The following is a 144,179-nucleotide window of genomic DNA, read 5'->3' on the forward strand; positions in this document are numbered from 1 at the left end:
GATTTTGCTTGAAAAGAGAGCTCAGATTTTGGTAATATTATAAAGGAAGAAGTGACGGGCTTTAGCAGTTTGTTGGATCTGAGAAGAGAAGGAGAGAGAAGATTCAAAGATGACCCTGAGGTTGCGAGCTGACAGGACAGGGAGGAGGAGAGTGTTTGACCACAGAGAGAGAGGACAAAATTTACCGCTGCAATGATGATTGTAGATAAAATTATTTTTTCTAAACCAGATGTCAGGATTTACAGTCACTCAGAGATCATAGGGAAACCCAGTCTTTTGAATTTCAAAGCTTCTTTAAGAGCAAAGTGTGATCCCTGCTTTCACAGATTCTCTGCAGGGCCTACTTAACTAGGGTTCCCAGATTTTCCTGAAGGAAAGTCCGGCCCCCATGGCCATGGCCCCCATGGCCATGCCCCCCAGGCCTGCCCGGTTCCGCCTGTGTCATGCGCCTTTCTTCCCCCAGACAGTCCGCGACAGAATGATGTAACGAGTGCGTCCCACGGATGCCCCTTCCTGACGCCATTTTGAAGGGAAGCTTTTCGAAACTTGGACAAAGTGCCAGGTTTTGAAAAGCTGTCCAGACTCCCGGACATATCCTCAAAAAGGGGGACATGTTTGGGGAAATCTGGACCTCTGGTAACCCTAGACTTAACCATTAAGCAAGACAAAGTGCTTGCATGTGGGGGCAGCTTCTGGGAGGCAGCAAAGAGTAGCTATAATCGAAGTAAAGCCTTGGAGAGGCATTTATGAAAGGACGTCTGAGTCCGAGTTTGGACATTTTAGGAAAGACATCCAGAAATCCAGCAGAGAAATGGCCATTTTCGATAAACAGCAAGGCGTCATCTTTTTTTTGTTGTTGTTTTTTTAAATAATAATAATAATTTATTCTTGTATACCGCCACACCCAAGAAGTTCTAGGCGGTTCACATCCGTTAATTAAGATCCACGATGACACACGGATTTACAAAATTTTGACAAAGTTACAAGCAACGAAGAAGGGAGCGTGGGGACGCTTTAACAGAGTTTTATCAACAAGCACCATCGAAGGTAGGGATGGAAGGTAAGAGAAAACAAGAGAGGAGACCAAGTATAGGGGGAGGAGGAAGGGGGAGAGCAGTAGGAGCGGTGTGAGAGTGGGAGAGGGGTAGTTGCAGGTGGAAAGGGGTTATAGGACCTGTTCTAGGGGTTATAGGACCTGGCCCTGGGTACATCTATCTTTTTGTTGGCTATTTTCAAATACAAAGGCGTCACATGAAAAACGCACAAAAACAAGCTATTGCGATGTCCAAGCAGACAGCATTCTTAGCAAACTGGCCAGAGCAGAGGGGCATTCTAGGGGGTACTGCTGTGAACGTCCCTTTAAAAAGTCCCAAGTACAGATCTCACCATAACCTGCTTCTATTATATGGTGAGCTCTCCAAATTCTACCAAACATTTACTATATCCTGTATGTATCGTCTTTAAGTAGGTACTAAAGAATGACACGGTGGATGTTACCCGCGGCTAGCCGTGAGTAGCCGCGGGTAACCCGCCAAAACGGTGGAGGGGGGAAAGGTGCTCACCGCAGGAGCGGTGAATGGCCTTGTCCCCGCATTTAAGGGAGGGAACGCGTGCGGTCACCGATCGCGCGCGGCCCCCCTCCCTCCTTCCTACAAATCTATCTCCCTCCCCCTTACCTTCACGGCGCGTTTTAAGGTTTCAGAGTACTTGTTGAAAGCCGCCAGAGTCGACGTGCATCGCGGGCGTGTGTGGGCGGAAGCTTCTCATCTGACGCAACTTCTGGTTGCGTCAGAGGAGAAGCTTCCGCCCACACACGCACACGACTGCACAAACACTCCGGCAGCTTTTAACAAGTACTCTGAAACCTTTAAACGCGCCGAGAAGGTAAGGGGGAGGGAGGGAGATGCACGGACCGCGTGAGGGGTGCCGAAGGGCAGTGAGGCGGTGAGAGGGAAGGGTGGATGCTGCGGGGACGGGGCGGTGAAGGGGACGGCGGGGACGGAGCAGTGAAGTGGATGGCGGGGTGGGGCGGTGGTCCGGTGACAGGGACAGATTTTTTCCCCTTCATTCTCTAGTAGGTACAGTAGGTTTTGGATGAATTTTGAAGGGCTCACCATACAATATAAGCAGGTTATAGTGTATCTGGGACTTTTTATGTGACTTTTGCAGCAATACTCCCTAGATGCCCCACTCTGCTCTACTGTGTGGCCATTTGAAACTGTAATACAGGCTGGAATGTACTGGGAAGGTGGTTTCACATCTTTGTGTGGTGGGACGGGATTGGTGACCACTGGGGAAGTAAAGGGGGATCATGCCTTAATCCCTCCAGTGGTCTTTTGGCCAGTTTGGGCACTTTTTTGACCCGTATTCAATTTTAAAACAGGTCTTAATCCCTCCAGGGGTCATCCGATCGGTTTGGACACTTTTTTTTGAGCCGTATTCATTTTGGATAATTTCCTGGAGAGAAAGGCCTAGTCTGTTATTGAGACAGACTGCTTGCCCTGGATTGGTAGCATGGAATATTGCTACTCTTTGGGGTTTTGCCAGGTACTAGTGACCTTGATTGGCCCCTGTGAAGACGGGCTACTGGGCTACATGAACCATTGATCTGATTCTTGTGCAATTATAACAAATTAGGAGTTCTTTTGAGTTAAGAGTTTGCAAGCCCACCTTATCTGAGACATTGAGTTACAGAAACAATCTCTTTTTATCAGTGCTGTGGATCCCTTATAAAGTCTCTAGATTGTCTGATAATGGGTATAGTTTGTTGATCGTGTAGGTTTGGATATAGGTACCTTTTAACATATGATTTTTGGGTCCATTAATTTGAAGGCTTACCGGGGGGGGGGGGGGGTTGGTCTGGAAAAGGGTTCAAGATGTCTTCAGCATTCAAGTTGAGCTTTCTTATTCTTATTTTTACAGTCAGCAGCTTTGCCTCATTTGTTGCAAAAAAGCAAGGCTAGCACTGGTCTAGCACTGCAACTTATCTTATCTGAATGAAGGACAGCTCTGCCCTTTCTCGGAAGGCATGGAAGGCTGGGGTTTGTCATGTGCGCAAGTACATAGACCTAGCTGTTGTGAAAAGATGCTGGGTTCAGCAATTTAGAAAGATTTGGGCTCCTTTGGATTTGGGGGGGGGGGGGGTGTTTCATTGGTTAATATGTAACCTTTGTGATGGACTCCTAATCTGTTAATACAGGGATACCTTGGAATCCGAACGCCCCAGAACACGAACAACTTGGAATCGGAACTTTTCTTTTTATTAAATTTTGCCCTGGAATCCGAACGCTGCTTTGGAATCCGAACGTACGGGAACTGCAAGCGTTGCTTGGCCCAAAGCTTTCCCCTCTGACGCATTTTCCTGTTTCTGCCTGGGAGGGAAGCTTTGGGCTGAGCAATGCTTGCAGTTCCCCTATGTTCGGATCTTGCTGTCTCTGCCAGTGTGTTTACTGTTAAATTTATTGGAAAATCTGGGTTTGTGGGCCCAAGGAACGGATTAATGCAGTTTCTATTATTTTAAATGGGAAAAATTGTCTTGGAACGCGAACGGCTTAAGTTTCGATTCCAAGATACACTGTATTCTCTGTTGTTGTTTTTTTTTTCTCTAGTCCTTCTCAAACCATCCCTAATATTCTCTTTGTTTTCTAGCAGTTGTGGCACACTGAGCTGAAATTTTTAACATATTATCCACGGTGACTCCAAGATCTTATTCTTAGGTGGTAACTCTTAACTCGGAACCCAACATTTTGTACCTGAAGTGGGGACAGTGGTGTGGCTCCCCTTCCTTTCCCCCATACCTCTAGTTGTTCGCTGCCCCGAGCAACAACCGCGCTGCTCCTCGCAACTGCGTCACCTCTCTCGCTGACGTCACTTCCGGGGGCTGCACATAGCAGGTGACATCGGAGGGAGGACACGATGGGGGGTCGCGCGGAGCACGTTGACGTTCTTGTTGCTGACGGCAGTGGGGGCATGTGCGTGGTAGGGGGATCGGTGAAGGAGGGGGGTGGCGGAGACGCAGGGGGAGGGTCTCTCTCACCCTCGCTTCACCACTGAGTGGGGATTATTTTCCCCATTTGCATCACCATATAATTGTACACATTACACGTCATCTGTCTTGTAGATGCCCAGTTTTGTTGTCTCAAAACCAAGGAAGTTGACCCAATAGTTCTACAGTAGAGAAATATATGCCCAAAACAAAAAAAATCCCTCTGTGGAAAGTTGATGTTCCTGAGAAAGAACTTTATTATTAATACAACTTGATATAATCCACAAAAACTTGATAATCCCGAAGAAGACATCTTTGTTGAAACACAGACCATGTTGGGTCCCATGTTTTTAGTGGATTATCAAGTTGTATTAAAGTCCATCTCAGGAACATCAACTCTCCACAGAGTATTTTGTTTTGGTCACACAGTTTTCCTGACCAACAGGATCCTTCGGAAAATTCTCACACGCATCTGCTGTTTTAATTTTGTGTCATCGGTAAATCTGATCACCTCACTGATTGTGCCTTTCTCTAGGCCACTTATAAATATGTTAAACAGCGCTGGTCCCTGTACAGATCCCCCGGGGCTGTCCTATTGTCTTTATTTTCCGTTTGGAAAACGGACCATTTAGCTCTACTCACCGTTTCCTGCCCTGTAGCTGGTTTCTTATCCATAAAAGGGCATTGCCTCCGATCCCATGGCTTTAATGTCCTGAAATGGCTCTCACAAAGGATTTTAGCAAATGCCTTTGAAAATATAAATACACCAAATCAGCTGGTTCGCCTTTGTGTCCATCCATCTTCAAAAAGTTTAATAAATTGGCACGACAAGACTTCCTTTTGCTAGACCCATTTTGGCTCATTCCATACGACCTATATGTATGGTCAGTAGTATTGGGGGGGGGGGGTTTGTTAATGAGAATCAAAACTATATCCAATTTTTGCCAAACTTTTGCCTTCTCATTTGCAAAAATTTGGAATGAGCTTCTGTCTGAGGTTAGATTACTTTCTCAATTACCAATCTTTTGGAAAATGTTAAAAACTCACTTATTTCAGAAATATTTAACAGATTCATCCATTTCTAATGGTTGGAGTAGAGATTATCTTTCATTTTTCTTGGTTTAAGGAAATCTTGTTAACCAAGTTGAGCCCTTTCTGAGGGCTGAATCGTTATATAAAACTAAAGATTGGATTGGATTTTGGAATTGTTTCTACCATTTTGCCTTGCATATACAGTATATTAGACTCACTGGTCTATAGTTTCCCAGATCATCCCTACAATCCTATTTTAAAATCGGCATTACCTTGGCCACCCTCCAATTCTCAGGTACTCTGGCTGTTTTGAACAACAGGTTACAGAGTACTAATAATAAGTTAGCAATTTTATGTTTAATTCTTTCAGGACTCTGGTGACTACCGTCTGGTCCTGGTGATCTGTTCATTTTTAGCTGCTCAGTTTCCTTTATAATATCTCCTTTTACTAAGGTGCGCTAGCGGTTTTAGTGCATGCGCTAGAAGCTAACGCCTCTGAGCTGGCATTAGTTTTTCCACGTAGCATGGGGGTTAGTGCACGCTAATCTGCAGCGCGCACTAAAAACGCTACCACAGCTTAGTAAAAGGAGCCCACAATGACTTACTGTTGTTGCTCTGAGTCATTATTATGGGTATGACTTCAATATTCTCTTCAGTAAAGACTGAAATAAATTCACTTACAGGGCAATTCTATAAACAGGCACTCAGAGGTGTGAGTGTGGCAGGAGGGGAGGACAAAGAGATGAAGCTAGATATGGCAGTAAATGTAGCTGGGTTTATTGGAACAAAAAATGACTCGACACGACATCTAAAATAAAATTTTTATTTGTTTGAGAAGTTTTACTGGTTTGACAATGTTTTTGAATGATTTTACATTTTTATTTTCAATTATACCTATGTATGCATCCACAGAGTTTACTCTTATATATTTTACCTGTATTTGGGACACCACATTTTTTGCATGTTTTTATATGTTGCATGTTTTACATGTTGTTTTTATATGTTGCATGTTTTTATATGTTTTTATACATTGCATGTTTTTATAGATTGCATGTTTTTATATGTTGCATGTTTTTATATGTTTTTATACATTGCATGTTTTTATAGATTGCATGTTTTTAGATGTTGCATATTTTTATATGTTGTATGTTTTTATAGATTGCATGGTTTTATATGTTGCATGTCTTTATATGTTTTTATAGACTGCATGTTTTTAAAGGTTGCATATTTTTATATGTTGTATGTTTTTATAGATTGCATGGTTTTATAGGTTGCATGTTTTTATAGATTTGGTAATGTTTATTTTTATATGTTAAGTTAGACTCCTGATGTAGGCCTCCTGGCTGAAACATGGATCGTGTCGAGTCATTTTTTGTTCCAATAAACCCAGATACATTTATTGTCCTATTTTTATTTATTTGTTCCATTTTCTATACTGTTCTCCCCAGGGAGTTCAGAACAGTTTACATGAATTTACTCAGGTACTGAAGCATTTGTCCCCGACTGTCCCAGCAGGCTCACAATCTACCTAATGTACCTGGGGCAATGGGAGGGATTAAGTTTGAACATAGAAACATAGAAATAGACGGCAGATAAGGGCCACGGCCCATCTAGTCTGCCCACCGCAATGACCCTCCCCCACCTAACTCAGTGAATAGATCCCACGTGTCTATCCCATTTGGCCTTACAATCAGGCACGCTGCTGGCCTCGGTGACCTGAAGTGGAAGATTGTTCCAGCGGTCAACCACTCTTTCAGTGAAAAAGAATTTCCTGGTGTCACTGTGCAGTTTCCCTCCCCTGATTTTCCACGGGTGCCCCCTGGTTGACGTGGGACCCTTGAGAAGGAAGATATCTTCTTCCACTTCGATGCGACCCGTGAGATACTTGAACGTCTCGATCATGTCTTCCCTCTCTCTGCGTTCCTCGAGTGAGTAGAGCTGTAACTTATCCAGCCTTTCCTCATACGGGAGATCCTTGAGACCTGCGATCATCCGGGTGGCCATTCTCTGGACCGACTCTAGTCTCAGCACATCTTTTCGGTAATGCGGCCTCCAAAATTGCACACAACCTCAGGGTGCCAAGGTTGTAGCTTTAACCACTGTGCCACACGTCTCTTTGTCCTTCTGGTTGCTGATTTTGCCTTTGCGGTGGTGCTGTCTTCTGTTGTCCTGCAGAACAAGGATGGGCCATGGATGCATCGCCAATGTGCCCAACTCATAGAATGCATTTGTTGCATGCATTGTTTGTCCACTTACACCGGATATTGACCTGGCATAAGTGATTGCATCTAACCTTTGATGCACCAAAGCAGGTATGTTCTAGTATTATATAATGACTTAGGCATGCCTTATAGAATCGGCACGAACTATGCTCCATTATGATGCCTGGACTGTCCTCCCGAGGAAGGTGGCGGACACAAATAGTGATGGAATTGAAAAATGCATGGGATAAAAACAGAGGATCCATATATGGAAAGAGAATGGGATCAAAACCAAATTTAATGGTGCTCAGACTGCAACTCCAGTAGTTAGAGGTCTGCCCAGAACTGGTCTTACTCCTACAGTTTGTGTTTCAAAAATGGCAAAGTACAGATCACACACAAATGTAAAAAATTACACATATCACATCATGTGATATGCTATGAGTGATTCTTGGCAGGAGAGGGGGATACATTCAACAACGAGACTAGAGAAGACCCCTTTCCATGTTTATCCAAATGTATTTAGTCCAATAAAAAGGTCTAGGGTACAGCCAGTTGATTGGCCTTTATGTCTTATTGAGATGTGGAATTTGCCACATTGTCATCATAAAACTCCTGCAGTTCTGTGCACGTGCTCCAGATTTAAGGACCTAAAACGGAAGCATTTTCACATAGATACACAATCAGGAAAGCCCTTTAGTATGTCTGGCCCGAATGAGTGCGGGAGGCTGAGAAGGGGCAGGGGCATTGGGAAGCCAGGGCAGGGCATAGCTGAGGGGCCATGTTGTGAGAGCTGTTCCTTCCCTGTTCAGCTTGAAAGGCAGGGAGGGAGAGCAGGAAAGAATAGAACAGAGGTCCCTGTCTTCCCCTATAATGGCCTATTCATCTGCTCACAAAGACCACTGTAAAGACCCGTGAGCTAAACAAACAGAGAGGCTTCCTCATCAGCTCTCGGGGAGCACAGGATTCACACTTCTGCTGGGGCTTTAAGGACAGTTTGTGGAGCAAGGGACTGGAGACTACAGGAGGCCACATTTTATGCCCTTGTGGAAAGAATCTTTTGTAAAAAGGTGCATTGGTATATTTTGTTGTATATGCATGCATTAGTATGCATGGCAACAGGGGACAGGGTGTGCATATATGCACACCACAGGTAGGCATTTTCAGGGGCGTAGTTTGGGCAGGATGAAGGGGTGTGCATAGGAGTAGCAGACGTCCAGATGTACCTGGACATGTCCTGTTTTTAGAGGACTGTCTCTGAGTGTCCGGACAGGTTTTCAGAACCCAGCGGTTTATCCGGGCTTTGAAAACCGATTGGCTGTGTCGGGAGGGCATCGGTGCGTGCGTGGATGCGACGCGAAAGTTACATGCATGCGTGTGACGTCGTTGCATTGCATCCGGGCATGCGCAGACGCAGCCCCGAAGAGACGAGATTTGCGTGGGGCAGGAGTAGGGGGATGAATGGGGCGGGGCCACTCGTCCTCTTTTTATTTTGGGGGGACATAAAAATCTGGGAACCCCAGTTGTGTGCCCACGTTTACACCATAAACATATATTATACATTCCAAAGAAAACAAAAACAGTGGCATATCTGATTGTCCTTCCTTAGACCAGAAACAAGGGAGAGTTGGCTCAGAGTTATAAGAAGCTTATTAAATAAGAAGAAAAGAAAATACAGTGGTACCTTGAATTACGAGCATAATCCGTTCCAGGATCATGTTCGTAATCCAAAATGCTCATTTATCAAAGCGAGCTTCCCCATAGGAAATAATGGAAACTCGCTTTGATGCATTCCCCCCCCCCCCCCACGAGAACCGGCATTGCTCCCCCCGAAGGCCCCCCTGCGATCCGGCACACCCCCCCCCCCTGCGATTTGGCATCCCCCTGCCACGATCCGGCAACCCCCCCACGCGATTGGGCACCCCCGCCATGATCCGGCACCCCCCCCCCCCCGAAGCTTCTTATCCTCATCTGAGCACTGGCATATGCTGTGCTTGGTGCTGGTGCCCGAAGATCGGCCTCCTCTTCTGCTGGGCCTTGAGCATCTGAGCATGCTCAAGGCCTGCGAGTTCACGTTCTGAACTCGCAGGCCTTGAGCATGCTCAGATGCTCAAGGCCTAGCAGAAGAGGAGGCCGATCTTCGGGCACCGGCACCAAGCACAGGACATGCCGGTGCCGGTGCCCAGATGAGGCTAAGAAGCGTCGGAGGGGGGGGGGGTGCCGGATCGTGGCAGAGAGGTGCCCAATCGCATCGGGGGGGTGCCGGATCGTGACGGAGGGGGGGTGCCTAATCGCGTCGGGGGGGTGCCAGATCACGTTGGCGGGGGTGGGTGCCGGATCGTGGGGGGGGGAGGGTGCCTGATTGCGGGGGGGGCGCTCGTAAATCGAGCCATGCTCGGTTTCCGAGACACCAATTTTGCAAATGTTTTGCTCGCCTTGCAAAGCACTCGCAAACCGGTGCACTCGTAAACCGAGGTGCCACTGTATTTTGCTTCATCTTTACAATTAAGTCTCTACAAACCATCTCAGTGAGACAGATGATGCAACTCATAGGTCAAATGACATCTACAGTTCATATTACTCCCATTGCAAGACTTCATTTCAGATCAGCTCAGTGGGCTCTAGCATCTGGAAAAGTGGAGACTTAGAGGGGACAACCTTACCTCCCCTCTTCGGAACTTGAGCTCTCTCTAAGTTTTCCGCAAACATCTGAAAACCTGGCTTTTCTCAAAAAATGTAAGTCTCCCTCCAATTTAGGAATCAAGGAAACTCTTATATCTTGGCATCCCAAGTCCTCTAAATTTTCTTCACACTTCTACCTCTAACCCTCTGTTGTAGTTCCTTCCTATTTCTCCTACTGTAAACCGTGTCGAGCTCTACGAACGTGGAGATGATGCGGTATACAAACCTAAGGATTAGATTAGATTAGATTAGATTAGAAACTTATAAGATCATGAAGGGTATGGAGAAGATAGAGAAGGACAGATTCTTCAGACTAGCGGGGGCAATAAAAACAAGAGGGCATTCGCAAAAATTGAAAGGAGACAGATTCAAAACAAATGCTAGGAAGTTCTTCTTCACTCAGAGGGTGGTGGACACCTGGAATGGGCACCAGAGGAGGTGGCAGGGCAGAGTACGATTTTGGGTTTCAAAATGGGATTAGATGATTTCCTGAAGGAAAAGGGGATTGAAGGGTATAGTTAGAGGGTTACCATACAGGATATTAAAGGATTAAGGAATAGAATGTTTTAGGTATAAGATCACTTACAGGTCATGGACCTGGGGGGGCCGCCGCAGGAGCGGACTGCTGGGCATGATGGACCCATGGTCTGACTCGGCAGAGGCCATGCTTACGTTCTTATGGAGCAGATTTAAAAGGGTGACTTGGCATTTAGGTGCTTTTGAGGCTGGTTCAGAGAGTCTATTTTACAAGGTCACATAGAGGTCAAGGTTGCCTTGATAAACATAGATGCCTTTTAGGACTTCTAATGTCGGAGACCTGCTATGGAATCAGCCCCATAATTCAAGGCACTCTAATGCAGTGGCGTTGTAATGGGGGGAGCACCATCATGGGGGGGGGGGCGGTACCCCTCCTCCTTCCGCTGAGGCCACATCCGGGTGCTGTGCATAGAAAGTGACGTCGGAGGAAGAGGACGCGGTTGCAAGGAACACAAAGTTGTTGGTCGCGGCAGTGAACAAGTAGAGGTGCGGGGGAAGGGAAGGAGGCGTGTGCGCGGCAGGGGGTATCGGGGAAGGCTTTGGAGGCGGAGATGAGGGTGGGGGTGGGGCACCTCGCACGCTCGCTACACCACTGCTCTAGTTTGAGGCTAGTAAAAAAAAAACAACAACCCAGCAAAAATGGACACCAAACGCATGCGCAGACCATCTACAGGGAAAGCAGACGATATGTGCATGCGTCAGGATCGCACACTAGCAATCTGTGCTGTCGGAGGGGGGCGTTCCTCCAATCGCCCTCATTTTAATTTTTTTGTTTCGTGAATTGGTCGGGCCTGCACAGATCAAGCGCAGAGAGTCAGGTTAGTGAATCTAGCCCTTTGTTTAATAAAGGTATTTTCCAATGGAAGAAAAATCCTTTTATAGGACCCATAACTTCTTCACCGTTGTATAGACAGTCCCCGGGTTAAGAACGAGTTACGTTTTTAAAGCTGTTCTTAAGTTGGATTTGTATGTAACTCAGAACTTGTAGATTTTAAGATTCTTGCTGCTTACCTCTGCTCCCAGCTCCCTACTACTGTGCACAACCACACACTGTTCTTAATATGGCCATGCATCAGTCCTGAATCTGCTACAGGAGAAGTGGAGCAGTAATAATAATAATAAATAATAATAATAATCAGTTTCTATACCGCAAGGCCGTAAAGTTCTATGCTGTTTACAATAGTTTTTAAAAAGACAAAAGAAGTTGACTAGAACTAAAAAAGTTAAAAAAGCCAATAATTAGAGACACTAAAATGATCAAAATAGTGCATAATAAAATTTTTACAAATTAGCTGCCTAAATACTTTGAAAACAGATGTTTTTAGATGTCTCCTAAATTCCCCATAAGTGTCAGTAAGCAAAAGCAATTGTGGAGAGAACAAGAGGGGATCGATTCCGTACAAACGTAAGGAAGTTCTTCTTTACCCAGAGAGTGGTAGACAACTGGAACGCTTTTCCGGAGTCTGTCGTGGGGGAAAACACCCTCCAGGGATTCAAGACGAAGTTAGACAAGTTCCTGCTGAACCAGAACGTACGCAGGTAGGGCTAGTCTCAGTTAGGGCGCTGGTCTTTGACCAGAGGGCTGCCGTGTGGGCGGACTGCTGGGCGCGATAGACCACTGGTCTGACCCAGTAGCGGTAACAAAGACTTATGTGTCTTGTTTGCTCTTGTGTATGTTACCACGTAATCCATTCTGGGCTCCTTGGGGAGAACGGTATATAAATCTAATTAATTAATTAATTACATACATACATGCATACTGCTCAGTGAAATCAAATGAAGCGTTCTTAAGTACGAGTCATACTTAAGTCAGGCATCTGTATCCTGGGGACTGCCTGTATTGTATATTTGTAAAAAAAAAAAAAATGCAACTGGATGGTAAGCATTGTAGGGCCCAGTAGTCAGCCGGCAGCAATCAATGTTTTGCTGACCGCTGTCAATATTATACCAGGCTCCAGCATTGAATCTCCGGGTATATGGAGACAGCCAAATTGTAACTGGTTTCCTGTAATTTGTAGCATTTAACTGGGGTCTGCTCTTTATGCAGTTCCCCAGTCATGGTACGTGGGCTTGTGCGCATCTGTGAAGCTGAAAGCTACGCCGTCGGTGGTTTCGCTACCAGCAGGGCCTCCCAAGGCGGACAGGTTTCAACGGAGATGTCAGACTAACGATGTACCACCCATCTGGGCAGCGCTGGAGGTGGAGGATGCGACAACCTTGAATTTATACTGTGCAGAAGAAAGGCTCAGCAATCCACTTCTCTGGATTCTGCCACGAAAACTTGACAATGTTCATCGAGTCGCTAGGACTCGAACACTAGTCGATGGCACCTAACATTTCTGCAGTTAACTTTAACTGGTTAAGTGCCGAATATCACACTTAACATAGAAACATAGAAATAGACGGCAGATAAGGGCCATGGCCCATCTAGTCTGCCCACCCCAATGACCCTCCCCTACCTTTCTCTGTGAATAGATTCCACGTGTCGATCCCATTTGGCCTTAAAATCAGGCACGCTGCTGGCCTCAATCACCTGAAGTGGAAGACTATTCCAGCGATCAACCACCCTTTCAGTGAAAAAGAATTTCCTGGTGTCCCCGTGCAGTTTCCCGCCCCTGATTTTCCACGGATGCCCCCTTGTTGTCGCGGGACCCTTGAAAAAGAAGATATCTTCTTCCACCTCGATGCAGCCCGTGAGATACTTGAATGTCTCGATCATGTCACCCCTCTCTCTGCGTTCCTCAAGTGAGTACAGCTGCAACTTATCCAGCCGTTCCTCGTACGGGAGATCCTTCAGTCCCGAGACCATCCGGGTGGCCATTCTCTGTAATGCTGCCAACTTTGCTCCCAGAAACCCCCCAAAGTATCTGCTTGCAGCATGGAGGCCAACCAGACATTTTCAGGTGTACTATCTGGTTCAGTGCCACTGAAAATGCTTGGTTAGTCCCAGACCGGCACCTCTCCTAGCCATTTCAATATTAGAAATTCATAACAGAGGTATGAAAAGTCCACAGCAGTGCAGACGTAGAGATAAGAAGATGATCTCAAATATAATAGACGTAAGAGGCTTTATTGAAAAATGCCTTCAAAAACACCCTATGTGGCTACGTTTCACCCAAAATAGGGAAGAAAGCGAAAGAGCAGGTAAAGGGGTTTGGGGCTTGATATACTGCTTTTTCTGTCTGGTTTACGTGGGGCAAAGAAGTGTTAGGTAGGAAGTGTTGTCCAGAGTCAAGGAGCTGTGGTGAGAATTGAACTCACAACTTCAGGGTGTGGAGACAGTTGCTCTAACCACTAGGTCACTCCATTCCAAGAAAAGAGGGAAAGAACTGGGAAGAAAGGGGAAGGGAAAGAGTTGGAAGAAAGGGCAGTGGAATTTGGGAAGAAAGGGGGAGGGGGAATCGGGGAACGGAAAAGAGCTGGAAAGAAAAGGGGAAGAGAATTTGTCTTGGTCGATCTCTCCTGCTGAGTTGGATATCCTACAATGGATTCTCTTAAAGTGTGTTAGGGAGGGAACATTACCCCCGTTTTAGGCAGGCCGAGAACAAAGGGAGAAGGCGTCAAGCGGTGAAGGAAACATTTCTGGAATAGTTCAGAGAGCACACGAGCGGGGCTGCTCCTTTGGGAGACTGGGACAGGAATTTGCTCAGGGAAGAGCCGGTTTATGCAGGATGCTGTGGAAAAGGAGTTCATTTAGATCAGCCTCTCTTTGAGATCAGAGAGAATGCCGGAACCACGAGTCCAGAATGGCCATTTTCTTGCCCTTTGGCTAAGAGTGAGAACCTGTCCAACATAGAGGAGAGGAAGTTAATGGTTAATGGAGTCCAATTCAAATGCTCTTGCCTGGCTTTTAAGATTATTCACGGCATCCTTCCTTCCCTAATCCCACTTTCTTTCAACTCCTCGTGCCCTCACTCCACCAGGATCGCCCACAAATTAAAACTATCCTTCCCCTCCCTACATGGTATTCTCCGCACAGGTAAACTGGGAAAATCACAGGTCTCTGGAATGACCTTACTATCCCGCTGCGGAACCTGAGCTCCCTCCATTTATTCCGCAAACAACTAAAAACCTGGCTCTTCTCTAACATGTAATTTCTTTTTTCCCTTACTTTTCCACTCAATTTATAAACTTATGTAAACCTTTTCCTACCCTTTCTCATTTTTAAGTTCTTGTAAACCGTGCCGAGCTCTACTTCCGTGGAGATGATGCGGTATATAAACTTAAGGTTTCGTTTCGTTTACTAACTGACCCCATTGTTTCCCTCTTGCTTAAAAAAAAACAAAACAAAACTTTAGCCTTTCAAACAAAAATAACAAATGAGCATTCTACCGTCCGCTGCAGATATGTCAATACCCATTCTTGTCTCTATGATTTATTTTCTTCGATTCTGCAAAGCACATTCTCTATAAGTTGTAAGTTCTTGATCCTATAGCTTTGTGTTTTGATCCTGTAGCATGTTATTCTCTGTAGCGTATGTATCTCTGTTCCTGAAAACTTTGTGTATCTATCCTAGGACGGACTGTAAAAATGAATGAATAAATAAATAAAAATGTTGTTTTGTTTTTTTTTTTATAAATTTCTTTATTCATTTTTTCATATTACAACAAGTGTATCAGAAAAATACATATAATCTTATAAACACACACTTGATTTTCCTTCATGAATACTTTAAGTACAATATATCATATTTATATTCATATTTTTATAATGTTTTAGATAATATGTAAATCATTTAATATGTATGACAAATATAAATAAAATAACCCCCCCCCCAAGCCCTCCCTTCCTATTTCAGAAAATCTAACCTAATACTTCAAAATGCATTAATTAATTCATACATATTGTAAGGTAAATAAAATAATACCCACCCACATCCCCCTCTTAACAAATCTCTTATTATGGGAAAATGTTATCAATCATTACAAAAATCTGCTAATGGTCTCCAAATCTTCAGAAATTTACCAAGATAACCTTTCTGTGTTGCTATTGTGCGCTCCATTTTATATATACCGAATTCCACCAAAAGTTATAACTTAATCTGTCATAATTTTTCCAGTTACATGTTATTTGTTGAATTGCAACTCCAGTTAATATGAATAAAAGTTTATTATTATGTGACGAAATTTGACTTTTTGTTCTCATTGTTGTGCCAAATAAAATAGTATCATATGTTGTTTTAATTTAACTCTGTTTCTCTTATTCACATTATTTCATGTGTATTAGTGCTAACATTTGAATGGCTAATCCAAGATATCAAATAACCCGAGAGCCTGAGGAAAAAAGGCATTGACCAAAAAGGGAGGACCCAATCCCTAAAGGATTTTGTGGCTTATCCTGGGACCCTGGTAAGAAAGAGCCCCTGCCGGCTCGGGGGCTTTTCATGGTTCATTTGCCATTCTGGTGGCTGGAGAGGGTGGCTAGGACTGTCTTATCGCTGGCTCCAGACGGATCCATCTATTGTTTCTAAAGAAAAGAGTTCATTTATCAGCACTGAGAATAGGGCCTGTCTACTGCAGCTCCACCTCCCTCCCACTCACCCACCCACCCACCCGCTCCCCCAACCTCCCCTCAGCGCTGAACTCTCTTGGCGGTTGTTAGCAGAAGATCGCTAAACTCTGCAGTAGAGCTGTCAAAACGTATCCTTTCGGTCTTTCACCTTTTCTCCAGGCTAGATTCACTAAGGGCACGGATCGGATTCGATCCGTGAGGGATCCGATCCATGACTGGGGGGCTGATTCACGAAGCACCCTCGTGCGCATGAGGGCGATCGGAATCATGCCCCCAACTGACTGCAGGGATCGCTGACTATCTGGAGATGGTCTGCGCATGCATTGGCCCTCCGTGCCCGGCAGAGCTTTTAACTTTTCTTAAAAACTTTTTTTTTTTTTGCGAGCCCGTGGTTTTAATACGCTTTAAACCCGCGGGTTAAAACTATGGACTTGCACTGCGAGGAAGAGAGCAGATGGGGCAGAGAGCAGGGCGGCAGAAGGACCTGAGCAGTTGCTTATTTTTGGATCGGTCAGCCCAGCCCAATTTTTTTTTTAGTGAATCGCAGCCTGCCTACATTTGAATGCTGTTCCCCCTCATTTGCATGCGCGGATCGGAGGATGATCGGGACAGAGGTTAGTGAATCGGGTCGGAGGAAAATTGGATCGTAAAGGGGTCGCTTAGTGGTCGGAACTTGATAGGTAGGCTTAGTGAATCTTCTAGACCAGTGGTTCCCAAACCTGTCCTGGGGGACCCACAGCCAGTCAGGTTTTCAAGATATCCCTAATGAATATGCATGAGAGAGATTTGCATATAATGGAAGTGACATGTATGCAAATCTCTCTCATGCATATTCATTAGGGATATCTTTGAAAACCTGACTGGCTGGGGGGTCCCCCAGGACAGGTTTGGGAACCACTGTTCTAGACCATAGTACAGGCTCACGATCCTTTATCCAAAATTCTAAAACCCCAAAAGCCGAAATTTTTTTGTAAAGTTGATGCATTACTAATTTGAACAAATAAAGCTCACTTTTAACAGCAAAAGTAAAACCTGGCTCCAAAGCCATCTTAAAGACTTCACTCTATTTTGGTATTAGTTCAGTTTTTTTTAATCTTAGCTCACACCGGTGTACCTCTGAGGTGTCGCCAATGGCTGCAGCAGGGCGCAGGCTTCTCTCAGTCATGTCCAGCTGGAAAGAAAACAGGAAGTGATGTCAGTAAGGCAGGATGCAGCAGAGAAAACCCTGCGCGGTCACAACAGCCAATGAATATGAATTGCTGATGCCACTGTCAACACCTCATTCCAAAAACCGAAAAATTCTAAAGTACGAAAATTCTCTGGCCCTGTTCTGCTTGTCACTTGCTTTACAATATCAGCTATGGTTGTTCTGGGTGGGGAGGGGAAAGAGACAGCCAGCGCTTGGCATTGAATTTCAGGGGGGGGGGGAGGCAGCTGAAATACATCTGGCTAAGCCAAAATTCATCAGCTGGCTGGCTAAGTCCTAGAGGCCAAAGATAAACCTGGTTTTTAGGGGGTCCATCTGGCCGCTGAACTTGGCCAGCCGCAGAATATTGGCCACTATCATGTGACATAGACCCGTGTTTCTCAACTTCTTCAAGCCAAGTACCCCCTAAGTCTAACAATACCACCCAAGCTCTGCCCTAGATCCCGCCCCATAATAATAGTACTAATTGTAATGCAATTTCTTCCATTCATTTTTCATAAACACACAATATAAGCTTATTAACAATACATAAGAACATAAGCAATGCCTCTGCTGGGTCAGACCTGAGGTCCATCGTGCCCAGCAGTCCGCTCACGCGGTGGCCCAACAGGTCCAGGACCTGTGCAGTAATCCTCTATCTATACCCCTCTATCCCCTTTTCCAGCAGGAAGTTGTCCAATCCTTTCTTGAACCCCAGTACCGTGCTCTGCCCTATTACGTCCTCTGGAAGCGCTTTCCAGGTGTCCACCACACGTTGGGTAAAGAAGAACTTCCTAGCATTTGTTTTGAATCTGTCCCTTTTCAACTTTTCCGAATGCCCTCGTGTTCTTTTATTATTCGAAAGTTTGAAGAATCTGTCCCTCTCTACTCTCTCTATGCCCTTCATGATCTTGTAAGTTTCTATCATATCCCCTCTAAGTACATCAATACTCCAGCTCATGAGCACCCTCATGCTGTGTCAGCTGAGGACTTCCTCTGAAGGTAGCCCAGAGGTCCCTTTCGCCAAGCATGGCAGACAGTAGCAGCGTCCCTTAGTCACAGATACTGGCACCTCAGTGGCTCTGGGATGCTGCCAGCGACTGCTGTGCTTGCTGGAGGGAAGCTCTGGTTGACTCTGGAGGAGGTCCTCAGCTGGCGGCGCTCGGGGATCCACACCAGCCACAGCAAGGGTCAGCAAGTACTTCAACACTGGAGAAATGAAGCTAGAAATGCATTTCCTCTTCTGTTGAACACAATACAATGACTTCTGCTATATACATTTCCCAAAGAGCTCAGATCACACCCGCAGCTTAACCGTGAGCAAAAACCCTCATAATGTGTTCACTTAGAAAGAATTATATACCAACTAGTTTTTTAGCCCGTTACATTAACGGGTGCTAGCAGCCCTTCTTCCTTACTTGTTTCTCCCCCCTGTCCAGCAACACCCCTCCCTTCTCTGCTCCCACTATCTAGCAGCAGCGCTTCTCCCTAACTTTTACCTCCCCCTATCCAGCAGCACCCCTTCCCTGCTCCCCCTGTCCAGCGGTAGCGCTTCTCCCTAACTTTTACCTCCCCCCTGTTCAACAGCACCCCTTCCCTGCTTCCCCTGTCCAGCAGTAGCGCTTTTCCCTAACTTTTCCCTCTCCCCTGTCCAGCAGCACCATTTGTTCCAAATTTCAGCGGTCTCTCCCTATCATTGGGCCCTCTCCTCCTCTTCCCGTTGCCACGGGGTATTTTTTTTTCGTGTAGGCCGTCATTGTTTATTTTTTTTCTGTTGAGGCTGGCTTCCAACTCGCTGAAACCGTCGCCTGCGCCGCACGCCGCAAACAGCCGCACGCACCGCAAATAGAATACGGCCACGGAAGCACACATCACAGCGGCAGGGATCACGGCCTCCTAAGTGCGCATGTGCGCTCAGGGCTTTATTATAGAGGATATCCCAAAAGGTCCACGTAAAATACAAAACAACTTTTTCTATTACTATCTCTACCAGAACAGGAGCCTGAGACTTTTTGAGCCGTTTTACCCACTACGGGTCTTTTTTTGAACCAATGTTCAAAAGCTCACGTTCTCTTCATTGGCCCAAGTTCCACCCGACCACCTACTTATCGTGACTTTATTTTATTCAATTCAATTCAATCTAATCTTTTTCTTTAAGAAATTTATTTTTATGAAAAACCGGAAAAAAAATGCCGGAATTGTCTCAGGTGGTGTAATTAACACAGAGATACTCTCACACGTTTTTATAAGTCGCAATAAGTAGGTGGTTGGGTGGAATTTGGGCCAATGAGGTGAATGTGAGCTTTTGAACATTGGTTCAAAAAAAGACCCGTAATGGGTAAAATGGCTCAAAAAGTCTCAGGCTCCTTTTCTGGTAGAGATCGTAATAGAAAAAGTTGTTTTGTATTTTACGTGGACCTTTTGGGATACCCTCTATAATAAAGCCCTGAGCGCGCATGCGCACTTAGGAGGCCGTGATCCCTGCCGCTGTGATGTGTGCTTCCGTGGCCATATTCTATTTGCGGTGCGTGCAGCTGTTTGAGGTGTGTGGCGCAGGCGACGGGTTCAGCGGGTTGGAAGCTGGCCTCATCAGGAAAAAAATAACCAATGCCGGCCTACACGAAAAAAAAACCAAAAAATGCGGCAACGGGAAGAGGAGGAGAGGGCCCAATGATAGGGAGAGACCGTTGAAATTTGGAACAAATGGTGCTGCTGGACAGGGGGAAGGGAAAAGGAAGGGATAATGGCTACTGCTGGACAGGGGGGCAGGGAAGGGGTGCTGCTGGATAGGGGGAGGTAAAACCAATGGAGAAGGGCTACTGCTGAACACAGGGAGCAGTGAAGGGGTGCTGCTAGACAGGGGGAGGTAAAAGTAAGGGAAAAGGCCTACTGCTAGACAGTGGGAGCAGAGAAGGGAGGGGGTGCTGCTGGACAGGGGGGAGGTAAAAGTTAGGGAGAAGCGCTACTGCTGGACAGGGGAGCAGGGAAGGGAGGGGATGCTGCTGGACAGGGGGGAGGTAAAAGTAGGGAGAAGTACTACTGCTGGACAGGGGGAGCAGAGAAGGTAAGGGGTGCTGCTGGACAGGGGGGAGGTAAAAGTTAGGGAGAAACGCTACTGCTGGACAGGGGGAGCAGGGAAGGGGTGCTACTGGATGGGGGGAGGTAAAACCAATGAAGAAGGGCTACTGCTGAACACAGGGAGCAGTGAAGGGGTGCTGCTAGACAGGGGGAGGTAAAAGTAAGGGAAAAGGCCTACTGCTGGACAGGGGGAGCAGGGAAGGGGTGCTGCTGGACGGGGGGGGAGGTAAAAGTTAGGGAGAATCACTGCTGCTAGACAGTGGGAGCAGAGAAGGGAGGGGGTGCTGCTGGACAGGGGAGAGAAACAAGTAAGGAAGAAGGGCTGCTAGCACCCGTTAATATAACGGACTAAAAAACTAATTGGTGCATAATTCTGTCTAAGTGAACACATTATGAGGGTTTTTGCTCACGGTGAAGCTGCGGGTGTGATGTGAGCTTTCGCACAGGTCAGCCTTATGTTCTGGCTGTATCAGTGCTGAGGGACTCTGACTGGAAAGGGAAGATCCTGTCCGGCAGGAAACCAGCAAGGCTCATGCCAGCAAAAGATTTCCTGTGCTCTGAAGGCTCTGCTTCCTTTTCTTGTGTATAATGTATGAGTGGTGTAGCCAGACCTCAAATTTGGGGTGGGTTATTGGGCCAACTGGGTGAGCACATGTGGTTTTTATATTTCCCCCCCCCCCCAGGACAACTCAAAGCATTAAATACCTGAGCTTGCAGGAATCCCCAAGCCTACGGTTACCAGATTTTACGATTGTAAAATCCAGACCCATGGTTCTGCCCCTCCCCCCCCAGGCACGCCCCGTTCCATCCAGCCCCATCCCCAACCTCTTCTCATGCTTGGAGCCACATCGGGAGGGCATCTGTGCACGCGCACAGGTGACGCGGTGATGTCACATGCACGTGCGCAAGCGTATGACATCACTTTGTTGCATCCATGTGGTCCCGAGCTGGAAGTTTTTCAAAATCCAAAGTGCCAGGTTTTCAAAAGCCGTCCAGAAGCCTGGACAGTCCTCTGAAAAGATGTCTGGTAACCCACCAACCACACCCTCTTCCACTTGTTCCAGCCTACGGCACTGTCCATGCACTGCTGCTGCCCTTCTTGTGCATGCTCCATTTTTACACATGCGCAGGAGGAGGCCAGAGCAACACCAGCACATAGACAGTGCCTCAGGCTGGAGCAAGTGGGAAAAGGTGCAATTCTTGCTGCCGCTGGGGCAAAACACGGACATGAGAATTTTGGGTGGGCCTGACACTATAAGGGCTGGGCTCGGGCCGAGTGACCTGAACACAGATGGAATGGCTGAAAAGTACCTCACAGTAGAGAATGACAAGGGGACAAATTTTTCCACGTCCCCACGGAAACTCATTTTCCCGTCCCATCCCCCGTGGGTTCTTTCCCTGTCCCTGCCCCATTCCTAAAGCTCTGTCCTCATCTGCACAAGCCTCAAATACTTTAAAGTCCTAAGTGGCAACATTCTAGAGCTCAGATTGTGATGTCATAATGCCTCATTCCACCAATGCCTAAGCTCCGTCCTCGTCTGCACAAGCCTCAAACCCTTTAAAATCATAAGTAGCAACATTCTAGAGCTCAGATTGTGATGTCATAATTCCTCGTTCCACCAATGCCTAAGCTCCGTCCTCAGCTGCACAAGCCTCAAACACTTTAAAGTCCTAAGTGGCAACATTCTAGAGCTCAGATTGTGATGTCATAATGCCTCATTCCACCAATGCCTAAGCTCCGTCCTCGTCTGCACAAGCCTCAAACCCTTTAAAATCATAAGTAGCAACATTCTAGAGCTCAGATTGTGATGTCATAATTCCTCGTTCCACCAATGCCTAAGCTCCATCCTTATCTGCACAAGCCTCAAACACTTTAAAGTCCTAAGTGGCAACATTCTAGAGCTCAGATTGTGATGTCATAATGCCTCATTCCACCAATGCCTAAGCTCCGTCCTCGTCTGCACAAGCCTCAAACTCTTTAAAATCATAAGTAGCAACATTCTAGAGCTCAGATTGTGATGTCATAATTCCTCGTTCCACCAATGCCTAAGCTCCATCCTTATCTGCACAAGCCTCAAACACTTTAAAGTCCTAAGTGGCAACATTCTAGAGCTCAGATTGTGATGTCATAATGCCTCATTCCACCAATGCCTAAGCTCCGTCTTCATCTGCACAAGCCTCAAACGCTTTAAAATCATAAGTGTTCAAGGCTTGTGCAGTTAAGGCTGAGCTTACAGAAATGGGACAGGGACAGCGACAAAACTCGTGGGAGCAGGGCAATCGAGTTCCTGTGGGGACGGGGACAAATTTGTCCCCCATGTCATTCTGTACCTCACCGTAAAGTGCTCCAGCTGCTGATGTTATTTGTATCCAGGGGGAGAATGTCTTTGACTAAAAGTCTGCGCTTCGTTGCCTTTGAGCGCTTTTACCCCTTTTAGAGGAAGCGTTCCCAGGCAGGACATAGAAGATAACACTCACAGACTGTGATTTCAAATTGACGCTCTGTTCATGTCAGAGAAACTTGTGCCCACAGGAAAAGCAGGCATAGGAATGTAAAGCGTTGTGGCCAGTTTCACAGCAAAGCGTGTGTGCACGTTGAAACGTGGGCAAATCGTGTGCTCCAAAATGCGCAGGTTGAAACTTGACCCCTGGGCAGTAAAGGTTTGCAGGATGTAGCTGGACGGCACGCAATGCTTAAAGAATAAACTGACCCTGTGGGACCTCTGTGGTCCTCTCAAGGAGCATCCCTTTCTGTACCCTCATCGAAAGAGACTGTACGATGCGATACCCACCAGCGAGTCTTCTCAGGAGTTGCCCCCACGCTCTGGAATTTACTCCCAGATTACCTCTACTTCAGGAAGCGAGGGAAAGCCTGGCTCTTCACCCAAGCCTTTAAAACATAGAGTGACTGACTAAACATTCATTCTGCACACTGTAACTAAATCAGTTCCTTATTCGGCTTATAGCTTGTTTAATTATAGAACTAACTTGCCTTGTGTTTAGCCTCCCATCTGTTTATCCCAACGGATTTGTCCCCATCTAATATCTGCTTCAAAACCCTAACAGGCTCGTCTCCAATCTACCTATCAGATCACTTTGTCCGTCCTGGCCCCACCCGCACACGTAACGCCCACTTGTTTGCCTTCCCATCCCTAAAGTGCTGCATCTACAAGAAATTCCTTGACAGATCCCTGGCGTTCCAGGCATGCAAATGGAACAAATGTCTATCCACTCTCATCTCTAATTCTCCCTCCTACCAAACTTTCAGGAAGTCAATCAAAACTTATCTCTTTGACAAATATCTCTGACTCCCGCCCTCCTTGTAACTCTACTTTTAACTATGCCTTGTACCTCCCACCTTCCTGCTCCTCCCACCTACCTGCCTCCTTCCTACCTGCACCTCCTCCCTACCTGCACCCGACTTCCTAAGCCACGCCGATTGACTTGTTTATAACCTCTCTATCTCCTTCTTGCCTGCTCCCGACTTGCTAAGTTATATTGATTGATTGACTTATTCGTAAATTTCGCTGTAGATGTACAGACTCATGTCATGTAAACCGCTCTGAACTATTCTGGTACTGCGGTATACAAAAATAAAGTTATTATTATTATCATTATTATTATAGATTGTACAAAAGCATCATCATCATATCTCTGTTATTTGAATGTTAGAATGTGCTTAATAGATGTTTCATACGTAGGGTTACCAGACGTCCAGATTTCCACGGACATGTGCTACTTTCGAGGACATGTATGGGGATCCGGACGGCTTTTCAAAACCCAGCACTTTGTCCGGCTTTTGAAAAGCCTCCTTCGAAATCGCTGTCGGGCAGGAGGGCAATACGATGACGTCACTGTGTGCATGGGCAGTTGCCCTCCTGCCTGACCAGAGTAGGCAGCAGGGGGCGTGCCTGGGGTGGGGCTAAGGCAGGTATTGGGGGGGGGATAGGCAGGCCTGGGGGCGGGTCTACAGGGTCCAGATTTTTCAAACGGAAAATCTGAAAACCCTATTCATAAGTATTAAGCTGACATTGTATTATCTCTCTCTTATTTGAATTTCAGTACTGTTAATAAGTTTTATGCTGAATTTGTACTTGCATTACGCCGCCTTAGGTGAATCTCTTCATAAAGGCGGTTAAAAAAAATCCAAATACGTATAACAGTTTAGGAGACACACAGTGGTTTATTCACACGCAGGGGTCCTCAAAGTCCCTCCTCGAGGGCTGAATCCAATCGGGTTTTCAGGATTTCCCCAATGAATATGCATGAGATCTATGTGCATGCACTGCTTTCAATGCATATTCATTGAGGAAATCCTGAAAACCCGACTGGATTCTGGCCCTCGAGGACCGGAGTTGCTCACCCCTGATCTAGACCAGGGGTCTCATAGTCCCTCCTTGAGGGCTGAATCAAGTTGGTTTTTCAGGATTTCCCCAATGAATATGCATGAGATCTATGTGCATGCACTGCTTTCAATGCATATTCATTGGGGAAATCCTGAAAACCCGACTGGATTCTGGCCCTCGAGGACTGGAGTTGCCCACCACTGATCTAGACCAGGGGTCTCATAGTCCCTCCTTGAGGGCTGAATCCAGTTGGGTTTTCAGGATTTCCCCAATGAATATGCATGAGATCTATTTGCATGCACTGCTTTCAATGCATATTCATTGAGGAAATCCTGAAAACCCGACTGGATTCTGGCTCTCAAGGACCGGAGTTGCCCACCCCTGATCTAGACCAGGGGTCTCATAGTCCCTCCTTGAGGGCTGAATCCAGTTGGGTTTTCAGGATTTCCCCAATGAATATGCATGAGATCTATTTGCATGCACTGCTTTCAATGCATATTCATTGAGGAAATCCTGAAAACCCGACTGGATTCTGGCTCTCAAGGACCGGAGTTGCCCACCCCTGATCTAGACCAGGGGTCTCATAGTCCCTCCTTGAGGGCTGAATCCAGTTGGGTTTTCAGGATTTCCCCAATGAATATGCATGAGATCTATGTGCATGCACTGCTTTCAATGCATATTCATTGAGGAAATCCTGAAAACCCGACTGGATTCTGGCTCTCAAGGACCGGAGTTGCCCACCCCTGATCTAGACCAGGGGTCTCATAGTCCCTCCTTGAGGGCTGAATCCAGTTGGGTTTTCAGGATTTCCCCAATGAATATGCATGAGATCTATGTGCATGCACTGCTTTCAATGCATATTCATTGGGGAAATCCTGAAAACCCGACTGGATTCTGGCTCTCAAGGACCGGAGTTGCCCACCCCTGATCTAGACCAGGGGTCTCATAGTCCCTCCTTGAGGGCTGAATCCAGTTGGGTTTTCAGGATTTCCCCAATGAATATGCATGAGATCTATTTGCATGCACTGCTTTCAATGCATATTCATTGAGGAAATCCTGAAAACCCGACTGGATTCTGGCTCTCAAGGACCGGAGTTGCCCACCCCTGATCTAGACCAGGGGTCTCATAGTCCCTCCTTGAGGGCTGAATCCAGTTGGGTTTTCAGGATTTTCCCAATGAATATGCATGAGATCTATTTGCATGCACTGCTTTCAATGCATATTCATTGAGGAAATCCTGAAAACCCGACTGGATTCTGGCTCTCAAGGACCGGAGTTGCCCACCCCTGATCTAGACCAGGGGTCTCATAGTCCCTCCTTGAGGGCTGAATCCAGTTGGGTTTTCAGGATTTTCCCAATGAATATGCATGAGATCTATTTGCATGCACTGCTTTCAATGCATATTCATTGAGGAAATCCTGAAAACCCGACTGGATTCTGGCTCTCAAGGACCGGAGTTGCCCACCCCTGATCTAGACCAGGGGTCTCATAGTCCCTCCTTGAGGGCTGAATCCAGTTGGGTTTTCAGGATTTCCCCAATGAATATGCATGAGATCTATGTGCATGCACTGCTTTCAATGCATATTCATTGAGGAAATCCTGAAAACCCGACTGGATTCTGGCTCTCAAGGACCGGAGTTGCCCACCCCTGATCTAGACCAGGGGTCTCATAGTCCCTCCTTGAGGGCTGAATCCAGTTGGGTTTTCAGGATTTTCCCAATGAATATGCATGAGATCTATTTGCATGCACTGCTTTCAATGCATATTCATTGAGGAAATCCTGAAAACCCGACTGGATTCTGGCTCTCAAGGACCGGAGTTGCCCACCCCTGATCTAGACCAGGGGTCTCATAGTCCCTCCTTGAGGGCTGAATCCAGTTGGGTTTTCAGGATTTTCCCAATGAATATGCATGAGATCTATTTGCATGCACTGCTTTCAATGCATATTCATTGAGGAAATCCTGAAAACCCGACTGGATTCTGGCTCTCAAGGACCGGAGTTGCCCACCCCTGATCTAGACCAGGGGTCTCATAGTCCCTCCTTGAGGGCTGAATCCAGTTGGGTTTTCAGGATTTTCCCAATGAATATGCATGAGATCTATTTGCATGCACTGCTTTCAATGCATATTCATTGAGGAAATCCTGAAAACCCGACTGGATTCTGGCTCTCAAGGACCGGAGTTGCCCACCCCTGATCTAGACCAGGGGTCTCATAGTCCCTCCTTGAGGGCTGAATCCAGTTGGGTTTTCAGGATTTCCCCAATGAATATGCATGAGATCTATGTGCATGCACTGCTTTCAATGCATATTCATTGAGGAAATCCTGAAAACCCGACTGGATTCTGGCTCTCAAGGACCGGAGTTGCCCACCCCTGATCTAGACCAGGGGTCTCATAGTCCCTCCTTGAGGGCTGAATCCAGTTGGGTTTTCAGGATTTCCCCAATGAATATGCATGAGATCTATGTGCATGCACTGCTTTCAATGCATATTCATTGGGGAAATCCTGAAAACCCGACTGGATTCTGACCCTCGAGGACCGGAGTTGCCCACCCCTGATCTAGACCAGGGGTCTCATAGTCCCTCCTTGAGGGCTGAATCCAGTTGGGTTTTCAGGATTTCCCCAATGAATATGCATGAGATCTATGTGCATGCACTGCTTTCAATGCATATTCATTGGGGAAATCCTGAAAACCCAACTGGATTGTGGCCCTCAAGGAGGAACTTTGGGGCCCCCTGATTCACAGCCTGCTTGTGTGTGCATGAGAACACAAGTGGCTAAATTGAAGGAATGGAAGAATACAATCACGTTACTCACAAGATACTCACTCCATTAGCATTACACAACTAGTAAATTAAAGCCTAAGGAAGGAAGAAGCCCCCAGCGCTCTGAGGAGCCTCTAAAAATAGCTCTGTCTTTCAGGCTACATCACCGGCATAAAAACCCTCCCGTGATCGTATTTAGTGTCCCACAGCGTGAAACCACCATTAGTGTCTCTGCATCGCACTTAAAGTGTGCACAGCTGAGGTTTTCTTAACAGTTACAAGTAATGCTATATTTCAGAACGACGGTCATTAAATGAAAGCGGGCTGGTCAAAAGCCCTGAGTGTCTCAGGGGGTCCCAGACTTACTTTCAGCAGAACCATATGCTCCCACCCGCCATTCATCTTGGAGCCCCAGTGAGCTTCCACAGTCCCTGGTCCTGTCTCTCCCAAGTTTGGCTGCTCTGAAACATTAAGGAAGCCAGTGAGGGAGGAATGCTCTGTAGCTAATGATGGGGTGGAAGACCAGGTGGGGAGGGGGCAGAGGCGTAGTCTAATGGCCAGAGCAGCAGACCAGGAACCAGAAGGCCCAGTTCAAATCCCACAGCCCCAGGCAAGCCACCAAACACCCCCCCACTTCCTCCAATATAGGCAAGGTAACTAGCAGTCCAATCCCAGGCAGCCCCACAAGTCACTCAGAGCCCCACACATGGACACATGAGACAGAGAGAATGCCAAGGACAGTGGTGTAGCAAGGATGAGAGGCGGCCAGGGCGGTGGCACCCCTCCCCCGCCCTCTTCTCCACTCCCACCTGCACACATGTTCCTTCCCCGCCCCCTCCTGCAGCGCATGGCTGCTTCCCTTCCCCCCCCCACTTCTATAACATTCCTAGTGTGAGCAGCAACCCCCCCCCCCCAAGCTGCTGTCACGCCGGTGTTGGGTCTTCCTCTGATGTCACTTTCCAGGCACATGTCCAGGAAGTGACATCGGAGAAAGAGCCGATGCTGGCGTGGCAGCAGGTTGGGGGGTTGCTGCTTGCGCCAGGAAGGGAAGCGGTGCGCACGGGCAGCAGTGGGGGGGGGGGGGGCAGAGAGGAGGATGGATGCCTGTGTCCTCTTCAAGATGGTGCCCAGTGTGGACCGCCTCCCACCTCCCCTTACTGTGCCACTGGCCAAGGGGCCTGAGTAACATAGAAACATGACGGCAGATAAAGGCCAAATGGCCCATCCAGAGCATCCACTATCTCCTCCTCTCCCTATTGGCTAAGGCTCTTAACATTGCATCTCCTCTTCCTATAGGCTAAGGCTCTTTACACCTGCATTGTGAGGTCATAGAGCTTTATGGTTATAGAAACATGATGGCAGATAAAGGCCAAATGGCCCATCCACTGCATCCACCATCTCCTCTTCTCCCTATTGGCTAAGGCTCTTAACATTTGCATCTCCTCTTCCTATAGGTTAAGGCTCTTCACACCTGCATTGTGAGGTCATAGAAACCTGATGGCAGATAAAGGCCAAATGGCCCATCCACTGCATCCACCATCTCCTCTTCTCCCTATTGGCTAAGGCTCTTAACATTTGCATCTCCTCTTCCTATTGGCTAAGGCTCTTAACACCTGCATTGTGAGGTCATAGAGCTTTATGGTTATAGAAACACTGAAACATGATGGCATATAAAGGCCAAATGGCCCATCTGCAGCGTTCACTGTCTCCTCCTCTTCCTATTGGCTAAGGCTCTTAAACATTTGCATCTCCTCTTCCTATAGGCTAAGGCTCTTTACACCTGCATTGTGAGCTCATAGAACTTTATGGTCATAGATCTCTGAGAGATCCCACATGCTATAGTCGTCACGCTATAAGCACAGCAGTGAAAATATCTCCAAACTAGATTAACATAGAGGTTTAAATCGGTTTCTGTTATGCAGAGAAAGGTAAAGAAACTGGGGAGATATACTAAAGACTGCTTCTGGAAGATTTGTGGACAAATATCACACTTTCTCTCTTTCACACCTGTAAAGTAGGTCCGGAAATGAATCCGATTGAGCTCTGTGGACTAGTAATGGCTTCCCCTTTTACACAACAGTATCTCAGGTTTTAGCTCCAGCTGCGGCGGTAAAAGCTTCAATGCTTATAGAATTCCTACGAGCATCGGAGCTGTTACCGCTGTGGCCGGTGCTAAAAAAGGGGGGTGTTTATTATTCTTTCCACCAAGGCGAGTGCGGTGCAGTGGTTAAAGCAGCCTGAGGTTGGGGGTTCAAACCCACCTTGCTCCTTATAACCCTGGGCAAGTCACCTCATCTCTCCATTGCCCCAGGTATATTAAACCAGTGTTTTTCAACCTTTTTGTACCTATGGACCGGCAGAAATGGAGGAATTGTTTTGCGGACCGGCGTTTGAGGAGTGCTGATGTGGACTCGGGTGCCGCTGCTGGACTGCCAAGGGGGGAGGGGGAGTGACTTTTCCTATTAGGAGGCTTCTCCTCAGCCTACCTGGGGGCTCGGGAGGTCACGTCTCATGCTCTGTCTTGCTGCTCCGGTTCCTTGCCGCGTGTTGCAGCAGCGGGACCTTCATTCCTTTTGGCCGGGTCTGGGAGCGGGGGGACCTTCCGGGGAGGACCGAGAGGAGAACGCAGGCCGGGGAGGCGGTGGCTTTCTGCGCATGCACAGCGGATGCCTTCGGGCAGCACGGTCGGCGGACTCGGCGTGTGGCGCCCGCTTCGCGCGCCTCCAGCTCTCCAGCGGCCTTTGACCAGAGTCGCCCATCGGCCACTGCACCAGGTTCGTGCGAGCTCCCCGTTGGCGGCCCCGGCGCTGCCTGGAGGTGTTGGAGGACGGCTGCTCTGGTGTTTTTGCCTGGGTGGTCCACGAGGCATTTGCAGTGAGCCACTTTTTTTAACTCGGTGCTTGCAGGGGACGCTGGTCCTTCACGGACCGGCGGGAGATTTTTGCGGACCGGCAGTTGAAGAACACTGTATTAGACAGATTGTGAGCCTGCCGGGACTGACAGGGAAAAATGAATAAATTCATGTAAACCGTTCTGGGAGAATGGTATAGAAAATTGAATGAATATAAAGTGAGAGGATCAATGACATCCTTTGTCTGTCTGCAGGCACAACTCTCCAAAAGGGTGGAAAATTACCTCAAATTTGGCATATAGGAAGAAAAATGTGAATATCTAAGATGGGTTTGAGAACTAGAAACATTGTCTCAGAGTTTTCCGAGAACTGACCTTCCTAAGATATTTCCATTGTTTCACAGTGGCAACAGATACAGGCTTTAGAATGTTGACCACCACTTCACAACAAAAGTCCCCCTTGTCCAACACTCGGACCCTTAGCAACACAGGCAGACAGAAACAGGAAAGAATAACTGAAGGGAAGGATGGCCCCACCAAGCACCTTCAAAGCCATCTCTCATGCCTATACACACATCTATGCCTACAAGACAACACAATCACAAGGGAAGATAAGTCAAAGTTGGTCAATGATGGTGTCAAAAGGAATCTTCCAAACCACCTCCTACCACAACTCTCAATTGACCTCCTCGCCACACATGCACACCAGACTCTCACATCCAGACAAATATACCTAAAAGGTATTAATAATGTTTAAGAAGAAAACCTTTTTTAGTATATAGACAGTTCTAGAATTAGGGGCCATGATATGAAGATTTGAGGAGGTAGACTTAGAAGCCGTGTCAGAAAGTATTTTGCCATGTAAAGGGTGATGAATGTCTAGGCACAATTCCAGAGAAGATGGTAAAGACATGAGGAATGAAATTCAAAAAATTCATGGGAGAGAAGAACAGAACATAAGAACTACCGCTGCTGGGTCAGACCAGTGGTCCATCGTGCCCAGCTCACTCGGTGGTCCCTTAGGTCAAAGACCAGCACCCTAACCGAGACTAGCCCTACCAGCGCACGTTCTTGTTCAGCAGGAACTTGTCCAACTTTGTCTTGAATCCCTGGAAGGTGTTTTCCCCTATAACAGCCTCCAGAAGAGCGTTCCAGTTTTCCACCACTCTCTGGGTGAAGAAGAACTTCCTTACGTTTGTACGGAATCTATCCCCTTTCAACTTTAGAGCGTGCCCTCTCGTTCTCCCTACCTTGGAGAGGGTGAACTACCTGTCTTTATCTCCTAAGTCTATTCCCTTCAGTACCTTGAATGTTTCGATCATGTCCTCTCTCAATCTCCTCTGTTCGAGGGAGAAGAGGCCCAGTTTCTCTAATCTTTCACTGTACGGCAGCTCCTCCAACCCCTTAACCATTTTAGTCGCTCTTCTCTGGACCTTTTCGAGTAGTACCGTGTCCTTCTTCATGTACGGCGACCAATGCTGTCGCCGTACATGAGTTGAGGGCGTACCATGGTAGTTAGCAGGAAGATGGAATTTCAGGGTAACCTGCATAGGGTGGCAGTTAGAACCACTGGATCCAGAACCACTGGGGCTAACCTGCACGCATAGAAGTCACAACCACTGGATCCAGTAGAACTACTGCTTGTATTTCTGAATTGATTGAATTTGTGCTCTATCCCTATCATAACAGGGACGATTAACGATGTTGTTTAGACATGTCTATGTTATTTGTGATAATCGGAGGGAAACGAGGTTTTATGTATGTGGTATGGAAACCGCATAGTTGTATGCGGTATATAAAATTTTTAAACAAATAAATAAACCTGCATGGAGTGGCAGTCAGAGCCACTGGATCCAGGAGAACCAGGGCTTGGGCTTCTCTCAGGGGCAGTGCTACTTTGGCACACAGACCATGACAGAAATGAACCTCACTCCTAAGCCAGATTTCAGTCTCACAAATTAATCGCTAACACTCATCGTATTACTTGCATTGTGCCGTCGAGAGCTTCTTTCCAGAATTCATAAGATATTACCTGTACAGGCAACTTATCCAGGTGCACTTGCAATTCATTTTAAGCAAGCTGTGGCACCCAATAAAATTGGGAATATTCCTGTATTTTTCTGCCCCATTTTTCTTGGTTTTCTTTTTTTTAAATAAGTTTTCTTTGTGTTATGCCCCCGGCAGCTTTACCCTGGTTGCGGCAGGGCTCCAAGATATGCTTTATGTGATTCAGTTGTTTCACAGAACTTTCTTGCTGCCAGGATATGTGAGCAGGGCATTGTGGGCAATGTAGTCTTGCTTATGCTGCAGTCACTCCTGCTTGCCTGTAAAAACCTCTTTGCCAGTGGTCGTACTCCTAAGACCACCTCCCTTTCTTCTCTCAGCTAAACTTGAATCTTTTGTCTCACTTCCTGGTCATTTCTATACCTTTGCCCTGACAAGGTCAGCAAGGTGTGAACTTTCCTCTTTTACCTGGTGCTAACTAAGCTCTGTTCCTACTGGCCTCTCTCTTGCACCCCCTCCCCCTGCCTTGGGTGATCTCTGTCCCTTTGTTCAGGGCCTCACTTGTGCCTCTGCCTGCATCAGCCACATGGCTGAAAATTCCTTGATTATAGATTGCCTATTCACCGTGCATAAGAACATCAGAATAGCCTTACTGGGTCCATCAAGCCCAGTAGCCTGTTCTCTCGGTGGCCAGTTCAGGTCACTAGTACCTGGCCAAAACCCATTAGCAAGATTCCGGAACCCCATATAGGAGCAACATTCCATACAGAATCCCCAAAGAGTAGCATGATTCCGGAATCCCCAGAGTAGCAACATTCCATGCTACCGATCCAAGACAAGCAGTGTCTATCTCAATAACAGTCTATGGACTTTTCCTCCAGGAAATTGTCCAAACCTTTCTCACGCAAGGATAATTCTGCATTTATTCCCTGGCATCAGGAATTCCTCGCTGCTCTGCTTTCTTCAGCCCTGCTCTCCAAGCCTTTGCTTATATTTCTACATCATATTGTAGCCAAGAAACCTGTACCCAGAGGCGGCCATCTTCTGAGAAACCCTTCCAGTTGCGAGTACAATTGCTATATTATTTCAATAACGCATAATTCAGAAGATTATAAGGGCATCCTGTGTGTGTGTGAGCATGTTAACGGTCTTCCTGATAAGTATAGCCTTACGTCTGGGACACACCTGTACAAAATCAGTATACCCTCTGTAATTAAACACAGGATTTGTGTGCATAATAATAGTAGCATTTATTTCTTTTCATTTCATAAATGCTGCCTGAAAGCTATCAAACTAGTGCACAGTCAGGTTCAGTAGGAATTTTTCTGTCCCTGGAAAGCTGACAATCTAAGGCACCCTTTTATCATGCTGTGTTAGGGCGGCTTCTACAATTTTTTAAATATTTAATTAGAGTCTGCATTAGGGTTACCATATTTGACAATGAACAAACATGGATGCAGGACCCCAGCCCTGCCCCCAAAAAAGCCTCGTCTCTTTTTTTCCTGACCTCCAGGCCGTGTCTGGAGGGCCTCCAGCATGCGCGGATTCGTGTGACATCATCTGCGCACGCTTATTGAAGGCCCTCCAGATGCGACCAGAGCTTGGGGCTTTCGAAAACCCAGACAAACTGCAGGTTTTGGAAAGTCCGTCCGAGAACCTGGACAATCCTCTAAAAAGAGGACGTGTCCGGGTTTTCACGGACATCTGATAACCCTGGTCTACATGGAACTACAATTTAGAAGTGACTCCCTTTGAGGCAGGCCATAGAGCAGCGGTCTCCAACTCAAAGCCTTTGCAGGGCCACATTTGGGATTTGTAGGTACTTGGAGGGCCTCAGGAAAAAGAGTTAATGTCTTAGTAAGAAATGACAATTTTGCATGAGGTAAAACTCTTTATAGTTTATAAATCTTTCCTTTTGGCTAAGTCTTAATAATAATATTGCCATTTATTGCTAAAGAGACATATGGTCAAGAAACGGTTTTATTTTACTTTTGTGATTAGGATAAACATACCCAGGGCCTCAAAATAGTATGAGGTGGGCAACATGTGGCCCCTGGGCCGCAAGTTTGAGACCACTGCCTTAACTGTATCCATGACATCCTGTTTGCCTGTTTACATTGTAAGCTCTTTGGAGCAGGGACTGTTTTCTTACTCTTTCTGACTCTGTACAGCGCTGCGTGCGTCTGGTAGCGCTATAGAAATAATTCATAGTAGTAGTGTGTTGAGTTTCAGTCTTTGGGAAGCAGAGTTGATATTATGATGTCATAATGCCTCATTCCACCTATAAGAGCCAACTTCATCAGTGATGTTACAATGGCTTGATTGTCCTGTTCTCCCCTCTGCCCTCCAACCCAGCCAGCAGATTAACCCTTCCCCTTAACTGCATCCATGACATCCTGTTTGTCTATCTTATCTGTTTAGATTGTAAGCTCTTTTGAGCAGGGACTGTTTTCTTCTTCTTTGTGAATCTGTGCAGCGCTGCGTCCGTCTGGCAGCACTATAGAAATAATTCATAGTAATAGTGTGAAGAGTTTTAGTCTTTAGGTAGCAGAGCTGAGATTGTGATGTCATAATGCCTCATTCCACCAATAAGAGCCAACCTCATCAGTGATGTCACAATGGCTTGATTGTCCTGTACTCCCCTCTACCCTCCAAACCAGCCAGCAGATTAACCCTTCCCCTTAACTGTATCCATGACATCCTGTTTGTTTAGATTGTAAGCTCTTCGGAGCAGGGACTGTCTATTTAATGTCAAGATGTACAGCGCTGCGTATGCCCTTCAGTGCTATAGATTGTAAGCTCTTTTGAGCAGGGACTGTTCTTTGTGACTCTGTACAGCGCTGCGTGCGTCTGGTAGCACTATAGAAATAATTCATAGAAGTAGTAGTGTGAAGAGTTTCAGTCTTTGGGAAGCAGAGCTGAGACTGTGATGTCATAATGCCTCATTCCATCAATAAGAGCCAACCTCATCGGTGATGTCACAATGGCTTGATTGTCCTGTATTCCCCTCTGCCCTCCAACCCAGCCAGAAGATTAACCCTTCCCCTTAACTGTATCCATGACATCCTGTTTGTTTAGATTGTAAGCTCTTCGGAGCAGGGACTGTCTATTTAATGTCAAGATGTACAGCGCTGCGTATGCCCTTCAGTGCTATAGATTGTAAGCTCTTTTGAGCAGGGACTGTTCTTTGTGACTCTGTACAGCGCTGCGTGCGTCTGGTAGCACTATAGAAATAATTCATAGAAGTAGTAGTGTGAAGAGTTTCAGTCTTTGAGAAGCAGAGCTGAGACTGTGATGTCATAATGCCTCATTCCACCAATAAGAGCCAACCTCATCGGTGATGTCACAATGGCTTGATTGTCCTGTATTCCCCTCTGCCCTCCAACCCAGCCAGCAGATTAACCCTTCCCCTTAACTCAGTGGTCTCAAACTCAAACCCTTTGCAGGGCCACATTTTGGATTTGTCGGTACTTGGAGGGCCTTAGAAAAAAAATAGTTAATGTCTTATTAAAGAAATGACAATTTTGTATTAGATAAAACTCTTTATGGTTTATAAATCTTTCCTTAACTGATTCTGATAATTTCAGCTATACACAGCTGAAAGCAGTGCTATATGAAGAAAGTGAAAAGCTATCAAAGTATCAACTGCAAGAGACAAGATTTTGGACCAACTATTTTGAGGCCCTCGGTATTATAAAGAATGATTCTTTATGGAAAACTTGTGCCTTAAGTGTCCGGCGGTTGCGTCCGCAACGCCTTCAGCTCTCACCTCCTCCAGCACCGGACACAACTGCCATCTTACATCAAGCAGTCACCGCCAGCAGAGGTGCCAAATTTCGCGAGAGTTCACGAGATTATGTACACACGCACAAGCTGCACTGCTTCCAGTGGTTACCTCACGTTCTGGAACGCTGCCCGCCTCTCTGCTGTAACCTCACGCAAGCGCTTTCCTGCGTCTGTACGCGATTGTCCTCTCCACTCCACCTCACAGTCACGTACAGACGCAGGAAAGCGCTTGCGTGAGGTTACAGCGACCGCCGGACACTTTAAGGCACAGGTTTTCCATAAAGAATCATTCTTTACAATACCGAGGGCCTCAAAATAGTACCTGGCGAGCCGCGAGTTTGAGACCACTGCCGTAGAGGGAGTTTGAAGCCGCAAAGCACTCTCAGCTTTGCTCATGAACAGTCACTGTAACAGTGGTTTACACCCTTTTTCTGTTGTGACACACCTGTTGGAGAATCTTCATGTGTGCGACACTCTGAACACTAAAATTTTGCAGCTGGAAAAAAAAAAATCTCCTAAATATTAAATTGCCGACAGTTAATTTAGGCCCCATTTTACAAATGGGGCGCAGACGAGTGGCGCACAGCAAATACTCCGACACCCATTCGCTTCCTACGGACGGCAAAGCATTTACCCCACTGGCCCGCGCTGCCAGCTTAGTAAAAGAGGGGATTATTGTGAATTTGCCTACCATCAACCCCATTTTTTTTTTTTTTTTTAAACCTACGTATCAGTCCACTCACTTGTCATACGAAACAAATAATTGATTCAAACTGTGGTTTCACCTCGGTGATAGCAACACAAAATCCATCCACTGTGAAGCGATACAAAACCCTGAAAATATGCGTCTCAGAAACTATGTAACAACCAGAAACTATGGACAGTTATCACTGCTGATAGTCAGGAAGTAGAAATAAAAGACCATTTATACTTGGGACTTAAAGAACCTGACTCAGGATCTCTGCTTTCCCCGGCTTTCAGCCACTGGTTATTAAGGAAAGCACAGGCTTGCTGTGTATGAAGGTGGTTTGAAAAGTTTGGTAAATTTCCATGAGATGGCGCCGCAGTCCCTTAGGTCTTCGATGCCATCCATGAGTATTTAGCAGAACATAAGATCTGCCATACTGGGACATGAAGTCCATTATCCTGTTTCCAATAGTGGCCAACCCAGGTTCCAAGTACCACCTGGCAGAAACCCAAAGAGTAGCAACATTCCAGAGCTGAGATTGTGATGTCATAATGCCTCATTCCACCAATGCCTAAGAGCCAACCTCACTAGTGATGTCACAATAACTTGATTGTCCTTTACTTGGCTCACATAAGAACATAAGAGCTGCCGTACTGGGACAGATCGAAGGTCCATCAAGCCCAGTATCCTGTTTCCAACAGTGGCCAACCCAGGTCCCAAGTATCTGGCAGAAACCCAAAGAGTAGCAACATTCTAGAGCTGAGATTGTGATGTCATAATGCCTCATTGCACCAGTGCCTAAGAGCCAAACTCATCAGTGATGTCATAATGGCTTGACTGTCCTATACTTGGCTCACAGAAAAACATATGAGCTGCCATACCGGTACATGAAACCCAGTACCTGTATCCTCCAAATCCATCTTAATAATGTCTTATGGACTTCTCTTTCAGGACGCATTCCAAACCTGAAAGCCAGAGGTGGGCTCCTAACTTTGCAGGTTCCCAGATTCACCAAATGATCTACAGGGACTCGTCAGGGATCACTCCTGTGTGCCCAGCAGGAGCAAAAAACTTCCAGAATCACTAGGTCCTCCCAATTTACAGCAGTTTCCAAATAAAGGTTATTGGCGGTAGGGAGCATACCCCCTAGAGCAAGGGTCCTCAAACTTTTTAAACCGGGGGCCAGTTTACGTTCCCTCAGACTGTTGAAGGCCGGACTATAGTTTGGAAAAAAAACACACAAACAAATTCCCATGCACACTGCACATATCTTATTTGTAATGCAAAAAAACCCCCAAACAAACCCCCCATGAAAAAAACAATATCATATTTAAAATGAAGAACAATTTTAACCAACATGTCCTCGGGTGTAGCGCGCCGCGTCACATCACCGCGTCCTCCCGGCCGATGCTAATGATTCTGGAGCAGCAAAAAAACTAACGGATGGTCATGGGGGATCAGAACAAAGCACTCTAAAACACCTGCAGGAAGAGGTTCATAGTCATTCACGCGCAGGACTTCGGAGCGCTGACATTGCAACGCAGACAAATCGGCGCAAGACCCCAGCACGCCGCCTAAAAAGTTACTTTTAAAGAGCTCCGACGCGGGTTGTGAGTGGGGAATCCCCCCAGTTTACTTCATACTCTTCGCGCTGCTGTTGGGGGGGGGGTTGGGGGGTTGGAACCCGACATTATAGAGTAAACTTAACTTTTTCCCGATTTTTTAGGAAAAAGTTGTTTTCTCTATAAGGGGGGGGGGTTGCACCCCCACACACCCCCAATGGCAGCGCGAAGAGTATGAAGTAAAGTGAGGGGGTTCCCCCCCACACACACACCCTGTCGGAGCTCTTTAAAAGTAACTTTTTAGGCGGCGCGCTGGGGTCTTGCGCCAAATTGTCTCGCACGCTTTTGTCCCATCACCACAGAAAGAAGCAGATGGTACCTACTGAGAAAAACTATTGGAGCGCCAGAATGAGATTTGGAATTCAGAAAACGAGCCGAAACAGAATACCGAAGTTTGGAACGTTCAGTGAAGGGCTACCAAGCCCCTGCAATAAAGTAGCCCAAATATCCGGCACCTCACTAATGCCAAACGTTTCCTGCCAGCTGTACCGAACTTCCAAGAAGCCCTCCCAGCGGCAGCGGGGCCGTGTGTACCCCAGCCCACGCGCTCAGCGGATGGGTCATACGGCATGGAAGCGTGACGTCGGCGCTGTGTGTCTGGGCCATCCAGCTCACGTGAGGGGGGTTACTGGCGGCGCGCAGTGAGGAGCGGTGAGAATTGCAGAGCGCTATAGTGACAAAGCCACGATAAGAGCAGGTCAACTCTCGAGTGGGCGCCAGGTAAAATGATCTTGGAGGGCCGTAGTTTGAGGATCTCTGCCCTAGATTTTGGGAGCCACTCCTTCAAGATAGGTACCCGGTTAAGCTCTCTTTCCATGAACAAATAAGCTCAGTAGTTAAGAAATGTTTCTACCGTCTTCGAATGGTTAGGTCTCTTGCCACCCTATTAGATCGATCATCATTAAATATTCTTATTCATTCGCTCATTATTTCATGCTTGGATTACAGTAATGCATTATAGAAAGGAATCACTAAGAAAGAAATAAAAACATCTTCAAATTATTCAAAATACTGCCATTAAAATTATTTCAAAAGCACGTAAATACGATCATGTCATACCTCTCTTAATCAACGCTCACTGGCTTCCTATAGATCATCGAATCTATATATATAAAATCGGAGGTGTGTATGTGTGTGTGTATGTGTGTATGTGCCGCGATCACGCAAAAACGGCTTGACCGATTTGAACGAAACTTGGTATGCAGATCCCTCACTACCTGGGGTGATATGTTCTGGGAGTCTCGCGGCCCACCTGCACACGTGGGCGGAGCTACAAACAGAACATCAGATTTCACCCATTCAAGTCAATGGAAAAAATGTAAACAGCTGCCATTCTCACAGTAAATCTAAAACAGCTTGACCGATTTGAACGAAACTTGGTATGCAGATCCCTCACTAACTGGGGTGATATGTTCTGGGGGTCTCTTCACCCAAGAATTTATATGTTCTTGCTCCTGGAGGTGAAACTAAAAATGTTGTTTATAATCAAGTTTTGTGTTAGTTGTATTGTATTCATTTTGTCAAATATTTCACATTATAATTTGAATATTGTACTTTTTATAAAGCTGTAAAAAAATAATTTCATTCACCACTATAAAGTATCTTTATTTGAATCCATTTACAGTGTTATTGCTATAATTAAATACCCGTGCAACGCCGGGGCATCAGCTAGTTACCTATAAAATAATGTTGCTGACTTACAAGACTAAAACTTCCGGCCAACCTGATTTTATTAACAGGCTATCAATCCCCTATACTCCCCATCGTACATTGCGTTCATCCAATCAAAACTTGCTATCCATCCCCTCTTTAAGATACGTTAACACTATGCACACTAGCATCTTTTCTGTTACGGTCCCTACCATCTGGAATTCAGCACCAAATTATATAAGAGAAATTGCATCCCATGACAAATTTAAAAGTAACTTGAAGGCTTTTCTTTTTAAAGCCACATATGTTGTACAATAGTCCTTCTAAGGACGGTAATGAAAATCTCTTCCTTGCCATTTTTTAATCAGTTTAGCTTATTTTACATTATTCTAGACCACGGATGTCAAAGTCCCTCCTCGAGGGCCGCAATCCAGTCGGATTTCCCCAATGAATAAGCATGAGATCTATTAGCATACAACGAAAGCAGTGCATGCAAATAGATCTCATGCATATTCATTGGGAGAAATCCTGAAAACCCGACTGGATTGAGGTCCTCGAGGAGGGACTTTGACACCCCTGATCTAGGAAATGACCTGGGGGCACTGACACAAACACCTCATTAATGCAGTTGAAAGAGACTTGGTCAATCGCTCAACAAAATAGTAATATTGATTTGGTTGGATAGCATTTATTTATTAATTCAATTTTCTATACTTTTCTCCCCAGGGAGCTCAGAACGGGTTTTGAAAAGCCGGTGAGACCAGGGCCGGGGCTGAAGCGCATCTGCGCAGGTGCAGATGCGCTCCAGCTCCGTGCCCGAAGAAATGAGGCTTGTATGGGGCGGTGGACTAGGGTGGAACAGGGCAGAGTCATGCAGATGGAAAAATAACCCTAGCCTTCCCTGCCCTGGTTCTTTTTCTGCCACCCTTCTTAAGTTTGACACTCAAGGTCAGTGTTCTTCAACCAGTGGTTCGTGGACAGGTGCCGGTCTGCAAAAATCTCCCACCAGTCTGCGAAGGACCAGCGTCCCCTGCAAGCACCAAGTTAAAAAAGTAGCTCGCTGCAAACGCCTCGTGGACTACCCAGGCAAAAACATCAGTGCAGCCATCCTCCAACACCTCCAGGCAGTGCCAGGGCCGCCAACGGGAAGCTCACACGAACCTGGTGCAGTGGCCGATGGGCAACTCTGGATCAAAGACCGCTGGAGGTGCATGAAGCGGGCGCCACGTGGCGAGTCCGCTAACCGTGCTGCCTGAAGTCATCCATTGTGCATGCACAGAAAGCCATCGCCTCCCCAGCCTGCGCTCTCCTCTCGGTCCTCCCCGGAAGGAGCGGAAAATCCCCCCGCTCCCAGACCCGGCCAAAAGGAATGAAGGTCCCGCTGCTGCAACACGTGGCACGGAACCGGAGCAGCAAGACACGACCTCCCGAGCCCCCAGGTAGGCTGAGGAGAAGCCTCCTAATAGGAAAAGTCACTCCCCCTTCCCCCTTGGCAGTCCAGCAGCGGCACCCGAGTCCACACCGGCACTCCTCAAATCCCGGTCCGCAAAACAATTCCTCCATTTCTGCCGGTCCATAGGTACAAAAAGGTTGAAGAGCCCTGCTCTAGGTGATGACCTAATTTGTGTAATGGTAGCTACTGCCCTGCTCTGTTCTTTCTCTGGGAGCTGCAATTGAGCTGACTCTATGACAGCGTTATGCCAGACCCAGGACTGTATTATGGATCACCATCTGCATTTATATCATTTTTACCACTTTTATCCAGATTTCAAATGGGAAGGGAACTAGGGAGTGTTTGTGTGAACTTTGATGGACAAGGGCCCCTACTATTCTAGCTGCCCTGTGTCCTCCCTGAGAGATTCCCTCCTCCATGTTATTATCAATTATTTCTAGAGCACTACCAGACGTCCGTAGCACTGTACAGAGTCACGACGGAGACAGCCCTTGCTCGAAGGAGCTTACACTATAGTCTAAACAGACAGGACAGACAAACAGAATGCAAGGGTGGGGGATAGAGTTAGGGTAGGGTTGCCAGATTTTCCAATGGGAAAATCCGGACCCCCCCCCTAGATCTGCCCCCCAGGGTGGCTAGGGTGGTGAGCAGTGGGGAGTAGGGGTTATGGATTGAAGGGTGGGTTTACAGTCTGCTTTTAAACAAGGGAAGGGGCTTAGCGGACAAACTTGGGTAATTTATTCCAGGCATAGGGGGCAGCTAGATGAAAGGAGCAAAGTCTGGAACTGGCAGTGGAGGAGAAGGGTACAGCTAAGAGCAGCTGATTTGAGGAATGGAGCTCTGGGGAGGTTAGGGGTGCTACAGAGGGGCCTCACCTCCCCTGAAGGTAAGATCAATTCTGTAACTGGAATAGCTTCGTAGTGACCAAAGCACAGAATCTTGCCCTTTGACCTGTTTAACTCCAAAAAGTTGTTACGAGGCCAAAAAACGTACAGTGCGTTTCAGATTGCTTTTGCAAGGTTAGTGTTTTAGTTAATACACTGGAATTGGTTTACATTAAGAAGAGATTTTAATGGTCAGGAAGGGGGAGCTGCGGCTGCACCTCTGTGTTCTCGCCTTCTGCGTGTTATCATCTGCTGTATGAACTCTCGGAGAGGCTGAAACTCAGCGCCTATGATAAGCTGCTCAGGAATGCGCTAATCAGTTGTGGTGTCTTCATTTCTGTCTGTTGCCAGTCGCTTTCTTTGTTACAACAATCTCCAAGGTCCCAGAATGGTGAATCGCAGCCTCTCTTCGGTCTTCCCTCCAACCTAATCCTCGGTGCTCATGTTCGATTTTATTTCTTTGCCTTGTGTGTTATTTCTATGTTTATTATTCTCGTTTATATGCGTTCCATCCTTGTTCTGTCACTGGTTGATACGCAGACTTTTGAGTAAGCAAAGCAGCCTTCATCCTCTTCCTCAGCGTCCAGCATCTCTCTGTTTCTTTCTTACTCCTTCTTTCACTCTCCTTTCTCTGTTTCTCTCTCTCGTCATCTACCGTCCATGTCTTTTCAAGTTTCAAGTTTATTCAATATTTGATCAATCGCCTATCAATAATTACTAAGCGATGTACATAAAATATTAATATTGGGTAAACAAGAACAAAATTGATTAAAAAGAAAAAATCTTTAAACATAGACAAAATACAACATGATACATTAGGGTGGAGGGGAAAGAACTACATTGTCTGATAGAAAAGGAAGAACAATTAAGGGTAAATACAAAGGGTAAGGGAAAATTAGTTTATTGGGAATAAAATACATAATTAAGTAGAATGAATTATTACTATAAAGAGCAATTAGCTTTTCAATTAAACATTGAAAGCGTCTTTAAAAAGAAAGCTCTTAAGTTGGCCTTTAAATTTATCAAGGTTTTTCTCCTGTCGTAAGTATAGCGGGAGGGAGTTCCACGTTTGCGGTGCTGTAACTGTAAAAATGAATTGCCTTTGTGTATTGATCATTTTAAGGGTAGGAATAACCAATAAAAGTTGTTCGTTTGATCTTAAAGTTTTTTGAGAGGAGTATGGGATTAAAACTTTGTAAATAAATGAAGGGGTTTTATATTGCAATGATTTAAAGGTGAGTAAAGATATTTTATAGAGAATGCGGTGTGCCACAGGTAACCAATGTGCTTTTAGAAGTAACATTCCTTCTCATATCACCTTATGTTCCTTTGTATTTATTTATTATTCGCCTTATACAAAGCGAAGTACAAATGAACAGACATAATAAATACCATTACAAGCATCAAACCATACAAAAATACAATAAAACCATAAAACAGTCAACAGCGATCACCTTCAACATCCTCCATAACCACAACACAGACATCTGTTCTTCAGCCATATTTCGTTTCAGCCATCTCTTCAATGTCGCCATATTCTCTTGCTGCCGTATATATTGTGGAAGCCTGTTCCATTTCTCTGGACCAATGCAGGACAACACCTCCACCCTCGATGTTTGAAGTCTCAACTCCTTTCTTGTTGGGATCCACAGAGCGCAATGTTCAGAGGAATGCAACTTGGGAAGCGCAATATAATACTCCAGACAATCAGTTAGGTATTTGGGGGGCCAACCCATGGAGATGTTGGTAAACCACCAACAACAACTTATATCGAACCCAGAAATCCATCTTAAGCCAATATAACTTGATGTAATAGGCAGCTACATGTTCACCTTTTGTAATTTCGAAACAACGTCCTTATGATGGAACCTTGAACTACCTGCAACGCATGCAGTACAGTAGAGGGCACTCCAAGCAAGACGAGATTACAATAATCGAGACTCGACATCACAACCAATTGAAGAACGTGTTTATAATCCCCCCTTCAAGAAAGGTAAGCCCACAAGTTGCGCAACACCTGCAGCTTGAAATAAGTTTTCCTCAGAGCGGCAGATACACGCTGCTTAAACGATAGCTCAGCATCAAGTATGACTCCTAAGTAACGTATTTGCGTTCTCTCTTCCTTCTTCTCTATCCTCTTCCCATCTGCAGAAAGGTCGTGGCCAGTGCCAGAAGAATGCTCCGGTACCTGCAGGCCTGTCACTGGGCCTCTTGGCTCCCCAGCTAAGCCAGGGCATGGTCTCCCCTCAGAAGACATCACTGGCCAGTTGGGGTACCCCTCTAATTAAATTATTGCAAGCGAGCAGCGGAGCACTGGCATTCTGCCTTCTGGCAAGGTGCACTGTTGCCTCTCAGGCCTAGTACCCTGGGCACTTGTCTTACTCACCTTTTATGGTAATCCTGAGCATTGGCGCCAACTTTTGAAAATTATTAGGGTGCTGAACAGAAAAGGGGATGGGATTTGATATACTGCCTTTCTGTGGTTATAGTCAAAGGGGTTTGCATATTTTATACAAGTACTTATTGTGTATCTGGGGCAATGGACAGAGTCACAAGGAGCTGCAATGGAAATTGAACAGAAACCCAACAGAAATTACCTTCCCCTAGAAGACAATCAAGGAGCTTGATTGTTGCTGTTTTCCGGATCTTGCCACAAGAAAATCTACTGATTTCATACCAAAAGCACAAGTTTATGACATAAGCTTTCCAGTCATTCGACACGCAAGAAGCTCCTTTTGTAAGACTTCCGAAAGTGGGATCTGCCAGGACAATCCCGCATAAGATTCCAACCGTAGTCTGCCATCATGTGGGCATCTCATCTTCCTTGGTATCTGGATTCCATTGTTTTCACGTCTTGGTGAAATCTTTCACCTTGCTCTTCGCTTAAGTCACCAAAGTTCTCTGGAAAGCGATCTAAGTGACCGTGCAGATAATGGACTTTAACACTCATGCTAGAAAGAGCATATCCTCTACTAATTGTGTGTAGTTGTCTGCCTTTGTGTTGCCAAGAAAGTTTTTCACAACAAGAACAAATGAAGAGCAGGCACATGATTCGATTTCATTCACTGATGCTATGAAATGTAGGTCATTTATAAGTTGTCTGATCTGTGGACCATTGAAAATTCCTGCCTTTAGGTTTCCCATGGTAAGTCTAGGTAGCATATGTGCTATGTAAACATATGTGTTATGTATTCAACTCACGAAACGATTTTGTCATTTGAGCTTTACATTTTTATGCCAGTGTGAATTATAGGAAAGGAAGTAGACGAATAGTTGTGAAACAAAGGTCATTATACATAAAATAAATGTGAGTAATTTAAATATATACATTTCCCATTCACAAAAGAAAGCTTGTTATGACATCCCAATTCTGCAGAAGAGGTCTTTTAAATAGAGGTTAAAAAATTAATAAGTTTAACCATGTCTAAGAAACTAGAGAGGATGCAGTCTACCAATGCAATTTTCTGAATCAGCATCCCAGATAATCCCAGGAACAGATCTTAATTCCCAAGGCACCCCAAAAATTTTTGTTGTTGTTGTTGGCCTATGTCATGTATATTGATATTAGATCCCTAATATGTGTCGAGCTAGGATAAAAACTTATAATGTAACTATGATACATTGAAAGGTTTGGACAACTTCCTGGAGGAAAAGTCCACAGTCTGTTATTGAGAAAGACATGGGGGAAGCCACTGATTGCCCTGGATCGGTAGCATGGAATGTTGCCACTCTTTGGGTTTTGGCCAGGTACTAGTGACCTGGATTGGCCACGGCGAGAACGGGCTACTGGGCTTGATGGACCATTGGTCTGACCAAGTATGGCTATTCTTATGTTCTACTGTAGAGATAGTGTACGTAGCAGTATGTTCCATCTTGTTGGCAAACAAACTCACACAGGATGGGCATATTCCGCCTCACAGTTTTATAAGGGCCCTTTTCCATGTCTGAAATATATTTTACACATGCACAAGGCTTTATAAGTGCTTTTCAGGGGCATCTTTTATTTGCATTATTTCGGGATCTTTTTACTGAGCCCTAACGCATGCTTACTAAAGCATAAAAGGCTGCATTCAGGCATCCCGCAGTAATTCTGTGATTAGCGCATGCTTCCTACAACTAAAAAATAGATTTTATTTTTTAGCTGTGGGAGCAGAGAGTAATCAGCTACATTGCCATGCGCTAACTGATGAGCGCATGATTTGCATGTGAGCCGTTACCGCCCAAGAAATAGATGGCGGTAGGGGCTCACATGCTAATGGGAAAATTAGCACATGGCCATTAATTTAAAAAATAGAAAACGGCGGCCATTTTGTGGTAACAATGGCCTTAGCACACAGAAATGATCTGTTTGGTAAAAGGGATCCTTTATATTTTCTGTGTTCTGTACTATTTACTGCGAGCTGAAGCATTTTAATTGTTACAATATTTTATGTTTACTGTTTTATGTACTGGTTGTTTGTTGTTTTTGTTTTTTTTACTGCGAGTTGCTTTGGTCACATATGTAGTTTTTGTAAGTTGCTTGGAACTTTTTGTGTAGGCATCTCATTAATTTTAATAAGTAAATAAAATAAACATGTTAAGAAATAAAATTACCCCCTAAATGCTACCACCTGAAAGTTGCCGTGAGAACGAATCGATGTGCTCCTGTATATCATTTTGCTTGACTCAGCAGTAGGACCGTGATGACCAGAGGAAGGTGTGGGCCTAAAATCCAGGAAGGATCTAAAGGGTTACTTTGGTGATGAAAAGGAAAATCCATATTCCGCTTACTGCTCCAGCACTGACCACCAAAGAGCATCTCATGTCCAGCCTTCTCCCATCTGGCAGCATCTGGAATTCATTATAGAAACAAGGATCAAGTTGAAAAATTGGAGGAAATCTGAGTGGCTTATTTTTTGGCCGTGTAGCCTCAAGGTTAAAAGCAGAGTGATGTGAAATCTGGAGACTAGGATTCGACCCCTGTATCAGTCATGTTTACTTCTAACCTTGAGTACAGGAGTATCAAATGAGCAGACTCACTAGTTATCAATGAGGCACTGCCTGAAGGCCCACAGTTCATTTATTCCATTTTCTATACCATTCTTCCAGGGGAACTCAGAATGGTTTACATTAATTTATTCAGGTATTCAAGCATTTTTCTATCTGACCCAGTGGGCTCACAAACTATCGAATGCACCTGGGACAATGTGGGGATTAAGTGACTTGCCCAGGGTCACAAGGAGCAGTGTGGTTTTAACCACTGCACCACTCTAGAAATCAAAATGTAGTAAAAGTGAGCCAAGTATAGAACAATCAAGCCGTTGTGACATCACTGATGAGGTTGGCTCTTATTGGTGGAATGAGGCATTATGATGTCACAATCAGAGGCTGAAGCTTTTCACACTATTTATGTATTCAGTTTTCCATACTGTTCTCCCAGGGGAGCTCAGAATGGTTTACGTCAGTGGTTCCCAAACCTGTCCTAGGGGACCCCCAGCCATTCAGGTTTTTCAAGATATCCCTAATGAATATGCATGAGAGAGATTGCATATAACGGAAGTAACAGGTATGCAAATCTCTCTCATGCATATTCATTAGGGATATCTTGAAAACCTGACTGGCTGGGGGGTCCCCCAGGACAGGTTTGGGAACCACTGGTTTACATGAATTTATCCAGGTACTCAAGCATTTCTCCCTGTCTGTCCTGGAGGGATCACAATCTATCTAATGTACCAGGGACAATGGGGGGATTAAGTGACTTGCCCAGGGTCACAGGGAGCAGCATGGATTTAAACCCACAACCTCAGGGTGCAAAGCTGTAGCTTTTAACCACTGTGCCACACACTCCCACTGGAACCGCTATATATCAGATGTGTGGTTAGGAGCTCATGCCATGACACTATTACCTGGGTGCCCAGATCACTGTCAGTCTGTTCATGTTTAAAATATTGACTTAACTCTAGTGTGATGTAGATAGAACAGCTGCAAGTCTAATGGCATCCCTGAGATGTCTGTACCTCGAACTGTCTTGCTAGATTAGCAAACCGATTCCAGAGGAATGTGAAAGAAAGGAGACGTCAAGCCGTAAACATGTCCACACTGCATTCCTGCTGTTCCGGACTGTGCAGCCATGTGAAAAGTCTGATGGTTCAAGCCAGGCCCAATCAGTATACAGTCCATAAAGGGTCCCCTGCCCTGCACTGAAGTTCTGGTTGCCTGCATGGGGGGGGGGGTTTCTCCCCTCTAATTATGCTGCCTGCTGTGATCCTCTTTTGATGACAATCTCACAGTAGCGATTACATAAGGGTCAGAACTTGCCATCATAAAAGCGTTGTCTAAGTTTTGCCTGCGGTTTAAACCAGAGCTGGTGGAAGGGGAAGGAGATGAATGACCCCGAAGGGTATCATTAAGAAAGGTATCACGACCAGGACGAAGGAAGTCATCCTGCCACTGTATCGTGCATTGGTGCGCCCACACCTGGAGTACTGTGTCCAGTACTGGTTTGCCGTACCTCAAGAAGGACATGGCGGTACTTGAGAGAGTCCAGAGAAGAGCAACTAAGCTAATAAAGGGTATGGGGGACCTCTCATATACTGACAGACTGAAAAAGCTGGGGCTTTTCTCCCTGGAAAAGCGACGACTTAGAGGAGACATGATAGAAACCTTCAAGATCATGAAGGGTATAGAAAAAATAGACAGGGACAGATTTTTTCAAATTATGGGGAACCACAAGTACAAGGGGGCACTCCGAGAAATTGAAAGGGGAGAGGTTTAGAACAAACGCCAGGAAGTTCTTTTTCACCCAGAGGGTGGTGGATACATGGAACGCACTACCGGAGGATGTGATAGGCAGAAGCACGCTACAGGGCTTCAAGGAGGGTCTGGACAGGTACCTGGAGGACAAAGGGATTTTTTAAAAATATCTTAATAACTTTGGGGCTCATTTTCAAAAAAATAAAAACATCCAGAAAGCGGCATAAATCCTGGTCCTAATCACCAGGATGTCCGAGTGCCGATCTTCGAAACCATCATTCTGGACGTCTTGCGAGGCGTCTGAGCTGCTGTACACCCCAAACGCAAGGGCGGCGTGTTGAGGGCGTGGTACGGGCGGACTTTGGGCATGCTTTGACTTGGATATCTTGCGGTCAATAATTGAACCTTTCCCAAGCAGTGGCGTTGCAAGGGTAAGCGGCGCTCCTCTTCAACCTTTTCAACTTCGGCACGAGCAGCCACCGGCGTACTGCCTGCGCCAGCTCTGGCGTTTTCTCTGATGTCGCTTCCCAGGTGCGGGTCCCGGAGGAGGGGTGCCAGTGCCCCCAAACAAGATAAAACCTGGGGCGGTCCACCCCCTCCCCCCCCCATCCCTTACTATGCTTCTGTTCCCAAGACGTCCTGGACAGAACTTAGGTGTCCGGAGTTAGACCTGTTTTAAAAGCATCTAAGGCCCAAATTCTGTAACCAGCGCCTGATATTACATAGTAACATAGTAACATAGTAGATGACGGCAGATAAAGACCCGAATGCTCCATCCAGTCTGCCCAACCTGATTCAATTTAAATTTTTTAATTTTTTCTTCTTGGCTATTTCTGGGCAAGAATCCAAAGCTTTACCTGGTACTGTGCTTGGGTTCCAACTGCCGAAATCTCTGTTAAGACTTACTCCAGCCCATCTACAGCCTCCCAGCCATTGAAGCCCTCCCCTGCCCATCCTCCACCAAACGGCCATACACAGACACAGACCGTGCAAGTCTGCCCAGTAACTGGCCTTAGTTCAATATTTAATCTTATTTTCTGATTCTTTATCCTCTGTGTTCATCCCACACTTCTTTGAACTCAGTCACAGTTTTACTCTCCACCACTCTCTTTCTTTGTCTTTCTCTCTCTCTCTCTGTCTTTCTCTCTCTTTGTCTGTCTTTTTCTTTCTCTTTCTCTCTTTTTTTCCTCTCTCTCTCTTTCTTTGTCTATTTTATTTCTTTCTCTTTCTGTCTCTTTTTCTTTCTCTCTTTTTTTTCTCTCTCTCTCTTTCTTTGTCTATTTTATTTCTTTCTCTTTCTGTCTCTTTTTCTTTCTCTCTTTTTTTTTCTCTCTCTCTCTTTCTTTGTCTATTTTATTTCTTTCTCTTTCTGTCTCTTTTTCTTTCTCTCTTTTTTTTTCTCTCTCTCTCTTTCTTTGTCTATTTTATTTCTTTCTCTTTCTGTCTCTTTTTCTTTCTCTCTCTCATAGTAACATATAGTAGATGACGGCAGATAAAGACCCCAATGGTCCATCCAGTCTGCCCAACCTGATTCTATTTAAATTTTTTAATTTTTTCTTCTTAGCTATTTCTTGGGTTCCAACTGCCGAAATCTCTGTTAAGACTTACTCCAGCCCATCTACACCCTCCCAGCCATTGAAGCCCTCCCCTGCCCATCCTCCACCAAACGGCCATACACAGACACAGACCGTGCAAGTCTGCCCAGTACTGGCCTAGTTCAATATTTAATATTATTTTCTGATTCTAAATCTTCTGTGTTCATCCCACGCTTCTTTGAACTCAGTCACAGTTTTACTCTCCACCACCTCTCTCGGGAGCGCATTCCAGGCATCCACCACCCTCTCCGTAAAGTAGAATTTCCTAACATTGCCCCTGAAACTACCACCCCTCAACCTCAAATTATGTCCTCTGGTTTTACCATTTTCCTATTATGGAGGCGCCCAACTAGATCGACGCCTATCTAAATTGAATAACAAGCTCAATTACGCTTTTTTTCAATCGGCACTAATTGATACCTAGACGCCTATCAAAAAAGAGCGATTCTGTAAAAAGGCGCCTCTAAAAAATTTAGCCGGCCTTCAAAAAAATAGGTGCTATGCAGGTTAGGCCTGGGCGTGGCTTCGTGTTAGACGCCTTGTTACAGAATCGCTGCTCTTTGGCGTGCTGAAGCGCTCGCACGGGCGCCGACCTTTTAGTTGTGCCTAGAGCTGGCCTATTTCTTGGGCCCCTCCAAAACAGGTGCCGCTCGGCGTGATTCACTAAACGGCCCTCGATTTGACTTGAATCGCGCTGAACGGGGCCTAATTCGGCCCTTACGTGCCAAAAAGGTACCAGATGACCACTGGAGGGATTAAGTAATAATCTCCCACACTCCCCCCGGTGGTCACTCATTCCCTCTCACCCCACAAAAATCAGAACGAAACAGTGCCTACCCGTCTCCATTATCTCTACTCACATTTGTTTAAAAATGAATGCGCATCCCTGGTAAGCGATTTATATGGCTCAAAACAACATAACGTTATAATATGGAGGTGTTTTATAGCTGTGGGGGCAGAGAGGTCTGTGAGAACTGAGGGAAAGATGGATGATGCAGAATATTGGATGATTCTGGAGGAAATCTCCTTCAGTCTGCTGTAGACCTGGGATTGGGAGTGGTATGGGATATGCCAGTAGAGCATCATACAGTTGCCTTAAGTCAGTGTTCTTCAACCACCGGTCCATGGACCAGTGCCGGTCCACAGAAATTTCCTGCCGGTCCACAGGGCCAGCACGTGCATCAGGCCCAAAACAGTGTTCTTCAACCGCCGGTCCACGGTGCGATCGATGCGGCGTTATCTTCGAGCCAGCTCCCTCTTCCTAACTGATTCAGTGCACAGAGCCACGGGCATTGGCTCCTATGGGCATCCTGCGCCTGAACCGGAAGCCTTCTCTCTGACATTGCAACGTCAGATGAGGCAAGGGACGTGCAAGGTGCAATTAGTACTGTTATGGGGGCAGGGTCTGGGATGGACTTTAGTTGGAGATGGGTGGGGTCTGGCCCACGACTTAGCCCAGTGTTCTTCAGCCGTCGGTCCACGGACTGATGCCAGTCCACAGAATAATTTTTTATTTCTGACGGTCCATAGGTATAAAAAGGTTGAAAAACACTGCCTTAAGTAGCCTGGTAGATGGGCTAGTAAGCCAAGGACAGGCCTCAATGACGAGATGAGAACGCACAACACAGGAGTATTATTGACTAATTCGGGTATGAGACACACAGACATATATGCTTATACGCAATTAGTTCATTATATTACCACACTGAAAATGGAAGGTTTGACATTGGGAGGGCGCCCCCCCCATCTTATAAAAACCAGAGTAAATTTGGGATGACCTGGGAACCTTATATACAGCAATTATCAATCAGAGCAGGCCGTTTTGGAGTAATCAGAAAGTGAAGCACTATTTATTAGTAATATTTGGAAATGGGATGGGGGAAGGGAGGAGGGCGTGTTTTAAGGTACTTTATCGTGTTTGTATTGTAATGATAATTGATTGTTGATTTTTTTGATTTTATATATCTACAATGTATTAACTGAGTTGAGATGATCTTCTTTGTAAGATTTTTGTTATGTACATTTTATTTCTAAAACTCAATAAAAATTATTGAACATTAACAATTCTTAGTCTTCTTAACCATCCCTTTTTAAAATAATTCCCAGCATCCTGTTGGCTTTTTTGGCCGCCGCCACACATTGGGCGGAAGGTTTCATCGTATTGTCTACGATGACACCCAGATCCTTTTCTTGGGCGCTAATCCCCCGAGGTGGACCCTAACATCCAGTAACTGTGATTCAGGTTATTCTTTCCAATGTGCATCACTTTGCTTTTGTCCACATTAAATTTCATCTGCCATTTGGACGCCCAGTCTTCCAATTTCCTAAGGTCCGTCTGCAATTTTTCACAATCCGCATGCGTTTTAACAACTTTGAACAGTTTAGTGTCATCTGCAAATTTAACCACCTCACTCGTCGTTCCAGTTTCCAGATCATTTATAAATAAGTTCAATAACACCGGTCCGGGTACAGACCCCTGCGGCACTCCACTGTTTACTCTCCTCCATTGAGAAAAATGACCATTTAACCCTACCCTCTGTTTTCTATCCGATAACCAATTCCTAATCCACAGCTGAACTTTGCCACCTATCCCATGACTCTTTAATTTTCTCAGGAGCCTCTCGTGAGGAACTTTATCAAAAGCTTTCTGAAAATCGAGATACACTATGTCAACCGGCTCACCTTTAGCCACATGTGTATTCAACCTTCAAAGCAGTCAAGCAAAGTGGCGAGGCAGGACTTAAATGAGAAACCAAGGTGGCAAGGGAGCCTCTTCTGGTGATACAGACAGGTCGTGACCAGTCTGGGCCGCCGCGGGAGCGGACTGCCGGGCGGGATGGACCTATGGTCTGACCCGGCGGAGGCACTGCTTATGTTCTTATGTTCTTATCTCCCTCGGCTGAACCCATGCTGACTCCATCTCATTAAATCATGTCTGTCTACGTGTTCCACAATTTTATTTTTTATAATTGTTTCTACCATTTTGCCCGGCACTGAAGTGAGGCTTACCGCTCTGTAATTTCCTGGATCTCCCCTGGAATCATTTTTAAAAATCGGCGTAATATTGACCACCCACAGGACGGGAAAATGAGTTCCCGCGGGGATGAGGGAAAAATTTGTCCCCGTGTGTCATTCTCTACTATCCACCACAGGCCCAGGACTCTTTGCCAATCTACAGAAAGTGATGAATGATAGCAGAGTGCCAAGGACAACAGCAGCTGCTGATCAGTTCATAGGACAGTATTATCTTTGGACATATCACAGTATTATCTTTGGACGCAGAGCGCCAGGACAAGGAGATGCTGAGAGAGCACTAGAGTAACCCTAAGAGACGACACCCTACAAGAAGTGTGAACTGTCACCAGCCGCAGAAGAAAAAGTGCATGATCGAGACGTTCAAGTATCTTACGGGCCGCATCGAGGCGGAGGAAGATATCTTCTTTTTCAAGGGTCCCACGACAACAAGAGGACATCCGTGGAAAATCAGGGGCGGGAAACTACGAGGTGACACCAGGAAATTCTTTTTCACTGAAAGAGTGGTTGATCGCTGGAATAGTCTTCCACTGCAGGTGATTGAGGCCAGCAGCGTGCCTGATTTTAAGGCCAAATGGGATCGGCACATGGGATCTATTCACAGGGCAAAGGTAGGGGAGGGACATTAAGGTGGGCAGACTGGATGGGCCGTGGGCCCTTATCTGCCGTCTATTTCTATGTTTCTATGTAAAACTCGAGGGCTTGATTTGAGCTGGTTGGACGTGCTGTACTTCTGTGGGAATTTTCCTCCGAGCTGCCAAACTGTGTTCTCTGACTACCTCATAGGTCATAGCAATCATTTGTTCTCCGCCTTTCAAACTCAATTACTGAGGTAATTGTAGGCCACCATGGTCCAGTCTCCACGTCTGTTTCTCACAGCTAGAAAGGAGTCGACCGATCTCACCTCCTCCCCCAATCAGAAAGTTACTGCAACGACCGCAACGCAAGAGAAGCTGCTCTGCGGCAGATAATTAGTAAAGAGCTCACAAAAATCGGGCAAATGCAGGGCAAGATGGACTCATTACCAAGAGGTAGATAAATTCATTTGCCCCTAAATTCTCTTTAGGTCATACTTAGGTGCTCAGTAGAGAATGACACGGGGACAAATTTCTCCCCGTCCCTGCAGGAACTCAATTTCCTCGTCCTGTCCCCATGAGTTTTGTCACTGTCCCATTCCTGTAAGCTCTGCCTTAACTGCACAAGCCTCAAACACTTATGATTTGAAAGCGTTTGAGGCTTGTGCATATGAGGACGGAGCTTAGGCATTGGTGGAATGAGGCATTATGACATCACAATCTGAGCTCTAGAATGTTGCTACTTAGGATTTGAAAGGGTTTGAGGCTTGTGCAGATGAGGACGGAGCTTAGGCATTGGTGGAATGAGGCATTATGACATCACAATCTGAGCTCTAGAATGTTGCTACTTAGGATTTTGAAGTGTTTGAGGCTTGTGCAGATGAGGACGGAGCTTGCAGGAATGGGGCAGGGACAGGAAAAGAACTTGTTGGAATGGGATGGGAAAATGAGTTCCCACGGGGACGGGGAAAAATTTGTCCCCATGTCATTATCTAGTGCTCAGTTTTGAGTGCCGATCACAGATATGTGTGTAACGTAATTAGCTTAATAAGCAGTAATTGTGAGATATGTGTGGATCCACCCTTTGTCCTATTCTATAACATGCATACCTAAATTTCATGGCGCACAATTCCAAAGGGGGTGTGGTCATGGGAAGGGCATGAGCAAGTCAGGGACGTTCCTAGAATTTAGGTGTCATGTTATAGAATACCTGCATTTATGTTATCATGCCGCTGTACCGGGCCATGGTGCGCCCTCACCTAGAGTACTGCGTCCAGCACTGGTCGCCGTACATGAAAAACTACACGGCACTACTCAAAAGGGAGGAGTTGCCGTACAGTGAAAGATTAGAGAAACTGGGCCTCTTCTCCCTTGAACAGAGGAGATTGAGAGGGGACATGATCGAAAGGTACTGAAGGGAATAGACTTAGTAGATAAGGACAGGTTGTTCACCCTCTCCAAGGTAGAGAGAACGAGAGGGCACTCTCTAAAGTTGAAAGGGGATAGATTCCGTACAAACGTAAGGAAGTTCTTCTTCACCCAGAGAGTGGTAGAAAACTGGAACGCTCTTCCGGAGGCTGTTATAGGAGAAAACATCCTCCAGGGATTCAAGACAAAGTTAGACAAGTTCCTGCTGAACCAGAACGTGCTAGGGCTAGTCTCAGGGCACTGATCTTTGATCTGAGGGCCGCCGCACGAGCGTACCGCTGGGCACGATGGACCACTGGTCTGACCCAGCAGCGGCCATTCTTATGTTCTTATGTACCTTACTCCCATTGGTTTAGGGTTACTATGTGGCGCCAGAAGAAGGGGAACGGACTGAGACATCCGGGTTTTTATTTCCGTTGAAAGCAATAGAAGTAAAACCCAGCTGACTCGATCCGTGCTCCTTTTTTCTGGAGCCATATGGTAACCATACATTGGCTGTGTGTGAGCATTTCCACCAGCCCACAGCTAGACATGAGATGTGCACTAGCCTAGTATTCTATTACGGCTGTTCCTCACAGAGTGCCCTTTTCAGAATTCACACCCTGCGCTGCTCCTCGTGATCCTGGGCAAGTCATTCAGTCCTCCATAGCCCCAGGTACATTAGATAGCTTGGGAGCCCACCAAGGTAGATAGGGAAAATGCTTGAGTACCTGATTGTAAAAACCGCTTAGTAACATAGTAACATAGTAGATGACGGCAGATAAAGACCCGAATGGTCCATCCAGTCTGCCCAACCTGATTCAATTTAAATTTTTTTTTTTTTTTTTCTTCTTAGCTATTTCTGGGCGAGAATCCAAAGCTTTATCCGGTACTGTGCTTGGGTTCCAACTGCCGAAATCTCTGTTAAGACTTACTCCAGCCCATCTACAACCTCCCAGCCATTGAAGCCCTCCCCAGCCCATCCTCCTCCAAACGGCCATACATAGACACAGACCGTACAAGTCTGCCCAGTAACTGGCCTAGTTCAATATTTAATATTATTTTCTGATTCTAAATCTTCTGTGTTCATACCACGCTTCTTTGAACTCAGTCACAGTTTTACTCTCCACCACCTCCCTCGGGAGCGCATTCCAGGCATCCACCACCCTCTCCGTAAAATAGAATTTCCTAACATTGCCCCTGAATCTACCACCCCTCAACCTCAAATTATGTCCTCTGGTTTTACCATTTTCCTTTCTCTGGAAAAAATTTTGTTCTACGTTAATACCCTTCAAGTATTTGAATGTCTGAATCATATCTCCCCTGTCTCTCCTTTCCTCTAGGGTATACATATTCAGGGCTTCCAGTCTCTCCTCATACGTCTTCTGGTGCAAGCCTCCTATCATTTTCGTCGCCCTCCTCTGGACCGCCTCAAGTCTTCTTACGTCTTTCGCCAGATACGGTCTCCAAAACTGAACACAATACTTAGATAACCTTGATAGGCAGTACATAAAATCCTAATGAGCTTGAAACTCGAAACACACTTGGCATGGATCATCCTATGCCTAACTTTGGTTGACCCATACAGAATTATATCTTGCAAACCACCAGTAATAAATATTGCCCATAATTAAATGGTGCATGAGCGACTTAATTTACGCCAGGTGCACACCTGGCAGGGCCTCCGCGTGTGCGGATTGCCGGACTTGACGGACCGTAAGTCTGATTCGGTGATGGCAGTTCTTATGCTCTTACACCAAGATAAACGCGCCCAGATAAATGTGCGCATCGACACACGCGCACAAGTCAATCGCGTGCACCGACATGATTGTCATGTGCTGGCGTCGTGCGCGCGTGTATCAGTGTGCGCACTGGCCGTCCACATATTTGTTGGTGCGCGCGGTTGTCATGCGTATATTTGTCTGCGCGCGTTTGCCTAGCGCATTTTTTGACGGGTCGCCTATTAAACTTTGTCATTTTCAAGAGATCCTGTCTAAACACTGTATAGCAGTTCTAGTATGAAGATACAGTCACTGCGGATAACCACGGGGAATCCATCCCATGTCATTCTTTGGTGTCTATTTCAACCTCGGTCCTTCTACACCAGCATTCTTCAGAGCAAAGCTTGAGGGTCAGTGGTTGTGGCCATTCATACTCTGATTCTTATGTGAGCCAAGGATAATGAAGCCATTGTGACATCACTGATGTGATTGGCTCTTAGGCACTGGTGGAATGAGGCATTATGACATCACAATATCTGCTCTGGATACCAGAGACTGTCATTCTGTAGTGTCTGTTTCAACCTCGGTCCTTCTACACCAGCATTCTTCAAAGCAAAGCTTGCGGGTCAGTGGTTGTGGCCATTCATATTCTGATTCTTCTCTCTCTCCTTAAAGAATGATACGGGGATGGTTTCCCATGGTTATCCACGGGGACAGGAACAAATTCTGTCCCCCACGTCACCCCGAAGACAGGCTCCTTGTGTCAATGGTGGATTGGGACTTTAATAGCTAAAGTGTTTCCAGATTTGGAATGGAAGATGTTTTCAGTTGGTATCACCAACACAAGGTTTTCCTGGGATAAGCTATAGGCGAGGAGTAACAAAAGAGAGACATCAGTGGAGATGCTAGAGACAAGAGGATAAAATCCATAATCTATGAGGCGTCCTCATGTGCGTTAAGTGTACACTCGGCAAGGGGAATTAGCTCAAATGGTAGAGAGGCAGTGGGATCAATGCCCACATTCTCCGTGGAGCTTTTCTCCACTTTAGTGCTTCCGAACAAGAGAAGCAAGATCTAGAAAGGCAAGCCAAGGCCGCGCCTTTCTTGTTGTCCCACAAATGGCCAAAGACAGGTGAAGCTTCGGTAACTCGAGTGTCATAAGATCACCTTATTGTCACATGCCGCGAGTGAGGGTGCGGTGCGGCTCAGGGAGGGAAGACATCTTGACTGGTAAGCCGAATGCTTTCGGCAATATTTGGGGATATCGTGTTGGGCTGCCTATATGGTTGGCACGGTGGAGACTTGTTAACCAGTGTTTTAAGCATGGATGCGGTTAAAACTAGGCTTCTATGGCACATCCTCAGGGGGTTCAAATAGAGGCATCTTTTAGAATTATCTCCAGGATGCAAATTCTGCTCGTAGAGTAGCAAAATAATTACTAGATTGTAAGGTCTGAACTGCTAGGCAGTGGCCTAGCAAGAGTGAGTGGAACCCAGGACGGTGGTGCCCATCCTCTGCCTTTTTCCTCGCTCCCTCCCCCCCGCATGCGCGCCCCCCTTTTCCTTCCCCTGTACCTCTCTCGTTTTCCCAGCGCAAGCAGCATCACAAACTTGCAGCCCGCGTCGCGTCGGCTCTCCCTCTGACGTCATTTCCTAGGTGCGGGACCCGGAGTTGACGTCAGAGGCGACACCAATGCGGGCAGCAAGTCGTGATACCGCTCGCAGCAGGAAAGTGAAAGAGGTATGAGGGAAGGGGCGCAAGTGCGTGGCAGGGGGTTGGAGAGGAGGGCGGGTGCCGGCACCCCCCCCCACCCCCCCAAGATGGCGCACACGCTGATTGCTGTCACCATTGACTCATGTAAGTTCTCAGTTTTTTGAGAATCGCTCGTATTTTTGAAATTGTTACATGTAGGGAAGCCCGTCGGATTTTTCCGGCGATATTAGAGAATCTTCCCCTCAGCGAGTCTTCTAGCAAGTGAACCCAAAGAGGAAGGAGAACAGTAATAACAATCCTTGCCCTGGTTAACATTTTGTCCGAGGTCAGCCCTATAAACAGTTTGCAGGAAGGCACTTGGGGTGGGGGGGGGGCAGCAGAGGAGGAACTCTTTTTTAAAATACTGAAGTACAGTACTCCCCCGAAATTCGAGGAGGTTACATTCCAGGAGTCCCCGCGAAGTTTGAAAATCCGCCAAAAAAAATGGATGTGGTCCAAAAATGCCTGATTTCTTTTAGGCCCCACCTCCCCGCTCCATTTTTGGCTTCTCATTGCCACGGTGATGTCGGCTGGAAGGCTCCATCGTGTGTACGAGCTCTACCGCTGCATCTGCCACCGATCTCTTCTCTCTCTCCCCCCCCCCCTGCCCAATCTACCCTCGTAGCAGCCGCGCTAATAATAATCGATGGTGAAAGCAGCAGGAGAACTAAGAAAAAACACCCTGCAAATGACTGAAGCCGCAAATTCACGGGGGAGTACTGTAAACAGTCCCTGCCCCCTACTGATCTGTGTGCTAAGTCCCAAAAAGACATAATAAAGGCTGGCAGAAATGGAGTGATGGTGGGAATGCATCTGTGGGTAGCGCCTGACTGGGAGACTGGGAACCCCTGGAGGTAAACAGTGCCATGAACTCTTTAAGCTAGTAATTCTGAGACCACAAAGTAAACCTTTGAATAAGGAAAAATATATCTGTCCACAAAAAACGTCAACCCAACCATCTGTTCTTTGCTCTCTGCCTGTGCCTGGGGGAGGGGAGGATGGTGAGCATGGGGAAAGGGGCAGCTTCAGCTGTCAAATTTCCTTGATCACTGACCCCCAAAGATTATACACATCCATCCAGCCTTCTCTTAATCAAAATGTCTGACCTGTTTTATGTTGAGCGATGCGCCCGGAGGTGTGAGAAGGCAGCTTTTCTTTCCCTCTTGTCTCACTGAGGAATAGCTTCAGGCTTCAGTGGAGATCAGCGGAGCTTCACTTCTTCTCCTGGGTCAGTACAGGAGCCGCTCACAATCCGATCCCTTGGGAGGGGGGAATCCCTGAGCTATATGTATTGAAGGCTGTGCAGGGTCTTTTCTCATCATTAGCTCAGAAGCACTAAAAACCCTGAAAATATTTAAATGTATGGAGTAGTGGATTTTTGACGTCTAGCCCTACAATCAGAATGATAGAAACGATTGTACTTTTAGAAAACATCTGAAGGCATTTATTTTTACTGAGGCATTTGCTGATTAGACTGAAAAATGACAAATTTTTGCTTTTTTTTCTTCCGCTATAGAATTGATTAGCCAGCAGTACTTAATGCTTCATTATTATTATGATGTGAAATTGTACTTTGCCTCAGGTTTAGACCTGAGGAGACAGTGGTCTAGAAATAAATTTAAATAAATATAACTGCAGATGATGCATTCCTCAGACTTTGTGATGTTTATTTTGTCAGCTGGCCCTTAACAGAAGTACTGAGAGACTACCACTAGGGGGCTGGCTGTGCCATTTTTGAAAAAGGAACCGTCAGGGATATTCCAGTAGGAGCCAGGAGGTGGGAGGATGTGGAAGGGTTTCATAACTTTTAAGAAGAGTTGTTGCCTGTACATCAGTTACTGCTGTTGCAAGATGTAATTCTTGGATTGTAGATTTATTTCCAAATTCTTATAAACAGCAAATTTTAAAAAAACAAACAAGGAAATGGATGATCCAGTGGAGGAGATGAGCTAGACGGGATTACTTCACCCTTCAAACCGGTGGCATAAGTATTCTTTCATGTGCTGTGCTTCCAGTTTCTGCCATGTTTACACATACAGTAAACATGAACATGTTCAGGGGCAAGACATGTCATTTCTAAACCAACAGAAGAGAGAATGAAAAGTGTTGCCTTCGTGCCCATGCCAGGACATAATGTTCAGCCAGGATCTTAGCTTCCTGTTTCTGTGTCAGTCTCATTACCAGTCTCCACTTTCATAATTGCATACCATATTAAAGAGAAGGGCTTCCTCCTGGGAGCCCGGCTTTTTGTCTGCTTCAAGAAACTGGAAATGTTAATGCAATACCAATGTACATATAAATAAGGCTAAAATGTCCTTAGTCTTTGGGGACCCGATGCGGAGTGCTACAGCGACATCTAAGTGGACCGACTTCATCACCCCTGAGGCAGGCCTTTGATTAGATGGCCGAAACATGGACCGTGTCGGGTCCCCAAAGACTAGGGACATTTTATTCTTGTATATATGTATTCGTATGTGCTCTGTGTTTATTTGAATATCATATATAATAAAACGCTAAGCACGCATGCGCACTCGCGCCGCATGTTCCCTGATCTGTCGCGGCGGCACGAGTGCGCATGCGCGCCAGACAAGCTTCCCTGCTCTCCACCTCACAAGACACCGGCTGAAGTGTCTTTAGACGCTGCCACGGCAAGGCAGTGCGGAGCGGCGGCTGCCGGGAGGAGGCCGCGGTGGCTTGAGGCGATAGGCGGTGCGGAGCGGCGGCTGCCAGCCGCTAGCACCCCCCTGCCCTCTTCGTCGTGGCTCAGGAGAGATGTGGCAGTGCAAGGCCTGGACGTCACCGCCGCGCGATGCGACGCCTGCGCGCTGCAGTAGGGACTCTAGAGGAAGTGGCTAGAAGTGCAGACACCAGCTCCCCACGACACGGCCGAGGCCCCGCACCAGAGTGAACTCACGCTGCCACCCAGAACTCCCCCACCTCTGCTGACCCTTGCCCCTGCCTGTCCCGCAGGGCACCCCTGGCAATCCTGGCCCACAATAGCCGGCCCAGACCCAAGGCAGAGGAGACACTGGAACACCAACAATGCAACAGGTACTCTAATGATGCTGGATGGGGTGGAAAAAGGTGGAAATAGGAAAGGGAAAATGGGAATATTGGTAGGTAAAAAGAAGGGAGAAGGGCTACTGATGGACAGGGGGAGCAGGGAAGGGGTACTGCTGGACAGGGGGAGGTAAAAGGAAGAGAAAAGGGCTACTGCTGGACAAGGGGAGCAGGAAAGGGGTTCTGCTGGACAGAGGGAAGGTAAAAGGAAGGGAGAAGGGCTACTGCTGGACAGGGGGAGCAGGGAAGGGGTACTGCTGGATAGGGGGAGGAACTGGAACGCTCTTCCGGAGGCTGTTATAGGGGAAAACACTCTCCAGGGATTCAAGACAAAGTTAGACAAGTTCATGCTAAACCGGTGAGACTAGACTCATTTGGAGCAGCGGTCTTGACCTAGGGGCCGCCATGTGAGCAGACTGCTCGGCATGATGGACCACTGGTCTGACCCAGCAGCGGCAATTCTTATGTTCTTATTTTCTGATTCGAGATCCTCTGTGTTCCTCTCACGCTTGTTTGAGTAAATGATAATAAAAATAAAGACATAAATATGAGGAGAGAGCTGCCTCCACAACATCTCCAGATGGTTCAGGGAACAGCACTGAAATCTCGACTCCCACAATGTAACCAGTATGGTTCACAGCAAGCTTAGAAAAAAAAACAAAAACCAAACCCTGCTACAACAGACGTCTATAGAATCTGTGAGAAAGAGACCGAAATGGTGACTCACTTCATAATTGGCTGCAAAATTCTGATGGTTGAACATTTCTAGACAGAAAGACATCATGAAATGTCTTCTCTTGGAGGGGGGGCTATTCCAGAGGTTTGTTGGCATTGGCGTCGCACTCCCCCCCCCCCTTTCCACTGGAAACTCTGTAAACAAAACAAGATGGCTGGTGGCGTAGCGAGAGTAGGAGGCGCCGGTGGTAGTGGGACCCGCATATTGCACACCGCTCGGATCCTTTTTTAGGCTGTTATTGGTATAGAAAGTTTTTAATCAACATAAACATTAACAGTCCCGTGAATTACTTTTTCCTATGTTATTCGCTGTTTTCTATTAAAAAAACCATTGTGGATCTGGGGAAACCGCGGATAACGAAGGAGCGGCCAAACACGGTGAATAAAGCGCCGGGAATCAGCGATTTTCTCTGTAAACGCTTGGAATCAGCAATTTCTCTATGCAAGCTGATGTAATTTGGAGGGGGGGAAGGAGCCAACAAGCTATAAACCGCAAATAATCGAAACCGCAAACATGGAGGGAGAAGTGATCATTACGATCTCACTGAGAGGAGGAGTGGGGCAGCAAGGCCTTCTAAACAGTGGCGCAGTACAGGGGAACGGGGGTCGGTCCGCCCCGGGTGCCATGCTGGTTGGGGCGCCGGCACCTCTCCTCCTCCCTGCCCCGCCTCTTCCCTTCCCCCGCACCTCTACTTGTTCATCACCATGAGCAACAACTTCAACGTGCTCCTTACGACCACATCGTCTCTCCCGCTGATGTCATTTCCGGGGGCCGTGCATATGGAGTGACATCAGAGGGGGGAGCTGACGGGGCTTGCGAGGAGCACGTCACAGTTCTTGTTGCTTGCAGCGGCGAACAACTAGACCTACGGGGGAAGGGGCATGCGCGTGGGGGGATTTGGGGGCGCCTCTCACCCTTGCTACGCCACTGGTTGGCAGGTGTCATGTTACATGATTTCCTTTGGAGAGGGTGTGCTTAGGAATATTACTTGAGCGATTGGCCTTTGAGATGCGTAGAGATCTTGAGGATTACAGTATCCCCCTGCGAATCCGCAGTTTCAGTACCCGCGGATTCGGTTATTCGTGATTTTTTTTTCTTTTAAGAAACGCTGCATCCCGGACCTTCCCCAGACCTTACCTGGTGGTCTAGCGGCGACGCAGGGCAGGATCGATCATTCTACACTCCTGCCCCGTACAAAGCCGTCATCAAAATGGCTGCCATGAGTTCCCGTTGTAGTCTTGAGACTAGAACGGGAACTCATGGCAGCCATTTTGATCATGTCTCTACACGGGTCAGGAGCGTAGGATGATTGATCCTGCCCCGCGTTGCCGCTAGACCACCAGGTAAGGTCTGGGGAAGGTCCGGGATGCAGCATTTCGTAAAAGAAAAAAAATCGCGAATAACCGAATCCTCGAATACTGAAACCGCGGACATGAAAATACAAATGAGTGGAAAGCAGAGGAAAGCCAAGGAGCCACAATGGCGCCCTTTTCAAGCATTAATCCCATTTATCTGGCCCTAAAGCAAGCAGGAGCAGGCTCCTCCATGGCCTTGGTATTTAGTCTTCAGAATGTGGCTCCTTCAGCACTTGCCTAGGCTCACATCTGGACCTGCCACTCAGCATTTCTCAAGGGCAAAAGATTTTTATACAGTTATGGTGTTTTTGCATCTCTCCCCTCCCATTTACTGAACCGACATCTCAAGTCTGCCACCTAAAGGCGTGAAGTTGCAACTGCGAGAGGAGAACTCTGCTGAATGGTATCCACTCCCTTCCCGGTGGAGGCCTTTCCGAAGCCGGCCAAAGGTTACGGGGCAATGAGCTGGCTCTTTTCCTGTCCACCAACAAGCGCATTCTCTAGTCTAAAGAGCTGAACACAGAGATGTGACTGGACAGCACTTGCTATCATCAGGACTGAGGGTGAAAGGCAGAGGAAACCCCAGCACAAAACAGGCCTTCGAAGAGGGACAGATTCAGATGTTGAAATAGTTGCAAAATCGGTGTCACATTCTCTTCATTCCAGCGCTTGTATCTAGTATTTTTTTTTTTTGCTATCAAGAGCTCTCCCCAGGATTGTATCCATTTCCTGTGGTTAGAGGGGCTGAGCGTTCCTTTTCCGAAGGAAATGCGATGATTCCTGTATTAGTTCATTGTTCTCCAGGGCCTCGGTGAAGAAAGGACAACTGCCCAAAATTTGTCAAAGATACATTAGATTAGACCAGGGGTGGGCAAACTTTTTGACTCATGGGCCACAATGGCTTCTTAAATTTGACAGAAGGGCCAGACCAAGAGCATCTTTCTATCCCTCCAACCCTCCCATCCCCCTGTGCAGCAGAACCCTTGAGCACCCGCCCACGCCGCACAGCCGAACCCCCGCTGACCCTCCATCCTTCCCTCCCATCCGAACCCCGCTGACCGTGAGCCCTACATACCTCCCTCCAGAGCAGCGGCGGGCCGGCATCACTCTAAAAAGGCTGCTTCGCGGCCTTCCGTGTGGCATTCGTGCATGTAAGGATTTCCTCCCTGCCTGGCGCGATTTGAGGAGGACAAACTGCTGGGTTTTGAAAAGCCGTCCGGACTCCCCAGACATGTCCTCAAAAGGACTGCAATGTTCTTTCTCTTAGCGAAACTGAACCCACACATTTTTGCGTGCAATGGGGCAACGCCTTGACTCGGGGAAAGTGTGGGCATCTCTCCCGCTGTTGTTGTGGGTTGTTGTTTTTTTTTTTTTTAACAGCGTTTTTTTCTGCGCATGTGCCCATCGCTATCACCAGCAATGGGCACATGCAAGTTTAGCGAATCTTCGCTGCTGTCCGCCGACGTCATTTGCATGCGTCTCATTTTTTTAGATTCGCTGTCAAAATGTCTGCATTAACAGACCGTTGCTTTTTAACGCGGGTTTTGAGAATCCTGGCCTCAGTTTGTGCAATGACCTGAGTTCACCGCCCCAAGGTTAAGCTGAGGATGAATGACCAGAAAAAGGCTTAAGACATGACACAGCTACAGATCTCTACGATCTGCTTTGAAATGTTGGCTGCAGTGAAACAGAAATGACTTCCTTCCTGCCTACGGAGTTCGTGATGTAAGATCTGATTGATCACACCCAGATCACTTACTGCGGGGGGATTTAAAGGCAGTTCAAACCAGATGAATGGGGAAAAGGCTCCGTTCCTGGAGGGGATCTTGGTATCAGGAAGCCAGAGATGAATCAGGGGAAGTCTAATGCAAGCAAGCACAACCCCAAGGCCAAGAAATTCCCTGAGTGACTTAAAAGCGTAAAGCAATTTAGATCACAGTAGTTATGTAATGGCTCAGGTTGGTGCTGCATGAATTTACCTGGCTGGTTCCAGCACACCTCAGGCAGAACAAGTGTCATATCCGTTCCAAATACAGAGCACAGCTTTGTCTTCCAAACTCCTTGATTACTGTTGACTCACTTACTGCTTTTCCAGCCTCTGATTTGGAAGAGAACAGGTGAAGCAAAAAAAAAAACCAAACAGGATTTGCAATTTAATTTTCTCTGTATGCCTCTTCTGCTTAGTAAGACCATAAGAACAGCCATCCTGGCATCTAGCCCAGTATCCTGTTTCCAAACCAGGTCACAAACATCTGACAGAAACCCAAAAGGGTAGCAACCTTCCAGAGTTGAGATCGTGATGTCATAATGCCTCATTCCACCAATGCCTAAAAGCCAACTTCATCAAGTGATGTCACAATCACTTGATTGTCCTGTACTTGATCCCCATAAGAACATAAGAATAGCCTTCCTGGGTCAGAACAATAGTCCATCTAGCCCTATATCCCGTCTTTACGGAGGCCAATCCAAGTCACAGGTACCTGGCAAAAACCCAAATAGTAGCAGCATGAAAAGCAGTGGCTTCTCCCATGTCTATCTCAACAGCAATTTATGGACTTTTCCTCCAGGAACTTGTCCAAACCTTTTTAAAAAAAAACCAGAGCTCTGCTTTTCCATTTCTTGATTTGCCGGTCATAGTTCCTTTTATCACCGGATTATCAGGCCTAAAGGCAATAGGTGTGGAGTGACTGTGAACATACGCAAGGGTATATCTCTTCTCTAATCCAAGCGTCGTCGTGTCAGTTCCACCACTCATTATGGCCACAGAGGTGGAGTGGACACTCCACAAGTCCCAGACAAGCTTTTGAATGACATGCTCAATGCAGCTTGCCTTTGGGCTCTCCTCGGCAGTTCCAGTGGAATGGGATGGTGGCTAAGTCAAATCAAGCTCCTCCAGTAATCCTGGTTTAAGGACTGAAGGTCCCAGGCCACTGCTGAGTTCTCCTAGGGACCAGTCACTGTTCAGGATGACTCTTTGTATTTCCGAGCTCAAAATACTCCCTCAGGTGAGACCTCAGATGATGAGCTCTCTGTGTTAAACTTCCCACAACCAATTATGTAATGTGTAGAGTCTCCATATTGGAATGGCCTGTGTCCATATCTAATCTAATCTAATCCTTAGGTTTGTATACCGCATCATCTCCACGTTCGTAGAGCTCGACGCGGTTTACAGTAGGAGAAATAGGAAGGAACTACAACAGAGGGTTAGAGGTAGAAGTGTGAAGAAAATTTAGAGGACTTGAGATGCCAAGATATAATAGTTTCCTTGATTCCTAAGTTGGAGGGAGACTTACCGGTACATTTTTTGAGAAAAGCCAGGTTTTCAGATGTTTGCGGAAAACTTGGAGAGAGCTCAAGTTCCGAAGAGGGGAGGTAAGGTTGTTCCAGAGCTCAGTGATTTTGAAGTGGAGGGAGGTCCCTAGCTTTCCTGTGTGGGAAATGCCTTTTAGCGAGGGGAAGGATAGTTTTAATTTCTGGGAGGATCTGGTGGTATTAGGGTTTGAGGAATTACAAGAAAGAGGGATAAAGGGAGGGAGGATACCATATAGGATTTTGACAGTTAAACAGGCGCATCCTTCTTGACCCTCCGTAGGCAACCACTTGTTCAGTACATGAAGTACAGAAAGCTGCAGAGATACTTTTCATTTCCCATGTCTTGAGGTGAGATGTTTGGTCTGGTGGTACAGGTTGTGGAGTACATGCGAAGCAACATTTTAATCACCCTTCTCCAAGATCTTCCCAATGCGCATCACATTTAATGTGGACAAATGCAAAGTGATGCGCATTGGGAAGAATAACCCAAATCACAGTTAGCAGATGCTAGGGTCCACCTTGGGGGTTAGCACCCAAGAAAAGGATCTGGGTGTCATTGTACACAATACAAAGAAACCTTACGCCCAAATGTGTGGCGCCGGCAGTCAAAAAAGCAAACAAGATGCTGGGAATTATTTTAAAAAGGGATGGTTAACAAGACTAAGAATGTTATAATGCCTCTGTATCACTGGGAGTATTACATTCAATTCTGGTCGCCGCATCTCAAGAAAGATATAGCAGTTGAAACAAGAGTGACCGAGATGATAAAGGAGATGGAACTCCTCTCGTATGAGGAAAGACTAAAACGATTAGGGCTCTTCTGCTTGGGAAAGAGACGGCTGAGGGGAGATAGGATTGAAGTCTACAAAATCCTGAGTAGAGTAGAACGGGTATAAGTGGATCGATTTTTCACTCCGTCAAAAATTACAAAGACTAGGGGACACTCGATGAAACTGCAGGGAAATACTTTTGAAACCAATAGGAGGAAATTTCTTTCACTCAGAGAAAAGTTAAGCTCTGGAACGCGTTGCCAGAGGATGTGGTAAGAGCGGATAGCGTAGCTGTTTAAGAAAGGTTTGGACAAGTTCCTGGAGGAAAAGTCCACAGTCTGTTATTGAGAAAGACATGGGGAAGCCACTGCTTGCCCTGGATCGGTAGTATGGAATGTTGCTACTCCATGGATTTTGGCCAGATACTAGGGATCTGGATTGGCCACCGTGAGAACAGGCTACTGGGCTTGATGGACCATTGGGGGGGCTGGGCTGTCATGGTATGTAGTAGACTGCAACTGATCAGGCTAGATGGTTCTTCCAGTTTCCAGGCCCTCTTTGCTCCTTAATCCCTCCCTCTTCTTGGGTCCCACTCTTTTCTTGGCCTCACTACCGTCCCAAATGACCCAGGCTGGGAAAGGGTTAATGTAGGGGGTCTCAACAAAGAATTTGGGCAAAAAGGCAGGTCCCTCCCTGGTACTTACCCCACCAGGTCTGGTGTGTCAGGTTTGACTGCTGGCCTTATTTTCTTTTCTCTCCTTTGCTCCTGGATGACATCCTAGAACGTTCCCTGCCTCTCCGGATTGACGCCAGGGCCTTCTTAAATCCATAAGAGTGAGAATAATTCTCAGGCTACAAAAACTCTTCAGTGCATTGGCAACATCTTAGCTCCATCAGGGTCAGGTTCTGCTGGAGGTGGCATCACGGATACCTGACCAGCCCTAAAGTCCAACTTCCTTCCACTGACAAGGACATGTGTTTTCAGGCGGTGGGTCATAGTGGGGGTTTGCTTTACTAACTTAAGTTTTTGGTAGTGTTTGCAGGGTGGCAGGCCTCAGACTGACAAGAGACCCCGGGCCAAAGACTAGGGTTGATGGGGTCTACCACTGCCCCCTGGGCCTTATGATGTGGTACTTCCATGAAAGTTGACATTGATTCTGAGATTAATGAGTGAATCAATTGATTGAACGAGGACAGCAGTTATAGAAGTCATGCACAATCCCTCCATATGCCTCAGCAGGTCTGTTTGTTAGACCAATGGAAAGCCAAACTGGCTTTGATGTCTGTCGAACTGTTACCAGATTATTTTGATTGCCGCTTGCTGTTAAGTCTTTCTTTTCGGTATGTTCTAGTGTTTTGTTTTGAACTGCTCTTGATGGTTTATGTTTTTGACCTGGTATCCTCTTTGAACTTTAATGGGAAACCAGGATATAAATTTATAAACAAAAAGCTAATCATAAACTACATGAAGTTAGTCTAATAGAAAAGATATTTTTTTTCCTTGATGTTTCTGTTTATTTCTACATATTACCTTGAAGAGTGGAATAACACGGCCACCACACCATTTTAAGCAAAAAGAAAATGTGCATAAAATACTAGGACTAGGGGCCACGCGATGAAGCTACTAAGTAGTAGATTTAAAACAAAACTCTGGAACTCATTGCTGGAGAGTGTGGTGAAATCGTTTAGCTTAGCGGGGTTTAAAAAAAGCTTGGATAATTTCCTAAAAGAGAAGTTCATAGGCCATTATTGAGATGGACTTGGGGGAAATCCACTGCTTATTCCTAGGATAAGCAGCATAACATCTGTTTTACTACTTGGGATCTACCAGGTACTTGGGACCTGGGTTAGCCACTGTTGGAAACAGGATACTAGACTAGATGGACCTTTGGTCTGACCCTGTATGGCTATTTTAATGTGAGCCAAGTTTAGGACAATTGAGCCATTGTGACATCACTGATGAGGTTGGTTCTTAGGCATTGGTGGAATGAGGCATTATGACATCACAACCCCAGCTCTGGAATGTTGCTACTGTTTGGGTTTCTGCCAGGTACTTGGGACCTGGTTTGGCCATTATTGGAAACAGGATACTGGGCCTGATGGACCTTCGGTCTGTCCAGTATGCCAATTCTTATGTTTGCTGCCATCTCACTGTCCTCCCCACCCTTCCTCATCCATTTCCCTCTCCCCACTATGGAATACCCCTCTTTGCTCCTCCCCTTCTCACCACTACTGGATCTTTTCACCTGTCCTCTACACACACACGCAGGACATACAGAAGGATATTAAGTGTCCTAGACCAGGGGTGGGCAACCAGGGCCACAATCCAGTGGTGTTTTCAGGATTTTCCCCAAAGAATATGCATCAAATCTATTTGCACACAATGGAGGCAGTGTATGCAAACAGATGGCATGCATATTCGTTGGGGGAAATCCTGAAAACACCATTGGATTGCGGCCCTCCTTGCCCACCCCTGCCTTGCTAGGGGCCAATCCTGGAACCTTCGCTCTAGAGCGTTCTCTTTCTGTAGGGGGTGAGGCATTGTAGAGGGAAGGTTCCGGAACTGTCCCCTCCTCCCAGCAGCGCAGATGAATTGCTGGTAGATTCGGGGGGGTGACGCTATTTAAGGTGCACTGGGTGGGAGGGGCAGACACGAGACAGGGGGGCAGGAGGGCTTGAAAGACGAGGGAGATCCGGATGGGATGTATCAATAGAAGCTTCGTCAGCCATAAACCTGAAGTCATTATGCCACTCTATAGAACCATGGTGAGACCCCATCTGGAATACTGTGTGCAATTCTGGAGGCCACATTACCGGAAAGATGTGCTTCGAGCTGAGTCGGTCCAGAGGATGGCCACTAGGATGGTCTCGGGGCTCAAGGGTCTCTCATATGAAGAAAGACTGGGCAAACTGCAGCTCTATACCCTAGAGGAGCGCAGGGAAAGGGGTGACATGATTGAGACATTTAAGTACGTCACGGGTCGTGTCGAGGTGGAAAACGATATATTCTTTCCCAAGGGACCCTCGGTCACAAGGGGGCACCCGCTCAAACTCAGAGGAGGGAAATTTAGTGGTGACACCAGTAAGTATTTCTTCACAGAAAGGGTGGTAGATCACTGGAACAGACTTCCGGTGCAGGTGATCAAGGCCACCAGCGTGCTCGACTTTAAGAATAAATGGGACATCCACGTGGGATCCCTACGAGGGTCGAGTTAAGGAACTAGGTCATTAGCATTCAGACTTAATGGGGTGGGTCAATAGAGTGGGCAGACTTGATGGGCTGTGGCCCTTTTCTGCCGTCATCTTTCTATGTTTCTATGTTCTATGTTTCTATCCGAGGGGGGAGGGGGGAGGGAAACAGGTACAGGCTCGATTAAGCGTGGAGCCCTGTGCAGGGGTTGGTCAAGCAGTGCTTCACTCAGCAGGTTATGTGTTATTTACCACATTCCAATTTCAAGGAAATGTTGATGGGCCCACAACCCACTCCCCCCCCCCCTTTTTTTTTTTTTTATACACGCTTTGAGCAGGGTAAGAAGTTCTGAACCCTGTTACAGAATTGCATCAACAACGACCTGCAAAAAAAAATAATCTGACTTAGGCAACCAGATTCATGCTCTCCCCAACCAGTTTGGCAAAGGACTGCAGTGGGAGGCGTGTGGCAGGCCGAGTAAACCCTTCTGCATTCTCCACATCAGCACATTGTGAGGGGAAGGGCTGCCGAAAAGCCTCCGCTCTGACAATGTTGCAAACAGGAACTTTCTGAAAATCAGCATTTCCGACAAATGGTGTAGCATTACACAACCAACTTCAAGAACTGGAAGGCCATATCTCTCCATCCCTGCCCCCCTACACAACCCCCCCCCCTCCAAAACAGGAAATACTGGGAGGAAATTGTTGCTGACTGAGCTGTGAATGTTCCTTCCATCCACTCGTGGTGCTACCTGGAGGCTGTTTTTCCCTTTTATGGAGCATTTTGAGAGAGAATGAGGCTGAGCCAGAGAAGGGAGGGATCCACCCTGAGAACAGGCTTATGCGCTCGAGGGCTGAGAAAGCCTGTTTCAGTCTAAAAGGCAGAGCCGAGGGGAGTGTGCTGGCAGCGAAGACGAAATGTTTCATGGCGTTTATTGTTAAACATTGTGTTTTAAAACTGCAAGATACGCCAGATTTTTGGACTGGTGTACATACGATTGGGAAACCAGGGGATGGGGGAGGCCGGAGGGCCACAGTGGCACTCCTTGAAATGGATGCTGGCATATTTATTTGATGTTAACCCTTCATAACCCGCTCTAAGTATTTCTAGGCGGCCTAACGTACACAATCAGGAGGAAGAGAACGGACCAGAAAAAGAAATTAATAAGAGCATAAGAAATAAGCCAAAATAAATTCAAAATACTAGAAACATGACGTCAGATAAAGGCCAAATGGCCCATCCAGTCTGCCCATCCGCAGTAACCATTATCTCTTTCTCTATCCGAGAGATCCCACGTGCCTATCCCAGACCCTCTTGAATTCAGACACAGTCTCTGTCTCCACCTCCTTTTCCAGGAGACTGTTCCACGCATCTACCATCCTTTCTGTAGAAAAGTATTAGAGCATAAGCATTGCCCCTGCTGGGTCAGACCAGGGGTCCATCGTGCCCGGCAGTCCGCTCCCGCAGCGGCCCCCCAGGTCCATGGCCTGTAAGTGCTTCTAACCTAAAACGTTCATACCCTATTTGCCTAATGTCCTTTAAGTAACCCTCTGTCTGTACCCTGCAATTCCCTTCGCATCCAGGAAGTCATCCAGTCCCTTTTTGAACCCCAGTAATGTACTCTGTCCTATCACCTCTCCTGGAGGCGCGTTCCAGGTGTCCACCACCCGCTGAGTGAAGAAAAACTTCCTTGCATTCGTTTTGAATCTGTCTCCTCTCAGTTTTTCTGAATGACCTCTTGTTTTTGTTGTCCCCGCTAGTCTAAAGAATCTGCCCCTCTCCACCTTCTCTATGCCCTTCATGATTTTAAAAGTCTCTATCATGTCCCCTCTCGGTCTCCGCTTTTCCAGGGTAAAGAGCCCCAGCTTGTCCAACCTTTCAGCATATGAAAGGTTTTCCATGCCCTTTATCATCCTTGTTGACCCTCTCGAGTATCGCCATGTCCTTCTTAAGGTACGGCGACCAGTATTGGACACAGTGCTCCAGATGTGGGCGCACCATTGCTCGATACAGTGGCAGGATAAGTTCCTTCATTCTGGTAGGGATACCTTTTTTTGATAATGCCCAACATTCTGTTCCCTTTCTTTGAGGCCACTGCACATTGTGCCGCTGGCTTCATTGTTTTATCCACCAATACCCCCAGGTCTTTTTCTAGGTTGCCTTCCCCCAGTACCCTCCCTCCCATTATATAGCTGTACATGGGGGTTCCCCTTCCCTATGTGCAAGACCTTACATTTCTCCACATTGAAGCTCATCTGCCATCTTTTTGCCCAATCACTCAGTTTGTTCAGGTCGCTCTGCAGTTCTTTTGCATTCCTCAACAGTTCTGACCCTGCTGGAGAGTTTTGTGTCGTCCGCGAACTTGATAACTTCGCACTTCATCCCCGTTTCCAGATCATTAATAAATATATTGAACAGCAGCAGATTACTCCGGAGCCTGTCACCTTTTCACTTCATCCTATGCCCTCTCATTGCTGAGTTTCTTTAAAATGAAAGAGACTCGACTCATGTGCATTTACATCATGTAAGTATTTAAACATCTCTATCCTATCTCCCCTCTCCCCGCCTTTCCTCCAAAGTATACAGATTGAGATCTTTAAGTCTGTCCCCATACGTCTTATGATGAAGACTACATACCATTTTAGTAGCCTTCCTCTGGACTGACTCCATCCTTTTTATATCTTTTTCAAGGTGCAGCCTCCAGAATTGTACACAATATTGTAAATGAGGTCTCACCAAAGTCTTATAAGGGACATCAATTCCTCCTTTTTCCTACTGTCCATACCTCTCCCTATGCAATCTAGCATCCTTCTAGCTTTCGCCGTCACCTTTTCAACCTGTTTGGCCACCTTAAGATCATCACATACAATCCCACCCGAGTCCCACTCTTCTGTATTTCAAAGAATCCACTAAAACATCTGACTGAATAGATACGCTTTCAAAACACGTCCGAAAATGCAGAAAAGAGCTCACACTGCGCAAGTCCTGTGGTAATACTTTCCTCAAAAGAGGGCCAAAAGTGCAATAACCTAGTTTGAGTAGTTTCAGGAAGTTGTTAAAAAAGATGTCTTTTCTGTAGGATGAAATAGGGCAGTTGAATTGTATGGGGTTTTTTTTGCAGGACACAATGTTTAACATGTATTGATGCTTGATAGTTAACGTGTTAAGATTATGTACATTATTGTGACACGCTTTGGGAAAAGCAGGATATAAATAAATAAATAAAACCCCCAAACATATCTATAATCAAGTGCATAACCTGGTGAAAATACAGCTAATCTTTCTATTTATGTTTATTCGGTGGCATTGCGAGGGAGGTTAGCGCCCAGGGCAGTGGCGCCCTGCATCACTGCGCCATGCGCCCCTCAAATCTTCCCCAGCACTTGAGTGCCCCCTCACACTCTTCCTGCCGCTTGAGCACCCCCTGCCCCCCCCCCCCCGTAACCAGGATGTGACGTCAGAAGGGAGCCGAGGCTGGCACAAGTAGCAAGTGGGAGACGCTGCTGACGCCTGCGAGCGTTTAAGGAGGTACATGGGAGCGTGAAAATGAGAGGTGTCAGCGCCCCCCCTCGAAGATGGCGCCTGGGGTGGTCCCCCCTCACTACGCCAGGTATCCCCTTCACTATGCCATTGTGTTTGTTAGAATTTATAAACCGCCCTTCGTTTTTTTACGCTGTTTACAGATTTTGAGAAAGAAAGAAAAGTCTTTTCAAACAGGTGGATTAACAGACAATTGTCATCAATCATAAAACATTCATTCCATCCAGCCGCCGCTTCATCTCCAGTGCTGCTATGTATCCACGGGAAAGGCCTGACTGAACAGGTGGGTTTTCACGAGAGCCCGAAATCTTAGATATGACAGTTCACAATGGAGTTCGTTTGGGAGAGAATTCCATAAAAACAGAACAGTTGCAAAGAAGGCCGAATGACGGGTAGAAGCCAGTTTTGCCTTACGAGTCGATGGTAATGTTAGTTGATGGGCCGTGGACATAAGAATAGTCTTACTGGGTCAGACCAATGGTCCATCAAGCCCAGTAGCCCGTTATCACGGTGGCCAATCCAGGTCCCTAGTACCTGGCCAAAACCAAAGAGTAGCAACATTCCAGAGCTGAAATAGTGATGTCATAATGCCTCATTCCACCAATGCCCAAGAGCCAAACCCATCAGTGATGTCACAATGGCTTGATTTCCTATACTTGGCTGATGAGAACATAAGAGTTGCCAAACTGGGACAGACCAATAAGCCCAATATCCTGTTTCCAACGGTGGCCAACCCAGGTCCCAAGTACCTAGCTAGATCCCAGGTAATAAAACAGATTTCATGTTGCTTATCAACAACAACAATGATTTATTATTTCTATTATGCTAAGAATAAGTAGTGGATTTCCCCAAGCTATTTCAATAATGGCCTAAGGACTTCTTTTTTAGGAATTTATTCAAACCTTTTTTTAAACTCCGCTACGCTAACTGATTTCACCACATTCTCTGGCAACGAATTCCAGGGTTTAATTACACATTGAGTGAAGAAATATTTTCTCCGGTTTGTTTTTAATCGACTACTTAGTAGCTTCATCGCATGCCCCCTAGTCCTGGTATTTTTGGAAAGAGTAACCAAGCGATTCACATCTACCCTTTCCACTCCACTCATTAATAGAAAATCAATTTAGAATGACTGAAAATTGCCAAAGTAGGGAAGTATCATAAGAACATAAGAAGTTGCCTCCACTGGGTCAGACCAGAGGTCCATCGCGCCCAGCGGTCCGCTCCCGCGGCGGCCCATCAGGTCTATGACCTGTGAAGTGGTTCCTGACCATTTCTATAACCTACCTCTACTTCTATCTGTACCCATCCATCCCCTTAACCTTTAGGAACCTATCTAAACCTTCCTTGAACCCCTGTACTGTGCTCTGGCCTATCACAACCTCCGGAAGCACGTTCCATGTGTCCACCACCCTCTGGGTAAAAAAGAACTTTCTAGCATTTGTTTTAAACTTATCCTGAGGACCTTCCTTAGTGGAAAAAGAATTTTGTCAGCATACTCATTAAACTGAACACCCAGAGAACGTAAGAGCTGACATAATAAATATTGCGAAATACTTGTGAGTTTGATTGAACTGAAAGAGACTTGTGTCGGCTTCTTGCAGAGTGGTATTTCTTTAGTAAAAGATTTTAATATGAAAATACTTCTTCACAGAAAAGGCTGTCGCTGAGTGGAAAGAAAGGATGAGGTAAAGATCATTAGCTGGGAAATGAAAGAAAAGCTGGAAACAGGTTCGGTGGTATTGCATCTAGAGGGGAAATTGACTGGGATGGATGGCAAAATGGCCACTTTCAACTCTCTAGCAAGGAGGTCAGCCAGACTGAAGTGAATGACTGTAACGCTTTCAACAGCCTTCCAAGACATGAGATCAGATATACCGGGACGCTACATCCCATTACTACAGACGTCAATCATGAGAATCACTGTGCTCCCCAGAAATACGTAATGTTCTACACAGTCCCCTCAGCATAATTTATATGTTATCAAGATGCCCTCAGTTAAGGTCTTCACCACAAGCACAAGAGGAAGAGGCAGCCACTGGGCTGCTCCGATATAGGTGACAGTAACCTGGCGCCATTTCACCTCCTCAGAGGGAATAGATTCTCCATAGGGGGCGGGATGGCGGCCATTGATCACGGGGTGAATTGGCCAAGGGAAAGGCCATAGGGTGAAACATACCACCCAGGAGGTAGGTTGTAGGTGTGGCTTAAAAGAGGGTGAGCGAGGTGGCTCAATACCCTTTCCCCCTCCTGTGACCTAGTATGCCAGAAGGGTTTGGGTGTGATAGGGGGGAGGAGGGGGAGCACATATGGCTGCTTGCACTGACAGCCTCTTTAGTGACTTGGACCGTGCCTTTCGTGTAGAGGATAAATCGCCAGCATTTAAAGTTTTAATGGAGGAATTACAACAGGAAATGAGAACCAGATTTTTAACTCCCCAGAAAAATGCATCGGTGGAGAAACGAGGGCAGAGCAACTGTATGGTTTGGCAGCTCTAGGATGAGGCGATAAAAGGCCAAAGGCTCTTCGTGGCCACATGGGAAGAACTGGGTTCAGTTCCTGGCTCAAGCCTTCTTTTCTCTGGTTCTTCCGGAGCTGGGGACTTCAGAAGCAGAGAATGAAGACCAGGAGCCCACTCATTGCATAACTAGCCTTACCGTGTTTCCCCGAAAATAAGCCCTAGCATGATTTTTAAAGGTGCTCCTAATATAAGCCCTACCCCAAAAATAAGCCCTAGTTAAGAACGACCCCCCCGAAGCCCCTCCTGAATGTCCCCGACTGCGATGCGGCAGAGGGAAGGCCGCGAAGCAGCCCATTCAGAGCGCCACCGCCGCCGTTTTTAGAGGTCTCGGAGCACAGTGGGAGGGTCGGTGGGGTTCTGCTGCACAGGGGGATGGGAGGGAGGGATAGAAAGATGCACAAGGGAATGGGTGAGAGGGTACTGGGGTGAAGGAGAGAAAGGGAGAGATGATTGTTGTACATGAAAAAAAGAAGACATCCCCGAAAATAAGCCCTAGTGTATTTTGTGGACCCCGCCCAGATTAATATAAGACACTGTCTGATTTTCGGGAAAACGCGGTAGTTGTAGTGTAGTGGAAGGGGCTCTAGTCTTTGCAATACCGGGGCTAATAAGGGAAAATGCCTTTTGCTATTTGCCGCTTAGCCCAACAGAAGGTGAACAGGAAACTGAGACAAGGAGTGGGGGCCAATTAAAAAAACACAAGACTCACACTTTGGTCTGTTGTACTGTACTCTTAGCTGTTTTATATTTCCTTATCTCTCTTCTGACCTTCACATTTGCAAAAAACATGTGAGACAGGAAGGAGGGTTTGGAGGACGTGAGGGAGGCGAAAGCAGCAGTCCTCAACTTGTCTTTTTCTCGCCTCTCTTGCTCACCAATGCCAACCTTCCAGTTCACTCGTTTTGCTTTGGCCCTTTTTGTCTACCTTTTGAACGGAAGGCGTTTTCAAGATCGCTCAGCGCATAAATCGGTCTTTGTGACAGAGAATGCCTAGTTGACCTAAGTAGCGCCTTTGACCTAGTTGATCATACCATCCTCTTAGACTGTTTGGAGTCAATCGGCATCTTGGGCAACGTTTTAAAATGGTTCCAGGGTTCTCTAAGTAAACGATCATACCAAGTTCACAATGACAATACACACTCCTTCAGCTGGGTAAACGCATGTGGAGTCCCACAAGGCTCTCCCCTCTCCCCCACACTTCAACATTTACCTGGCTGCACTTGGGAACCTATTACAAAGCTTGAAAATCAAGTTCTACATCTTCGCTGACGACATTACCTTAGTTTTTCCTCTAACCATCATAACTTCTGAGATAACAAACCACCTGGCATCCATCCTAAAACAAATCGAACTATAGATGACTGATTTCAAATTAAAACTCAACTCTGAAAAAAACAAATTCTTCCTGGCGAGTCCAAATGACAAAATCAAAGATTCAACAATCTCCTTAAACGGTCAAGTCTTCCCTACCACTGATTCCATAAAAATTCTGGGAGTGACACTGGACCGCAACCTCACCCTTGAAACTCACACCGACTTACTGGTCAGAAAAGGCTTCTCCGCCTTATGGAAACTGAGCACCATCAGAAAGTACTTCGATGCAACCTCATTCCGATTACTGGTACAATCCTACATCCTACGCCTACTCAACTATTGCAACATAATCTACCTGGGGTCCTTCAAAAAAACCATTCAAAGACTCCGCATCATCCAAAATGCGGCAATCCGACTGATCTTTGGGCTGAATAAATGGGAACACATAACTCCCTACTATCAAAAACTCCACTGGCTACCCATGGAAGCAAGAATCCAGTTCAAGTTTGCCTGTCTCTGCTTCAAATCCATTCTTGGTACGGCCCCCTTATACTTGGCTCACCATTTTTCCCTAAACTGGCCTTCCAGGCCCGCCCGCAGAACCCACCTCTTCAACCACCCAACTCTAAAGGCCTGCCGATACAAAAGACACCTGAACAGAACACTTGCCTTCCAAGCAGAACATCTAAATGACTGGCTGAGCAGAATTATCTCGTGCTCCTCATCCTAAACTAAACTAAATTTTGGGTTTATATAACTCATCTTCTCCACAATGTGGAGCTTGGCACAGTTTACAGGAGTTGGGATAGACGGAACTCCAATGGAATTATAGAAATAAGTATAAAGAGAGGTTAGGGCTTAGAGTACCAGAGAGGGGAAGGTTACATTTTGGAGAATAGAGGATCTTGAAGGTTAGGCAGGCACATTTCAAGTGAACCCTGGAGATAACAGGAAGCCAGTGGAGCTTGGACAGGAGTGGTGAGACATGTTCAAATTTACTTTTTGAGAAGATAAGCTTAGCTGCGATGTTCTGGACTAGTTGGAGTCTATGGAGGCACCCCCCCCCCCCCCCCTTCCCTGTACCTGTTTTACTTTGGCACCTACCTAAACTTCAGGAAATTATTAAAAAACTAACCTATTCCACCGAATCATAACCTAAGTCCTCTCTCCCTACCCCTGCTCCCCAAGTTCTCTTTTGCCTTACCTCTTCGCCCTGCCCACCTTACATTTGTCCACGCATATTTATTGTACCTGTACTCGCTGATTGTAACTATTCGCTGATTGTCCAGCCCTTCTTTGCTGTGAACCGCCTCGAACTTCTACGGCTTTGGCAGTATATAAGAAATAAAATAATAATAATAATAATTGTTTGCTAGTTATCAGAAAATCAGGGTCGATGTGTATCGCATTTATGTGTAGAGTTCCTGTCCAAGCAAAAGTTCATTCCAGGGGGGCTTCAAGGCAATCCTGAAGAGAGCATTTTTATGCACGTCTGGGAATGGGAGCTCCACTACCGTGTTTCCCCCAAAATAAGACAGTGCCTTATATTAATTTGGGGTCCAAAAAATGCACTAGGGGATCTCTTATTTTTCCATGTACAACAATCATCTCTCTCCTCCACCCCAATTCTTCCCCTTTCCTTTCTCCCCTCCCCCCCCATATGTAGCATCTTTCTATCCTTCCCTCCCATCCCCCTGTGTAGGAGAACCCCACTGACCCTCCCACCGTGAGACCGACATACCTCTGCTCTGAGGCCTCCAAAAACAAGCAGTGGCGGCAGCGCTCTGAACGGGTTACTTTGCGGCCTTCCCCGCTGGGGCCTTCCCTCTGCCGCGTCACTGATGATGGGAGAAAAGATGCTGCACATGGGGGTGGGGGTGGGGGTAGAAAGCGCTGCCGCCGGTGAATCGGGCAGCACTAGTGTCAGGGATTGAGTTGTGGAGTGTCGGGGACATTCGGGAGGGGCTTCAGGGGTCGATCTTAACTAGGGCTTTTTTTGGGGTAGGGCTTATACTAGGAGCACCTTTAAAAATCACGCTAGGGCTTATTTTCGGGGAAACAGGGCAGTTCTACAGGAAATCTCTTTTATTATTGCTAAGCGTACGCTTTTTCAGTAGGGCTCAAGGTGAGTTATATTCAGATACAGCAGATGTCACCCTTTCCTTGGAGGGTTTATAATCAATGGAAGGTTAATTGGCTTCCCAAGGTCACACAGAGCTTCGGCGGGATTTGAACCCTGGCTTCCCTGCTTCTCAGCCTGCTGCTCCAAACTTTAGGCTACTAACCCACTCTTGTTTAAGAACCTCTCTCCCCAGTGGCGTAGTGAGGGTGATCGGCCCTTGCGGGGGGCCCCTCTCCCGCCCTCTTTCCTGCCCCCCTGCTGCGCCCACCCCCCTTCCCCGTACCCGTTTTACTTTGGCACGAGCGGCGACGAACTTGCTGCCCGCGTCGCCTTCGGAACTCTCTCCCAGAGGCGACGTCAGAGAACGTGCCGACGCCGAGCGCGGGCAGCAAATTCCGTCGCCGCTCGCGCCAAATTTAAAAGGGTACAGGGAAGGGGTGTGGCAGGGGTGGAGGCGTGGCAAGGGGGAGCCCCGAGGGAGACCACGCCTGGGGCGAACTGCCCCCCCCTCGCGAAGCCCTTGTCTCTACTCTCCCTGATATCACGGCTGCAGGAATAGTAGAGTGGGCATGTTTAAAGACGAGGAACTTTCACTTCTGACCCAGCAGTTTCCTCTTGCTTTTTTGGCTTAAATTGCATTCCCGCTTCTGCATTGCCCCATTTTCTGACTTACTTCCTCCCTATTAATGAGCTAATCAGTGCCAGTAATTGGGCACGAACAATCAAATTTTGCGCCACGTCTCTCCTACTGTTTTTCAAGGGTTTCTTGAACTCCATCAGCCTAAAAGAAGTTTCAGATCAGAAAATAGTATGAGATTGTGTTCAGAGGGTAGGCTGCCAATCTCCCATATTAAGATCGGTGCGGCCATGTTGTCGGTAGCGGGTGCAAAGCTTTGGAATGCACTGCCAGGAATCTTGCGTTTCTGTTCTGCTCGGATGAATTTTAAGAAAATGTCAAAAACCCAACTGCTTGTTAATGCTTTCTTGTGTTGAGATTCTATATTTAGAATGATCGGAAAAAGTCTTCTGTCCTGCCGACTGCTTTTTTAAAGGATGGTGATTTTAAATATCTTTGTTTTGTTTCACATTTTATGCCTGCTATTATGTAAACCATATAGGACTATACGGTATATAAATTTTTAAATAAAAATAAAATAATTGGCGTTAATTGACAACTGAGAAATGCAAAGTCATGCATGTAGGGAAAAAGAACCCGATGTTCAGCTATAAAATGGGGGGATCGTTGCTGGGGGTGAGCAAACTTGAAAGAGACCTGGGGGTGATGGTGGACACAACATTGAAAGCATCAGCACAGTGTGCGACAGCCTCAAAGAAAGCGAACAGAATGTTGGGTATCATCAAAAAGGGTATCACGACCAGGACGAAGGAAGTCATTTTGCCGCTGTATCGGGCGATGGTGCGCCCACATCTGGAGTACTGTGTCCAGTACTGGTCGCCGTACCTCAAAAAGGACATGGCGGTACTTGAGGGAGTCCAGAGAAGAGCGACAAAGTTGATAAAGGGTATGGAAAACTTCTCATATGCTGACAGATTGGAAATGCTGGGGCTATTTTCCCTGGAAAAGTGGAGACTTAGGGGAGACATGATAGAAACCTTCAAAATCATGAAGGGCATAGAGAAGGTAGACAGGGACAAATTCTTCAGGCTGTGGGGAGCCACAAGTACAAGGGGGCACTCGGAGAAACTGAAAAAGGACAGGTTTAGAACAAATGCTAGGAAGTTCTTTTTCACTCAGAGGGTGGTGGGCACATGGAACGCGCTCCTGGAGGTTGTGATAGGCCAGAGCACGCTACAGGGGTTCAAGGAGGGTCTAGATAGGTTCCTAAAAGAAAAGGGGATTGAGGGGTACAGATAGAAGTAGAGGTAGGTTATAGGAATAGTCAGAAACCACTTCACAGGTCATGGACCTGATGGGCCGCCGCAGGAGCGGACCGCTGGGCGCGATGGACCTCTGGTCTGACCCAGTGGAGGCAATTTCTTATGTTCTTATGTTCTTAATTGAGATTTATGGGTGAATTTTGCTAAGCGCCGTTCTATAAAGATGCACGCGTAGATCTTTTTAGCGTGTAACGGAAAAGGGGAGTGGCCATAGGAGGAGCATGGGCAGGTCAGGGGTGTTTGACGTGTCCTTTTAGGAGTGCCAGGGTCTTTTCTCCGCAGCTTGGATCTCTTACTTTTTTTAGGGGGTTTCCCCCCTTCTTTTCTTCCCTTTGTTGGTTGGAGCCCCCAAAGCTGCTGGTTAGAACTGGTTTGTTGATCTTCTCGGCTTTTCTTGGGTTTGTTCGCCTTCTGAGACTCAAGGTTTACTGTGGGTGGGGACTAGGAGGTGGGGGTTATGGATTTGGAATGGTTTTGCTCATTGACACGTTTGAGGCTATGCCTTTTTGTACTTCTGCTTTTGCTGTATGTGTCCCTCTGTATTGTATGGTTGGGGGCAGGGCAGGATCAACCAATAGGCCAAATAGGGCCCGAAATGGTCATAGGGGCCCGATGAAAGAGGGCATCAACATTGATTTTTCCAAACGGCGATGGACCCCTCCAGCATCAATTGGCAATGTGGGCCCCACCTTGATCGGCAACGCGGCCCCCCCCCCCCCCCCATCGAAGGAAAGTAAGACAAGCAAGCAACGTGGGTAAGAAAGACAACGGGAACTGTAATTGTGCAAGCGGTGCTGCTTGCCCAAAGCTTCCCTCTGACGCAGCTTCCTGTTTCCGCCTGGGCGCATGGTGGGGTGGGGCGGGGCAGGGGGGCCCAATGTACTTGTGTGCCTAGGGGCCCTCGACGTATTAATCCTGCCCTGGTTGGGGGGATGGGGTTTCTTTCGTTTCATATTGGAAATTTGAGTTTTTCCTGTTTTACATAGTTCTTTTGTGTTGTCTCTTTAATAAAAAAAAGTTTTACTCTAAAGATTTATTTGTTATTCACTGCAGATTTATTATACCACTAGTCTTATAGCCCGTTACATTAATGGGTGCTAGAATATATGTGTGTGTGTCTGTCTTTATTTCTTTCTCTCTCTCTCTCCTTAGCCGCTTTCTGTATTTCTGTCTTTCTTTCTGTCTTTCTTTTTCCTCGGCTGTCCACCCATTCTCCTTTCCTTTTACCTTCCCTGTGTCCACCACCACCCCTTCACTGCTCCCCTTATACAGCAGCAGCCCTTCTCCCTTTTTTTAATCTCCCCCCTGTCCAGCAGCACCTCTTTCCTGTCCAGCAATAGGCCTCCCTTCCTTCCCCCTCCCCGTCTCTTCCCCTCAGCACCTCTTTCCTGCTCCCTCATCCAGCAGTAGGCCTCCCTTCCTTTTTCTCCCCCCCCCCGTCTCTTCCCCTATCCAGCAGCACCCCTTACCTCGCGTCTGCCCTCTGCCGACAGCTGCGGCGGCCTGCAACCGCTGACAGCCGCCGCGGCCTGCAGACGTCAAGAGCCGCCGCGGCCGACAAAACCCTAAGCCACGCATGCGCACTCCTACCTGCGGGGACCTACAGCGCACGGAAAACGGGAGCACGCAGGTAAGAGTGTGCATGCGCGGCTTAGGGTTTTATTATATTAGATGATAAACTGTAAAGGAAAAAGTCTTTGGTCTTGTATTTCGCCCATTCCCATACCAAAGCTAAGGCCCGATGCGGTTCACAAAAGGCACCACCATTGCAGAAGCAGATACAATTCATTATTCTTTTTGTGAGCCCTGGTATAGGGTGGGCGACCCCTCTCCCACCCCCCACCCGCCGACACAAAGAGCTGGCCGGAGCCTCGTGCTGCGTGACCAGGTACAGGCGGGAAACCAGGGCTGCAGATGCAAGACTGGCCCTCGAATCCGTTCTTGCTTATTCAGAGCCTGACATTCGGCTGGAGCTGTAGTTTCCAACATCCTCGCTGCAGATATATTCATGTATGTAATAACAAGAAGAATGTGAATCCCACTGCAATAATTGCTATAATGACAGGTTGGCTAAAAGGAACAATTGTTTCTTTGGGTGTCCCTGAAAAGTGATTGCTGGGGCGTATTCTGGGCTCTGTTTCATACCTTTAATTTGTCAGTTTGCTCATTGTGGCTTTGAGGAGCTTAGGACCCGAAACCCCTGGGGGAAAGGTTTCTGTATTAAAAAAAATTTTTTTTTTTTTTTTAGGAAAGTCACAAACAGGCCCTGTGAGTGGGAATTTTAATTCCATTCCTACAGACGAATTTCTGGTAATCAAAAACGAAAGGTAGAGATGAGAGGGAGTTGCAGAGTTTCGCTTCAATAAATCCTTGGTGACGTTGTAATGAAAGTGTGTACAACCCGTGAGCTCGACAAAGAGCAAGTTGTTAAAAATGACTGTTATTCCTCTCTAGCTGGGGATTCTCCCTCTGAAACTATCCACAGAAGATTATTAAGTACCAGGGATGCTTTTAGGCTTCTACGGTTAGATTAAAATGGTCACCGACCAGTTCACTGGCATATTGGTGGCTAACCAGTCATTTTCAATGGTATTTAACCGGTTCGTCACAAAAAAAAAAAAAAAAAGAGCTGGTGATACTGAAGGCATTCTGTGGGTGTGACACTTAAGCCCCGATATTTGGAATTTAAGTGGCCAAACTTAGCAGGCAAGTTTTGGATTTGCAGCACACTTTGCCAAAGACCGCCAGGCGAACTGGTGGCAGCCAATCAGGGAGCGGCTCATTCCCAGTAAGGAGCGTAAAAAGCTAACTCCTGCCCGGCACATCGCTGGATTGCCACAACTCATAAGAACATAAGAAGTTGCCTCCGCTGGGGCAGACCAGAGGTCCATCCTGCCCAGCGATCCGCTCCCGCGGCAACCCTTCAGAGGGGCTCAGCGTGGGACAGGAACGTGGAAAGCTCGCTTCTGCCCAGTACGCCGCTGGACCACCGGGGATTCAAAAAGCTACACCTGGGGAGGCGGGAGGGAGGTACAAAAAAAAAAATGGTCAGAGTCGGCTGGGACAGGAGACGGGAGGAATCCCTCCTGTCCTGGCCCACCAGGTCCCCCCTTATCCATTTTTTATTCTTGGGGTTTGGGAGGTTTTTTCTTTTTTCTTGTTTCGTTCCACCAGGTCATACAGCAGACTTGCAGAGGCCTACAACAAGTCCGGGAGAAGGGCGGGTGGGCGCTGACCCAAATATATATATATATTTATTTAATTTAAAAATTTATTACTCCCACCATTCTCTAGTTCTGTGTGAGTTACAGAATAACATTCATAGTTAAAACACAAACAACAAAACATATTGTACAGACCCCCCCCCCCCCAACTAGTCTTATGTTTGAGTATATACGGTAACTTCATAAGTGCAAAATCTGCCCCCAGATCACCTGCCAATGAGTCAGTTTTGGCTTAAGTGCCATGTCCTCCATGTCAAGATTGTAACCCCTAATCTCCTGGATATGATCAGTATCTTTCTTCATGTAAATCACATAGAAATCCTTAAGGGAATATTAGCTATCCATAAATACGTCTGCCCCTTTGACACCTAAAATGAAGATTTTTTTTCTAGAACTGTCACCGGAAGCCACTTCCTGCACGAGAGAAACTGGCTTTTGTCTGCATGAATCAACATAGAGATAAACAGAAACCCAGAGAGCATTTGCTCTGAATGCCAGGCACAGTACCTTATAACAATAGAGATTAATTTAATTGTCTTTAACAAACCCAACGCAGCTCTAGAAGGGAAGCACTTGAGAGAAGTTATATTCAGCTGCTATTAGAGAGCTAGGACTGCAGCTGAAAGACTAAAAACTGCACATGGATGTAATTATATTTTTCTAATTATGTAAGCAACGCCTCTGCTCTCATGCGAACAGCCATTTTGGCGAGTGCTGTACATTGGCGCAAATGTTCCGTCAAGCATCTCTTTGTTAAAAAACCCTGGGCCAGAAGGGCAGCTACGGGGGTGGAACGGGGCGGAGCCACATGTCCTCTTTTACCAGATGGAAAATATGGTAACATGCAGATGCAGCCAGAGCTCGTCGGGGCTTTCCAAAACCCAGACAAACTGCCGGGTTTTGGAAAGTCCATCCAGATTTTTCTGGATGTCTGATAACCCTCAGAGTAACCTATTGGTTAGAGCGATGGCCTGAGAACCAGGGGAACTGGGTTCAATTCCCACTCCAGCTTCTTGCTTCTCTGGGCAAGTCACTAAACCTAGTTTGTCATACTGGAGATTGGTTTAGGTGCACCCATCACTTTTCAGTAAGTCTTGTTGAAATCAAATTAGCCTTCCCCCTCCATTTCATAGAAACACAGTAACTTGATGGTAGATAAAGGCCAAATAGCTCATCCGCAGCATCCACTATCTCCTCCTCTCCCTATTGGCTAAGGCTCTTAACATTTGCATCTCCTCTTCCTATAGGCTAAGGCTCTTTACACCTGCATTGTGAGGTCATAGAACTTTATGGTTATAGAAACATGATGGTAGATAAAGGCCAAATAGCTCATCCACAGCATCCACTATCTCCTCCTCTCCCTATTGGCTAAGGCTCTTAACATTTGCATCTCCTCTTCCTATAGGCTAAGGCTCTTTACACCTGCATTGTGAGGTCATAGAGCTTTAAGGTTATAGAAACATGATGGCAGATAAAGGCCAAATGGCCCATCCGCAGCATCCACTATCTCCTCCTCTCCCTATTGGCTAAGACTCTTAACATTTGCATCTCCTCTTCCTATAGGCTAAGGCTCTTTACACCTGCATTTTGAGGTCATAGAGCTTTATGGTTATAGAAACATGATAGCAGATAAAGGCCAAATGGCCCATCCAGTCTGCCCATCCGCAGTAACCATTATCTCTTTCTCTCTCTTAGAGATCTCACGTGCCTATCCCAGGCCCTCTTGAATTCAGACACAGTCTCCGTCTCTGCCACTTCTTCCGGGAGGCTGTTCCATGCATCTACCATCCTTTTTATAAAATAGTGTTTCCTTAGATTACTCCGGAGCCTCTTAACTTCGTCCTATGCCCTCTCATTGCAGAGTTTCCTTTCAAATGAAAGAGACTCGACTCATACGCATTTACATTACGTAGGTATTTGAACGTCTCTATCGTATCTCCCCTCTCCCGCCTTTCCTCCAAAGTATACCGATTGAGATCTTTAAGTCTATCCACATATACCTTATCACGAAGACCATGCACCATTTTAGTAGCCTTCCTCTGGACCAACTCCATCCTTTTTATATCTTTTTGAAGGTGCGGCCTCCAGAATTGTACAAAATATTCTAAATGAGGTCTCACCAAAGTCTTATAAGGGACATCAATACCTCCTTTTTCCTACTGGCCATACCTCTCCCTTTGCAACCTAGCATCCTTCTAGCTTTCGCTGTCACCTTTTCAACCTGCATACCGCTCTACCACCCATGCCAGAGGCTGATCCTTTGGCAATTTTTTTATGTTGCTCTTCATAAAGTATGGCATAAGGTGGGGAAACTGGTGGGTTTCACTTCTGACACATCTCCCCTATTGCCCATATGTCATAATAGGCACTTTCTTCCAGGCCTTACAGATATAGCGTTTCAATGCTGGGCTCAGAGGATACATTACCTATACCAATTGACGTCCGACCAGGGACGATGGAAACATTTCCAACACTACGTAGGAAATTTGGTTTAGAAGGACAGGACACTTTTGGTTACTTACAACTGAATCATTACATAGCTTCTCTTCCAGATAGCTCTCTGAAAAAAACAGAAATGCAGGATTATTAACAGACACGTTTTGGCTAGATGCAAGTTTATTGGTCCCCCTGAAATGATATCGCAAATATCTACTAGAAAAGCTCCCTGATATCCAATGGGAATTGTACGTTGGAAAATGGAAAAAGGGATACCTGTGAAAAGTTCCAACAATGTCTTAGTTCTCGGAGAGTGGAGTTCATGAATGCCCATCTCGCTCAACTGAATTACTAATTTCTTTTCCATATGTACATATTACCACACAGGTCTAACATTAGGCGCCGGTTAGAATTTGGGCCTAAGTGACTTGCTCAGAGTCACAAGGAGCAGTGTGGATTTGAACCCACAACCTCAGGGTGCTGAGGCTGTAGCTTTAACCACTGCGCCACTCTAGAAATCAAAATGTAGCAAAAGTGAGCTGAGTATAGGACAATCAAGCTATTGTGACATCACTGATGAGGTTGCCTCTTATTGGTGGAATGAGGCATTATGATGTCACAATACCAGCTCTGGTTATCAGAGGCTGAAACTCTTCACACTATTATTTATTCAGTTTTCTATACCGTTCTCCCAGAGGAGCTCTGAACAGTTTACATGAATTTATTCAGGTACTCAAGTGTTTTTCCTGGTCTATCCTGGTGGGCTCATAATCTATCTAATGTACCTGGGGCAATAGGGGGGATTAAGTGACTTTTGCAGGGTCACAAAGAGCAGCGTGGATTTGAACCCACAACCTCAGGGTGCTGAGGCTGTAGCTGTAACCACCGCACCACACTCTCCCTTCTAATGATTACTCAAGTTATGATGGAAAGGAGAACTGTCAAGGACTTGGACTCAACACCAGGGAAACAGTTCCCTACCATCCGGGAACCCTTTTGGACCACGTTAACACCCATGGCAAGAAGCTGTTTGTTGAATCCCTGAGTTGCTTTTCATCATAATGCCTTTTGTCCTTTCAGAGTCATGTACCACCTGGCACTCAAAAGGGGGAGGGGAAGGGGAGGAGGGTTGGTGGGGGTGGATGGGAGAGGGGGGTCGGTATATTGTTTGGCTTGACCATGGTAATGCTTTCTACACCGTATGTTAATCTACTGGTTGGACTTTACTTTTCAAGGCTGTTTCCAAATGTATCTTGCTGGAACTGAATAAAGATACGAGAAAATTTTTTAAAAAAACTTATCAAAGCTTTGCTCCTAATTCTGTGCCACTGGCAGAAAGCTTTTGTCTTTTCTCCGAGTCACATGATTCAGCTTTTTTGGGATAATGATAAAGAAATCACATGACCCTTCTGTTCACTCTTTTCAGCCCTTACACAGAGGGGGGTTGTCTTTTCTTACTTTGTGTGGCCTGCAGCCCCCAGCAAGATTCATGGTAATCATTCCCATATGGCCAAACTGCCTTTGTACTGTGGTCTCTGGGTAATTGGATTCTTTTATCAGGCATGGCTTCTGGTTTTTGTTTTTTTTTTTTACAGCCCTCTATCCCCCTCCTTCTTCCCAGGCCTGGATGCCTCTCAGCTAAGAGGGAGGGACGGACCGTTCCTTGAAGGCCAGCGAAAGTGCAGCCCCTGAACGAATGGCCCGTGGGAGCTTCCACCATGAAATTGGCAGGACTATCCCTCCTGAAGACCCGTGCAAGACGCGTACCCATAAGGCCCATCCCTCCGTGTCACAGACGCTTAATTATTTATTTACATCTCATACATAGGGGTTACAAGAGGTCCGGGAAAACTTGGGACACGTCCTCTCTTTAGAGGCCCGTCCATGTGCCCGGACGGACTTTCAAAACACGGCAGCTTGTTTGGGTCTTGGAAGGTCCCGGGCTCGGGTTACGCGTCCGGAGGGCCTCCGAGCGTGCACCGATTCGCTATGACGATCTCACATGCGGGCAAGCGATGTCATCGCATCACATCTGCGCATGCTCGGAGGCCCTCCGGACGCGGCCCGGACTCGGGGAAGAAGAGATGATATTCGTGGGGGGGGGGGGGGCTGTGGTAGAAGAGGGCGGGGCTAGGCAGAACAGGTGGGGGGGGTTAACGTCCTCTTTTTTCTCAAGAAGAAATCCGGTAATCCTATTCCTATATGCCACTGAAGCAGTCTATATTCAGGTACAGTAGGTTTCGCAATCTAAGGGGTCGTTTCACTAAGGTCCTGATTCTATAAGTGACGCCTACATGATAGGCACCGAGGAGCGCGGCGCATAGTGCATGTTGACGGCCAGAGATTTCTTGGCCTAAATACTGGCGCTGAAGTCCAATTTAGGCTTCTACAGCAAAACATGCCCAGGATCCGCCTGCGATCTGCCCCCAAACCACGCCCACTTTCTGGTAGGCGCCTTGGACAAGGCACCTTCCTGAAATGTATCGGTGCCTAACACCCCATTAATTTTAATTGTTACCAAGTGTGATCTCATTATTGCTCATTATCGGCGCCAATTAAGCTTTTTAAAGAATTAAGGGCTAGATTCACTAAGCAGACTGATCGTGCACCGATCGGTTTACGACCCCTTTGCGACCCGATTTTACTCCGGCCCGATTCATTTACCTCTCCTCTGATCCGATTCCAATCCGTGCATGCAAATGAGGGGAACGGCATGCAAAGTAGGCAGGGACGAGATTCACTCCAGAAATCTTGTAAACCGACTGGGCTGGCCGATCAACACAAGAAGCGACTGCTGAGGACCAGTTGCTGAGGTCTCCGACTTCCCTGCCTTCTGCCGCCCTGCTCTCTGCCCTGATCGGCTGCCCTGTCTCTGCCCCGATCTCTTGCTGTCTCCTGATTGCCCCGATCTCGTGCTCTGCCCTGAATCTCTCCAGTCTGCTGCCCCCGACTCACCATCCTGCATCTCTCCTGCCTGCCGCCCCGATTCGCCACCCTTCTCTTGCCCCGAATCTCTCCTGTCGCCGTGACTCTCCTGCCCTTCCCCGCACTGCAAGCCCATGGTTTTAACCTGCGGGTTAAAACCATGGACCCGCTGGGCTAGTAAAAGTTAAAAAAAAAAAAAAGCGATCTGAGCGGTCGGAGGGGGGCGTTCTTCCGACTGCCCTCATTTAAATTTCTTTGTTTTAAAAATTCGTAGGGCCTGCACGGATCGGCCACGGATTGGGAACCCTAATGGAGGCTAGTGAATCGAGCCCTAAGTTAGGCGCCTTGATTGGCTAGGCCCGTCGATCTAGGGCCTTAACTTCAGGTGCCCTTTATTTGCTTATTATAGAAACATAGAAGATGACGGCAGAAAAGGGCTACAGCCCATCAAGTCTGCCCACTCAAGTCTGACCCAATTTTCTTATCTTGACCCTCGTAGGGATCCCACATGGGTATCCCATTTATTCTTAAAGTCTGGCACGCTGTCAGACTTTAAGAATAAATGTGAGCTTCTATACCGCCACTAACGACTCGGGAGTCAATTCAGAGCGGTTTGCATGAGCTCCTGAAAAAGGTGTTACAATACTTGAGCTTCTGTGGAGGTGTTACAATACATGGGCTCCATGTAGAGTTACAAAGGCTTCTGTACAGAGTTATTAATACCGGCATCATTATGGCATAATCAATCATCCTACTTATGTTACCGGCGCAATGATTGTCCTACTTATATGTATATGTTCATACCAAATCAACCGTCCTACCTATCTTCACATCTAACATTAGGTTTACTATTGCAGCTAACTACACAATATTTCCACACCTGCTAAGGAGTTTGGCCTAGTCAGCTAAATATAATCAAAATACATGTATCTATATTGTGTTTTATGTTTATCTTTGAAGTATTATCTTCCTTAGAGTCTAGTTTTCAGGGCTACAGCACTTGGTTTATTTATATCCTATTGCATTCTTCCTATCGAGTTCCTGATTTTTTTAGGGGGGGGAGGGGGAACAAGCCAACCGTCTGCTCTATGTTGTTTTATTGGCTAAAGTAGTCTATGAAGAGGATGGTCTTTATCCCTTTCTTGAACTTTCTGGTATCTTTTTCTAGTTTTACGCCACCTTGGAGCCATCACCGAGAACATTCTTTTCCTGACGCCTTTGTATTTGATGTCTCTGAAGGAGGGAATTTCCAGCAAGTGATTTTGGCTCGAGCGTAGTGCGCGTGTTGTGGCCGCCAGGTATTGTGATTCAGAGAAATGATTTTGTGCGTCGGCAGTAGTGATCTTGAATGTGGGCCAAAATGCCTTACCGCGGGGCGTCCTCAGGCATCCTTTGATAATTCTAGCATCTACACGTGCTTTCCATGCACTAAAAAAAAAGGGCATATTTTAGCGCCAGGGGGGAGGGGCCGGTCAAAGGACAAGAGTCGGCGTGTACTGCGCTAATTGAATAGTGCAGCTACATCGCCGTGCGCTAACCAATTAGCGGTTAGTGCATGAGCCTTTACCGCTTACAAAATAAATGCTAGGAATGATTAAGGGGATCACAAACAGATCTAAAAAGGTTATCATGCCTTTATACCGGGCCATGGTACATCCCCACCTGGAGTACTGGGTCTAACACTGGTCGCCGTACATGAAAAAGGACATAGTACTACTGGAAAGGGTTCAGAGAAGAGCGACAAAAATGGTTAAGGGACTGGGGGAGTTGCTGTACAACGAAAGGCTAGAGAAATGGGCCTCTTCTCTCTTGAGAAGGGAAGACTGAGAGGGAAATATTCAAGATATTGAAGGAAACTGACTTAGTAGAGAAAGAGAAATCGTTCACCCTCTCCAAGGTGAAGAGAATGAGAGGGCACGCGCTGAAGTTAGAAGGGAAAAGATTCCGTGCAAACGTAAGAAAGTTCTTCTTCACCCAGAGAGTAGTAGAAATCTGGAACGCTCTTCCGGAGGCTGTTATAGGGGAAAGCACCCTTCAGGGATTCAAGACAAGGTTGGATAAGTTCCTACTGGAACAGAACCTACACAAGTAAGGCTAGATTTCAAATAGGATACTGGTCTTTGACCTAAGGGCCACCACGTGAGCGGATTGCTTGGCATGATGGACCACTGGTCTGATCCAGCAGTGGTAATTCTTGTGTTCTTAAGGTGCAAAAGCTTCACTGGCTACCAGTACAATATAGGACAAAGTTTTAAAATGCTTCCTCTGATCTTGAAGGCCCTCAAAGGAAATGGTCGGGAGCTATGTTCCCTCCAAGCTGAGCACAAGAGCAATCGCTCATACAATCTAGGAGCACTGCACATAGATTTTTTAAATGGTCGCTCACAAAATACAGTAAAACCTTGGTTTGCGAACATAATTCGTTCCACAAGCATGCTTGTAATCCAAAGTACTCGTATATCAAAGCGAATTTCCCCATAAGAAATAAAGGTAACTCGGACGATTCATTCCACAACCCAAAAACTTTAATACTAAATACTATACGTACTTGAATTGCAAGACCTTGCTCATTTAGAACAGTCACTACACTCTTGCAGGGTCAGAGAGAGAAGAACCATCGACTCAGTTGTGATGTCACATGTGTATACTGTATGTACTTGTATTGCAAGACTTTGCTTGTATATCAAGTTAAAATGTAATCAAACGTTTTGCTTGTCTTCCAAAACACTTGCAAACCAAGTTACTTGTAATCCCAGGTTTTACTGTACTTGCAAATCTGGAAAATTGTTGGTTTATGGAATTTGTTGCTCACACAAAAATTTTTTTAGAACTTGTTGCTTACATGAGAAAAAAATTGCACGGACCTGGCCAATCCATAGAGAGACCATTGGTTGGGAGGACTTGAATAACGGGATCTCCTTCTACACGCCTCCAAGGTCACGAAGGTCCTCCCAGGGAGTATCCCTAACCACAACCTCTCCAAAGGACATCACACGACGTGATACCTGCCAGCGAGCCCTGACTTCTCTGGAGTAGCCCCTGAACTCGGGAATGCACTCCCTGAAAAGCTTCGCTTAACCCAAAACACTGGCTGCACATTCTTTACCAGGATATGTTTATCCACTGCTACCCTAGCTGAGGGTTCTTAAGCACCATTCTGACCTCATTTATGCAAATTCTTTAAATTGCACTTCTCCCTCCGTATTCACTGTGATATGGTATTAACAGACCCGTGAATACAGAAAAAACGCAAATAATTTTTTCCTATGTTATTTGCTGTTTTCTATTAAGAAACCATGGTGAATATGGGGAAACCGCGAATAACCTGGCGGGATACCTGGCCTGTTCCTGAAGGAGAGGCAAGACGCAGTATAGAAAGTGCCAGGAAATCGGTGATTTTCTCTCTATAAAAGCTTAGAATCGGCGATTTCTCTTTGTAAGCTGATGAAATTGGGGGGGAGGAGCCAGCATGCTAAAACCAGCGAATAATCGAAACCGCGATTGCTGAAACCGCGAATACGAAGGGAGAAGTGTAGTCCCATATTTTTTTACTCCTGCTACTCTATCTTATTTATCTATACACTCCATCTTTGCTTACACCCTATGCCAGTGGTTCCCAACCCTGTCCTGGAGGACCCCCAGGCCAAGTCGGGTTTTCAGGATAGCTCTAATAAAAATTTGCATGCCTGGCACCTTCATTATATAGTAACATAGTAACATAGTAGATGACGGCAGATAAAGACCCGAATGGTCCATCCAGTCTGCCCAACCTGATTCAATTTAAATTTTTTAATTTTTTCTTCTTTGCTATTTCTGGGCAAGAATCCAAAGCTTTACCTGGTACTGTGCTTGGGTTCCAACTGCCGAAATCTCTGTTAAGACTTACTCCAGCCCATCTACACCCTCCCAGCCATTGAAGCCCTCCCCTGCCCATCCTCCACCAAACGGCCATACACAGACACAGACCATGCAAGTCTGCCCAGTAACTGGCCTAGTTCAATATTTAATCTTATTTTCTGATTCTAAATCTTCTGTGTTCATCCCACGCTTCTTTGAACTCAGTCACAGTTTTACTCTCCACCACCTCTCTCGGGAGCGCATTCCAGGCATCCACCACCCTCTCCGTAAAGTAGAATTTCCTAACATTGCCCCTGAATCTACCACCCCTCAACCTCAAATTATGTCCTCTGGTTTTACCATTTTCCTTTCTCTGGAAAAGATTTTGTTCTACGTTAATACCCTTTAAGTATTTGAACGTCTGAATCATATCTCCCCTGTCTCTCCTTTCCTCTAGGGTATACATATTCAGGGCTTCCAGTCTCTCCTCATATGTCTTCTGGTGCAAGCCTCCTATCATTTTCGTCGCCCTCCTCTCATGCATATTCATTAGGACTATCCTGAAAACCCGACCGGCCTGGGGGTCCTCCAGGACAGGGTTGGGAACCACAGCCCTATGCTGTCTATTAAAATGTTTTACTGTGTATTGTGGGTAGACAAACAGCAGAGCCCCTCGCCTTGCAGTTCAGACAAGTCAACAATATCTTTATTCGAAATAAACAAATAAAGATATTATTGGTTGGAAAGACATCCCTTTTACCTTTTTTTTGTTGACTTACCGTGTATTGGGCCAACATGGTAATGCAAACTCCAAAATCCAATAGGCTAATTTATAAACTCGTACATATAATAATAACCCACTATCACATTCAAACCAGTCAATCTACAAAAATAATAATTGGTTCACATTTACTCAAAATCCTATTGCGTTTTCTTGGATCCTCAGACGACTGTCAGAGTATATAACTCCTGCTGTATCAGCCGTTATCTTCATCGGTCCATTATACTTATAACTTATGACACCTTTTTAATTCAATCATTTTTTCATTGTTTCTTTCTCTTTTTCACATCGGAATTAAAAACTTATCTTTAGTAGATGCATCATCCTTCCCAACGTCAGTTCACATTTCACACTCCTCTTCAGGGTCAAGATGCAATATTGTGAACCTTAAATATATGTATACACTTCTCCCTCTGTATTTGCGGTTTCAGCATTCGCGGTTTCGATTATTCACAGTTTTTAGCTTGCGGGCTCCTCCCACCCCCAATTGCATCAGCTTGCATACAGAAATCGCTGATTCCAAGCATTTACAGAGAAAATCGCTGATTCCCAGCACTTTCTTCACTGTGCTTTGCCTCTCCTTCACGAACAGGCCAGGTCTCCCGCCATGTTATTCGCGGTTTCACCATATTTACGATGGTTTTTAACAGAAAACAGCGAATAACATATGAAAAAGTTGTTCACGTTTTTTTTCTGTATTTGCGGTTCTGTTAATCCCCTATCACAGCGAATACGGAGGGAGAAGTGATGAAACTGCTCCTTACCGATGAACTGAAGCACAGCAACTGAAGCAGTACTGCCACGGCACCTCTCCGGTCTCATCTCTTGAAAGTTATCAGCTGATTCCACACAAACCCGATATCCAATGCCATGACAGAAGCTCTAAACCGGTGAAATTACGCCAACGACATCCATTCTAGTTCTTCATTTGACCCTGCGAGGTTACCAATGGAATTTAGAATTAAATTTAAAATCCTGATGCTGGCACATAGGGCATTTTTTGAGTTACAACCATTATATCTCTCTAATCTAGTGTTATTTTACCCACCTAGTCACTTGTTGAGATCTGTAAATGACAATGGAGTAGCTGTTCCCCATATCTCAAAGGCTCATCTTGCCTCAACCAGAAATGGTGCATTTTTCTACTTGGTTCCAATATTGTGGAACAATTTACCAGTAGAGTTAAGGAAGGATCATTTAAAAAATTTAAGAGACATCTAAAAGCCCATTTTTTTTCCCAAATGGCTCTCCCGAATTGAAGAATGGAATGGGGACCGCAATCTACCTTAATTTGTATTAATTTGTACTGATTCGTGTTGATTTGGATTTATTTATTTCATAGAACAGTTTTAGTGGATATGCTTTAGAAATGTTCATTTCTTTGATGTTCTCAAGCTCTGTGAAGTGGGCTGTGCTGGGAGTTGTATTAAGGGTTCATAGACAAAACCGCAGAAGACAAAGGCGCACGCCGACAACTGAGCGCAAGACGGAGGCGCACGCCGAAGAAAATGACAGTTTTTAGGGGCTCTGACGAGGGGTTTTGTTGGGGAGCCCCCCCCACTTTACTTAATACAGATCACGGCGGCGTTGTGGGTGGTTTGGGGGGTTGTAACCCCCCCTCATTATACTGTAAACTTAACTTTTTCCCAGTTTTTAGGGAAAAAGTGAAGTTTTCAGTAAAATGTGGGGGGTTACAACCCCCAAATCCCCTACAATGCCCCCACAACGTGGTGCAATCTGTATAAAGTAAAGTGGGGGGGTTCCCCCACACACACCCCCGTCGGAGCCCCTAAAAACTGTTATTTTCTTTGGCGCGCGCCTCCACACTGCGCTCAGTTGTTGGCACGCACCTTTGTCTTCCGCGGTTTTGACCTGACACCTTATTAAGACCTGCACTAAAATATGACTGTTTGCTATCAGGCCGCTTCAGAGACTTTTCTATCTCAAATTTGTTTTATTTTATTTTTAATTTTCTATTTCTTTGATTTTTGATCTTGGAAATGTATTACATATTTTTATTTTAATCAGGTACTTTAGCAAGATTGTGAGCCTTCGGGACAGATAGGGTCGTTTTTCTCAAGTACCTAATTTCATTTTAGTTTGTTACTTTGTAAACCGCTTAGGTCAGTAAAATGCAGGAGCGGTAGATCAAATCTTAAATAAACATAAACATGTTAAAAAAACCCTCTTTTTCTGTGCCATGTTTTTGCACGATTTAATACCCCTACTCAATCCCTCTCTGCGTTACTTAGCCAGTATCCTGCTTCAATCTAGCTCATGGTAAATTTCTGCATCCCCTTTGGCCTGGTATTTGGGGAATAATTAAGAACGCAAAATATCCCATGCTGAGTCAGAAGAATGGTTCGTCAAACCCAGCATCCTGCTTCCAGCAGTGGCCTCTCCTGGTGCACAGAAAGCTCTTAATGGGGGAGGCAATTTCTTGTGTGCTTACTTGCAGAAGTAGGAGATGGTGATCCCACCTCTGCCTGTCTAATAATTAATTGTGAATAGATCTGTCTGCCAGATACCTGTTCAGACCTTTGTAGCATTCAGACTAGACCAATAGTCTTAAGTACATCCTCTGATGACAAATTCCAATGCTTAAAATTGTGTATTGACTGGAAGCCCCACCCCCACCCTTTAATAGATCTGTTTACGTTGCATAGGGAGAGGTAACGCCAGTAGGAAAAAGAAGGTATTGATGCCCCTGTATAAGACTCCGGTGAGACTTCATTTAGAATATTGTGTACAATTCTGGAGGCCGCACCTTCAAAAAGATATAAAAAGGATGGAGTCGATCCAGAGGAAGGCTACTAAAAATGGTGCATGGTCATCGTCATAAGGCCTGTGGGGACAGACTTAAAGATTTCAATCTGTATACTTTGGAGGAAAGGCGGGAGAGGGGAGATATGATAGAGATGTTTAAATACCTACGCGATGTACATGGGCATGAGTCGAGTCTCTTTCATTTGAAAGGAAACTCTGCAATGAGAGAGCATAAGACGAAGTTAAGAGGTGATAGACTCCAGAGTGATCTAAGGAAATACTTTTTTGCAGAAAGGGTGGTAGATGCATGGAACAGCCTCCCGGAAGAGGTGGTGGAGACAGAGACTTTGTCTAAATTCAAGAGGGCCTGGGATAGGCAAGTGATCTCTTAGAGAAAGAGATAATGGTTACTGCCGATGGGCAGACTGGATGGGCCATTTGGCCTTTATCTGCTATCATGTTTCTATATGTTGCTATATTTTAAAATCTATCGCTGGCTAGTTATGAAGGGACCGCTACTCATAGTATTATCTGAAGGGTAAATATCTATTACTCTCCTTACTTAATCATTTTGCAGACCTCCCATGTATAATACCATATAGGGATAGGGCAGTGGATTATCAACCTTGAATGGAATTAGGTATAAAGTTGGCATCAGTGTGAGTTGTATAAGCATCAGCTCATGAGCAAGGGGGGGGGATTTGGGGGGAATCCAAATGAGAATATTTTTCAAAAAACAAAGACAGAATCCTGCACTGTAATGGAACTTTGAAAACATCATAGCTAGCAAACCATATGTCTTCATAATCTAATTGCAGTTTAAAGTTGTACAGAACCATTCAGCCCTGTCTTAATAATTGTGTGTGTGTGTGGGGAGGGGGGGGGGTAGGGTTTTTTTATTTCATTCCTGATGAGATATTAAGATTATAAAATTGAACTTTATACATATGAGGGCCAGATTTTATATAGGGCGCCTACAATGCCAACGCCAATCAGACGGGTACGCAGCGCAATTCACCGTATATAGAATCACACTCAGGCCCTGATTCTATAAAGTCCACCTAAAGTTAGTTACCAATATCACCACTGATTCTACACGGACGTCCAAGGATGTCTCAGTCACCATCAAACAAAGACCGATCACTGCTGCTGTGTTCCCAATCGCCAACGTAGGGCTGCGAGACAGTGACACTCGAGAGAGCAGATAGAAGAAAAAACGACGCCTTCCAGCTGTGGTGCTGGAAAAGACTTCTACGAATGCCGTGGACAGCTAGGATCACCAACAAAGATGCTCTTGATCATATAAACCCAGAGTCGTCCCTGGAAGGCAAGATAACCAGACAGACTCTGGCCTATTTTAGGAGTAATTTAGGAGTAATCATCAGTGCAGACATGAAAACTGCCAATCAAGTGGAGAAGGCTTCATCTAAGGCAAGGCAGATATTGGGTTGTATCAATAGAAGTTTCGTCAGCCAAAAGCCTGAAGTCATAATGCCGTTGTACAGGGCCATGGTGAGACCTCATCTGGAGTACTGTGTGCAATTCTGGAGGCCACATTACAGTAAAGATGTGCGCAGAATTGAATCGGTTCAGCGGACGGCCACCAGGATGATCTCGGAGCTCAAGGGTCTCTCGTATGAAGAGAGACTGAACAAATTGCAGCTCTACACTCTCGAGCAACGTAGGGAGAGGGGAGACATGATCGAAACATTTAAGTACCTCACGGGACGTGTCGAAGTGGAAGATGATATTTTCTTTCTCAAGGGACCCTCGGCCACAAGAGGGCACCCGCTCAAACTCAGGGGCGGAAAATTTCATGGCGACACCAGAAAGTATTTCTTCACAGAGAGAGTGGTTGATCATTGGAACAAGCTTCCAGTGCAGGTGATCGAGGCAGACAGCGTGCCAGACTTTAAGAATAAATGGGATACCCCTGTGGGATCCCTACGAGGGTCAAGATAAGAAAATTGGGTCATTAGGGCATAGACAGGGGGTGGGTAAGCAGAGTGGGCAGACTTGATGGGCTGTAGCCCTTTTCTGCCGTCATCTTCTATGTTTCTCTGTTTCTATTTTGGACATGTGATGAGGGCGAATTCACTAGAAAAGAAGGTGTTACTCAGAATGGTCGGTGGTAAAACGAAGCAGGGGAGACCAAAGGCTGGATAGAATTTCTATGAATGTTGGATCTAATATCACCATGGCCAGCAATATAAAAGCCTAATGCGGCTTCATAAAAAGGGTGTGTGTGTGTGGGGTGGGGGTGGGGAGTTAAAATGCTGTTAATAGAATCAGGGCCTAAGTGCTTTGTGGCCCATAGGTATAAACAGGATACACAGCAATTAGCACGCGCACGACGCTTTAGTAAAAGAGTCCTAAAATGAATAATACGCGTACAACGCAGCTTCTCCAATCCCTCTACATGCATTTAAAAAGCCCCCCAAAGACTTTTTCCTAAAGTTACACAGGTTTTCAAGCAGCTACTGACCATCCAATCCTCATCCCCAGCACTATCAGGTAATACAGTGCCCCGCAAACTTTCTCGAGCCACGGTTCGAGGCATCCAGAAGTGCGCGAACGTTGCCGTGATGACGTACGCACACGCACGAAGGCCCTCCAGACGGGCCCTGAGATGCAGAAAAAGGGGGGGGGGGGGCAGCAGGGAAGAGGGCCAGAGAGAAGGAGAGGCGCTGGCATCGGCTGATTGTCTATGGGACGTGCCTCTCTTCCTCCTCAGTGTGCCGCGGCACACCCGAAGTCTCAGGAGGCACACAGTTTGAGATACACTGAGGTAATACCTTAAAAGCTAAAGGCAAAATTTAAAACAGATTCTCTTAATCACAGGAAGCCCATGTAAATTGGCTAGGATAGAGACAGTGGCGTAGCGCGAGTGAGAGGCGCCCCATCTGTCCCCAATCCCCTTTCCCATTATCTTTAGCTGTTCACCGCCGCGAGCAACAAGAGCTTCGACGTACTCCTCGCGACCCCGTCGACTCACCATCCGACGTCACTTGCTATGCGTGGCAACCCGGAAGTGACATCAGCGGGAGAGATGACGTGGTAACGAGGAGCACGTTCTCTTTCCGGTATTTATCGTAGTTGTATTGTAGTTCTCCCCCCTCCTGTCCGTTCTTAGTACGTTCATTATGTGTTTTGTGTTTGTCTGAGTAAAATCGGTCTGTTTATTATTGTTGTTTTTAATTATGTTCTTTACTCCTATTTTATTGTTGTAAAACGCTTGGTATTTGATAAGCGTTCAATCAAATTTACAATAAACTTAGAAACTTAGAGATACAAGGGAAAGGAAGGGGGGCGCACATGTGGCGAGGGGAGGAGTGGGAAGAACCAGGGGGGGGGGCAGAGAGAAGGAGGGGTGCCAGCGCACCCTCCAACATGGCGCCCAGGAAGGGACGCTCCCCCCTGCCCTCCCCCTTACAACACCACTGGATAGAGGAAATGTATTCCCAGACTGCCACCTGCTGCAAAATCTGTGTGTGGCTGCATTACTAATTGTAAAGGAAGTCTAGCAGGTAATAATTGCAGAGTATAGTAATTTTGCAAAAATCTCTTCTGTAAAGAAACACCTAATTTCTTTTTCAGTTGCTGTACCTGGTAAAAAAAACCCCCACCAAAACCCAAACAGGAAAACAGGAAAAAGTTCTCACAACTCCAGAAATTTGGCACTGTAATGAGAAATAAACATTTAACTCTAGGCCTGAATCTCTCGCTCTGGCCTCAATGCAGAAAACCTTAAGCTCCAGTGTACAGTGTTTTAATGCGCGCACTACAAAGTATGATTACTCCCGAAGCAGTATATTAATGGCATGCAAATTACCACTGCATTATAAAAATGTGCATTGTCAGAAAAAAAAAAAAACAGCACACATCATAAGATTAGACGTAACATCGTTTGCTACTTCACAAGCAAATAGTTCCCTTCCTGTCAGTGCATGAGAGGGGATTGACTCATACACTGACAGGACTAGAGATTAAACACACACAGAGCCAGATTCTGTCATCCTCCAATCCCTGACCCACAAACAACCACATTGGTGGTCTAAATGGGTTCCACTCATTCCTGACACCTCCCCAAACTCTCAATCCTGCCCACGTACCTTTAATTTGGAAGGCTGGAACGATGCCCACTCTTTCTCATCTTTGCGCTGTTATCTTGAAAAAATGGCAGTGCTTTATCCCATGTATTGCCTTACTTGCCAGCTTCCCCACGCCTAGTGTCCTCATGTACCATAAAGCAGGGGTGTCAAAGTTCCTCCTTGAGGGCCGCAATCCAGTCGGGTTTTCAGGATTTCCCCCATGAATATGCATGAGATCTATTTGCATACACTGCTTTCATTGTATGCTAATAGATCTCATGCAAATTCATTTGGGAAATCCTGAAAACCCGACTGGATTGCGGCCGAGGAGGGACTTTGACATCCCTGCCATAAAGGGTCAGATGCCAACATTTTTCAAGATGGCGGAACAGAGACAGCGTGAATGAGCACTGCTCCTGATTCCCAACTTAAGAGGTTCATTTGGGGGGGGGGGGTGTCAGGGAACAAAGTCATGGTAGAGAGGCACTTGGATTGCCTCAGTATTGGGTGGGGTTGGGGGGCCAGGGGGAACCACCAGGGCCATTTGCAGGGTTGGAGGATCCAGGAGGGCCAACGGTAATATTTGTGGGGTGGGGGATCCAGGGGCTTTTGGTGAAATTCAGAGATCACCCTCTGCTCTCATACTATATTAGTCTTACACCAATCTGACCTAACCCTATGTGTGATTGCAGGGGGCCGGGGACAATTTCTGTACATTTTAGTCCATCAGGGCTGGGAAAGGCCAAACAGGGCCTACTGGACCATTAGGGATCAGAAGTCTCCCTGGGGCAGAGGGTCCAGGGATAGCCTCCAATTCTACCCAATGGGCCCTATAACCTTTTAATTGGCGGATGGTGAAACGCTGCTTTACGTAACTTGATGTTGAACGAGATCAACAGCGCCAAGTAACAGACGTTTGGAGACGAAGATCTCCCATAAGAGCCATAGAAGACACAGGTTGCTACTGAGCAACAATGCCAAATAAACGGCCAACAATGCCAAATAAACGGCGTGCTAGCTGTTTTAGCGCATGCTAAAATATTAGCACGCTCCAAACGCTAACGCGTCCATAGAATATAATGGACGCATTAGCGTTTAGTGCGCACTAGAACGGCTTGTGCGCCTTAGTAAAAGGACCCCCAAAGGGTTAATTTGTTGCTGCTGCCGCCGCCGCACGACACGAGACTGTGCAATGCTTAGAGCAGCCACTTTTCAATTTGGTTCTTGGCATTTTGCACTTTTTCCATTAATCATGCCCTTTTGCAACAACAAAAAAAAATGTGCACTTTAGTGCAGTGGCTCTAGTACTTTGAAGGAAATTAAGCAATTGGGAGTTTTCTCAAGAGAGCAATGCATCACTGAAAGTTAGGGAGCTGTAACATTAGAGGCTAGAATGCACTACAATGTGCCAGCACCATTAATATGTATTCCGAGTAAATAGGTCCCATTGCACAGAACGGGACCTAAAGTAAAGTGTGTTAATGCGTTTCTGTGATGCCTTTTAGTAAATCCAGCCATGGAGCTTCTCATTAATGACTTTCTCCAGTAAGGCAGAGAATGCAGACTTAGCAAGCTGGACAGTCATTTCTCACAGCAGAAGTACCGGAGAGGAAGGGACAAAGTTAAGCCTAATAAGGGCAACAATGTGGAGGAGCAAGTAGTCAGATGATAAGAGAAATAAAGCTTCCATTATAATGGGTGTAAGAAATATGCAAAAACCACGTAAGCAAATAGTGGTGCACATATGAAGGTACCAGAGGCAGAGCTGAATTACAGTTAGAGGAAAATATTCATATCTATGCAAAACAGTGGAGAAACTGCTGAGAAAGCATAGGTCCACTAAAACAGCTGTGGCACCAACCGGTGGGGGTTGGGGGGGCCTGGGGGCCACTATGGGGAGGTGACTGCAGGAGGAGTTGGGAAATTCCAAAAAAAAAAACCCCAACAAAATCTCAAATACAGTGCCTTTGTAATGTGCTGTGTGTTGGTCCCCAGTACTAGAGACTGGTAGCATGCCATCTGCATGTCAAACCAACCCAATCTCTTTCTGAAGGGAGAGCAACAGAGGGATTAGTGACTATGGAGTTTAAAGTTTCAGTATTGTACTGCAGAAACAGCTGGGTATGAAACTTGCGCAGACGGGGAAGGACAAAGCATCAGCTCCAGCTTGATAACAAGTTGCAAAGGGTAGTGAAGAATCTGCTTGTGAACGGTGCAAAAGCAGCAGATTTTCATCTGGCAAGATCATGGTTGTGAAATATGTATGCAGTCACTTTGCCTACCATGATGCAGGTCTATAATTCACAAAATAAATGCAGAAATAATTACAAATAAAAAAAACAAACCAACCCTAGGGTTAAAGCCATGGTCCTCCCCACTAGCAATCTGCAGTTTAGAGCTGGAAAAAGTTTGCAGGAATCCTCAAGTGCCCAAAGCCCATTTTGACACTAAAACACCCTTTACACATTTTTGGTGGGTCTGGCTGGGGATGCGGCCATGCTTAACTCATGAGAAGAGAATTCATTGCGCCCCACCCCATTTACCCTGCAGCATTGCTAAATGGTGAAAAGATCGGAGCTACTCGGTATCCTCTAAGGACTCTCCAGTTGCATTTTGCAGCGTGCACTGCTGAAAAGCCAACATTACTGGGGGGGGGGGGTGCACTGGGGGAAGTCCTCGCTCTCCAATGTGCTATGATTCAGCGGCCGGCGCAGGCGCAGTGCGGCCGAACTGCTGCCCCTTTTTTTCGCCTTTGCTGCAGCCTGGACCGAGCCGGCGAGGCAGTGACGCGCAGCCAATCAGAGGGCGCCTTTCCGAAGGTTACCATTTATGGCAGGAGCCGTCGAGCTCGTGCTGGATAAAACCCGCCGCGCGCCGCACTTCGGGGCTTCCTGTCTTTGGCGCGTGCTGCAGCAGCTGCTCAGGGTGTGTTTCGCGAGCTTCCTCCCCCGGCTGACAAGGTGAGAGATGCGGCTGGGTGGACGCGAGGGGGGCAGCGGTTGGGCGCGGGCGGGCGGTTGCATGCGCCGGGTGTCGGCAGGGTGGGCGCGATCGGGCAACGTTTGTGCCGTGGCTGGGGGCGCGCGGGAGTGCGGTATCGCTGCCGAGGGGGGTGCGATCCCGCCGTTCTTGCGATCCTGCATTGAGCGGTGCATGCACGCAGGAGTGCGGCGGGGTGGGTGGAATGGGATGTTAAAAGATCGGGGTTCAGCTGTAATAATGTGTATATTTAGTCTGAAACCCGTTCCGAACTCGTTGGGGGGAGGGGAACGGGATAGAAAACGCATTAAATAAATAAAAAGTGTATAACTGATTACAATCGATCGCCTGCCCCCAAAATGTGGGGGTTGGGTGTGATAGAGGGCGTTTTCGTACCGTTGTTAGCTTATGTGACTTGGCTAAGTGCAAGCGCCCCCCCCCCCTCCTCCCGAATTATATACGTTTAAATCTTGGGGAGTGTTTTTTTTCTGTTGTAAAGACTTAACTGAAAGGTTTTATGGCTCTGGCCGTCTCAAACCAAGGGTTTATCTCCAGGCTGGCAGGTGCTGTTCAGAGGTGTGCCGGGAGTTGTAGTTAAATGTCTCCTTTGGGGTCGGGCTGGCTATTGGCGGCTGACTGGGTGTGGGACTAAAAGTCCCAGAGTGCCATGCGCCCAGTTTGCCGGGGAGGAAGCTGCGTGCCTGTCGTAGAGCCGCATGTTAATAGTTTGTCCTGTGAATGAATGAGCCTTTTAAAGGTCTGACTTGAGCTTGAAATTATGGTCAGCTCTAGGACTGGTGAGTTTGTTTTAAATCTTTTCCAAGGAGAGGATGGAATGTGTGTTTTTTCTTTTTAATGTACTGGAACCTTAGAAAGGGATGGCGATATCGCACTTAAGTGTGTATATAAATATTTGGTCTCACTTGAGGATTTGAGATTTTTGTCTTGCACTTGGATTGATCACTCTCGGAGACTCTCTCTATAGTGGAGGTGTATGTGGCTCTGATCTACAGATTGTGCATGCCCCACCCCCTGCCTCTGTAAAACTGGTCTAACCATTGCCTTTTATGGTAATAGTCAGACTGAACTAGGGACTTCCTTTTGTTGCAAATCTGTGCCCAAGTTAACTATACAAGCCCATACTCCCTCTAGTGGCTGCGCCACCATAAAGCAGAAAGCTGAGTAGGAGGTGCTGGCTTTATACCTACCTAGCCTTCTTGCTTTCATGGGCTTTAATACTATTAATGCACTTGGTATTTACACTTATTTGTATGCCTTTTTTAACCAATAAAGGACACAAATCTGCTGTGCTAGTGGCTAATATTAAAAAACATAATCGAGTATCCAATATCAAATCAAGGTACTACTCGAAACACTTGAATGATTCTATGCTACGAACTGAAGCTGTTTCACACTACCTTTGAAAGCTAATCTAACCACGCTCTAGCTTTTCCAATAAAAAGGTATCCCTTGATTCTTTTTATTTTTTTTACTTATTTCTAAGTATTCAAATAAAATCACACTCTTTGTAAACAGAAAAGAGGAGGTGGGGGTTTTGATATTACTTTAGGATATCTGGTGTTCTGACATAATGTCTCCTTTAATAGATTAAATCAAAATGGAGGATGATATTGCTGCACTGGTTGTTGACAATGGATCTGGAATGTGCAAGGCTGGCTTTGCTGGAGATGATGCACCCCGAGCTGTCTTCCCTTCCATAGTTGGGCGCCCAAGACATCAGGTATGTGACTTAACCTGCTTGCATTTTGTTACTAAAGGACACAATCTATATAGTTTGCCTAGCCATGCAACTTCCTGAGATCTGTCAGGGGTTCCCAAACCTATCCTGGAGAAGCTTTAGCCAATCAGGCTCACTGCATATCCATAGTGAATATGCCTGAGATTGATTAGCATACCAAGAAATATTCTGGAAACTCTTCCAAGAGGCTGTACCACACTTTTTTTCCCTAAACCAAAGGAAAACATCAGTGCTAGCTCCAAATAGAAGCATTACATCTACATCTGTTCCCTTTGTAAGTAACAGATTAAAGGGAAGCGAGAGCTCCTGCAAGCCTCTGCCAGTCTAGTTTAAGATGTTTCATTTTGCCTTCAAAATATTAAAGCTGCTCAGTTTCAGCAGGTATTAAGTTGAGGATATTAACTTTAATGTTTTACATTAATTTAAATATACTACTCAATTATACTGAAACATGTTCTTTCCCCTGTGCAGGGTGTGATGGTTGGCATGGGGCAGAAAGACAGCTATGTTGGTGACGAAGCTCAGAGCAAGAGAGGTATCCTGACCCTGAAATACCCCATCGAACACGGTATTGTCACCAACTGGGATGACATGGAGAAAATCTGGCACCACACCTTCTACAACGAGCTCCGTGTTGCACCTGAGGAACACCCCGTTCTCCTTACAGAGGCTCCCCTGAACCCCAAAGCCAACAGAGAAAAGATGACACAGGTGCATCTTGGGTGTATTTTTTTTTCTTTTTTTGAGCAGCAGCTTTTCTTTCCTGGTCTTTAAGGACTTAGCATTTCTGTTTCTTCTGACATATTTTCATTTACCATTCTCCACAGGGTTCTCTTGTCCTGACCTGAATCTTCTTTCCTGAAATCTTGGAAGGTTTATTTCCTTTTCTTGAGCTATTCCTTTGATAGCTTACCTAACTGCTGTGTTTTTAAAATCACTAACAGTGTGACTCACCATATCTAGTGTTGGACACATTGATCTTAAACAGATTAGTCTGGGTGAATTTTCTGCTTTTTATGGCCACCTGCTTGGCTTTTTTCTCCTTCAAATATACCCCCCCCCAAAAAAAAAAAAAGTATAGATGGGCATGTTGCAAGCAACTGGGAAGACTTCTATGGAATAGATCACATGTGCTAGTATGTCTAGTTTAGCAGTAAAGGGCTAGCACCTACCTGCATGATGTCCTACAGGTTAAATTCTCCAGACCTGTTGTGCATGAGACTTCACAATAGTAAAACTAGCCACAAACGGTTCTAACTTAAAAAAAAAAAATTGTTTACTTGTGTTTAATTCTATTTTCATTCCATCTTTCAGATCATGTTTGAAACCTTCAACACGCCAGCCATGTATGTTGCCATCCAGGCTGTTCTGTCGCTGTATGCTTCTGGTCGTACCACAGGTATTGTGATGGACTCTGGTGATGGTGTTACCCACACGGTGCCCATCTACGAAGGTTATGCCCTGCCCCACGCCATCCTGCGTCTGGACTTGGCTGGCCGTGACCTGACAGACTACCTCATGAAGATTCTGACCGAGAGAGGCTACAGCTTCACCACCACAGCAGAAAGAGAAATTGTGCGTGACATCAAAGAGAAACTGTGCTATGTCGCCTTGGACTTTGAGCAGGAAATGGCCACAGCTGCCTCCTCATCCTCCCTGGAAAAGAGCTACGAGCTTCCTGATGGTCAGGTGATCACCATCGGCAATGAGAGGTTCAGGTGCCCAGAGGCCCTCTTCCAGCCATCCTTCCTTGGTAAGTCATGTTTGTAACTGAAACAAAGCTCATAGCCTCCACTTTCTGTTCCTAAGATAAAGCTGGTTTCTTAATTTTAAACATTCTGTGGTGTCTGCCATACAACTTTTATACTTTGAATTTAAGTTGTGCTAAAACTATAGCATATTAACTAATCTTTGATTCTTTAAATTGAAAATATCAGCATGCTGGTGGGGGAGGGGGGACATATATCCCTGCCCTTCAGAGTAAATGTGCAAAGAACATCTAACCTCTTTCCACAGGTATGGAAAGCTGTGGAATTCATGAAACCACCTACAACTCCATCATGAAGTGTGATGTTGATATCCGTAAGGACCTGTATGCCAATACTGTGCTGTCCGGTGGTACCACCATGTACCCAGGAATTGCAGACAGGATGCAGAAGGAGATTACAGCACTGGCCCCCAGCACAATGAAAATCAAGGTGAGGTTCAAATCTAATAAACTGCTTTCTGTTTATCTTGCATGGATATAGCTCTAATATAAGGCTTCCTCTTGCTTAGTGATGGGTGAATGTAGGGATGATGTAGAAGAGGGGATTGATTAGTTTGGGGGATTTTGCAAGTTCTGGTACAAATTGTCTTGTCCTGGAGTACCACAAGCCAGTTGGGTTCTTGAGATAGCCATAATGAATATGCATGAGGCAGATTTGCCTGCCTGTCACCTCCATTATATGCAAATCTCCCTCATCCATATTCATTAGTGCTATCTCAGATTTGCATATAATGGGAGGTGACAGGCAGGCAAATCTGCCTCGTGCATATTCATTAGGCTATCCTGAAAACTTGGCTGGTGGTCCTCCAAGACAGGGTTGAGAATCACTGATCTTAAACTCTTAAGACAGCAATGTAAACTGCATTTGCATATATTTTTTTTTTTTGGGGGGGGGGTTTCTGCAATAAACACTAAAAGCAGCTAAATTTCAAGGAATGAGGAAAACCAAAGATCTTAAAATATTTTTGTTTTCTCTGCAGATCATTGCCCCACCTGAGCGTAAGTACTCTGTCTGGATTGGTGGCTCCATCCTGGCCTCCTTGTCCACCTTCCAGCAGATGTGGATCAGCAAGCAAGAGTACGATGAGTCTGGACCCTCCATTGTCCACCGCAAATGCTTCTAAAACAGACTTTGCTAAGTTTGCACCTCATCAAATGTTGTTGCGCTGAGAACAAAAAGTTGGCATGGCTTTTCCTGTTTTGATGCTTGACTCAGGATCAAACTGGAATGGGGAAGATGATGGCAAGTGGGTATGGAGCAAAGATTCCCCCGAATTCTGCAGTGCAGCTGAGGACTGACTGTACATTTTTTCCAAGTCATTCCAAATATTGTATAATTGTTGCAGGAAGTTATTTTGCCTCTGTGAAGGCTGCCCAGCCCAAGGGAGCTCATGAATCTAGTGATTTAGTAATGCTTGTATGTGACCTCATGTAATCAACAAGTCTTTGTATTTGTTTTTGCCCTCAATTTCAGACAGCAAGCTTTCTTCTGGTACCTGTGGAAGCTTTACGTTATCAAGAGTTAAGTTGTGCCAGTGCTGGGGAGGGAAGCCACTTGTAAAATTGGAGACTACTTCAAATAAAGTACACTTAGAAGATTTTGACAAGTCTGAGCTTTTTTTTTCTAAAACTCATTGGTCCTTTCCTGCCTGTTCCCAAGTCTTCAAAAGAGGGTTTGGGGAGTCTTAACCCCTTTCTGAAGGAGGGAAGGGCAACAATGTTAAAACTGGTGAATATTGATACTTAGGTAGGAAGATGCACAGAAAATGGCTTTCACTGCCAGTCTGATGCATCAGCTCTCAAGCTGCTATTGCTAGAATACTGCAAAGTTCAATATCCTCCAAATCAGTCTGCATCACTCTACCAGGGGTCTAGTCTAGATGAGGGGTGAGCAGGCCCAAGTCATTGAGGGCTTCAGCAGGTTTGTTTTTTCCAAATCTTTCTCGTATGAATAAAGACTGCTTGCTTCAATGTGCATAAGTCGTGCTTATTCATAGGGGAAAACCTGGCTGCAGCCCTTGGACAGAGTTAACCACCCTCCTCAGTTCATTTAATGAGGCTGGTGTTTGAGCTACAATATGACTTGCTCAGAAAACAACAAAACAATACAAATTTCAAATGGTATATTCACAAAATATGAAAACTATTGAAAACCATTTGCACAATATCAGAAATGGACACTACTTCTATATTCCAACTTTAATTTGATTTAATAGTATAACTGACTTAAAAGTCAACAGTTTTTTTACTATTAAATCCAATTAAGTAGTGAATCTAATTTAAAAAAGTTGGAATATAGAAGTGTCCATTTTTGATATTGTGCAAATGGCTTTCAATAGTTTCATATTTTACTCTGAAAACAAACATGTTTGCCTGGAAATAGTCCAAAATGGTATGAAGATATTGATTACCTGAGTAGCTTACATACTAACAACCTTTAGTGCCTAGTTGAAATTACAATATTGAGGTCTTGTGCAAAGATGAGGCAGGTCATTCATTCATGATAAGGCAGTTGCTGCTTTTTTTAAATCCAGGTGCTAGCACAAGAACTTCTTAAAACTTTCTCCAGTAAAGATTGGCCAAAGCTCTTCTGTGATTAAATTGGATTCTCAGCTGATGGGACATTCCCCCAACAGTGGTTCACACACTAAAGCTAGGGAAAGCCTTATACTATGATGACAAATTGGTACACAATGGCTGTTTGCTACTTGGCGTGCATAGAAACTTGGTCTGGTTGCCTGAAGCTGCAGCAATAAGGGTTGGCAACCTGGACTCCCCGGCTACAATTCAGGTAAGATGTATAATGGCACACAATATACCTTATCCCCCTCCCCATCAGACTAGAGTGGGACATAGCTCTTCTCTCCCCATCAGACTAGAGTGGGACATAGCTCTTCTCTCCCCAATCTCTCTCCCCATCAGACTAGAGTGGGACATAGCTCTTCTCTCCCCATCAGACTAGAGTGGGACATAGCTCTTCTCTCCCCAATCTCTCTCCCCATCAGACTAGAGTGAAGAGTCTAATGGGGAGAGAAGAGCTATGTCCCACTCTAGTCTGATGGGGAGAGAGATTGGGGGGGAGAGAAGCTCTTCTCTCCCCCCCTCCCCAATCTCTCTCCCCATCAGACTAGAGTGGGACATAGCTCTTCTCTCCCCATCAGACTAGAGTGGGACATAGCTCTTCTCTCCCCATCAGACTAGAGTGGGACATAGCTCTTCTCTTCCCCCCCCCCAATCTCTCTCCACACAGACTTAAACTAGAAAGTTTTGGAAGAGGGCTACACTTTGGCTTGTATGTCCCCTTGGACAATAGGCTTATACTACCCTAAAACTGGACACTAAAATCCTCTTCAGGAACTGGAGCTGTTAGGAACTTGTGTACAGCAGAATTCATATGACAATTCCCCCTACAGGGCACATCTTTAGAGCATTTAGTATGCTAAGGACCAAAAATGTCCTTTATGGTCTTGCATCCTTGCGGGTGAGATGCATACTGATAAGTCAAAATCCCAAGTTTAACTTGGGACTTAAACTATTCTGAGGCCTAGGGATAATCATTGGGATAATCTGAAGTAGCTGTTAGGGGTTTTTCTCTTGTTTTGTTAAATTCTTTCAAACGCATGCTTTCAGGTTAGCAAGGCTTCTAAAACCAAGTCACATGTTGAAAGATTTACTTAGATCACCTACCCTTATCCCTATTTCATATGGGGTAAGCTAATATTTGGGTTTTTTACACTTTCATGGTTCACCTAAAGTGGTTTGCAATGCTTTAAAGACTATTCAAGTCTTACTAAAACTTGATATTCTGCTTATCAAACACAAGTGATATAAACAGGGTTATGTAGATTTAACACATGGACTTATTGGTGCAGGGGGAGAACTACATGTCAAAATAGGACAGCCATTTAGGGGTTGTACAATAGGAGGGGGGACCTGTCTGTAAATTAGTTGTAAAACAGTTTAAATTAGAGCTAAATCTGTCCCAATAGGCTCACAATAGAGTGGTACCTAAGGCAGTGGAGGGATTAAGTGACTTTGCACAGAGGCATGAGGTGTAGATTGGGATTGAACTTGCAACCTTGAACTGCCCAGGCAGTGGTTCTAACCACTAGGCAACACTCCCTTGGTCTCTTACTGCCTTAAGTGCTACAACTAGGTAAGATGTTCAAATTACCCTTAATGAATATGCATGAGCTGTGCCATGCCTGTTACCTACTTTTGTAGATGGAGTAGCCTGAAAATATGACCTTTTGCCATCCCTTGAGGACCAAGATCTTCACCCCTTTTCTCTTTGTGGCAGGTGTCAACTGCAGTTAGTAGAGCATAATTGTAATATTATAAATGCACTCATTTACCCATGGCTGAACTTAGCTTGTGCATTTAACAAGCCTGGTGGACCCCAGACTCGCCATCCAGAGAGGACAATGCTAGCAAAGCTGATGATCCCCCCTCCCCCCCTATGATCTGAAATGGGTCACAGGCTATTCTGCCTTCCTACAGTACAGCCAAAGCAGGTTATACATTTTTATCAGAGGCAGATAAAGATTTTTGGCCTGGGATAACAGAGGGTTAAAGGACTTACCCAGGCTCACAAGTTGACATGGGAAACACCTGGCCTTTCTTGGTTCTCAGCCCACTGTTAACATCCTGTCACCCTTTATTTTTTATTCGCACCATCTGACAAAAGTGTAGACTGGAAGTGAGGGGAATTGCAAAATACTTTTGATTTAATCTGTCTTTCCTGGGCTTGGAAGCCTATAAGGCCATAAATACATGAAAGCTATATACTACCAAAAATACAAGTACAGAATCTCAAAATAACAATTGCCAGTACATAAGTGGCATGGACCTGGGCTATATTCATTTAAAATGGGCATTTATAGTCTGCTTAGCTGCAAAGTTCTAGGTAGATGATGAGCAAAACAAGAGAAAATACATACAAGATGGCATAACACTAACTTCACATAATGGCATGAGTGCAGTAGCAAGGAGTAATATATAAGCAAATGTAATTAAGGAACACCCCCTCCTGTGAAAAATCTTTTGTAAAGGCCCAAAAACCTATCTCATTGGAAAATACCTTCCCCACCCACCCCACAAACAGGCTACGACCACCAGAAAACAAACCATGTCTCCTATCTCAATAGATGACCAAGCACTTGACAAAAAGAGACACACATACCAGAACCAGTCATTACTTTCTAAATTGGTTCTCACCTAAAAGTATATTGGGGAAAAAAACCCAACTGCCTCTTTTACAAAGCTGCACGGCAATGGCCCCGAAGCGCTTTAAATCTCTATGGGCTTCGGGGCCATTAGCGCAGAGCAGCCGCTAGCGTGGCTTTGTAAAAGAGGCTGTAAGTTTTGTTTGTAATAAATGCCTAAACCTGAGTAATTTTTGTATTTAGAAAAAGTGCATGTGTAGCACGGAGAAGTTGTTCAGGCCTGGCCTTGCTTTTTGTGGATGGATTTAAATTGCACTTTTAGGAAAACCAGGATGTTAACAAAAGGCTTTCCTACTACATTGTAGCCAAATCCAGATTAAGTCCTGCTAAATGTTTACAGATCGTGGTAGGAGCCGTCCACTAGTAAGATGTGTATACAAACAATAAAATGTCAGATGAAGACCATATGGCCTATCCAATCTACCCAGCCACACCAGCTTTATAGTCTGCCCATCTCCATTAAGTCATCTATTCTTGTCCCATGCCTTAAATTCTCATACTATCCTTACCTTCACTGAGAGGCCGTTCTGTGCATCCACCAGCCTTTCTGCAAAAAAATATTTAAGTAACCTACTCCCTTTCATTTTCATTCCATAACTTCCTTTGTGTTGATGACAGTTTCCTCCTGTGTAATCCTGTTCTGTCTCACCCCTGCCCCCACTTGAACTTCATGTTTCCTTCCCCGAGCTCTGGGCCGTGTCTAGAATGCCTCTGCACATGTGTGGATGCTGATGTGATGTCATCATGCTCATGCATGCATGTGATGTCATCGCATTGATATCCACCTATGCGCAGATGCCTTCCAGATGTGGCCGCGAACTTGGGGACCTTCCAAAATCCAGACAAACTGCAGACAAATATCGTCCTACTTGGGGCCATGACACCAATAACACCTCATGATATTCATTCCTACCAGAACACCTGGCCTTGGGCACATGTGCAGAACCCAGATAAGCCCTATGAAATACAGGACCATAAACTAAAAGTTCTAATATATACAAACAAAACCATAAGATGCCAGGCTCTGCATGTGGTACAACACCAGATAAATAGAAAGAAATACATTTCTTCCTGAACAGTGCAAAATATAGACAACAGATTTTAATTCTGAAAATTAACACACTTCAATCACTAAATTGAAAATAAAATCACTTTTCTTACCTTTGTTTTCTGGTGATTTTATTTTTCTACTCATCTTTTTCCAGTCTCTGGTTGTATTTCCTTCTGTCTTATATATATTGTATTTACAGTAGTACATGAAAGGAATTCAAGTGTATGTTTTATGAGATCGTTTTAAATTTCTATGTTACACTTGTGGATGTATGAAAATGAATAAAAAACTTTAAAATAATTAAAAAAATATATATATTTCCTTCTGTCTGTGTTCTTAACTGTGTTTCCATGGCCTTCTTATCCAATAGCTGTTTTTTTCTCCTTCATTTTCTGTGGATAGGTTGAACTGCTGTAGGGTAACTAGATGTCCAGTTTCCCTGGACAAAAGTTGTTAAATTGAAAAGCTGCCTGGACTTCTGACAGAGTCCTTAAAAAGAGGACCTGTCCGGAGAAATCCGGACATCTGGTAACCCTACTGTGCATTTTTTTTCTTTGGAGGCATTTAATCTAATCTAATCTTCATTTTATATACTGAATCTACTCCCTAAGGAGCTTGACTCGGTTTACAGTTCGTTAAAAAATGAAACATAACAGAAATTGGTTAGATTAGATCAGTGGTCTCAAACTCAAACCCTTTGCAGGGCCACATTTTGGATTTGTAGGTACTCGGAGGACCGCAGGAAAAAATAGTTCATGTCTTATTAAAGAAATGACAATTTTGCATGAGGTAAAACTCTTTGTAGTTTATCAATCTTTCCTTTTGGCTAAGTCTTAATAATAATATTGTCATTTATAGCTAAAGAGACATATGATCAAGAAACTGTTTTATTTTACTTTTGTAATTATGGTAAACATACTGAGGGCCTCAAAATAGTACCTGGTGGGCCGCATGTGGCCCCCGAGCTGCGAGTTTGAGACCACTGGATTAGATGGATGGAAAACATTAGAAAAAAGTATGTTGAATTGCTTAAAATTACTTTACCACAGCTAAAATCAAATTAACCAGGTTTTTAAACTTTTTCAAAATGGAAATAATTGATCTACCAGTCTTAGAGAATCTGGAAGTCCATTCCAAATTCTCACCAATTTAAAAGTAAAAGATTTACTAAGCTTCCCAGTGCACTTCTTCGAAGGAATTAATAAACGGATGGACAAAGGAGACCCCATAGACATCATATATCTAGATTTCCAAAAAGCCTTTTAACAAGGTGCCCCATGAATGCCTACTCCAGAAAATGAAGAACCATGGGGTGGAAGGAGACGTACATAGATGGATCAGAAACTGGTTGTTGGGTAGGACACAGAGGGTAGGAGTGAAGGGCCACTACTTGGACTGGAGGAGGGTAATGAGTGGGGTCCCGCAGGGCTCAGTGCTCGGGCTGCTGCTATTTAATATATTCATAAATGATCTAGAATCAGGGACGAAGTGTGAGATAATAAAATTTGCAGACGACACCAAACTATTTAGTCGAGCTCGGACTAAAGAGGACTGCGAAGAATTGCAAAGGGACTTGAACAAACTAGGAGAATGGGCGACGAGATGGCAGATGAAGTTCAATGTTGAGAAATGTAAAGTATTACATGTGGGAAGCAGAAATCCGAGGTACAACTATACGATGGGAGGGATGTTAGTGAAAGAGAGTACCCAAGAAAGGGACTTGGGGGTAATGGTGGACATGACAATGAAGCCAACGGCACAGTGCGCAGCGGCCGCTAAGAGAGCGAATAGAATGCTAGGTATAATCAAGAAGGGTATTACTACCAGAACGAAAGAAGTTATCCTGCGATGGTGCGCCCGCATTTGGAGTACTGCGTCCAATATTGGTCGCCGTACCTTAAGAAAGACATGGCGTTACTAGAGAGGGTTCAGAGGAGGGCGACATGTCTGATAAAAGGGATGGAAAATCTTTCATACGCTGAGAGATTGGAGAAACTGGGACTCTTTTCCCTGGAGAAGAGAAGACTTAGAGGGGATATGATAGAGACTTACAAGATCTTGAAGGGCATAGAGAGAGTAGAGAGGGACAGATTCTTCAAACTTTCGAAAAATAAAAGAACAAGAGGGCATTCGGAGAAGTTGAAAGGGGACAGATTCAAAACAAATGCTAGGAAGTTCTTCTTTACTCAACGTGTGGTAGACACCTGGAATGCGCTTCCAGAGGACATAATAGGGCAGAGTACAGTATTGGGGTTCAAGAAAGGATTGGACATTTTCCTACTAGAAAAGGGGATAGAAGGGTATAGATAGAAGAGTACTGTGCAGGTCCTGGACCTGTTGGGCTGCCGCGTGAGCGGACTGCTGGGCGTGATGGACCTCGGGTCTGACCCAGCGGAGGCAATGCTTATGTTCTTATTTAATACCTTTCAGAGAAGGAAATGCTAATTTGTGAATTGTAATTCTTGAATAGCAGGATCTAAAGGAATTCCCAAAGGAGTTTGAAAACCATGCACACTTGAACTGTATCCTATGATGGACCGGAAGCCAATAGAATTTTCTCAGCAATGGGGAAACATGGTCGTACTTTCTCTTTCCAAAAATAAGTTTGGCTGCTGTATTCTGTATTAACTGGAGACGATCTAAACTGCCCTGTTTAATACCCAAATAAATAGTATTAAATGCTAATTTAGTTTTGTGAGCAGAACTTTACCAAGGGCAGACTGACAGTGATCTGGGACCCCCCAGCCAATAAGGATCATGGGTCTCTAGCCCCTTGAGACTTGACAAATCACTTAACCCTCTATTGGGAAAGGGGACCAAGGAAATGGGTGGACTGTGGGCGGGGTCATGTGTCCTCTTTTTTTTTTTCTCTTCACAAATATGGTAACACTAGGGTTAGGTGACTTGGCCAGAATCACAAGGAGCCGCAGTAAGAATCAATGTCAGGGTGCTGCAGCAGCTGCTCTAACCACTAGGCTACTCCTCCACTCCTGGGACTGTTGTATAAGAAATTGTTTGCTCTAATACAGGGGTGTCAAAGTCCCTCCTGGAGGGCAGCAATCCAGTCGGGATTCCAGGATTTTCCCAATGAATATGCATGAGATCTATTAGCATACAATGAAAGCAGTGCATGGCAAATAGATCTCATGCATATTTATTGGGGAAATCCTGAAAATCCATGGATTGCGGCTCTCCAGGAGGGACTGACACCCCTGCTCCATTCATTGTTTCTGGAGACTTTAGTAACCTTTTCCCAGAGATGGTCAAATATATTAAAAAATTAAAAAGCCACTCCTTAAAAAAAGGGAGATGGGACTTGATGCTTTCTTTGTGTGGTTTTACAAATTTTAGATAGATACTTATTTTGTATCTAATCTGGGGCACAATGAGCTGCAAAGGGAGTTGAACTCACAACCTCAGAGTGCTGAGGTAGATGCTCTAACCACTAGGCCGCTCCACATGTGGAAAAGTACTTTTACAACAAAATGCTAATTAATCAATCCCCACTTCTCTTTTTTAAAGCCAAGTTATGTGTTTAGCTGCCTTTCTAGACGAGGCTCCTACAATAATCCTCAAGCGCGCTCACACAGTGACACCTAATTCCAGGAAAAGGCAACTACCATGTAATAATTGTTGTGGTTCTTGCTGCAAATAAAGTTACAAAGCAAAAAAAAAAAAAAAAAAGAGCCTGAATTTTACAGCGACAGCGGACAACCAACCCTAGAGCATTCTTTCCTCTCTGTCCCGCCCACCCCCACCTGACTCCACTTCCGTCACTCCGCCTCGCCACGCCCTGCCGGAAATAGGAACGCTCATACGAGGGGGCGGAGGCGACGAGGGAAAGGAGCACGTCACAGGGGGCGTGACGTTCAAGAAGGAACGCGCCGGGACTGACTGGTCGCACGCGACCCTTGCCATTTGCTGCTGCTGCTTTCGGAGACCTCGAAGGGCCGCTTGAAGGTAGGGCGCGGGGCTCGACGCGCACCATTCGCGGGTGCAAAGCGCCAGGAGCCGGGTGAACTAGGCAGCTCCTCGTCGGCTCCCCCCCCAAAAAAGGAGGCCGCTGGAAGGGTGCAGCCGCTTTTCCCGCCCCGGGGCCCAGTCGGGCTGCTCCGATCTTGCCTTTTTTGGTAATGCGCCGGGATTGGCGGCCCCGATGGCTTTGTGCCGATAGAAGCGCGAGCCCTTGCGCCCTCTAGTGGCTGGAATGGTTTCCTGCGATGTCTTCTCTAATAGGGAAACGCCGCTAACAAAATAACGCGTTTACGCAGGAGGCTGATCTGGAGCGTGCGTTTTGGGCAATTTGGGAGCCTTTTTTGGCTTACTTTGACCACCAAAGCACGAAGTCATTTGCTGAATCCTTCATTTGGTTATCCCTCTGGACAGTCGAGTTGCTAATTTTGATAGGGGTAGAGTCAGGGCAGGATTAATTTATCACTGGGGCCTCCCCATGCACCCAGGCGGAAACAGGAAGCTGCGTCAGAGGGAAGCTTTGGGCATGCAGCACTGCTTGCACAATTACAGTTCCTGTTGCCTTTCTTACCCGCCTTGCTTGCTTGTCTTACTTTCTGGGGAGGGGAGGGCCGCCCGCCCGCCCGCATTGCCCATCGATGCTGGAGGGGCCCATTGCCGTTTGGAAAAAAACAATATTGATGCCCTCCTTCATCGGGCCCCCCTGACCATTTCGGGCCCTAGGCACGTGCCTGCTTGGCCTATTGGTTAATCCTGCCCTAGGTAGAGTGGGTGGGGGGTGGTTGGGAGGGATGGGGGTGTATTTGTTCTTGTTCATTGCTCGATTGTGCCCGTTTGTTCTTGTTGTTTAACTTTTTGTTGTTGTTGGGGAAAATCTAATAAAATATATTAAAAAAAAAATAAAATAAAAGCATTTATGAGAACTATACCTAAACTCTTAAAATAGTAAGATAAAGACCTGAACGATCCATCCAGGCTGCCCATTAGTGATACCCATTACAAATACATGATTAAACTAACTTGTCACTTTTTTTGATATTTCTGGGCTGTAGACTGTAAAGTCCACCTGGTATTGTCAAATGAAGGCATATAAACAACTTGTTATGTAATGTATCCAAGTTGTCTGCTTATTTATGGTGCTGTAACTACAGGGCAGATGGTGGGCATATCCCCTGGTTACCACACAGGCTTTGCATTTAATATAGGCAAGTTTACGCCTAATGCTTGGCAAGTGCAGTTACCTCATTTTAGTAAACAAGCCCCTCTGTATCTTCTCTAATACAAACAAATAAAGCATTTATTAGAATTATTCCTAAACTCTTACATAGTAACATAGTGGTCCATCCGGGCTGCTCAACTATACATGTTCCATAAATTAATTTAGTTTAAATGGTCTTTTTTTGGTTAAATATTTCTGGGCCAGAAACCCGGAGCCCTGCCCGGTAGTGTGCTTAGGTTCCATCTACTGGAGTCTCTGTCAAAGCTCCCACCAGCCCATCTTAACCATCCCAGCCATCGAAACCCTCCCCAGCCCATCCTCGACTGAATGCCCATATATGGGACATAGGCAATGCAAGTCTGCCTAGTCCTAGCCTTAGTTCCTACAGTGTATACCCATTATTTTCTGATTAGAGATCCTCTGTGCTCATTCCACGCTCGTTTGAACTCTGTCGCCGTTTTCTTCACCACCTCCCTCGGGAGTGCATTCCATGCATCAACCACCCTCTCCATATAGAAGAATTTTCTAACATTACTCTTCGAATCTACCGCCCCTCAACCTCAAATTACGCCTTTGGTTTTACCATTTTCCTTTCTCTGGAATAGATTTTCTTCTAAGTTAATACTTTTCTAGTATTTGAACGTCTTAATCGTATCTCCCCTGTCCCTTCTTTCCAGTAAGGTATAAATATTTAGGGCTTCCAGTCTCTCCTTGTATGTCTTCTGGCGTAAACCTCCTACCACTTTAATCGCCTTCCTCTGGACTGCTTCGTATTTTTATGTCCTTCGCCAGATACGGTCTCCAAAATTGAACACAATACTCCAAGCGGAGGGGCCTCACTATCGACCTGTACAGGGGCATCAACACCTTCTTTCTTCTAGATTAAAGCTGCATTGAATACCACAGAGCTAAGACTCAATAAGATATTGTGTGAACTCCCCGACTCCATACCTAAAACTCCATCTCTCTGTCTTCAAATCCAGGCTCAAAGTCCACTTCTTTGAAGCTGCTTGCGATTCCAAACTTTAACCCACCTTCTAAGCACCAATATCTGTTTGTATTTCCCCCACCTGAGCACAGTATTGATGCACCTTTCTGACTAGATTCAGGGCTGTGGAGTCGGTAGATAAATGTTCCGACTCCTCAGTTTTTTGTACTTCAGACTCCGACTCCAGGTACCCGAAATTTACTCCGACTCCTCGACTCAGACTCCACAGCTCTGGTTAATTTTAAGATCGTTAAAATGGAATGTCAAGTTGAGAGAAATGAGCATTTTCGACACCACCTTCTTTTTGCTTTTAATCAAGGTTCTAAGGCCGCAGAAGCTGCTAGCAACATTTGTGCTGTGTATATAGTGGGTGCTATAGCTGAAAGAATCGCTCGTGATTGGTATGCTAAGTTCAAAAATGGAGTCGGTAGATCAATGTTCCCACTCCGACTCCTCAGTTTTTTGTACTTCTGACTCTGACTCCAGGTACCCGAAATTTACTCCGACTCAGACTCCACAGCCCTGACTAGATTGTAGACTCTTGAGCAGGGACTGTGTCTTAAGTTTTGATGTACAGTGCTGTGTATGTCTAGTGGCACTGTCGAAATGATTAGTAGTAGATAGAGCATTCTTTTACATTAGCACTTCTTTGAAAGGACTTTTACTACTTAAATGCTTACAGGTTTTCAGTCGTGTTATTCACTGGTGGTATTTTTTTTTTTTTTTTTGTCTTTCAGTTCATCATGGAGGAAGAAATTGCTGCACTGGTTATCGACAATGGCTCAGGAATGTGCAAGGCTGGGTTTGCTGGAGATGATGCACCTCGAGCTGTTTTCCCTTCCATCGTTGGTCGCCCAAGACATCAGGTTTGTGGTGCTCATTATCTAAAGAAGGAAAATCCTAAAAGGCTTGGCATGGTACTGGCAATGATGTTAGGCCTTACTGGATCACACCATAAGTCCAAACCCGCTGCAAGATAATTACTCCAAATCAATCTAGTATATCGCCATAAGTATATACTTAATTTTCAAGCTTACAAATTTAATATAGAACCTCAGAATACCACTCCAGGCTCACTGAGTTCACAGCCTTAAGCTTGACATGTATGTTCCTCACAAGTTCTTTTTTCTTATATTTAAGGTGCAAACTGCTATTGTATCTCTCAAACTATTTGCTAATATTAAATCCTTTTTTTTTTTTTTTTTTTTTGAAACACTTATTGGTTAGTACTTAGCTTTATATTTTTGTGGTCTCAACAATTGGGATTATCTAGCAAGCTAAGTGCTGGCATTTCTTCCAGGAGATAGATAAAAATCTCAATTGAAAATCAGAATATCTTAGCTGCTTGCATGTCCATGTTTCAGCTGCAAATAGCTTGGCCGATATATGAAATAAAACTTTTTTTTTTTAAAGTGCTTCTTTCTTGGTCCAGTACCCTTTTAAGAATAAACATTCTCTGTTTTAGCTGTTCACATCAATTGGTTTCATCGTTCTGTCAGTAGAAGCTGAACACAATGTGGTTTCTTCATAGGGGAACCGTGTCGCCCTTCTCTTAATGTACAAAATGTCCTGCATTGCATGAGTCCCTATAGAAAAGATTTCATAGTGTATTCTGCCTGAAATGTGATATAACAAAATATTCACAGATTATAAATAAAACCAAACCTTTTTTTTTTTAATATTTAAATTTTTATTGAAAATTTTGTAACAAGCAAAAAGTTAGACAGGCTCAGCACTAATACAAAATACAACCAATAGATATAAACCAACTAGCACTAATGGTATGTTTATTCTATTATTGTGCAATTTTCACCCTCATAGCCCCCCTCCCAACCTCACAGAAGTAATGATCAGAAACATAAAACAACAAAATCCCATCCTCCACCCAAGAGTAGACTTGCTGAGGACCAAACCCACCTGGACTCTTTAAAGAGAATCCAAAATAGCTCCTATTTTGAGCCAAATAGTAGTATGGAAGATATACATAAGGCGTCCTTTAGCCACCACCATCTCCATCCGTCCCAAAGACAATAGACGGGTAAGCCAATCTGCATGGGAAGGGGCTAGCGCATTTTTTCAATGATTAGCTATTAAACATTTTGCTGCCGCCAATACCAAACGGAGCAGCTTAGTTTGCCAGGTAAATTCCTGAATATTGGCCAAGCCAAGCAAACAATTCTGGGGTGTGGCCCCCACAGGGCTCCCAATAAGATCAGTCAGGGTACGTACCACTGCCTTCCAAAAGGGGCGGATGAGGGAGCAGTCCCACCAAATAGGTAAAAAGACCCCACGGTCACTCCACATCTCCCAACATTGATCAGACACCCTAGGAAACATTATTTGCAGTCGTTCTGGTGTATAATACCACCTGGTCAAAACCTTATAAGCATTCTCCTGGACCAAAGCACATGCGAATGCCTTATAGACCTCTGCACATATAACTCCCCATGATTTAACCGTAAATGTGATCCCCCAGATCCTGCTTCCAATATTTCTGAGCTGGAGAAGAACCCCTTCAATACTGATACAGCACTGATAATGGTCTAGGGATCTTCTGGAGGAGTAACCATAGATTTTCTAGATGTTCCTTCACCAACTGAGACTGAGAGCCCCAACCCGATTAAAACTTCAGAATCACTACCAGGAACTATCTACATTAAATCTATCCCATTACTTATGAAAAATCAAATAAAATTATTAGGTGTCATTTTTGATAGTACGCTTTCTTATCATGACCACATAAGTTCTGTTGTTAAAACCTGCTTCTTCAAATTACGAATCATCCGCTCTCTCAGTTCTATTCTAAATACAGATTCAATTAATATTCTAATCCACTCATTAGTCATTTCACATTTAGACTATTGTAATTCCCTTCTTAATGGTCTGCCCCAAAAGGAAATTCGACGCTTACAACTCATACAACACACAGCAATCAAATTAATACATAAAAAAGGCAAATTCGAACATGTCACTCCTCTCCTTAAGGAGGCTCACTGGCTCCCGATCACTCACCGTATAACATATAAAATTATTCTCCTCTCTTTCAAAATTAAAAACTCTCACTTACCTTCATTTCTTGACAAATTATTAATACCTCAAAGTTCACCTCGTTCTTTAAGATCTACAGATCAAAAACTTCTTTATATACCATCTTTAAAAGAATCTTACTACACTAGAAAAACTAATTTCGCAATAACAGCACCCACCCTATGGAACTCTCTCCCCCAATATATTCGCGATGAACTACAACTACCAAAATTTAAGGTCAATCTTAAAACTTTCCTTTTTCAAGATGCGTACGATAAATCCTAATCTTAAAATAAAGTTTTTTTTTTTTTTTTTTTTTAGAGCAGTCCACCTTCTTTTTTTTTTTTTTTTATTATACCCCCACCCCTTATGTGTCATCCCCTTTTCCCTCTATATCCTTTTTTTTCTTCTATAATTATGTAACTTTTTCCCACCTCCCCATTTTTCCTCACTTTCCAGTTTGTCTGTAAATGTCATACGTGTTCACTCTATCTACCCTTTTCACTCTTTTATTTCTCTCTATTCTATATTAAATTCTTTTTATTTAATTATTATATTATTGTAAACCGGTCAGATATTCATTTTATGATCGGGTTATTAAAAACTAATAAACTTGGAAACTTGGAACCCTGTGTTTGCATAAAATGGCAGACTTGAAAATAGGCAAAATAGTCCCTATCAGGCAAGTCATATTTCCGCTGGAGCATCGCAAAGGAGAGGATCCCCGTGGCTCCTAACAGATCTCGGAATGTGAGCAACTCTTTGTGAGCCCACCTATGGAATACCGGATTGTCCCTTCCCACCAGAAATTGGGGCTCCGCTTGTATGAACGCCAATGTGGACACCGATGCCCCGTTTCCCAATTTAGCCTGTGTCCGAGCCCACAACTGTACCAAATGTCTACCAAATGGATTTTCAATAATCTGGGACCAAATGTGCAGAGAACCCGACATCCAAAGTTTTTGTTTCAACACCCCTGAGCCCCCATATTCCTGTTCCAACCGCACCCCCCCATTTATGCTCCCCCCCCCAATGCCCAATCGAGCACCAGTTTTATTTGGGCCGACTGATAGTACCACCATAAGTTAGGCACCCCTCTACCCCCTATTTCTCTTGCTGCCCACATAAGAGATTGAGATAATCTGGGAGGTCTCCCCTGCCAAATGAATCTCTGAAGTGCCGCCCCCAACCTACGCAGCTCCCTCGAAGGAACTGGCACCGGCAATGTCTGAAAGAGGAATAACAACCTGGGAAGCACATTCATTTTTACAATAGCAATCCGGCTCCACCAGGAAAGCCAGAGGCCGTTCCACCGTTGCAAATCAAGTCTAATACGCCTATAAATAGGCGGATAATTTTCTACATAATTGAGAGAGATCGCTGGAAATATAAATTCCCAAATATTTAATCCCTTGGGAAGCCCAGTGAAACGGAAAGCGCCCCCGAAGCCCTATCCACCTCTGACGCTGTCAAGGTCAAATTCAAAATTTCAATCTTATCCAAATTTATTTTAAACCCAGAAACTTTCCCATAAAGATCAAAAAGCTGCAACAGATGTGAGATAGAGTCCTCCGGCTGTCCTACATACAATAAAATATTATCAGCAAAGAGTGCTATACGGTGTTCGTCCCCATTTTGTATGAACCCAACTAAATCAGGGTGCTGACGGATACTCAAGGCTAAGGGTTCAATAGACATAGCAAATAAGGGAGACAACAGACATCCCTGTCAAAATTCAGTATAGGATTGGTTAATTCGAAGGCACGCTCGTGGGGATTCATACAAAGTATGGATCCAGGCACTAAAGGTAGTCCCCAGACCCATACGTTTCATCACTTCCCAAAGGAAACCCCAGAGGACCCGGTCAAAGGCCTTCTCTGCATCTATTGCCATCAATACCTTCTTGTCTTGTCTGGAACCTGCCGCCCACAACAAGTGGAGAGTGCGCCTGATGTTATCGCTAGCTTGTCTAGGTTGTATAAACCCAGCCTGCTCAATGATGTCAACACTAGAGAATGACACGGTGACAAAATTCATCACCGTTCCCGTCCCTGCGGATAACCGCGGGAAACCATCTTCATGTCATTCTTTAAGGAAAGAGGGAAGAATCAGAGTATGAATGGCCACAACCACTGACCTGCAAGCTTTGCTTTGAAGAATGCTGATGTAGAAGGACAGAGGATGAAATAGACACTAGACAATGACATGGGTTTATTTCCCGCGGTTATCCGCGGGGACGGGGACGGTGATGAAAGTTGTCACCGTGTCATTCTCTAGTCAACACCTTACCCAACCGCAGGGCCAAAACCTTAGCCAAAATTTTAGCATCTAAATTAATAAGCGAGATGGGTCGGTATGAACCACAGACCAAGGGATCCCTCCCAGGTTTCAGGAGGATCGCCACTCCAGCCTCCCCCATGGTTATGGGTAGAGTCCCTCCCTGAGGAACCCCATTAGCCACTCTAACCAATAAAGGCACCATGTGTGCCAAGAATTGTTTATCTACTAGTATATCCATCCAGTCCTGGGGATTTGCCATTTTTCAAGGACCAGATTACCCCTAATACTTCAGATAACTTAATGGGTTCCTGCAAGAACTCTCTATCCGAGCCCGGTAGTTCAGTCAGAGGAATCGAATCAAGGAATCTAGATTGTACCTCCTCATCCAGCGGCTCAGGAGGACCATAAAGATGAGAGTAAAAGCGGAAGAATCCCTGTTGAATCGTCATATCGGTAACCCGCGGCTCCCCTCCCGCAGCCCCGTGAATCCGAGTTATAGTGGCCCTGGCCTGTTTAATCTGAATATACCTGGCAAACTGTGCACTAGCCTTATTACTATGTTCATAAATATTCAAGCGAAAGCGTTCCCGCAGGCGATCTCTCTCGGCTCCTGCAGTTGGTATATTTCATCTTTCACGCATTGTAGTTGGACCAGGATCCAGGGGTCCCGCCCAGCCTGGTGAGCGGTTTCCAGCTGTAGCAATTGTGTTCGTAACTGAAGAAAGCTTTGGGCTCCCTGACATTTATATCTAGCCCCCCATTTAACAAGTTCCCCCTTACCACTACTTTTAAGGCATCCCACAATGTGGCATCAGAGACCTCCCCATTATCATTCAAATCCATATAATCCCGAATAGTGCATTCCACCGCCTCAACTACCGGCGGGGAACCCAACAAAGATTCATTAAGTCTCCAATATCGTCTACCTCCCTGATCTAAGAACCCCGTACAGGCCACCCAGACTAGAGCATGATCAGAAATGTGCATCGTCTCAAATTTCCGCCCATTGCAGCCCTCCCATCTGGTTCCTATGAATCCACAACCCATCCAATCTAGTATAAGAATTTTGGGCATGAGAGTAGAAGGTGAATGTCTTTTGGGATCCATGAAGCAACCTCCAACTATCTACGAGGCCCAGCGAGAGCATCAGTGTACAAAGTGCTTTAGCAGGGCTCCGTAGCGCTCTATGTCCTCCCCCCAAGTGGTCCAAAGAGGGATCTGGTGGAACATTAAAATCCCCACCTAGGTATACTGCTCCATTCACAAAGATTCCCAAGCCAGTCTGAAGGCTCCTAAAAAAAGGAAGCCTGTGCTGTATTAGGCCCATTAACATTTACAATAGTCAGTGGGCGACCCTGCAATGTACCCTTGAGAGCCAAACATCTTCCCCCCTTTGTCACTGTAAATCTGATCCATCTAGAACCCCCAAATCCTTACGTACCAATATGGCCAACCCTCCAGCTTGTTTAGTAGCTCCCTCCCCCTGATGTGTCCACATCTGATCAAATTGAGGTCTACAGAGGAGACCAACATCTCTAGGTCTTAAATGGGTCTCTTGTAATAAGCAAATATCCCATCTCATGCAGATTAAGTCACAAAAGACCATGCTCCGCTTCCCAGGACTATTCAGCCCATTGACATTCCAGGAGCCAATGAGAACCTCTGGTTCCTCCTCAGCTATTCCCCCCTCAGCCCCCCATGTCGTCTCCCAATGTTCTGTCCATGTTTCCCCTCCCTCCCCACTTCCCCCCTCTCGCAAACTTCGAGTCAGCCAGTTTGAGAAAAATGAGTCAAATCGAAGAGGTTCTTGAACCCCATACTCCCCTTTTCTGCAGACGTTCACCCGTTTAACACTCAGCCAGATACCAAAACTTCTCATTCACCCCTCAGCACTCCAGCGATCATACTCGATAAAACTGTCACATCCAAAGCTAAATACCCCTTTCATGCACACTGTACAAACCCTATAATGAACTGAACCTTGTGCAAGAAACATTTCTGAGTAAAATATACAACAGAGCGGAAATCGTGAGCCACAGTGCCTACTTGTCCATCTTTAGAAAAGATAATGTACGGTGCCACAATAGTAAGGAAACACTATACAGTTAAGGTAGCTGAAGTGGACGGCTGAGGATTGTCATCAGGTACCCGAGGATCCCTCCCAGCAGGTTCCACGTTTGCTTACTCTGTTCCTGGTGGTCCGTGGGCAAGCGACAACCCATATTTTTCATGGCCATCCATGCATCCGCCACAGAATCCACTTTACGGTGCTTCCCATTAATAGTGAATAGCAAACCAAATTGGAACAGCCATCTGTAGCGATACCCTTCAGCATGCAGCACTTGGGTAACCTCCCGAAAGGAGTGCCGTTTCTGCAGAGTGGCAGTAGCGAGGTCTTGGTAAACCCAGACTGTTATCCCTTGCCAAGTAAATTTGGGTCTTCACCACGCTGCCTGGAGAACTTTTTCTTTTACCAGAAAGTCCCAGAAACAGACAACAGTATCACGATTGCCTGTCTCACGGTTCTGCCCCAAACTCCTGTGGGCCTGAAGTAAATTAATCGGGGTCTGTGCCATCCCGTCTTCCTCTCCAAGCAATGAAGCACAAAATCCCCGGATCACCTCACGTGCATCTTTATAGCGCTCCGTTTCAGGGACCCCCTTAAATCGTAGGTTGTTCTGTCGCGACCTGTTCTCCAGGTCTTCGATTTGCTGCCTCAGTTCATCGAGTTATGTCACTACCGAGTCCGCCATACTGAGGTCTCCTGCAGGGATAACTCCATCCTATCCAACCTGCCCTCTGAGGCCGACACTCTGCCTCCAAGCTCTCTCCTCCGCCCGGATCTCTTCGAGGGCCGTCTTCACATCCGATCGCATTCCCACCATTTCAGATTTGAGATCCCGGAACCAGTGTTCGATGTTCCCCTCCGCCAGCGGCTCACCCTCTGAGGTAGCTGACTTAGGGAGACTGGCCTGCGGAGTCGCGTGTATATGCGCCATCTTAGTTTGATTCGCTGGTGGGCTGGGCACATGCGATCGCGTTTTAACACTATGAGAGCCCGAGAAGTGGAACTTTTCCAACCTTTTCCTGCTCGCCATATACTCTGAAGTGGATTATCTGCAAGAACAGGCTCGCGAACTGCAGCAGAAAGTAAATATAATACTAAAAACCATGAGCCCCAACGGAGCTCAAGAATTAAGCAGCCATGCTTCTAAGTGACGTCACTTCCTCCAATAAAACCAAACTTAAGAATGGGGAAGTTCCCCATTTTGAAGCCATTTTGGTAGGGCCTGCATTTGAGAGGATTTTCAGCCGCCAGTAAGCCATAAGCTTCCCTAAGGGCTCTTGTAGAGTGAGCCATGCACATGCCAGCTTGCTTCCTTGCTGTGTTTAGACATTAATGAATAAAGTGAACTTTAATCTGGCTTTGAGAATCTGTATTAAACTTTGTGTTCTGTTTTGCAGGGTGTGATGGTTGGTATGGGGCAGAAAGACAGCTATGTTGGTGATGAAGCTCAGAGCAAGAGAGGCATCCTGACCTTGAAATACCCCATCGAACACGGTATTGTCACCAATTGGGATGACATGGAAAAAATCTGGCACCACACCTTCTACAACGAGCTCCGTGTTGCACCTGAGGAACACCCTGTCCTCCTTACAGAGGCTCCCCTGAACCCCAAAGCCAACAGAGAAAAGATGACACAGGTATGATTTCACTAATTGACAGGTTTGTTTGTTTGTTTGTTTTTAAATTTATTTTACTCATGGCCTTCAAGAACTATTTTACTATCCTTTTCTCCATTTATTCCTTATTTACTATTCTTCACAGGTTTCTTATCCTGAGCTGAAACTTTGACATCTTGACAGGTTTTATTTCTGTTCTCAACAGTTTGGTTTGACCTTAACACTGAAAGCTTATCTAACCATGATCAGGCTAGATACTAATAGTGATACCACTTCATAATGTGTGACAACACAGATGTGTAGTTGAAGCTATATTTGTAGTGATGTCACTTGCTTATCCACTTGCCACAAACTAGGCTTTGAGTGCACTGGGATTTCACACTAGCCTGTTAACTCATTTTGCAAGTGCTTGCATGACTTAATATGTGTATAGATAAAGTTGTCAAACCTGAAGGATTTCTCTTGTAATTCAGTGGATCTTCCTGTTTTTAGATCATGTTTGAAACATTCAACACGCCAGCCATGTACGTTGCCATCCAGGCTGTGCTGTCACTGTATGCTTCTGGTCGTACCACGGGTATCGTGATGGACTCTGGCGATGGTGTTACTCACACGGTGCCCATCTACGAAGGTTATGCCCTGCCCCACGCTATCCTGCGTCTGGACTTGGCTGGCCGTGACCTGACAGACTACCTCATGAAGATTCTGACCGAGAGAGGCTACAGCTTCACCACCACAGCAGAAAGAGAAATTGTGCGTGACATCAAAGAGAAACTGTGTTATGTCGCCTTGGACTTTGAGCAGGAAATGGCCACAGCTGCCTCCTCGTCCTCCCTGGAAAAGAGCTACGAGCTTCCTGATGGTCAGGTGATCACCATTGGCAATGAGAGGTTCAGGTGCCCAGAGGCTCTCTTCCAGCCATCATTCCTCGGTAGGTCCTTTGTTTAAATTCAGTGATGCTAATCTAATAACCATTCACTTTTAAAATTAAGAGATGAGCATTTAGCTAGTTCAGCAAGTAATGGGTTCAATGCATATGTCTGGAAATGCTCCCTAAAGTATATTTGCAGTTGGTAGATACTGTCTAGGATTGATGTAGAATTAACATATGAGCAAGCCTTAATGTAGTTAGTAAACGGTTTGGTACACACAAGGTTTGTGTGTATGGTGGTATAGGGTTCTTACTTATGCACACCAATAAATCATTGAATTGAAGGTTTAAAAAATCTATAAATGTTCTTGGCAGGCATGGAAAGTGCTGGAATTCATGAAACCACCTACAACTCCATCATGAAGTGTGATGTTGATATCCGTAAGGACCTGTATGCCAATACCGTGCTGTCTGGTGGTACCACCATGTACCCAGGGATTGCAGACAGGATGCAGAAGGAGATCACAGCACTGGCCCCCAGCACGATGAAAATCAAGGTAAAGTCTTGGCAGCTGTCTATAAAAACGAACTAATCAAGGTACAGGTGCAGTGTGGAACCTCATTTGCCCAAGATTAATCCAGAAAACATTAGACCTATCTGTATGGCTTTTCCTCAGGATTTTGGGGTGTTTTTTCCATTAGAGCAACTGGAAGAGCTTGGAAGTACTATTATTCATGAGGAAACGGATCAAATTAAACCTCTTTAGTTTAAATTAAGCAGTCTAAACAAAATCATAAGAGATGGTACAATGAAGGAATTAGAACTTATAAAAGACAATTAAAGCATGTAGGTCTTTCGCAGAGTAATCTTAAGATTTACAAACTGTTCAGAATGTTGCTATTAAACTACTACCATGTTTCCACGAAAATAAGACCTACCTTAAATAAGCCTGTTCAGCAGCAGCAGCGATTTCCCCTCCCCACCTGCCGTCGCAGCAGCGCAACCCCCTCATCTAAACCGCAAGACAGTAATACTTTATAACAGCGTCGGCAGCAATCTACACAGGCTGCTTCGTGGCCTATCTCCTGGGTGTTCCTCTGCCACATCACCAATGATGCCAGCAATGCGGCAGAGGAACACCCAGGAGATAGGCCACGAAGCAGCCTGTGTAGATTGCTGTCTCGGTTCGGATGGGAGGGAAAGATGGGTCAGTGGGGAGTGCGCGGCAGAAGAATAGAAAGATGCTACACGGGGGTATGGGAGGAAGCGAGGGATAGAAGCTGCAATGGTTCTCCTGCACAGGGGGATGGGAAGGAGATACTGCACAAGGGGATGGTTGAAAGGGGAGGAATGATGTTGCACATGGGAAGAGAAAGGAAATAGGAAGAATTGGGGTGGAGGAGAGGAAGGGAGAGATGAACATTGTACACAAAAAAAAAAAATAAGACATCTCAGAAAATAAGACCTAGTGCCTTTTTTGGGCCCAAAATTTAATATGAGAGTCTTATTTTCAGGGAAACACGGTAGAATATAAAAATAAATTTGATAAGAGTAACCCCACTCTATTTACAATTTCATTGGTTGCCAGTGTTTGTTTTTTTTTTAATAGAATTTGATTTAAAGCAGCAATTTTTAGTAATCTTCAGCAACCAAATTATTTGCATAATTTAGCAATCTCATATATGCCGGTTAATAGGGATTTGAGATTGGAGGTAAATTAATGCATTTAAAACTTATGCTTAAATCCCCGTTCTGTTTTCATGACGTTTTTGGAGAAGAATCTGTTTTATCGGAAGTAATTCACATATATTAATGAATGTAGATTTAGTCAGAATCCTGTCATGGGATTGATAACAAGAGATTTGGTGTTTGTGTGTAGGAATGAATGTTACGCAGTACTGCCCTGAAATTCACAGGGGTTCCATTCCAGGAACCCCTGCAAATTTTGAAAAACCACAAATATAGTTTTTAGGCAGGAGAGGGCACCTACCTAGTGTAAAGCTCCTCATTCTAAAAATATGTCTTACTCGGTTCAGAGGTCTTGCATTATACCTTTTTGGTTTGGGAGCAGTTATGATGTAAGGAGCAAGCTTAAATGACTTCAAGAAAGGGGTACAAATCCTGGCTGTTCATGAACATCAGTGCAGGAATTCCCTTTGATATGAGACACTCTGACCTGTAAGGTAGGAGTTGCCAGCCAAAACAAACAGTTTCTGGCTTCCCTGAACGATGCAAATGTTACGGATTAAATCAAGTAACGCTGCTTCTTTGAGTGTTCTGCCAGTAACTGAAGCCACTACTAGTGAGCAAAATCCTTGCTAATGCACCCAGTTTTCAGTCCCCCTTGCGCCCTTCCCCTCCCCCAACTTGGGCAAATGAGGTCCCACAGTGAATTTCTGAACATGGCCTTCAATCAGCTACTTCTGTCCCCCTCCCCTCCAAAAAATTGCCTCATATAAACCAACAGGAAGGCGTTGACCCAAGAATACTTTGAGGACATTCTGTGAAACTGCCACCAATTTGCTCTACCCTCCCTTGTAGAGATACATTGGAGGAAGAGTAAGCAAACTGATGCACATTGGGTCACTTCCTCCTTCTCTCACACGATCTTTGAGGGGGTGAGCAAAGTGTGCCATGAGGAGGGGCAGTTGAGTGTGCCAGTGGGAGGGTGAGTGTGTGAAGATAGCAGCAGAAAGCTTTATACACAATGGTGTTGGGAGAAGCAGCAAAGATCTGAGTCACTGTGGGATGAGAGGATCAAATTTTGAGGGTGTGCCATGAGGGAGGACAGATCCAGTGATAAATGGGGAGAGAATGAGAGGTGAGTATGCTGGTAGGGAGGAAAATTAAAAGTAACACGAAAGATAAAGAGGTTAGAATGGGGTGGGGGGGAGAGAACTGCAGTTGGAGTGAGACAGAACTGGGGAAGCTGGAAAGGGTATGAGGGAATTTCAAGACTTCGGATGTGGAAATTGTGTGCAGTAAGACTGCACTATCGGAATTTAAAAAATGTGTAGAATTCTCCCAGGAGTAACCAGGAAGCAAACTCTGGTCCCTTATGGCTAATGAGCTGTGTTGGGTTGCCTTTAGTCTCTCCTACATGAGCATGTTTGTTTCTTCTTTATCGGGTTATCTTGCTGAGCTGAGTGGTAGAATAAGCAATATTGGTGTGAAAAGTAGACCTGATCTAGGGCCGGTGCCTCTTTACCAAGTGTGCTGTTCTCCGAAGTGTTGCAAGTCATTGGATATTCAGGATGGGAACACAGAATTTGGATAAGTTCTTTTGCATTGGATTCATTTTGTGTATATCTAACAAAAACTGGTTAGACAAATCTGATCATTGACTTGAACTTGCTAAGATTGGTGCTAGGAATAATCAAAAAGGGTATTACAAGCAGAACGAAAGAAGTTATCCTGCCGTATCAGGCGATGGTGCCCCCACATCTGGAGTACTGTGTCCAATATTGGTTGCCGTACCTAAAGAAAGATATGGCAATACTCGAGGGTTCAGAAGAGTGACGCGTTTGATAAAAGGTATGGAAAACCTTTCATACGCTGAAAGATTAGAGAGACTGGGGCTTTTTTCGCTGGAGAAGCGGAGACTTAGAGGGGACATGATAGAGACTTACAAGATCACGAAGGGCATAGAGAAAGTGGAGAGGGACAGATTCTTCAAACTTTCAACAACTACAAGAACGAGAGGGCATTCGGAAAAATTAAAAGGGGACAGATTCAGAACCAATTCTAGAAAGTTCATCTTCACCCAAAGGGTGGTGAACATCTGCAACGTGCTTCCAGGGGGAGTGATAGGACAGGGTACGGTATTGGAGTTCAAGAAGGGATTGGATAATTTTCTGAAGGAAAAGGGGATAGAAGGGTATAGATAGAGGGCTACTATACAGGTCCTGGACCTGATGGCCGCCGCGTGAGCGGACTGCTGGGCATGATGGACCTCAGGTCTTACCCAGCAAAGGCACGGCTTATGTTGTATTTCATGTGATTTGTATGTAGTATTTGTAGATTCAAGTGGCTTGTATTAAATGTCAGACTATAGCCTGGCCAACCAAGGTACTTGCTGTTGCCAGTAGAAATAAAGCTAATCAGATGACAAGTTTGTAAGCTCATTGTTCTTTCTCTTCAGATCATTGCCCCACCTGAGCGCAAGTACTCTGTCTGGATTGGTGGATCCATCCTGGCCTCCCTGTCTACCTTCCAGCAGATGTGGATCAGCAAGCAGGAGTACGATGAATCTGGACCCTCAATCGTCCACCGCAAATGTTTCTAATCTAAATGCCATAATACTTCAGAGTAAACCACCATTTCCTTGATAAATAAAATGAGAAGACATGACTTGTTTGGGTTTTGTTTTCACTCAGCCTGGAAAAGACAGCACTACAATGTAGTTAAACCCAACTGTTGTCATATCATAATCCACAAAGTGTACAGATCATACAATCTAATCCAGGGGTGTCAGTCTCTCCTCAGGGGCCGGAATCCAGTTGGGTTTTCAGGATTTCCCCAATGAATATGCATGAGATCTAGTTGCATGCACTGTTTTCATTGTAAACTAGTAGATCTCATGCATATTCATTGGGGAAATCCTGAAAACCCAACTGGATTGCAGCCCTCGGAGGGACTTTTGATTCCCCTAGTCTAATCTCTCCATTAGCATTTTGCCTTAGAAAGCCACCTTGCATGAGGTTATCTTTTTGTGCTTTTACATTCTTCCCCTACACTTCCCAAACTAAGGTAGTACTGGCTTAAGCATCTTTCCAAAGGAAAGTGCATTTTACATTTGATGCACTTCCTAAAATGAGCAATCATTAATTTAAGTGGCTTACAAAAAGTTTAATAAAAACAACTCAACAGGCCATACAAGTTCACAATCTTACCAGATTTTAGGGATGCAGAAATTACAGTATCCAAAATGACCTAAGTAACAATTGGAATGAAACATTAGATAAAACACTCCATTTTGTGTACCTAGATCAATCCCAGCCATAGTTTAAGGTTTTAGAAATTGACTTTTTTAAATATTCTTTATTCATTTTTAAAGTCAAATACATAGTGCAAACATTTGAACAATCAAGTAATATAACATACTGCACTCTATACCAATAAATAATATTTAATGCTTTCAAACTTATAAATCTGACATGATTCCCACCAGAAACTATAATTTATCCCAATTTTTCATTAACTGCAAGGCTACTCCTGTCATGATGAAATTATTATTGACTTGATACAGAAACATCCACATCTAGATGACTTTTTTTTTTTCTGAAGGTTTAATTGTTACCCCTTGCTTATCATTCAGTCTTGGTGGTTAAAGCGAGAGTTGGTGCTACCTAATCTGTCCTTACAATGAAGTATAAGATGAGGTATTGTCATATGAAGGTACTGGATAGACAAAGGAATATCCGACTAAAAGACCTGATTAAGGAGTATTTAAATGCTAAAAAGAAATAGTCATTCTTCCCTCCGGAAACCAGGTTTCAGCCTACAGCAGAGGTATTACATGTTAGAATTTCTGTTCCGTAAAAGCTTTTGATTAAGCTGTGTTTGTGCATTTAGTAGCAGCAGGTCACAATGTACACCTGTCGCACAACAAAGCATTGTTTGCGTACTCATCGCATAACTTCACTGGCATTTTGTAATGGTGCTTCAGTATTTCCCTTTCATTAAACAACTTGTCTTCTGTTGTACCTCCATGCAGTAAAACAGGGGTTCCCAACCCTGTCCTGGAGGACCACCAGCCAGTCAGGTTTTTGGGATAGCCCTAATGAATATGCATATGAGAGATTTACATATAATGGAGGTGACAGGCATGCAAATCTGCTTCATGCATATTCATTAGGGCTATCCTGAAAACCTGACAGGCTTATGGTCCTCCAGGACAGGGTTGGGAACCAGTGTAAAAAGACATTAATGTAGCATCAGTATGAATTCACAGTAACAGAGGAAAAAAAACAGTATGATTGCTTCATTTGTGTGCTCTGGCTTCTTGATTTGGTAATTTTAATAGCTCTTTTCAGGGTTTAGTTTTGAAATACTCAATACCATTTTTCCCTTAGCAGCATATCGCCTAGTTGTTTGGCCTACCTTTTTTTCAAGACATTGCCTCTTGTGCTAACTTGTAGGGTGACCTTTAGGTGGTGCTTCTGCTTTTATTAAAATAGGCTGTAGCATCACACTTAACTGGCTTAATTGCCTGGGTCTGCTAAGGCTGAGAGGCAAGTGGAGAGAGATGATAGCATTTCTTATTTTTCTGTAAACTTTTTTAATTATTCAAGACCAGATATCCACTATACACTTCTCCCTCGGTAGTCACGGGGGTTGGGTGCAGAGCCAGACCACAAAGTGTGAAAAATTGCAAATAAGTTTTCGGCTGGCTCTGACCCACTCCCGCTTCATTCTGGACCTTCCTGTCATCCCAGACCTTACCTGGTGGTCTAGCAGGCTTTCGGGGCAGGAGCGATCTTCTGCACTCCTGCCCCATGCAGATCACTCATAGAAAATTTCTGCCGTGAGTTCTCCTGCTGTGAGATCCCTCCTGCTGGTGATTGCGGTGGGAGAGATTAGGCATCTCTCCTGCTGCAATCATTGGGGGGGAGGGGGTGCAATTACAGGTTTCTATAAACAGCGGTGTGTGTTTGACAGGTGCCAGTTACAGAATCCTGCTTTTAGGTAAAGGACAAGCCTCTCCTTTGCCTAAAAGGTGGGCGTTTGGGACTTAGGTGATTTTTTTTTTGGGGGGGGAGGGGGGTCAGGAATGTGGTGTTGGGATAGATGTAGTGGCATTCTGGGCCAGTAGATGGCTGAACATGCAGGTAGGCCATTCTCCCTGCTGCCAACTTCAACATCTACTGACTTAGGCCAAAAGGGGACTTAAGAGACTTTTTTTATTATCCTCCCCACCTATATTTTTTCTGAGGCCCTACAAGTCCAAAATGTGGCCCTGCGAAGGCTTTGAGACCACTAGTCTAAACCTGGGTCATGTGCTTCTCCCCCTCTTATCAACAGATGGAAGCAGTGAGCATGTGTTTAGTACTATTTGATGTATAAAATTTGTGCAACCAGAAATGTTCCAGTACTCTATTTCTAGCAGCTGAGGTGGATTTACTAGTGAACCTGATACAAGCACTGGATTTAAGTCTCATTTAGGTAGAGACTATACAAATACAGCTCTTGATTCCATACAATTTCAGGAAATCTCTGCACTTAATAACAAGCTCAATAGTATTGCAAGGTAGATAATGAGCTAAAACTGATTCATGATCAAACCAAGGCACACTTTTCCCTGTTAATCTAATATTCAACTCACTCCTGCTCCATAGTAAATGATGGCAGATAAAAACCTGAATGGTCCATCCAGTCTGCCCAACTGTACATTTATTGTTGTGTTTAAATGGTCCTTTTTCTTAGATATTGTGCAATTAACAGCTTATCATAGACACAAATTGGGACTAATTAAGTTACATGTACAATTCGGCATGAATCTAAAATGTATGTGCCAGTTGCAGTGTGTGAACTTAAAAGGGGGTATGGTTGGGGTAAAGTGGAGTACTCTTACAGGTTAAGCACATGAATATGCCTGATGTGTGCACAACTTAGTGTAGGCATTTAGGCCTAGTTCTAGCCAGCCTAAATGCCTGCACCAAGTTAGGTGTTGCTTATTGGTACTTTTTATGATATTTTATAAAAGGTATGCCTATCTTGTGGAATATGGCCCTAAGCAAGGTAAAGTACATGCTCTAGTCCAGCCAGAGCTGTGCAAAGGAGGCATCTAGAATAGATGCTTTGTATGTTTATGGTGTCCTTTACTGGACACACCTATCTCAAAGTGCTCTTGCAAAGGGCCCTCTCCTTAAGGCTGTCTGCAGCTACACTGGAGATTTTAGGAATGGTTCCAGATTTTTCCACCCCACCAGGCTCATTATGGGACTTGTAGTATTAGAAATTCCACAAGTCTGGAACATCAGATCTGAAATTGTGTCAGGACTGTCCTGAAGTATCGAACCTGGACCTGGCTCACTTGCATCTATTCCAAGGACAGGTCCTGTGCTCTTCTTCCAGGCATCACCTGGACCACAGGTCAAAGCTAGTCTCAAGTTCAGCCAAAGGCAAACATCGAGAAAGCAAATGCTCAATAGGAGGATTGATAAGTGTACCTCATTGACTGCATTTTATCAATAATAATAAAACCCTAAAGCACACATGTGTACTTCTACCTCAGAGATCTGTAGTCTTGCATGCACAGTAGGAGCCTGTGGTGTTTTGTGTGCAGTGGTGTTCTGGCTCCTACTGCACATGCATGGAGTTTGAAGTGACAAACACCATGGTGGTGACTGTAGAAGCCACTGAGCAGGGAGGAACTGCCGACTAGGGAAGCTTTGGCAGTCCTGATCCACCAACCCCCATTCCTTACCCAAAGCAGCAGTTGCAGCGCTGTAAACAGGCTGTTTGCGGCAAGCCCTTTCCTCTGCCGCATCACTTAAGATGTGGTAGAAGAAAGGTCCTGTTTGGCAGGTCAGGACTGCTTCTGCTGCTACTGATAGTGGGTGGGGGAGGAACAAAGATGCCTGCTTGGGAGTTGGGGGCCTAAGTTGTTGAGAAGAGAGACATGGGATAACCAGTGGAAAGTGGAAGCCATAGCTGGATTGAGGAAAGGGCAAGGGATCCCTTAGCTGGCACAGCTGGAAGGTGGCTTTAGTGAGGGTCTGGGCAGGGAGAGAGAAAGAAAAAAAGAAAGATAGGTGAGGCAGGGAGAGAGAAAAAGAAAGACAGACAGACAGACATCTATTCTAGCACCTTTTAATGTAACACAGGGGTGTCAAAGTCCCTCCTCGAGGGCTGGAATCCAGTCAGGTTTTCAGGATTTCCCCCAATGAATATGCATGAGATCTATTTGCATGCACTGCTTTCATCGTATGCTAATAGATCTCATGCATATTTATTGGGGAAATCCTGAAAACCCGACTGGATTCTGGCCCTCCAGGAGGGACTTTGACACTCCTGATGTAACAGGTTTAAACAACAGGTGCCGATCCAGCACCAAGGGTGAGCGAACGGGGTCGGGGCGTGTTTGCCTGTTGTGTAGTTGGGCAGGTGTGTGCGGGCAGCTGGCCAAAGCTGGATTGAGGAAAGGGCAAGGGATCCCTTAGCTGGCACAGCTGGAAAGCGGCTTCAGTGAGGGTCTGGGCAGGGAGAGAGACAGACAGACAGACATCTCCTCTAGGGGCTTAAACACTAGTGTTTTACATTAACAAAAGTGAAAATTTTAGTTAAACGTTTGTAAACCGTCCTGGGTGAATCTCTCTCTTCATCAAAGTGGTTAAATAAATCCCAGAAAATAAATAAGATCCAAACAAATCAGCCTAATTTGATATTGGGTGAAAACCCAGAATGGCCTTATTTTGTTGGTTTTTTTTCACTCATTAGATTCTGGATCCATAAATTTTGGACTACAACATTGATTAAGTAACAAAAAATGTCTTTTGTAAGTTTATGCTTTATATCTTTCTCAGTCGTCATGATGTTATTGTTTAAACTTCAAGCAAAGCTCCCAACGGCCACTCTCGCTCGGACCCTGTGAGCGGCTCTTCCTCCTATCACTTCAAAAAACACCTTCCAAACGCTCGCCCGCGACCAATCCCGGAGCGTTCCTTCCCCGACGTCCCGCCTCTCCACCCCCTCTTCGACGCAACTTCCGCCCCTCCGCGGCGGCTCGCCCTGCCGGAAACAGGAACTCGCGTATGAGGGTGGGAAGGAAGTTGCGTCAAAGGAGAGGGGCGGGGACGCCAGGAAAGAAAAGCGGCAGGACCGGTCGCAGCCGACCTTCGTGAGCTGCTGCTTCTACCGGTGACCTCGGAAGACTGGCTTGGAAGGTAGGACTCGGGGTGTGAGAAAGAGACACGCGCTGCCCCGGGCGCGAGGGGAAAAGAAGCGAAGGTAGGGGGGGGAGGAGGAGGAAGCTCGGCGCGAGAGAGACTTGGTCTCGTGTCCTGCCGAGACAGGTGCCCACGCGCCGGGGCTGCACGCGCGGACGCGCTGGGCACGTTGTTAAGCGGCCCTCGAGAGGCAGAGACTCGGTCCTTCGGTTGCGTCGCTGAGCTGAGGGGCGGCTGGTGCTGGGCTCGCGGTGACCGTTTGTTTTCGAGGGTCGAGAGCGCCTCTGCCCCACCCGGGGCTCTCGCTCGCCTTTTTTAGTCATGCAGCCCCGTTTGCTTTGCTGTCAAAGTGCGAGCCCTTGGGCCCCCTAGTGGCTGGAATTGCAACCAGACCTCAATCCTACGCCCTTGGCCGACATCACTTGCCAGGGTGTTGCCCTACTTGTAATAGGGAGATGGTGCCTATAAAACAAAACAAAAAAAAAATCAAGTAAAACTAGGTCAGGCTGCATTGGACAGATTAGACTTGTTTGTGTACTGCAGGAGAGAGATTTCATTCCTACTCTGGGGACCTCACTTAACCCACTAAAATAAGCGTCTATTGTATATAAATACCTGTTTGCCTTTTTTCATTAGATTAAGAACATTTAATAAAGTATGGAGCCCATTGACATGCAATAATGGTATTTCTCCTTTTCTTAGATTTCCTTACACATCCAGGGTGGGTGGGGGGAGGAAGTGTCATTTGAGGATTAAAATTACTTAATTATAATGTTGTAGACACATAATTAATAATTGGGAGGAGGGTGGGAGAAAATGATTGTTTTATGTATTGTGTAATTAATAGTGCGTTTTATGCAGTAGTTTATGTTCAATTAATTATATTGCACTGTCAAAGTTTGAAAATCAATAAAGATTAAAAAAAAACAAAAACAAAAAAACCCCAAAACATAAGAACAGCCTTACTGGGTCAGACCAATGGTCCATCAAGCCCAGTAGCCCGTTCTCACGGTGGCCAATCCAGGTCACTATTACCTGGCCAAATCCCAAGGAGTAGCAATATTCTATGCTACCGATCCAGGGCACGCAGTGGCTTCCCTCATGACTTTCTCAATAAGACTATAGCCTTTTCCTCCAGGAACTTGTCCAACCTTCTTTAAAACCAGCTACACCGTCCGCTCTTACTGCATCCTCTGGTAACGCGTTCCAGAGCTTAACTATTCTGAGTGAAAAATGGTTTTAAAAGTATTTCCCTGTAACTTCGAGTGTCGTCCCCTAGTCTTTGTAATTTTTGATGGAGTGAAAAATCGATCCACTTGTACCCATTCTACTCCACTCAGGATTTTGTAGACTTCAATCATATCTCCCCTCAGCCTTATCTATCGAGCAGGGTCTGTCCCTTGAATGTTTTAATGTACAGCACTGTCTGTCTTTAACAGCACTATAGAAATGATTACACTTCTCCCTCCGTATTTGCTGTGATAGGGGATTAATAGAACCACAAATACAGAAAAACCACAAATAACTTTTTCATGTTGTTTGCTTTTTTCTATTAAAAACCATTGTGAATATGGTGAAACCGCGAATAACATGGTGGGAGACCTGGCCTGTTCCTGAAGGAGAGGCAAAACACGATGAAGAAAATGCTGGGAATCAGCAATTTCTCTATGCGAGCTGATGTAATTGGGGGGGGAAGAGCCAGCAAGCAAGCTATAAACCATGAATAATCAAAACCGCAAATACTGAGGGTGAAGTGTCATGCTATTACTAGTAGTAACTATACATAATAATTTAACTGCTTTGATTGCAACCATAGAAAGGTAGTGTATAAAATCTCATCCTTCTTCCCTTTCACCCTCATCATCTATATATGGTTCTTTTTAGTTCATCATGGAGGATGAAATTGCTGCACTGGTTATTGACAATGGCTCTGGAATGTGCAAGGCTGGGTTTGCTGGAGATGATGCACCTCGCGCTGTCTTCCCTTCCATTGTTGGTCGCCCAAGACACCAGGTGTGTGGCACTCATTACCTAAGAAAGAAAAATCCTATGTTGACCACCATGTACGCATTTCTAGTAGTTTGGTTTGACTTGCCAATAAAATAGAAGACAGGTTAGACCATACTGGCAAAAGACTTGAATTTTCCTGATCCAGATAGCACATTAACCAAGTCAAGGATACAAAAGTAACTTTCTAAGCTCTATATGTCTAACAAAACCTCCAGGAGCTAATTTAAACTCTTTACTGCAATATAAAAACTGCAATATAACTGCTTACATTCCATATTCCAACAACAAATTGCATCTCTTGTGTCTGAAATACTTTCAGTAGGTTTAAGTGTTACTTTGTTTGACAAGTACCCTTTTAAGAGTAAACATTCACTATTTTACCTGTTCACACTGTTTGCAAGCTTGCTTCCTTGCTGTGTTTAGACATTAATGAATAAAGTGAACGTTAATCTGGCTTTGAGAATCTGTATTATTAAACTTTGTGTTCTGTTTTGCAGGGTGT

The 144,179-nt window shown here is 45.5% G+C and overlaps 3 protein-coding genes and 1 long non-coding RNA gene across 4 annotated transcripts in view; 3 read left to right on the forward strand and 1 right to left on the reverse strand.

Moving 5' to 3' along the window:
- Nucleotides 1-15,526: 15,526 nt before the first annotated feature.
- Nucleotides 15,527-60,380, reverse strand: LOC117369438. The gene is made up of 3 exons (XR_004541142.1): nucleotides 60,181-60,380; nucleotides 17,063-17,119; nucleotides 15,527-15,903 (listed from the first exon to the last, which is right to left on the reverse strand). It is a non-coding gene; the product is annotated as an uncharacterized LOC117369438 (long non-coding RNA).
- A 45,381-nt stretch (nucleotides 60,381-105,761) lies between these two features.
- ACTB (actin beta) lies at nucleotides 105,762-111,061 on the forward strand. Its single transcript, XM_033962531.1, has 6 exons — nucleotides 105,762-105,913; nucleotides 107,540-107,673; nucleotides 108,163-108,402; nucleotides 109,006-109,444; nucleotides 109,708-109,889; nucleotides 110,440-111,061. Exons 2-6 carry the CDS (start codon nucleotides 107,551-107,553, stop codon nucleotides 110,581-110,583), a joined length of 1,128 nt encoding a protein of 375 aa, XP_033818422.1. The 5' UTR covers nucleotides 105,762-105,913; nucleotides 107,540-107,550; the 3' UTR covers nucleotides 110,584-111,061.
- An 8,477-nt stretch (nucleotides 111,062-119,538) lies between these two features.
- On the forward strand, nucleotides 119,539-136,127 carry LOC117368814 (actin, cytoplasmic 2). The gene is made up of 6 exons (XM_033962532.1): nucleotides 119,539-119,695; nucleotides 122,652-122,780; nucleotides 130,687-130,926; nucleotides 131,398-131,836; nucleotides 132,152-132,333; nucleotides 135,919-136,127. Exons 2-6 carry the CDS (start codon nucleotides 122,658-122,660, stop codon nucleotides 136,060-136,062), a joined length of 1,128 nt encoding a protein of 375 aa, XP_033818423.1. The 5' UTR covers nucleotides 119,539-119,695; nucleotides 122,652-122,657; the 3' UTR covers nucleotides 136,063-136,127.
- Nucleotides 136,128-141,508: 5,381 nt separating this feature from the next.
- Nucleotides 141,509-144,179, forward strand: part of LOC117368989 (actin, cytoplasmic 1-like) — a 6,836-nt gene continuing 4,165 nt past the window's right edge. The window contains exons 1-3 of the mRNA XM_033962833.1: nucleotides 141,509-141,664; nucleotides 143,552-143,680; nucleotides 144,175-144,179. The exon at nucleotides 144,175-144,179 is cut by the window's right edge and continues 235 nt beyond it. Of these exons, the coding sequence (XP_033818724.1) occupies nucleotides 143,558-143,680; nucleotides 144,175-144,179 (128 nt within the window). The 5' untranslated portion in view covers nucleotides 141,509-141,664; nucleotides 143,552-143,557. The remainder of the gene's footprint in view (nucleotides 141,665-143,551; nucleotides 143,681-144,174) is intronic.

This window comes from Geotrypetes seraphini, chromosome 11, assembly GCF_902459505.1.
Source record: "Geotrypetes seraphini chromosome 11, aGeoSer1.1, whole genome shotgun sequence".
Taxonomy (NCBI): domain Eukaryota; kingdom Metazoa; phylum Chordata; class Amphibia; order Gymnophiona; family Dermophiidae; genus Geotrypetes; species Geotrypetes seraphini.

Excerpts from the sequence above, each read along its gene's own strand:
- LOC117368814 (XM_033962532.1), top strand. The coding sequence starts at position 122,658 with ATGGAGGAAGAAATTGCTGCACTGGTTATCGACAATGGCTCAGGAATG. Across the intron at positions 130,927-131,397 it reads ACAGAGAAAAGATGACACAG|ATCATGTTTGAAACATTCAA; the intron begins GTATGATTTCAC and ends TCCTGTTTTTAG. Across the intron at positions 132,334-135,918 it reads CCAGCACGATGAAAATCAAG|ATCATTGCCCCACCTGAGCG; the intron begins GTAAAGTCTTGG and ends CTTTCTCTTCAG.
- ACTB (XM_033962531.1), top strand. The coding sequence starts at position 107,551 with ATGGAGGATGATATTGCTGCACTGGTTGTTGACAATGGATCTGGAATG. Across the intron at positions 108,403-109,005 it reads ACAGAGAAAAGATGACACAG|ATCATGTTTGAAACCTTCAA; the intron begins GTGCATCTTGGG and ends TCCATCTTTCAG. Across the intron at positions 109,445-109,707 it reads CTTCCAGCCATCCTTCCTTG|GTATGGAAAGCTGTGGAATT; the intron begins GTAAGTCATGTT and ends CTCTTTCCACAG.